Below are 127,254 nucleotides of genomic sequence, written 5' to 3'. Positions count from 1 at the left end.
GACTGGCACAAAAATAAATACTAGGTCAGCATATAGAATAGGATGTACATAAGGGAGAAGGAATGGCAATTATTTAAAAAACAAATCTTCCAAAGCAAGATAACTAATGGAGGTGTGGCTTAAGTATTAGAGCTCCAGTCTTGAGCAAAAAAGCTAAGAGACAATGCCCAGGCCTTGTGTTCAAGCCTCACTACCAACACACACACAAGAAAAAGATAATTAAGCAATTAAATATGGATGAGGGGGAAAAAAAGAACTTTCCCAGAAAGCACTAACCTTGATTAGAAATAGATGTATAGGAGGAATAAGGATGGGATTCACGGAATTTTATTTTTTGTGGTTTCCAAGAAGACATTAACACTGAGCAGAATACTACAAATTACTAATCATCCCAGTACAAAGTGTGCTTTTTGAGCTAAAAGCTGATCGGTAATAACAATTTCAGTTTGATATCACCTAGAACATTCCTGTCTCATGTATATACCTATACTGATTTGTTTTTTTGTTGTTGTTTTTGGTCTTCCCTATACCAGTGTTTTAACACAGAGCTTCCTGTTGCTAGATTACTACTGAGCCACACCCCTCTTTGCACTGCCTATTTTATTTTTATCGGTACTGGGGTTTGAACTCAGGACTTTGAGCTTGCCTGGCTGGAATTCTGTCCCTTGAGTCATGCCTCCAGCTCCATTTTTCCCTTTGTTTTGGGGCATGAAAATCTCCCAAAGTATTCTGCCCTTATTGGCTTTGAACTTCTGTCCTCCAGATCTTAGCCTCCTTAATATCGAGAATTGTAGGTGTGAGTCACTAGTGCTAACTCACCAAGGATTCTTGTGTGTATAGCTAGGCTGGCCTCAAATCATGAGCCTCCTGATTTCAGTTTCTAAAGTATCTTGGACTATGAGCTTGAACCACTTGTTCCCAGCCAAACTGAACATTTTCTCTCATGACTTTAGTATTTTACCATTCAAGAAAGTCAAAGAGCCGGGCTCATTGGCTCACACCTGTAATCCTAGCTACTCAAGAGGTTGAGATCTTAGGGTCAAGGATCAAAGCCAGTCCAGGCACAAAAGGACTTGAGACTCTTATTATGAGAAGTGGGTATTGGCTCAAGGGTTGGGCAGTAGCCTTCAGCTGAAGAGCTGAGGGACAGTGCCCAGTCCAAGTTCAAGCCCCAGGACCCACAAAAAAAAAAAAAAAAAAGTCAAGATAGGTTGAATGGTGATCTCATTTGTGTCCTGGCTAATGATCTAGGATACTGTCATGCAAAACATATATTTTAAATTTTCTAGTCATCAATTTAAAAAGTTAATTCACCTAATATAGTCAAAACATCAAGAAATATCTAAAAGTTATTAGTGATATCTTTTGTGTGTATGCTAAAATTTTTAAGTCTGGGTGTGTCTGATACATCATATCTCAATTTAAACTTGCCAAATTTTAAGTACCAAGAGTCATCCATGATTAGTGAAAGAGAAAAGAGAAAGTTACCTAGTTGAGAAAACAGAACTTGCTCAGGCCACAGCCCCTCAAAATCTGGATCCCAGAGCAGAAAGGATAGGACCCTGATCATAATGTCTGGTGAATCCTTATTTAGTTGAAGTCATTGTAAACAGCTAAAGGAGTTGGTAGCTCCTTACTGATTTTTTTTTTTTTTTTTTTTTTTTTTGCCAGTCCTGGGCTTGAGCTCAGGGCCTGAGCACTGTCCTTGGACTTTCTCAAGGCTAGAGCTCTACCACTTGAGCCTCAGCACCACTTCCGGCTTTTTTCTATGTATGTGGTACCGAGGAATCAAACCCAGGTCTTCATGCATGCTAGGCAAGCACTTTAACCACTAGGCCAAACTCCCGGCCCCTCCTTACTGATCTTTTACACATTGGAAAGACCCTTACATCATCTGAGCTGAGTCATAGAGGTTTGGCATTAGACTGATGCCAAGGTTCCCAAATTGTGAGAATTAGTCCCAAGGATTCCCTCCAGTCACTTCTCTTTAGAGAACTCCGTAATTCAAGCAATATGACAATGTAGAATTAACTGTTAATGCTATAAAAGCTTCTTTTCACCCTTTACTGATTTAAAACAGGTTCCCTAGCTTGGAAGAAAAAGAATGCTGATCCAACTAGCCTTCAGACCTACTGTTGTCTGGTACCTTAGGATTTGTGAAATACATGTATTTCACTTACTAAGGTAGGACTAATGATGACTTTTTCATACCAAGAAACAAAAATTGTAGGGGGAAAAACTGCAATGTAGGCCTAAAATCTTCAGTAATAGTAGCAATCATTAGATTACTATAGATAATAGATAAAATAAGGCAGTTGGCAACAGAAGACCCTGCTCCACCTTGAATGGTTAATGAACTTGGGTAGGTCATATATTTGAACCTCTGCTGTACTACCAAGCATGTGTAGTCTTCATAAGGACAGTGAATCCAAGATGTGGACCCACTAATGCATATGCAATGCAAAGTCTTAATGAAAACTAAGGGTTTTGTACAGACATACTTGAATACTTAGGATTGAGTAAAAACACTGGTAGAAATGCATGCCTAGAGAGATAACTTAGACCTTTGGTTTGGTTTGGTTTTGGTGCCAGCTTGAGGACTTGAACTTAGGGCTTAGACACTGTCTCTGAGCTTTTTTTTTTTGTTTAAATAAGCTACTGCTCTATCACTTAAGCCACAAGTCCACTTCTGGCTTTTTTGGTGCTTAATTGGAAATAAGGGACTCATAGACTTTCCTGCCCAGGCTGAATTCAAACAGTGATCCTCAGATCCCTGCCTCCTAAGTAGCTAAGATTACAGTTGTGAACCACCATTACCCGGCTTAGACTGCTTTTTTTTTTTTTTTTTTTTTTGCCAGTCCTGGGCTTGAGCTCAGGGCCTGAGCACTGTCCTTGGACTTTCTCAAGGCTAAAGCTCTACCACTTGAGCCTCAGCACCACTTCCGGCTTTTTTCTATGTATGTGGTACCGAGGAATCGAACCCGGGTCTTCATGCATGCTAGGCAAGCACTTTAACCACTAGGCCAAACTCCCGGCCCCTTAGACTGCTTTTTAATACTATATGTGTATCGGCTTGTTATGCTACCAGGATTTTGAGTTTGGATTTTTTTGCTTTTTTTTTTCCCCCCAGCACCAGGGCTTGATTACTTGCCTGGCGCTCTACCATTTGGGCCATGCCTCTAGCCCTGCTTTATTGCTGTTTTTTGTACATGGAGTCTTGCATTTTTCTCCCCAAGCTGGCTTTTAATCATGATCTTCCAGTTCTCAACCTCCTGAATAGCTAGGATTACAGATGTGAACCCTAGCACCTGGCTGTAATTTGGGAAATTTTAATGTGAACAGGGAGGAAAAAACAAAAAGCAACCAGGACTCACTGAATTGTGTTTTCTAACATTTCCACTCTCATAGATCTCATGGGCCTGAATATCACCCAGTTTATACCTTCCTCCTAAGCTACCTAATTATGTACTTAACACTCCACTCAGACGTTTAATAGGTGCCCTAAATTTAGTAAATTTCAAATAGTTTTTATTTTTCTTCCTGGAACCGTCCCCACTAGTCATCTATCTCAGCAAATGGTACCGCCACCCACCCAGGCACTTAAGGCAGGCCCTGAAGTAATCCATTTCCTTTCCTTTCTCCCCAGATGAAGAGAGTTAGTTAGGTTCTGCCAGCTCTGCCTCTGAAATATACCCGGAATCTGTCTATTTCTGTCTTCACTGTTCAAGCCATCAACATCTCATCTCATTCACTGTTGCCTTTCTCCCTAGGCTAGCCACAATCCTTCAACAGAGTGACACTTGTATTTCCTAATTAAGCCACTCACTTAAAGTCCTCACACACACTGAAAGATTAAAAAAAAAATCCATGCCTGTACCAAGAAGTTCTTATAAACTGATAGCCCAGGCCCCATCCAGGAAGATTAGTGCACAGAGAAGCATAATTGATCCACACTGAAGCAATTCTGAGCTCAGAATAATGGCCTGCCATGGTGGCATGGCAAGTGTTCTTTTAATTTGTATATCGAAATTCCCCAAAACATTGTGGGCTGAATTCCAGGGGCCCTCACTACTTACTGATTTCCCCTGATGTGCCTTTCTTCTTTACTGGCTTGCTTTCTAGTCCCACAAGTGCCATTTCTAGGTTTGCTGTCCTTGTCCCATCACATTACATGCCATCATGTCGTTGTATGAATTCATTAATTACTACTTAAGCTGGCTTATTTATTTGTAAACAAATTAGTGTCTCTCCCAGAAGAACATAAATTCCACAAATGCAGGGAATTTGTCTAAGTTACAACCTAAAATACTGCCTGACACATAGTAAGCCTCAATAAATATGTTGAATGGATAAAGCTAGAAGTAGGAACCGAAATAAAAGCCAGAAATTTGCGGAACTGGATGAGTGGCTCATGTGGTAAGAGTGCTGTGAGAGAGGAGTCCTAGGTTTGAACAAAGAGCTAAAGAAACCTTTTCCTGCCATGTTACTCAGGCACATAAAATCTTTACCTATTCTGAACACACAGCAGTGAGGAGATTCATACAACAGCCTCTCCAGTGCATTGGGCCACCTCCACACTTAGCAGCTAATAACAATTCCTCATGGCACCACACAAGCAGAGTGGTGTCCATATGTCAGTGGGAGCTCATGGGCAACCCTGATTGCCTTCATGAGAAAGTGGAGGAAGAGGGTGATTCAGCAGCCGAGTGAGATCAAAGAGTCAGCAAGTACACGCCACCTCCCAGCTGCTCTCTGACCTCACCATTGCACTTGGCTGGCTCCCCATCTCCTAGCACTCAAAGCCTTTTCAGAGTGAATCTCTGCATTGGGCCATCCTTCATGAAAGCATTCCCAGGCTCTCAGAGGAGGAACTGAGCTCCATCTGGTAGCACCACCATTTTGCTTACAGCACACTAGCAACAGCAAGAACCACACCGGTAAGTCGATGGTGTGTTTGTTTTGTGAAATGTGGTTACATAATGTAGTGTCAGTCAAGCCAGGCAGGTCAGTTAACTACCATGTATAGGATATCTAGTGTGTGTCACTGTGTTAGGGCTTGGGATACACAGTTTCTAAGGCTTACAACTCTGTAAAATATCTATTTTACAGATGAGTACACTGAGGCTCAGAAGTGAAGGCACTTACTCAAGACAAAAAAAAAGCCCCCTATCTCCACTATCACCTTGCATCATTATTTAATATTGTATATTTGCAGAGTGATAGTATTTACCCACATCAGTTTTCAAGTCTCAGTTTGTCCCCAGAGAAGTAAAACAACTATTGAGACCTCCATTTCCATCAAATGACTTATCCAACGTCAATAGCAAATTAATTGCAAAAATATGATTAGATAGATGTATTAGATTAATTCCCAGTTATATCTTTGTATATTTTAATAATGAAATGAGGACATGTGAGAGGATCTTCCCAAAATAACTAACTTTATTTCAACTGTAATAGTCTAGCCCCTTCATTTTCTCCCTCTCATATGTATAGTTGATATTTACCAGGAAGCTACAATGGGAAAGATCCTGGAGGTTTTTTTTGTTTTTGTTTTTGTTTTTTGCCTGGCTTGAGCTCAGGGCCTGAGCAATGTCCTTGGACTTTCTCAAGGCTAGAGCTCTACCACTTGAGCCTCAGCACCACTTCCGGCTTTTTTCTATGTATGTGGTACCAAGGAATCGAACCCGGGTCTTCATGCATGCTAGGCAAGCACTTTAACCACTAGGCCAAACTCCCGGCCCGATCCTGGAGATTTTGAAAGATTAATAAAGTAGATCCTGGACTAAGGGATCTGAGCTTTGGTAAGGATTTCTAAGTTTCTGCACTACTACCAACTGGGCTGGATAATCCACGAGGACAAAAGAGGGGATTGTGTGCAGAATGTTTAACAGCATCTCTGGCCTCAACCAACACCCCACTGCTCTCCACTGTGTCAACCAAAACTAACTCCAGACACGCCAAATGTTTCTTGAGAACCACTGATCTAAATGTAAACAGCTAACTATAAGATAACATAATAACCAGGCCCTGGGCCGGGAGTTTGGCCTAGTGGTTAAAGTGCTTGCCTAGCATGCATGAAGACCCGGGTTCGATTCCTCGGTACCACATACATAGAAAAAAGCCAGAAGTGGTGCTGAGGCTCAAGTGGTAGAGCTCTAGCCTTGAGAAAGTCCAAGGACAGTGCTCAGGCCCTGAGCTCAAGCCCAGGACTGGCAAAAAAAAAAAACAAAACTAGGCCCTATGTCACATCTGTAATAATTCTAGCTACTCAGGAGGCTTGTGATTCAAAGCCATCCTGGACATGAAAAGCTGTGAGATTCTTATCTCCAATTATCCACCAGAAAACAGGAAATGGCTCTGTGATTCAAAGTGGTAGAGCCCTATCTTTGAGCTGAATTGCTCAGGGACAGCACCCAGGTCTAGTAGTCAAGCTCTACAACCCATAAAAACAACAACAACAACAAAAAGATAATAAAACCAATATGCTTGGGCAACATGCTGGGGCAAGGGGAGCTGGAGCAGCTATGAGAGGAGGATTAAGAAAGAGGACATAAAATTGGGAAATTTTGCCAAGTACTGGAGGAGAGAAAAATAATATGGGCTGAAGCAAAGTCTATTGGAGCTAAATTATACAGGACTTAGGACCTAGTTTATGACCCAATGGAGTATAGACTCCCAGTCAAAAGCATCTATCCAAGCCAGGCACCAGTGGCTCATTCCCATAGCCTTGCTAATCAGGTGGCTAAGACCTGGAGGATCATGGGGGGGGGGTTGTTGCTGTTTTGGTTTGTGGGTCATAGGGCTTGAACTCAGCCTAGGAGCTGTCCCTGAGCTCTTCAACTCAAGGTTACAGCCCTACCTCTGGGTCAGGGTGCTGCCCCTGAGCTCTTCAGCTAAAGGCTACCACTCTACCCTTCAGCCAAGCTCCACTTCCCTCTTTCTATTAATTGGAGATAAGAGTCTCAGGTTCTCTTGTGCCCAGGCTGGCTTTAAACCTTGATCCTCAGTTCTCAGCCCCCTGTATAGCTAGGATTACAGGTGTGAGCCACTGGCCTGGCTGAGAATCGTGTTTTGAAGTTAGCCTGGGCATAAAAATCTTTAAGACTCTGTCTCCAAATAAGGAACAAAAAGCTAGGGTGCAGGCATGCCTCAAGTAGTAGAACACCAGCTGAATAAGAAAGCCAAGGGAAAACTTGAGATCCAGAGTTCTAGCGCGCACACACACACACACACACACACACACACACACACACACACACAGAAATCCTCTGTGGGGAAAAAAGAAAAGGAGATGTTTCTAGACTGAGAAAGCTTCTCCGTTCCTCAACTGGGTAAAGACAGTTTGATCCTGAGATCTTAGACTCCTTAGTAACTAGGATTAGATTTGAGCCATCAGGGTCTAGAGGAAACAGCACTTCAAACAAGTGCTCCAGGCAGTTCTGCAGTGGCAGAAACCAATGCTTGAATCAATAAGGAAACTTCAAACTGTTTAATCTGCTAAAATAATAATGGAACTAGCATCATGGGTTTACCATGAAGATTAAACACTCATGCATAAGTGCTCAATCGCGTTTCACGTGTAAAAAGCACAAATAGTCTCATTCACAATAAAAAAAAATTACTAGGTCCTTCTTTAGTGTCAGCTACCATGGAGTGGTCTGCAGTGTCTCAGACAGGGCAGTAGTGACTCACACCTGTCATTCTAACTACTCTACAGTCTGAACTCTGAGCATTGATGTTTAAAGCCAGCCCTCACTGGAAGTCCATAGATTCTAATCTCCAGTTAGCCACCACAAAAAAAAAAAAAAGATGATGTAGCTGTGGCTCAAGTGGTAGAGTACCAGCCTTGAAAAAATAAAAACTTAAGGTTTATACATAATGGGGGACTCCTTTATACTATATCTACCTACGACCTAGAACCTCTTTTGCAATTCAGTAAAAAGATACTTATTATGTGCCTGGAAAGCAGGAGACGCAAGGCTGGGCCCACAGAAAATGTGGGCAGAGAGGGGAATCCTGTCTCTGCCATCCGTAGGATTATCACAGTAGTTCCTCAACTATTGGCTCTGAAGAGCTAGATAATTTCTAACGAATGAGCACTCTAGGGCGGAGCCGAGGAAGTGCAGGACGCGAGCCCCAACCCCGCACCCCGCCATCCCTCAGCCAGTGGAACGGGACTGGGGGCGGGGCCTGGCGACGGGGCGGGGCGACGGGGCGGGGCGGGGCCACGGGGGGCGTGGCGACGGGGCGTGGCCACCCTCGCGTAACTAGCTTCTGCTGTTGCGCCTGCGCGCGCCGACCAGCTCAAGGACCCGTATTTAAAGAGACAGGCGTTCCAGCCGTCGTGGGCTTGCCGGCCGCCTGTGGGGGCGCCTGGACGAGCGGCCCGAGCCCGAGTGCCACCGCCGGAGAGGCCGGGAAGGCAGGTGAGGAGCGGCTGGGCGCGGTGCGGCGGGGCGCGGCGAGGGGAGAGCGCCGCGCGGAGGGGGAGCCGGGCGCCCCCGAGCCGCCAGGCTCCTCCCCCGCGCCCGCCCGGGGGCGCCCCCTTCGTGACGTGGCGGACCCACGCGGGGAGGCCCGCGGCTGCCCTTGGACCCCCCAGGTAGCGCGGGGGAGGGGCCGCCCCCCCTCCCTCGGGAGGCCTCGGGGGGGGGGGGACGTGGGGGGGAGCGGCCTGGGCCCGCCCCTCGCGGCGGGGGGGGAGGTCGTCGTGGCCGTCGAGGGGCGGGGGGGGAGCCTGGCCCGGTTCGGCCTCGCGCGTCCACGTGGCCGCCCCCCCTCCGCCCTCCGCATGCGCAGTCGGCTCTCCGGGCCGGGATTCCCCCCTCCCCCCCGCCAGGCCCCGGCCCCGCCTCGGGCTCGCCGGCCCCGCCCCCCCAGCCCTCCGCATGCGCAGTCGGCTCTCCGGGCTCTCCGGGCCGGGATTCCCCCCTCCCCCCCCCGCCAGGCCCCGGCCCCGCCTCGGGCTCGCCGGCCCCGCCCCCCAGCCCTCCGCATGCGCAGTCGGCTCTCCGGGCCTGGATCCCCGCCCTCCCCGCCCCCCTCCCCGGGGGATCGTGGTCTCCCCAAGCTGGAATCTCCCGAGCTCAGCCCCCCCCCACACAGCAGGGTGCGGGCAGACGATACCAGTACGTTTAAAATCAGAATGTCCTCGAAGGATGCTTTTGAAATGGGAGCACAAAAAGGTGTGATCACCGGTTCCACCTGGGCCGACTCGCCCGTTCCTCTGGCTCTTGCCGCTCGGTGACTTCGTGTTCTCTGGTTCAGGCTGCTGGATTCAACAGGTTAATGGCACCCAGGGAGCCTCTGCTTAAAGGCTAACGACCTCACCGCTCGTTGAGCCTTTGGTGTCACACAGCCACCTGGCCTGGCTATTCCTCAAAACTGTAAAAGGAAGGAATCGAAGAACAGAGAGGTTAAGTCACCTAACCAAGTTGCACAGCCAGTGAGTGGCTAAGCTAGGGTTTGTATTCAGAGAAGACTGGGTCTCTGTTGAGTTGCCTCTCAAAGCAGGGCTTCTGTTCACATCGCAGACCTCTAGAGTGGTTTAATTGCTTGCCGAGAATGACACATGCAATACACTTAACTTCACGTTGGAGTGCAATGAGCATAATGTAATTTTTCTTGGTGATTAAAAAGAAACTTCAGGATCTTGTACTACTTAAAGGTCCTAAACAACTTGGTTATCTGGGCTCTTTTTGTGTGATTTACTCACTAGGTATATTTGTGTACATTAGGTCACTGTACACTGTTTTTGGAAACTGGATTTTCCTGCATTGGACCTATTCTTTCATCTAGGAGATGGATATTTTATGCCCTGGGGAGTATTTGAGTAGTCATCATAGAATGAATGAAATTCTGGCCTGTGAGAAACCTGAGACTTAGCTTCTGTCTTTTGTCCCACCCTTTTGTGCAGCTATATGACTTTGGCTTTCAAAATCCTCTTCCCACAAAACCTCCGTGCACTTGGCAGGAGAGAGCTGTGTCTGTTCCGAGAGCCATATTACTGGCTTGGCGTAAAACAGTTCAGCCAGTGGTCAGAAACTGCTCTGCTTCGCGGGTATTCCCTTCTCCAGAGAAGAAAGCCTGTTCAGTCATTCCAAGGAGGCCATTTGAGACCACGTGCCACCCGCCTTGTTTTCTTGCCAGGCTCGCATGTGGGACTCTGTAGTGGCCCCTGTGAGATGGCCGAGCAACGGTTCTGTGTGGACTATGCCAAGCGTGGCACAGCTGGCTGCAAAAAATGCAAGGAAAAGATTGTCAAGGGCATGTGCCGAATTGGCAAAGTAGTACCCAATCCCTTCTCCGAGTCTGGCGGTGATATGAAAGAGTGGTACCATATTAAATGCATATTTGAGAAACTGGAACGGGCTCGGGCCACCACAAAAAAAATCGAGGACCTCACAGAGCTGGAAGGCTGGGAAGAGCTGGAGGACAGCGAAAAGGAGCAGATAACCCAACACATTGCAGGTGGGGCAAACACCAATTTCTTCTCACTGCTGCATTTCTTCTCACTGCTGCAGATAGAAAAGGGGCTGAAGTGTTTTCTTTAAACTGTTTAGCTTTTGTAAGTTTTCAATTCACAGAAGAGTGACAAGAACAAAAGTAGTTCAAAGAACACTCATTCTCTTTATCCAGCAATCTATGAATAGTTCGTATAATCTGGGTTCCTGTGCTTTCTCTCCACATGTACACACACTCACTGGGTTTTTCCCCCCTGAACTGAGAGTAATTTTCATCCGTCATGGTCCTTTACATTTACAGAGTTCAGTGTGTGTATCTTAAAATATACTCTTGTGTGGCCATATTAGAGCTGTTGACTTCAGTGAAGTTTCCTCTTGGAAGCTGTGCAGTGACTCCAGTCTATAATGCGAGGGAAGATGAAGAGTGGCCATGGTTGGAGGACAGCTCATGCCTAAGTGTTTAGATGGCTGGACACAGTAGTGCACGTCTTTCCCCAGTGACACAGAGAAGCGCACATAGTAGGACTGCAGCCCAGTCAGCCTGGGCATAAAAGGAGAGCCGACCTTGAAAATAACCAAGGCAAGGGGCGTTATGGCTCATGCCTGTATCCTCCCTTCTCAGGAGGCTGAGATCTGAGGATGGCAGTTTGAAGCCAGCCAGGGCAAGAAAGCCCATGAGACACTTACCTGCAATTAAGCACCCCAAAATCAGTGGTGGAGGTATGTGTTTCATTCTAGAGTTTCCCCGTCCACCTTGCTCTGTATTGCCTTTTGGCATTAGTCCTTGTTAACTCTGGAACCCATCCCCTGCAGAGGAGAGTTAAACTGTCACATGACTCATGAGCAGTTGGAGTTTTTCCTGCCTGTGATATGCCCTAATCTGTTACTTGCTCTTCAGTTATGTATTAGGACCTGGATCCCCAAGTTTTACCTATCAAATTATGATTACTAATTTCTCCAAATTGTTATTTCTAGAGATAGCTAGATAAGGCAGAGGCTGTTGATGAAAATTTAAGTTACTGGTAGAGGTGAGTGTAACTTGATTTTTGGTCCTCAGACAGCCTTCTTTCCTCACTGCCCATTATCCTTTCATCCCTTACTCTGAGGAGCAGCCGGCCTTGGGGCAGCATTGTGCTAGATTTACCAGGCTAGGGACTGAGAAAAAAACGTTTGTAAACTTCCTTAGTGACCATTTACTGAAAGGGTATTTTTCCTCGTGGGGATCCTGCAGATCTGTCTTCAAAGGCAACAGGCACACCAAAGAAGAAAGCCGTAGTCCAGGCTAAGTTGACATCCACTGGCCAAGTGGCCTCCCCAGGAAAAGGCGTTGCAGCCACCACTAACACCAACCCCCGGAAATTCTCTGGCTTCTCAGGTAAGATGGGGTGGAGCACCTAAGTAATTGTTACCTCCTGTGGGGCTCTGTATTTACTAACCTCAGTAAATAGGCAGACAGTGATGGCTGATTCTCAACCTTCCGCCAAGGAGACATCGCCTTGTGTGCTTTCATCCCCGCTGCAGCAGGAAAATGTTGGTTAGGTCAAGACTTTTTGTCCACTTGTAATTTGGCTGGATCAAGCAGATTTTTACAACCTGCCCTTCCCTTCGTTATGCTTTGTAATGAGTGTGTTTGAAGAAATTGTCTCCCTGAACTTGCCTGAGTGGAGGTGAAAGTGTGGGAGAGAAAGTCCTGTCTTGCATGGGCTGTGGCCCTTCTTCTCTTCAGTTCCTGCAGCACATGTGCTCGGGTGGTTGGAGTGGGATCCGGGCAGACATGCAGCAGGAAGGAAGAGGAATGTGAGGCAGGGAATACAGGCTGTGCACTTCAGAATTACCAGCCTCTGAATTCAAACCACAGCTCCTAAAGGTGGAGTTATGTCTCCTATTTGTATGTTGTCAGGCTAGACCAACAGTATAGTGTTAAGTTTTCTCTTGTTTACCGCACACATATCTATAATCATACACACACACACACACGCAAGTATGGTATATGCTCCTTTTATATAGTTATGTTTTGTAGACAGAATTTCAGGAAACTTCCTAGAGCGTGTCTATGGACAAGAATTGAGAAGACCGGAATCATTTGTTGGTCTTGGGTATTGAAAATCATTGGTCTTACGTTGGGCTCATTTTATGAATGAGGAAGCCAATGTTGAGGTTCCTGGTGGAGTTAGTATTGCACTAATGCCTATTTGACACCAGTGCCTATGTTCTTTTACTACCTTCTGCTGATTGTTTTACTGTGTGAGTCATCTTGTGATTGACTCAGTTGAAGAAAATAACGGCTGGGCAGATCTCAGCCTCCTGAGTAGCTAGGATTACAGGTGTGAGCCACTGCGCCTGGCTGGTGAAAGTCCATGAGATTCTTATCTCCAGTTAACCACCAGAAAACTGGAAGTGTCTCCGTAGCTCTGTGTAGTAGAGCACTTTAGCCTTGAACTAAAGAGTTCAGGGACAGAGCCCAGGCCCAGAGTTCAAGCCCCACGACTGACCAAAAAAGAAGAAGAAGTTAGTAGTTTGGATCTGAAGTTGAAGAGTAGCGGCTTGGTGCCAACACTGAAGCTTAACAGCTTGAAGCCCAGAGCAAGTCTTCACCTGTCTGAATCAAATCTGTGGCTTCGTCTGTGAGTCACGATGGCACCATCTGCCTTACCTTCCCATCTCTCATGAAGACTGAGAAGAATTTTTATAATTCTATTCTGTTCTGATCCATTAATGACTTTGTTAATAAGTTTTTGATATTAGAGATTAAATTCTGGGCCTCAAGCTGCCAGGAAAATAGAATGCCAGTTGAGACATACCCCAGTCATTTTAATTGTAGCTTGTTTTTTAGGTAGGGTCTCATGCTTTAGCTTGGGTTATTCTCCCCATAGTCCTTGTAACTCCACCTCCTGAGTAGCTGGGATTACAGGTATGAAACATCATACCTTTTGAGAGATTCATACATTTTTGGGAGAGTCTCAGATAACTTTTGTTAGGGTTGACCTCAAACAACAATCCTCTTGTCTGTTTTCCTGAGTGGCAGTATTATAGGTGTGTGCTTATAATTACCCAGCAGTTTTTATTTCTAAACCCTGAGGGTTTGTTTGTATGTTGTCTAACAGACCAAAGAAAGCTCCATCCCCCCACCCCCCCCAAAAAAAAACAGGTGATAATAAGCTAAGAATGCTTCTGGAAGATCATTAGGCAGGTCTTTGGGTTGGAATTGGGAGGAGTTGAAAGAATTAACATATTCTTGTTCTTGTAACCTGGCTGAGATTTGTCCTCTAAGATCTGATTTAGACTCCAGGCAGGAGATGATGATAAGTTTATAATTTATAAGGCCCAGACAAGCTTGTATCAGCAGCCAGGTTGCAAATGGCTTTGCTTTTGCTTTGTAAATGTCCACAGAGAGGTGAGGAAATCACTGAAGTTATGCATAATTAGTTTTAGGCATCTGGAAAAACCCTGCTAATGTTATCTACCTTTTTATTTTGACTACAGAAAAGGAAAGCTTGGAGTGGGGAGGGGCAGGAATGTTGAGATTGTACCAGAGACACCTGACTTTGTTTGTGGCATCCCAGTCCTGGCTATGCCACCAAAGAGGTGCCTGACCCTGAAGGTCATCTGTTCTTATTCGTGGGCTTTCTCATCAAGAAGAGGACAGAACTTGATAGCTCTGATATCTGTGGTAGTACTACCACCTCATTTGGTTTCTTCTTTTCTCAGCACAGCCTTTCTGGGGTGGCCTTTAACATTGCTCTGAGATCCTACTAAGCACTTTTGACATCAAATGTTCCTCTGTTCCTGTACACACATAAACAGGTGTACTTCAGTCCGGTCTTCAAGCCATGATATTTAGGGAAATCACTTGACCTCCATTTCCTTTTTTTTGTGGGGGGAGGGGGGAGGGCAGAGCTAAGGACTGAACTCAGGGCCTGGTACTTAGCAGGCAAGTGCTCTTCCATTGAGCTGGATCCACATCCTCCATTCGCTTTCTTTGTTTTTGTCTTTGTGGCCTCTTTTTCTTTCTTTCTTTCTTTTTTAATGTCTTATAAAGGTGATGTGTAGAGTGCTTATAGTTATATAAGGCAAGTAAAGTGCGATTTTTTTTTTTTGCTGTTTTTTATTTAGTTATTATTGCTGTTGTTGGTAGTGGGGCTTGAACTCAGTGAGCTTTGGGGGTAGCATTCTACCATTTTGATTTTTGGTTTTGGTTTTGTTTTCCTGCTAGTTATGGGGCTTGAACTCAGGGCCTAGGTGGTTTCCCTGAGATTCTATGTGCTTAAGGCTAGAGCTCTACCACTGAGGCACAGTGCTACTTTCAGCTTTTTCTGAGAAGTTTATTGGAGATATGAGTCACAGACTTTCCTGCCCAGGTTGGCTTCAAACTGCGATCCTCAGATCCCAGCCTCCTGAGTAGCTAGGATTACAGGCGTGAACCACCAGCTCCCAGCAAGAGTACATCACCCCTTCCCATTCAGTTTTTGCAATCTGTCTCCATTCATACATTTTATAGTTCATTTCGACAGGACTCCATTTCTTTACCTGTATTGTGAATGCAGTGATATCAGTCCCAAGATAGAGTACATGCTAAGCACAACAGAATGTCAATTATTAGTTTTATTCCTTCCCAGAAAGGCAAAATAATCTCCATTTCTGTTTCCCAACAGCTAAGCCCAACAACTCTGAGCAAGCCCCCTCGAGCCCTGCCCCTAAGACAAGCCTGTCCGCAAGCAAATGTGACCCCAAGCATAAAGATTGTCTGTTAAGGGAGTTTCGCAAGTTGTGTGCTATGGTGGCCGACAATCCTAGCTACAACACAAAGACCCAGATCATCCAGGACTTCTTGCGGAAAGGCTCAGCAGGAGGTGAGGCCGGGAGCATCCGGGATGGATTGGGCTGGCTTCCAGGGCATATAAGCATTTACGTGGCTCCATGATTGCTTTAGTGCTCTTCTGTTGTCTGAATTGTTACGTTTGCACAGTGGGCCCTTGTAGGATTTGTCACCAGACCCCACAAATAATGTAGCCAATTCCACTTAGTACTTTGCGGTCTTTCTTTTTCCCTTAGCAGCCCAGAAGAAACTTCTCCACTAACCAGTACCCGTGTATACCCATATTTATAGTTCTTGTGAATCATGTGCACACAAGCAATAGACTAGCCCATCCCAATTTCTTTTTTTCTGTTTTGGGGGGCATCTGTGGTGGGGCTTGAACTCTGGGCCTGGGTGCTGTCCCTGAGCTCTTCAGCTCAAGAGTAGCGCTCTACCAGTGGAGCCACAGCACCACTTCCAGTTTTCCAGTGGTTAATTAGAGATAAGGGTCTCACAGGCCGCCATGCCTGGGCTGGCTCTGAACCTCGATCTTCAGATCTCAGTCTACTGAGTAGCTAAGATTACAGGTGTAAGCGCTACCAGTGCCCAAATCTCCCAGTTTCTTTTATTCATCTAACAACTTGTTTCTGAGCATCTGGAGTATGCTTATTTGTCACTGGAGATATGGCTCTGCCCAGAAAAGTTTGTCCATGGCCTCAATGTAAAGCAGACACATCAGCAACCACTGAAGTACCGAGTTGGGCAAGGTACTGTGGGAACATAAGCCATGACAGGTTGCTTTCAGTCTGTGCTTCCTCAGTTTGTGTCTTTACTTGCTCATTTCTCAAGGCTTCCCTTTTTTCTGTCTCCAGATGGCTTCCACGGAGATGTGTACCTAACAGTGAAGCTGTTGCTGCCTGGTGTCATTAAAAGTGTTTACAACTTGAATGATAAGCAGATTGTGAAGCTTTTCAGCCGCATTTTTAACTGCAACCCAGATGATATGGCACGGGATCTAGAACAGGTCAGAGGGAGGGTAGGACAGGCCACATTCCGGGTGAGGTTCTGCTAAACCAGGTACCTGCAGCCATTTAAAAAAAAAAAATAGTTTGGCCTAGTGGTAGAGTGCTTGCCTAGCATGCACAAAGACCTGGATTCGATTCCATGGTACCACATACATAGAAAAAAAAGCCAGGGGGCCAGGAGTTTGGCCTAGTGGTAGAGTGCTTGCCTAGCATGCACGAAGACCTGGGTTCGATTCCTCGGTACCACATACATAGAAAAAAAAAAGCTGGAAGTGGTGCTGAGGCTCAAGTAGTAGAGCTCTAGCCTTGAGAAAGTCCAAGGACAGTGCTCAGGCCCTGAGCTCAAGCCCAGGACTGGCAAAAAAGAAAAAGAAAAAGAAAAAAAAAGCCAGAACTGGTGCTGTGGCTCAAGCGGTAGAATTCTAGCCTTGAGAAAGCCCAAGGACAGTGTTCAGGCGCTGAGTTCAAGGCCCAGGACTGGCAAAAAAATAAAATAAAATTTAAAGAAAATAGCTATTACATACTGTTTTAGAAAACTAAAACTTGGCTGGGAGTTTGGCCTAGAGGTAAGACCCTGAGCTCAAGCCCAGGACTGGCAAAAAAGAAAACTAAAACTTATTTTGAGCAAATTTCTGATGGGGCAGGAGCTGAATATGAGTCTAAGCCATTAATAAATGTTGGAAGACTGAACTCATCACTCAGGAGTCACCTTTTTAAAGGATCTCTCTGGGGCCAAGAGCCTGGCCTAGTGGTAGAGTGCTTGCCTAGCATGCACAAAGCCCTGGGTTCAGTTCCTCCATACCATGGCTCATGTGATAGAGTGCTAGCTTTGAGACAGCCCAGAGATAGTGCCCAGGCCTTGGGTTCAAGCCCTGAGACTGGCAAAAAAAAAAAAAAAACAGTATTTAAGACTCCCTTTTCTTTTTTGGAGGTTCTCATTACTTGTCTCTAGTTCAAATTCCTAAGCAGGAATTATATTGGCTCAACCCTGGATTAGTTCCTTGTCTCTTTTCAGCCAAGGCAAGTGGCTAGATCCTATGTAGCTAGTCAGGTTTCTTCTAAGAGCTGGGATGGGAAAGAGTCCTAAGAAGTGGGGCAGGGCCAGGCGCAGTGGCTCATGTCTGCAATCCTAGCTACTCAGGAGGCTGAGATCTGAGGATCAAGGTTCAAAGCCAGCCTGGGCACAAAATGACCTGAGACTCTTATCTCCAGTTAACTTCCAGAAAATGGAAGTGGGGCTTGGCTCAAGGAGTAGGGTGGTAGCTTTGAGCTGAAGAGCTCAGGGACAGCACCCAAGCTGAGTTCAAGCCCCATGACCCATCAAAAAAAAAAAAAAGTAAGGCAGGTACATTGACTTATGATTGCAATCGCTTGATTCACCTTCAGTCCTGAGGTCTTAGGGGATACACTTAACTTTCCTGGGGTTGCAGAAGTGGAATTTTGGTTTTTGGAGACAGGGTGACGTGTCAGAGACGATCAGAGTCTTCTTTGAGCAGAGCAAGTCTTTTCCCCCAGCCTCCAAGAGCCTTCTCACCATCCAGGAAGTGGACGAATTCCTCTCGCTGCTCTCCAGGCTCACCAAGGAGGATGAGCAGCAGCAGGCCCTGCAGGACATTGCCGCCAGGTGCGGGAGCAGCTCCAGCCAGCCACACCTGTGGGGGTTGAGCCTGAGGAGTGGAATCACTTGGGAAGGAAGGTTGAGGTGCAGAGTTCTTCAGAGATCAGGTTGTCTCTGTGTCGTCCCTTTAGGTGCACAGGCAATGACCTCAAGTGTATTATCAGGTTGATCAAACACGATCTGAAGATGAACTCTGGTGCAAAACATGTGTAAGTACCACTCCTTGACAGCCCAAGCCATCTACTTCCCTTCTTCAGATAGAACTTGGGGTCCTCAATCTACTGTGTTATTTTCTGTAGTCATTTTCTCACATAGCTATTGAAAGTTTGGAATTGGTTTCGAGTATAGAGTGGGTCTCTTGCCTCTTCTACCCCCTCCTCTGCTGAGCCTATGTCCACATAGGCACTAGCTTTCAAAAGGCTTGAATTTTCTGAGAATTTTTTCCTCCCATGAAAGTCGTTTTGTTTTGTTTTATCTTTTGTTGGCCATGGAACTTGAATTCGGGGCCTGGTGCTGTCTCTGAACTCTTTTGCTGGTGGTTAATTGGGGATAAGAGTCTCAAAGACTGTCCAGTTTTGAACCTGGATCTTCAAACCTCAGCCTCCTGAATAGCTAGTTACAGGTGTGAAGCACCAGTGCCAGCTTCATGAAAGTCTTCAGCTAGGAAACCAAACGGCTCCCCTGGTTTCTCCTCGCTGAAGGATAGACTGCTATCCATAGCCGTAATATCAAATGTTTCCTTGATTCTGTCCCCGGGCAGGTTAGATGCCCTCGATCCCAATGCCTATGAAGCCTTCAAAGCCTCACGCAATCTGCAGGATGTGGTGGAGCGGGTCCTGCTCAATGAGCAGGAGGTGCAGAAGGAGCCAGGCCAGAGACGGGCCCTGAGTGTCCAGGCTTCACTGATGACACCTGTGCAGCCCATGTTGGTGAGAAAGAAGCACTTGCCTCTCCTGACCCTGCTGCCCACTCCTCTCCACGGGGCCTGTTCCTTGGGGAGATCTGAGAGAGGGTGAATGGGATTACTGAGCACTGACCGGGCTGAGGGGAGAGGAAGGGCTGTGCAGCGATTGCTACTTGGGGAGGTGAAGGCACTGGAAAAGAATGACCTAGTACAATGACTTGAACCCTATACAGTCATGCATGAGTTACTCAGCTTCTCTTGGTCTTTAGTTTTCTTTCTTTCTTTTTTTTTTTTTTGCCAGTCCTGGGCTTGGGCTCAGGGCCTGAACACTGTCCCTGGATTTTTCTCAAGGTTAGGGCTCTACCACTTGAACCACAGCACCACTTCTGGCTTTTTGCTATGTATGTGGTACCAAGGAATTGAACCCAGGTCTTTGTGCATGCTAGGCAAGCACTCTACCACTAGGCCAAACTCCCGGCCCCTCTTTAGTTTTCTTATGGGGATGGTTTGTTATCATGTCTGAACACAGAGGTGTGTTTGGAAACCCCTGAGGTTGTAGGACCTTCTCACAGCAACTAAGATAGCTCATAGTTGCCAGAGCCAGGCCTCCTACAACAGGGTGACTGAGGAAGGGAGAGGAAGCTTAAAGAATGAAAGTTCACTTGGACAGAAATAACTTAGGTCTCACCATTTCATGAGAAAGGGGATTTCCTTTCAACTATTGGTTTTCCTGTGTGATACAACCCACTGCATGTGCTACCATGCGTGCCTGAGGCCCTCGGGGTTTTCTGTTGCTGGATGGTGCTTTTTAGGGTTTTTGTCTCTTTGTTAGAGAATACTTGTTCTTCCTCAGCTATGCATTCGGGACAGGATAGAACAGTGAGCGGTGAACTGTTGATTCCAGAGGCAGACCCTTAGTTACCTGAAGAAGTGGCCTGACTGTGGAAGAGTTCTTACTGGAGTCTGTTCCATAGACTGTCATTCGGAAAATGGCATAGGTAGAGCTTTGTGTTTTAACACATGGGCCTTGAAGCCTATCTGCAAATCTTGTTTGTGTTAGGCAGTAGTATTCCTCCTGTGTAACCTTAAGGAAGTGCTTGACTTCTTGGACCTTCAGTTTTGTCATCCACAAAATGAAAACGTCGATACCATATAAGATACCACATCAAGGATGAAATGAGAAAGCCAAGTTTGTTGTACTCCTTTAATCCCAGAATTTGAGACTGACAAAGGAGGATCATAAGTTGGGAACAACCTAGGCTCATAGGAAGGCCCTGTCTTAAAACGACAACAGCAGCAAAAGGGGTGAAGTGGGATTATGTACGTGACGTGACAGCAGCAGCTAATTGTCAGGCTGGCACCCTTGCATCTGAATGCCCTGTCTTGCTCATCTCTGACTTTGGTCACCCTGCCAGCCTGTCCCCTGCCCTCATCATCTTACCTCACCAGAGCTCTTGTGCTGATAGATTTAATAACAAGCCAGAGTCCTTCAAGAGCCTCAGTTTTTGAGAAAAATTGAAGTCCTATCTCAGTGAAATTGTATTTGCTGTATAGAAATAGCACTCATCTTCCTCAAACAGCAAGCTCCTGACAGTCCTGATGATAATGATACAGAGAATTCATGGCCCCACCCTTTCCATCCCCTGAGCATAAACTATGGGTAATAAGTCCCAGGACCCAGTCCCGTCCTATCCGGTTCAGCTCCGGGCATCAGTAGCCTTCATTAAAAGCCTTCAACCCTAGGCCGGGGGTGTGGCCTAGTGGCAGGAGGCTGAGATCTGAGGATCAAGATTCAAAAGCCAGCCCAGCCAGAAAAGTTTGTGAGACTCTTATCTACGCCAAACTACCAAAAGAGCTAGAAGTGGAGCTATGGCTTAAATAGTAGAACACCAGCCTTGAGCAAAAGAAGCTCAGGGATAATAGCCAGGCCTGAGTTCAAGCCCTAAGACTGGCACTCACTCCACCCACCCCCCCAAAAATTTATCCTTTCTTTTCCTACCCCAAGGCTGAGGCCTGCAAGTCCATCGAGTATGCAATGAAGAAATGTCCCAATGGAATGTTCTCTGAGATCAAGTACGATGGGGAGCGAGTCCAGGTCCATAAGAATGGGGACCATTTCAGCTACTTCAGCCGCAGCCTCAAGCCTGTCCTGCCTCACAAGGTATTGTCCTGTCCACCAGCTCTGTCTTTCCCCTCTGTCACTAACTCACCAGTTCCATAGCCCATCCAGGTCTGGTTCACCATAGGGAATTTCTTTATTGTCCAATGGATGAGTTCATTTCTAGAATCCTCTGGTAAAGGGCTGCTCAGCAGGAGCATCTGGGAAGTGAGCTCCCTGACACTTGTCTCACCTCTCGCTATGCTGTCAGGACAGTGAGCTCATTTCATAAGACGCTGTGCAGACCTCTGCTATTTCCTTGTGCGTTCACTGGTCAACACATACCAAGTGCTGTATGCACTGTTGTACCTAGTTGGGCACATCACTAAAAAAGAAACGGATAGAAATTCTGGCTGTCAGGAAAGTTTTAGTGTGCTATAAATGTAATACCCTTGGGACATCTGGGGGCCCAATTCCTGCTGTACCCAGCAGAGATGAGAACCTCAGCTCTCAGTCCTTAGCTCCCAGAGCCACGCCGTGGAGGTCTCCTCAGGGGAAAGCAGCTGGAACATCTGCTTCCAGTTGTCTGTGAGTAAATGGAATTTTTGCCCTTTCTGCTCCCTTCTGTCCTCATTCTGACTCAGTTTGTCAGAGTCCCAGGGTCAGAGGGTGCACTGTCAAGGAAGCAGCCAGGTTCCAGCCTGGGTCCCGGGTGTTAAGGAGAGCTTGCAGTGGCCTCCTAGAGCTTTAGTGCTGGTACACTTGTTCTTGGGGCACTGTGAAATTGCTCGGGAGCTGTTCTGGTGAGATTGGCATTAGCTACCTTGGGTGACCCGGGAAGCCTCCTTAGCAAAGCTTTCCAGCATTTGCCCCTTGCCTTTCCCGTTGTGTTGATTCTTAAAAAGTTGGGTGGAGGCCGGGAGTGTAGCCTAGTGATAGACTGCTTACTTAGGATGCACGAAGCCCTGGGTTCGATTCCTTGGTACCACATACACAGAAAAGTCCAGAAGTGGTACTGTGGCTCAAGTTCAAGCCAGTCTGGGCACTAAAGATCATGAGACTCTTATCTCCAGTTAACCTTTAGAATACCAGAAGTAGCAACGTGGCTCAAGGGGTAGGGTGGTAGCCTTGAGCTAACGAACTCAGGAACAGCGCCTAGACCCAGAGTTCAAGCCCCATGACCAACAGAAAAAAAGGTTGGACGGGTGTGGTGTGGAGAGCTGTGGGATGGACCAGCAGGCCTTTCCCATCCTACTCCAAGCATCCTGAGCAGTGAGACCTGCTGTTCCTCCCAGGGGAGGGATTGGGCCACAGCTGGGCCATGGGGACCCACTGGTGGCCTTGTTTGGCAGTGGGACCTCTCTTGAGCAGTTGAGGATTATAGCTTCGTCTTGGAAAAATCCAATTGCAAGCAGCCTCTTTCTCTGAAGATAGCTGAGGATTCCAAGGTCTCCTTGGAGAAGGCCTTGCTTACATTGCCTGCCTGCTCCCAAGGCTTCATTTCTTTACTGTTTCATTTCTTTCCAGCAGTCTCACTTCTCCCTCCCGTATTTGTCAGCCTTCCTCTCCATAGCCTTTCCTACATGCTCAGTCTGTTTCTCCCTGTTCTCCCTCACTGCGCTTCTCCACGGCCCATAGGGAACCTGGCATGAGCTGACCTGGGGTCTGGAAAGTGTTCTGAAGCAGATAACCTTAGTCACCCTTTTATCCAGGGCACAGACAAGACGCACACAAGACATTTGTTCTGCACACGGCTCAATTCTGTGCGCTCTGCGGGGTCTCTCTTGATCTCCGTGGCTACTGGTTCTTCTGTCACCAGACCTGCCTTTTGTTTCCAGGTGGCCCACTTCAAGGACTACATCCCCTTGGCCTTTCCTGGGGGCCACAGCATGATCCTGGACTCGGAGGTGCTCCTCATTGACAACCAAACAGGCAAACCACTCCCCTTTGGGACTCTGGGAGTGCACAAGGTACCAGCTCAGGACATGTGTGTCAGTCTAGAACGGAAATAATGTACAAGTTTATGAACTTTTAAAACCTTCCTGAAGCTGTGAGGAACACATGGCACTGTGTTGGGTTTCTGTCACCATTGCAAAGCAATGAAACGGGTCTACCTTGAATTATGGTTCTGTAGGTTCTAGAACAAGATTAGAGGGGTTCATTGCTTTGGACCTCTAACAAGGCAACCCATCATGACTTACTTATAGGGCATATGGTGAAATTTCAAATGTCAAAACCAAAAACTTAAATTCCACACATACGTTACATAAGACTGATTGATATAGAGAAGCTTACTCTCAGCTCCTTATTGTTCCATCTGCTGTGTCCCTGTCCTTAACAAAAAGAAAATGGAACCTCAGCAGTTAGGTAGAAGTTAACACGCTTAAAGTGGTAAAGTGTGGGGCCGGGAGTTTGGCCTAGTGGTTAAAGTGCTTGCCTAGCATGCACGAAGACCCAGGTTCAATTCCTCAGTACCACATACATAGCAAAAAGCTGGAAGTGGTGCTGAGGCTCAAGTGGTAGAGCTCTAGCCTTGAGAAAGTCCAAGGACAGTGCTCAGGCCCTGAGCTCAAGCCCAGGACTGGGGAAAAAAAAAAAAAAAAAAGTGGTGAAGTGTAAATTTGAAAGGCAGTGCATTCTTTGGTGGAAGCTGGGAGTCAAGCCAGCTGACCCCAGGTCAGCTCATGCAGAGCATGGCACTGAGCCATGACGGCCTCCTAGGAACCTCTCATGCCCAGAGTCTACCACGTAGCAGGCATTACCTGCTGAGTGCCCTTGTGGCCCAGATCACCTCCCATCCCGCCTCCTGTCATAGACTGGAATTCCCGCTTTCTCATGCACTCTGACTGGTCCCTGTCTACTCCCTGCCCCGTTTTCTTTACAGAAAGCTGCCTTCCAAGATGCCAATGTCTGCCTGTTTGTTTTTGACTGTATCTATTTTAATGATGTCAGCTTGATGGACAGGTGAGTTGCATAGCAGGGGGGCAGGGCAGGGCTGGGGATTGAACTCGTGTACCAAGCACACAGTCTGTCTTATCCTGCCCCTGCCTCCCTGCATCTTTAAGCCAAGGAACTTGTTTAAGTTTTCTAGATGGTGAGTGTAGCTGGTCACATTTGGGAAAGAGGAAGGGGAGGAGCAGACATTTGTGCCTTTGTGTCCATGGGCCTGGCCCAGGTTCTGCTGCTGCACGTCTCTCCCCATTCATCGAGAGGAAGAGCTTTCATCTTAGCGCCAGCAACGTCTGGTAAAGCACAACAGACTACTGAAGACAGCTGGCTTGTGAGCAAAGTAGGGTTTTTCTTTTTCTTTTTTCTTTAGTAACACTGTGGGAACTAAAGCAAATGCTTTTTTTGGTGAAGGTTTTGACTTCAGAGTAGGCAACTACAGAAAGCTGCTGCTTGTAGTGCCATCTTGGAAGAAAGCTGGCAGTCTTCAGTGAGTTACTTCCGAAGGTTTGACTCAAGCAGCCAGTATTGGCCATTTCCCCACCTAGACATGTCTCCCTCCCCCACCTCTACAGCTGTCACATCCTTGATGGTGGGAGTAGACAAAGGATAGATAGGGCTGAAGATGGGGTTCGCTCTTGGGACCCTCTCTGCCTGCTGCTGAAAACTAGCCAGCCTTGGGGTTTTGGTAGACTTAGAGCAAGACAAGAACCCACAGTGGGACTAACGGCCCGTTCTCGCTTGACGTAGTAAAGCATAGCTGTGAACTGACTACGCCACAGCTCAGGGCCGTCACCAGCGCGAGGAAGCAGTGCTGTCACAGGGGAGCTTAGTCCATGCAGACCTCCTGAAGCAGCACTTTGCTCATTGCTCCCCCACACCTGGAGAACTCCCGGTGGGGACGGGCGTCCTTTCCTCCCCTCTCCTCTCCACGCAGGCCTCTCTGTGAACGGCGGAACTTTCTTCACGACAACATGGTTGAAATTCCTAACCGGATCATGTTCTCAGAAATGAAGCGAGTCACGGTGAGTGAAGACCCCACCCCTCGGGCTAAGGTGGAGACTAGCAACTCTCCCGAGGGTTGAGCTGTGTGTGCCTTTCATTTATCAACAACACAAGTGTTGTTATCTGTCCTGTCTTAAAGCTACAGCAGCAGCTGTCTTTACCAAAGCTCCTGGTTTTTGGTTTTGTTTTCTAGTCGTGGGGCTTGAACTCTGGCCTGGGTGTTGTCTCTGAGCTCTTCAGCTCAAGGCTGCCACCCTACCTCTTGAGCCACAGTGCCCATGTTGGCGGTTAATTGGAGATAAGAGTCTCATGGACTTTAGTGCCCAGACTGGCTTTGAACTGAGATCCTCAGATCTCCTGAGTAGCTAGGATTACAGGCGTGCGCCACTGCACCCTGGCTAAAGCTCTTTTTTTTTAATGGGCACTTCTCTAGTGTGCTAGCCACCTTCTCTGTGTTCCTATCAGCCTCAAAATCTTTCCTGTTACCCCTCAGAAAGCCTCTGACTTGGTCGACATGATCAACCGGGTGATCCGAGAGGGGCTGGAAGGGCTAGTGCTGAAGGATGTGAAGGTAAGATGGTCTTTGTCCCGTGCCGTTCCTGTCCTGGCCAGAAGGTGGCAGTGACATCTGTGGTGGTTGGGGAGAGAGCCTTTCTAGGGCTGGACCAGGAATGTCCTGAATGAGGATGTCTTGGGGGTCTAGTGCACGGCAGTCAAGATGCAAGCCCCACCCCATGGAGTGTGTGCTCTAGTTTGGCCTCTCTTGCATTCCTCAGGGCACTTACGAGCCCGGAAAGCGGCACTGGCTGAAAGTGAAGAAAGACTATTTGAATGAGGGGGCCATGGCTGACACAGCTGACCTAGTGGTTCTTGGAGCCTTCTACGGGCAGGGGAGCAAAGGTTAGTGGCATCTGTCCCTGCAGTGGTACTCCAGAAGGCAGATGTGAAAACAGGCTGGCCTTCCTGCTGGCTTGATGCCAGCATAGAGTCGTGACTTCCTAGGCCCTAGGTCCAAGTTACATAAGGCAGAGCCATCTGGAAACAGGAATGGAGAAGGTAGGCCCGAATGCCTGGTGCCGTCCTGAAGCTGAACGAGGAAGTGTTCCCAAGCTTTCCCCTTGGTAGAATTTCCTGACTAGAGAGGAGGTGCTGGCCCTGAGGGACTAGTGGTTTCAAGTAAGCAGCTATGTTCCAGGCACTGTCAGAATCACACAGGAAGTGTAGCTCAGTGGCAGGGCGCTCGCCTGCCTGGCTTGTGCACAAACGTAGGCCCAGTCCTAGCACAGCAAGCCAAACCAAAGGACCACAGCTACTGAAGAGGTAGACGCCAGAGCTGAACCCAGACCCTTTCCTCTGGCTGCACGTGACTGCTGTCCCCTCCCAGGTGGCATGATGTCCATCTTCCTCATGGGCTGCTATGACCCTAGCAGCCAGAAGTGGTGCACTGTCACCAAGTGCTCGGGAGGCCATGACGACGCCACCCTTGCCCGCCTGCAGAAGGAGCTGGACATGGTGAAGATCAGCAAGGTGAGACGGTCCTGTCATCCGCAGCTTCACCGCCTAGGTGACTGCAGACACTTGTCGTCCTGGAAGGGAGAGGTCTGTTGGCTGTGGGAGCAGGACTGGACCTCTGAGTCTCAGTTCCCGCCTGTGGACAGTGGTCTGCACGCCCACAGAGTAGGCGATAGCAACTCTGAGCAGGGGGATCATACTAGGGGAAGGTCAGCCTTCTTAGTCGGGTAACATGTCACAATCCCACTGCCAAAAGAAGAGGTTTGGGGGCCGGGAGTTTGGCCTAGTGGTAGAGTGCTTGCCTAGCATGCAGGAAGACCCAGGTTCAATTCCTTGGTACCACATACATAGAAAAAGGCAGAAGTGGTGCTATGGTTCGAGTGGTAGAGCTCTAGCCTTGAGAAAGTCCAAGGATATTGCCTACGCCCTGAGTTTAGGACTCATGACTGGCAAAAAAAAAAAAAAAAAAGGTTTGACCACCTCCAAAAAAGTGTCTTCTCTAGGATCCTAGCAAAATACCCAGCTGGCTGAAGATCAACAAGATCTACTATCCTGACTTCATCGTTCCGGACCCAAAGGTATCACCCTACAGCCTGGGCTTCCGGGATTCGTTGGCAAGTTTTAGTATACCACAGAAAAGTTAGCCTGACTTCATGGAACGTCCACCCAGGGCGTGTGGGGAGGAGGGCTTGGGTAAGTCAGCCACGTGGCATGCTTCAGGCTGATGATCCGGCACTGAGGAATCCCTAGTAGATTGTACCCATTCTTGTGTCACAGAAGGCCTGCGCCTGCAGGGACTGGCCACCGAGCTACGATGAGAGCCTCCAGGCCAAAGCTGCTGTGCATTAACCTGCTTTTGATTCCAGCTGGTGGGCAGTGTTTTCTTCTTAGCCGGAGATGACCTGCCTGCCTTACTCCTGACAGAAAGCCGCCGTGTGGGAGATCACAGGGGCAGAATTCTCCAAATCCGAGGCTCACACCGCAGATGGAATCTCCATCCGATTCCCTCGCTGCACCCGGATCCGGGATGACAAGGACTGGAAGTCTGCCACTAACCTCCCCCAACTCAAGGTTGGAGCCAGCACTTAGGATGCATGTGTGTCTTCCACCACAGTGCCCTAGCCCTGCGCCCCTGGCTTCCTTCCCCTATCCCACTGTGACAGCAAGGAAGAGGGGACCAAATGGGTGTTGGGTCAGAGGCTGTGGCAAAAGGCGTTCTCCGACCAGCTTGTGTTTATCAGTCCCCAGGCAAGCCGTACTTACAGCACAGGATGCCTTCTTCTAAGGGATTGCCCTCATAAGAACCGAGGGCCAGTTAGGCATGCTGGCATATACCTACAACAACCATCAGAGGCCTGAGACAGGAGAATCTCAAGTTCAAGACCATCCTAGGTTATACAATGAGATATGTGCCATGGTCCAAACCTGTAATCCTAGCCATTGTGATCAAGGGGTCATAGTTTGAGAAAAAGCCCAAGCAGAATACAGATGTTGAAGCTTCAGCTGGGTCAGTGGTTGGACACAGTGCATGTGCCTGTTCTTATACCAAAGCAGAGGACAAATAGGATTGCTGGCCAGGCTGGCCTGGGCATGAATTGGGATACTACCTCAAAAATAACCAATACATAGAGAGATTGGCAGAGTGGCTTAAGTGGCAGAGCACCTATCCAGCAAGCTAGGCTTGAGCTCAAACCCCAGTTCCACAAAACGATAACCCTGGGGTCCAGAGATGACTGCCTTCTGATTACTCAAGTTAACAGAGTCTTTCGCCAAGGAAGTCAACTCCATTTTTCCCTGGTCTTTTTCTCACTTGTTTGGTGCCAGAGCTAGAACTCAGGGCCTGGACGCTACCCTTAGCTTCTGTGCTCAAGGCTAGCTAACACTCTACCACTTGAGCCATAGTTTCTACTTCCAGTGTTTTTCTGCCTGGCTGCCCTTGAAACCTAATCCCCAGATCTCAGCCTCCTGAGCAGCTAGGATTATAGGATCATGGGTATGAGCCCAGCGTCTTTCTTATGCTTTGTTCCCCAACTACATGTGTCTAAAGCAGAGCCTCCCACGTTGCGAGGGCAGCGTCTGGGAAGGGAATGATAGCGTATCCAACCTTCTCTTTTTAGGAACTGTACCAGCTCTCCAAAGAGAGGGCAGACTTCACCATTGTGGCTGGAGATGAGGGGAGCTCCACTACAGGAGGCAGCAGTGGTGAGAATGAGGTTACTTCAGGGTCTGCTGCATCCCGCAGGACTCCCAAAGGCTCCCCCAAAAAGCCCTCTGCCAGTGCCAGGAAGGCTGAAGAGACGCTGAATAATCCCCGCAACAAAAATGGTAAGCGGGCAGTATAGAGTGGGAGGTGGAGGCAAGAGCAGGACCTTGTCTCGCATTCCAGCTTTGAGATCATGTGATCATGCCTGGTGGCCACACCACGGCACTTCTGCAAGGTCATAGCCTTTCCTCTCAGGACGCTCACAGTAAGCACGGCCCTTCCTCTGCCCCTGACTTCCGGAACCCTCATCAGCAATCCTTACCCTCTAGTTATCCTACACTCTCTCCTGCAGGAAATAGGCCCACTACAAAGCCTCTGCCTGTGAACGTGGGAGCAAATCCATCCCTAAAGTCTTCTCCAGTGAAAGTCGGGGAGAAGAGGAAAGCTACTGATGAGGCCCCGTGCCAAACAAAGGTGAAGGTAAGAGCAGAAGCACCGGGCAGGCCAGGGCTCGGGGACACTGGCTAGAGTGCTTCCTTCCTACAACTACTCCCCTGATGCAGGCAAGCAGGCCAGCAGTGCCGCTCCTCCAGCCTGTGCCTTCTTGTTGCCTTGCAGAGGCGCCCAGCCAGCCAGCAGCGAGGAAGGAGATAGAGCCTGGCCTAACAGGAGAGGCTTGGGGGTCCACCCAGCTGCCAGCCCCGAGTCACAGTATACATAAAGCGGAGAAAGCCCAGTCTGGGTGTGGGGTACAGCAGTGTGAAACTCAGAGTGGGAGCCAGCAGTCCAGCAAGGAGAGGTAGCACATGCTAGTGTGGCGACTCAGGGGCCTTTTTTCTACGTCTTGTCATCCTTTGATTTAGCAAGTGAGCACCTACTGAAGCCAAGAACTAAGTTAAATACGAGCTCTCCGAGGGAGCTGCTAGCCTGTAAGGCAGATGGGAGTAAATGTCACTGCACGGGGATGGCACCCTCACACTCCACACCCCTGCTTAAGACTAGCAGAGCAGTGGGATGGCTCGGGGCTGTGATCCCAGCTCCCAGCAGACCAGTGGGAACTTTTCCCACTTCTCTTCCCCTCCTGAAGTCCTTGAACCCATCCCCAGCGATGAGCCGGACACCCAGTCCCTTAGTCCAGCTAGCCATGAGGAATGTATTTCTTGTCTTCAGGGATGGCAGAGTCAGGGTCACTGGGTCTCACTGGCTAGCTCTTAAAGACATGTCCTTTCCCAGGTCCAGGCCCAAATGTTGGGGTTCATCCTCTCCTTTTCTGCTAAACAGGAATGGAGGAGGGGATCAGTCCCTGAGCTACTGGAGAAAGGTGCCTTTTCTCCAGTAAAAGCCGCCACGTCCGAGCCCCTAAGCATCCTCCTTTCTGATCTTCTTTCCTGTGCTCCTGTGGGGAAGTCGCCGCACTGCCCCCACCTGGACCCCTCTGCGTTCACAGGTGCTGCTGGATGTCTTCACTGGGGTGCGGCTCTATCTGCCACCCTCCACACCAGACTTCAGCCGTCTCCGGCGCTACTTTGTGGCATTCGACGGGGACCTGGTGCAGGAGTTTGACATAGCCTCTGCCACACATGTGCTGGGTAGCGGGGACAAGAACTGCCAAGCCCAGGTGGTCTCCCCCGAGTGGATTTGGGCTTGTATCCGGAAACGGAGGCTGGTAGCTCCCTGCTAGGACCGTGCTCTTCCGAGTCTCAGGCCTCTCTGTCATCCCCTCGGCAGCACGAGGCTCAGGCTGGCGCAGGGAGGAGTTGAGGAGAGGTAGGCTTTCCTCAGTGCATCTCCCAAACCCGCCAGCGCCTCATGGTCTCTTCTGGACCAGGAATTCGTTGTCGGGGGCACCCCCAGTGCTGGTTTAAGGTCATCTTTCAGGTCTGGGAGGTGCTTTGGGCTCATGCATACCAGGCTGGTGCCGCTCGCTCTTAAGCTCACAGGACCTGTCTTTTCCCTGCCAGTTTCCCCAGGGAAACTGAGCAGAGTGCTCTGTTGCTTATCTGTTCCTTTCCACTTCCAGATGCATTTTTAAAACTGTATTTAAAAGATGGCCCTTACAAATGGTTCAATCTGACAGAACTTGTAATTAGCCTGGCCCTTTTGCCAGAATGAACCCTCATCTGAAATGAACAAAATGAACTTTGAAGACTTTGTTCTCCATGCTATCCAGAACAGGGGAGGGTTCCAGAAGGAAAGGAGGAACTGGCATGGGGTTGGAAATGGCGGCCTGTGTGGAGGGAATGCTGGAAACAAGACTGGCACTGCCTTGAGTACATCCATGCCTGACAATGGCGCCACGCCTGCTCTCCTATGCCAGTGATGGCGGAGACATCTGTGAGTAGCGTTTGTCTACACAGGCTGTCTTTTGTTCTTCACATGTTTTTGCAGGAGTGTCCTTAAGTCCACACCATTTAGCAAAAAGCCACCAATGGCTGTCAAGCCATTGGTGCTCCATATCTAGCACCCCTGAGGAGCTAGTTCAGATTTGAACTGAGTTTCAAGTAGTCACTCGTCAACAGTGACCACTGTATGTGTTGCCAGACCATTTCAAGTCAGGTCTGAAACGTAAGCTAACCTTAGGGGCACACTGCCTTCCGCCTGAGCGCCAGGCCCTACCCCTCACCCCTCCCGCAGTATGCAGGCAGAAGCACTGCTCCTCAATCAGTGTGGCCATGTGGGACCTCACATGCTAAAGCCTCAGCCATGCTGTACACTCACTAGGCTCGGAATGACTTCATGACGCAGGTTGTGCCGACTCTTGAGGATCCCAACAAATCTGTAGGCTTGTTTGCCAGTCCCTAGGGAGACTCCACCCCTTTATCACTGGAGTGGGCCACCCTCAGCTGATCTGCTTAAGGAAGCTGCTTGCCAGTCAGCTTGGAGAATGGGCCTAAGACATTCTTAGTCTATTGTCTGCAGCAGCAAAGGCTCCTTCACACAGCGGCCTATACAGATTGCTATTCCCCCCCACACACATCAAGCCCCCCAGGCCAGGCAGCTGGGCACCTGTCCTCCAGCTCGCTAGCCTAGACCCAGCCCCCCATCATTCCCACTTGTTCACATTCATTCTTCCAGTCAACAGGTCCCTCTAGCTGCAGGCCATCCCAGTTAGAAAGCTCTGCTCCTTGGCCTGCCTCTGCCTCACTCTGCATTCCAACTCATGTTGTCAACAGGTTTTCACATTTTATAGTCTGAACCATCTCTGTGTGTACATTTGGGGGGGGGGGCGCATTCATGTGTTTCTGCGCAAACCTCAGCAAAATCCCTCCCAGAAGGCCCAGAGCTCTCATGCTGCTGACTCACAGCAGACTAAGGGCAGTGCGGTAACTCTGCCTTTTCTGTCGCAGACAGCTTCCCATGTCCTCTTGTTCTCCCCGGGGCACCTGGAAGGGGATACAGGCCCGTGCATACAGCAGTCTCTGAGGCTAAGCCACAATGCAGCTGTATCCACCACATACCTTCCAGGGTAACCGGAGAGTAACCTGAGAACTGACTAAACTAGCTACCCATGGTACTTTCTTCTACTTGCATATACTCAAACTGTAAATACCTGAATTCACTTGGTGCTTCTTCTAATGTGATCTCATGGCTCGTGTTCTTACTGGCTCCCTTTTGCAAGCCCTTGGCCTAGTCACAAAACGAGCAGGGATAGCTTGACCAAGCCGCAAGACTGGCCCAACCACCTCCAATCTCAAGAACATACCTTAATGCCCACAGCCTTAGAGTTGTCAATAAACTATCAGACCTCTGGTATCCTCACACCAGGTCAAACAATTATCTGTACTGAAACTTTATTACAAAATTATAAAGCAGAGCTTTGTAACAAAAAAATACACATTTGGGGTTGCTTTAACACCCAATTAAGTCTGAGAATCTTATATAAGCCACTTGAAGTAACATTCACATCCAAAAGATTTCAAACTTATACAACATATATTATACACTATTTCCTGTACGGCTTATTTTTAGTTTGGATCCATCCATTCCAATGTATTATGAATCAGCTGTCCCAAGTCCTTTAAAACAAGTCTCGACTGAAATCTCAGAGTAATCACAGGAAAAGCCACAGAATAATTGGAAGAATTAGGTGCAATTAAGACCAAGGATCGATGAGAGACAGGAGAGGATTTAAGGATTAAAAAAAAAAAATCAGATTTTTCTAACTGGGTTAGACTAACTGGGATCTTAGAACTCCCAATTTTTATTCGGAGTAATAACCATACTCCCCCCCCCACACACACACACACAAATGAGGTGGTTTGACACCTTTTTCCCAAATGGGAACCTAAAGCTGAGCCTTAAAAAGGCAAATTCTTTAAATGAATAAACATCAGTTCTAATTCTTACCAAGGTAACTAACCAGCACGCAGCAGACTGTTTTCAGCTCTCATCTAGCAGGAGAGGCCTCAGTGGAGAAAAGTTGTAAGCAAGGCGAGATGAAGCATCTGCCTTGAAGTTATTGCTAGGTCTTGAGCTGCACATACATAGCCCTGCTTCACAGTGTACTGAGGAATAGCTGAGCGCATAGTTCTTGGCTAAATGGGAGGCACTGTAAACTAGAGTACTTAACTGTCCAGCAGAAGAGCTAAAGGTGGAGTCTTCAGAGGGAATGTGATTCCCCAGTACCTCCCAAGACTGCTGCCCAGAATTCGATCCTCCAGACTTGCTGTTAAATGTTGAGGTAAGTGGAGTAGGGTTCAGCTCACAACTGTCCCTAAAGCTGTTTGGGGCTTCATGATGGAGCAAAAGCCTAAGCATTTTAGTAGACCTCCTGAGAGAGTTCCCTCTGCCTCCTAGAATGCGGATAGGCTCTTCTACACTCAGCTGCAGTGTATGGGAGAGGTAGGGGTCCGCCAAAGCCTGCTCTAGTGTTAAGTCATCCTGAATGGGAGTAAACAGCTTTCCCGGTAGTATGTCTTTTGTGCTTTGCTGAGCCTTCTAAGTCTGGTTAGAGAAAAGCAAAGTTCTGTGCTCCAGTTCCTGCCTAGTGTGAAACCAATGTTTTGCCTACTGGAAAAGGAGGCTTCAAAGGCAAAAAACAAGCAGCAAGCCACTGCTTCTACCCACTGCTTCCTTTCCGTGTAACCCTAAATTACAGATGGGGCAAAAATCAGCTCCAAAAGCAGGACCAGAGATCACGTACCTATCCCTGGCTTGCGGAGGCTGGACTTCCTGGCAGTTGGGGGCCCAGTGCATCGGTTCCCAAGAGAGGGGCAGGAGATGGATGGCTCCCAGCACCAGCACTGGAGGGAGGCTTTCCTCTAGCACTTGTGTCTCATTTCCATCACTATTAAATTGACTCATCCAAATTCCTCATTTCCATCACTATTAAATTGACTCATCCAAATTCTGTCCTGAGAACCACTGGTAAGTTAACATTTTGGGTCCAAAGAAACAAGTGGATTTTAAACATGGTAGCAAGAGACTCTAAATGTATATTAAAGCACAGCGACCAGACATGGAAATCCAAGGTCTGGAAGGGAACCATCTCTAGCAAGACTTCTGACTGGTGAGCCAGGCAGGTATGCCTAGAGCTAGCAGTGCACAGGGGGAAGCATGCCTAGATTCTCAAGGAAGAGAGGGAAACATGGTCCAAGCTCTGGAATGTCTTCTGTTGGTGGGTCACTGAAATGTCAGTCTCTTTCCCAGGACATCTCTACCAGTTCCCTTTGACCCAGGGCTCTGCCAATCAGAAGCTGTGCCCCCAGGGCAGGATAGGTATGCCCAGAGGTAACATGGCATCTTTGCTTTCCCTATCCTTGGGAGCACTGCAGAATTTCTTCTGATAGTCTGCCTCTACACAAGCTGACCACCCTGAACCCAGACTCCCTGGGCTATATCCCGTAAGGCACTGAAGAAGCTGACAGGAGCCCTCAGGACCGGAAGACATGCACCGCTCGGATCACATACTGCCGGCAGATGGGACATTCGTTCATGCGCTTGCCACACTTGGTGCAGGTCACCATGTGGCCGCACTCCAGGAGAACACAGTCAATAGGGGAGTCCATGCAGATCTTACACAGGTTCTCCTCCAGGCCAGGTGGCACTGCTGCTCCTGCACAAATAGGGCAGAAAGGGACAGAGAACTGTCAGTGTACAGGGCAAAGTGTGGGAAAGAATAAGCCTCCAAGCCCATACACACACCCCAAAAACAGAGCTCTTCAAGAAAACTCCCACAAGTGAGTAACGCTCCAGTTGCTTCTATAATCCATACCTCCCGAGAAGGGCTCTGATTTAAAGAATACACCATTTGCAGATCAGACACATCCCAGAACTAAAGCGACATTCTCAAAGCTGAAACGTCATTTTCAGACAATTGAGGCTGTAATATAGTGAGTGAGAGGTACTTGAGGGACTCATTATCCCCTGAGGCAAAACATGCAGAAAAGATAAAAGTGATTCAAAAAAGTTTATATTAACAATCACAGGGCTTATCTATAAACTTAGTATAATACAGCCCAGGAACCAGAAGGCTGTCCCATCATCACAGTCTCCTCAAGAGAGGAGCACGGATGAGAGGCTGCTTCTACACAGGCCTTTAGTCAATTGTCCCTAACGCTTAGCACATGGCATTATAATTTTGGCTTGCCTGCGTATCTTCCCCAGTAGACTAAGAGCTTCTTAATTCATCATATTCAGTTGTTTCCACAATCATATGCCTAGCATGTTATATGCTCTGAAGTCAGATATTCATCTTTGAATCCTCATAACACTGGTCTAAAATGTCTGATAATGCTCTCTCAAAGAAATAACAGCATTTACTGAATGCCTAGCTTTTACCAGGCAGGTTCTCAAAGCTGTGTATATTATTAATTCACTGAGTTCTCCTAGGACCTGGGAGGTGGCCTTATTAACTCATTTGTGCTTATTTCCTAAATGAGGCAAGGGGCTAAAGAGTTCAGTGGCTTGCCCAGGGGCACCCAGCTGCTGACATAGCCTTGGTAGAGATTATCAAGATGGTATTGAATGCCCTGTGCACATATGAAGACTTCCCGTAAAGAATTGTTCCCTGGCTTGTGCCAGTTGTGGGATACACTGGTGCAGACAGTATCTTAGCTCTACCACCCAGGGAAAAGTTCAATAGACCAGCTATCAAGTGTCTCAAAATGCAGCCTAAACCAGACAGCCCTAGAACAGAACTGATTATACAGCAGTCTCCTCTACCAACTGGCATTCCCCTAGTCTGTCACGCCCAGGCTTTCTCTTCCTCTTTTTCTGAACTAGTCAGAAAGTAAAGAAACACACCCCTCCTACCACCTCCCAGATGGTAAGCCGGCTGTAGAGGAGAAACAAAAGTACTAATCTCCTTTGTGACTATAACAGGGAAGGTGACTTGAACGATACAGAGATTAAGATAAACTGGAACAATGGACAGAATTGCAGTTACTTATCAAGGGATGAGAGAGAAGGAGGCCCCAGATTCCTGAGCCTGGAATCTGTGGAGATGGCTCTAGATCTCTGAATGATCAGGGAATTAAAGAAGGTTTCACTCTGCTCCATTCTGAGTGGACCAGTTCACTAGAGAGCAAATTTGGAAAGCCTTCGAAAATGTTTTCAAGTGCTTTGTCACTTCCAACACCATTGAGAATGCTCTCTCTTGGGAAGGGGTTCCAGTGACTTCCCTGAGGCAGAGACCGCCCCATCCAGACACAACAGGATGGGCAAGGTGAATGGAGCATGCTGCATGCCGCCCAGGTCCCTATGCCTCAGCAGCCCCATCCTCTCTGCTTCCTTCCTCTGGAAACTCGTGTGTTCACGACTAGACTGAGAATCTCTCGGGGATGAAGGCAGGAAGACAAAACTCAGAGCCTAAGCTCATTCTCAATCAACTACAAACCATTTTGGTCTTCAGCACCACACACTGAAAAGGAGAGAAAGATGCACGAATGTATGGCAGGGTGATAACAGGAGTGCACCAGCCTAACACCAGCCATTGATGCTGGGATCTGGGCTCGGCTAGACTCTGGAAAGACACTGGGTGCTCTGTGGCTCCACGCTGAGGACTCACCCCGTGCTCCATCTGCTCTGCTCTTTAAAAAAGCCATCCCACTCTTCTGAACACACAAAACCGCCAACTGCAAGGGCACAGGACTCTCGGTAAAGTTCCCACTTGTGGTCCATCTTGTTCCTTGCAACTCTAGGGGGATTCCTGAGACAATCCCAAAAAGGAAGCTAAGACTCCATGGCAGCAGGACTCGGTCTGTAGGGGCAACTTAGGTGGTCAAGTGCCTACCTAGCAAGCAGATGGCCCTGATTCAAATCCCACCACTGTATTGCCACCTTAAAAAAAAACAAAACTATCATGATCAGGACACAGTCTAAAGCATTTCTTTCCATACTTAACCCCAGACTCAAGTTATTTTCCAGCCATCTCCTAAAAATGATAATATGTAAGATGCAGAACAGACACCTTCTCTATGCATCAGGATTCACTTTGAGTCCAGGTTCAAATCTGGGCTCTACAGAGAAAGGGCTATACTGCCAAAGCTTACTGCATGGGCAGCTCCACCTAGCCCAGTCTTGGCATTTAGCCCTAAGAGGCAGGGATTGTTAGATGGTGTGAATGTGCAAGTTGACCATGTCCTCAGCCAAGTGTAAGCCTCACTGGTCTCATCTGGAGGGACAGCAGACACTCCAGAGCTCTGTGCAGTACCCTGGTCAGCCCCACCCCTCACCAAGGTGCTGCAGTCCTTTCTGATCCTTGTACAACCGGGTCACTCTCTCCATCAGCTCCCACTTCTCACAGCAGCCCTTGTAGTTGACAAAGTTGCGAGCCAGGATCTCTTTCAGCTGCCGGACTGTCAGGCCTTCGATGTCCCCCAGGTGCGTCAGGTCAGACAGAGAAGCCCTCCGGCCTGGGACGAAACCATCCTCCGAGTCAATGGACTGCAACGGCAAAGACAAGATGAGGGGGTTTCAGCACCCTAACCTGACTCCAAAGACCCCAGAACACCCGCCAGACCTCACTTTGATGACTAACCCCAAGAAGAGTTAGGATAGATAGAATTCCTGGCATGGGGCTAGACACTGCAAAATAGACTGGTCTACTGTTCACTGCTAAAGCAGAAGCACTAGTTGGAATAAGAGACCTATGGAGGAATCTAGACTGCTCTGACTAAATGCTAGATAATAAAATCTGGCAAATTGCTTACCTCTTTAAGCCTATTTGCCTCTCCATGGAGAGAGAGCAGTCGAACCACACAGGCTTCCTGTGAAGGTTAAGATGGCAGCACAGCAACCACCAGGTCTGGTGCTGGCCCCACCCTCCCAGAGCCTGCACTTCTCCTCACGCTGTCCCACCACCCATCATGATCCCACTGGCTCTGCTAACTGCACTAGACCCTGCCTGGCTGGCATCTGAATCCCTCATCTGGCCTCCTTCCCCTCACAAAGCTACTGGTGTGCTACAAGCAGGAGACAGAGTACCAGATTTTCACAGCTGCAGCACCAGAGATGCTTGCTGCCTCTCTCAAAGTCAAATAAGACTGGGCTAAGGGGTTCCTCAGGCCCCTCACACCTGCTCACACATATGACAGCACCAAGAGTTAAACTGGAATGAAAAGAGGATTGCCAAACCGTTACCACAGCCTGGGTTCTCTATCCACGTGAATCCCCACGAACTCCAAGCAAAGAACAAAAGCAAGGGCCGAGACCTGAGCAGAGCCCCCACCTGGGTCTCATCCTCCGCAGGTGCTCTGGCTGTGCTCTGCAGGTAGACGGAGTCCTCGTGGTGCTGAGACACATGGCCATTGGCCTGTGGGAAGAGAAAGGTACCATCACATCTACAGAGATGCTCCAACGATCTGCGTGGCCTGCGCCCCTCTCGGCTCACGGAAGGTTCACACCCACCTCCCACAACTGGAGGCAACCCAATAACATCACAAACGCCTGCTCTGACCCCAGCCGTCGGGCACAAACAATATGAACAGATTTCAGAGGACATACAGCTGCCTCAAAATGAAAGTCCACTAACTTGGCCGACCAGCAGGCTGGCATTAGCTGTCACCCATTGTCACTGTGTTCTCAGCTTGAACCTTTGGGGTGAAAGGACAATAGCTGTGGGCATCGCACAGCTGGACCGCTCTCTATCATCTCATTTGCTCCCACCACAGACCTCAAATTGTCCTCTCCACAACTTCCACCCACTGCCCCTGGTTCTGCCCCTCAGGCCAGTGCCCACGAGTCTTCCAAACAGCTTTCACCATGTTCTCTCCACCTGCATCATCCTCCCTGCTCCTCACCCAACTCAGAAGGGATAGTTTTTCAGACCCTCATCCTAATTCCATTCCAGCTTGGTCACTGGTCCAACCAGCAGAGCACACTCTTAAGAATTGTGTGGAAACCTATTCCAATCTCCTTGCCCAAGACCACAGAACATAAATGTCTCGGCTTGAGGAATTCCACTCTCTTCAGGCTTCTAGCATCTCAAAAAGACTGTTGGATGCCCCTTTATGAGGTTCTGCCTCGTAAGCTTCCAGTCCCACCACAAATTCCTACTTTGTCCCTCAAGTAAGGGTCTCTAAACTCGAGACCTTCCCACCAGACTACGGGCATGCCAGTAAAGGGACCTGTGGGCTCCAGACTTCCATCAAGAGCAGTGAGAGGAGGGAGGGAAAGGGAGAGAGAGGGAGAGGGAACAGCTGATACTAAGCAAAAGGAAAAGGGTACATACCACCCAATCAGGAAGAAGTAATTCTATCGTTAATGTTCAAAGTGTTAAACTTTTTCCTTTCTTTTTTCTTCTTTTTTTTTTTTTTGTCGATTGTGGGATTTGAACTCTGGGCCTGGGTGTTATTATTCCTGAGCTCTTCAGCTCAAGCCTACCTCCCTACCCCCCTTGTGCCACAATGCTACTTTTTGTTTTTCAAGTGGTTAATTGGAGATGAGTCTCACAGACTTTTAGTGCAGAGCTGGCTTTGAACCTTAATCCTCAAATCTCATCCTCCTGAGTAGCTAGGATTACAGGCATGAGTCACGGTGCCTGACGCTTTTCTCTTATATAAAACCTGAGGTCTTAGTATTTTCCGTTATTCATAAGCTTTATAGATTAGACTTGTGATCCTTATCTGTATGAATGTAAAATTTGTATGGGACTTTAGCTAAGTATAACTATGCCACAGTACTGTGAAATATATGCAATTACTCAATCTCAATAAAGAAATTAGAGAGACAGAGAGAGCCAAAGTACAATGGGAATGAAAAACCATAGGCCACGTGTTGGCAGAAACAAACACACATGTGTGGATGTTTCCCAAAGTGTGTTCTCAACACACCAAGTCCTCTCTTAGCTTTGGGCAGGTGTGGTGATACCCACTGTCCCCTGCGAGTTGTTCAGAAGCTAAGCTGCTTCTGAGTAGAGTTTTTCCCTAAAGAAAGAAACCACATGCTACAAAAGCATGCTCTTGCTTCCCAGCTAGCCCACTGGTGACATGAAAACCCACTCTATCTGTGTGCTCAGTATGCTCACTGAACATTCTTCCTTCCCCAACAACGCTGGCGCAGTGCGCGCTGAGGAGCTGTATTCTGGCTGTAGCTTACTTGTGGACTTACAAGACACCTTGCACCGATTGTCTAACTTCCCCATGCCTGTCTTTCCGGCTTGCAAAAAACAATGTAGATCTCACCAGGATAGAAGAAGTAGGCTAACACAAACGTCCTCTAAAAACCACAAAAGGAAGAACTCAGTAATTTCTGGTCTATACTGTGACCTGTAGGTGCAAGCTGGAAATTTCTGGTTAATGACAAGAATTTATAATCTCTTGTTGAAAAATCTACCTGAAGACTTTACAGGGAAAAATAATTTTGAGTTCCCTTCCTGGCTCCCTATAGACAGAGAAGTGGTTCAAAAACAAACAAAAAGAGTGATGTATATAGAGCAAGAGGTGAGACTATGAGCTAGAGCTTAGAAAAGCACGAAGGCCCAGCTGGGGAGAAAATCATGCTCAAGTCAACCGGGGGTTAAACGGCTTTACCCTGTTAAATCATGCCATCACGTTGGCCTTTATGCCTCAGTGCCTGTCAAGAGCTGAATCAGGGGCCCCGTCCTGGCAAAGAAATTGATCATAAACAAGAGGCTCAGTTGTCCACGCAGTGTGGGGACAAACAACACAAGCACTGCATGGGCCCTGAGCCGCTCCAAGCTCTTCAGACATGATACCTCTCTGTCTATGGCTCCCTCCTTCCAAGCAAGGTCAAAACAAGCTCCATTTTCACTGTTGTAATCTCCAAGTGTGACTAAGGCTCAGTGACAAAAATGGATGTAGGAGCCAGGCACCAGTGTCTCAAGCCTGTAATCCTAGCTACTGAGGAGGCTGAGATTTGAGGACAGTAGTTCAAAGCCAGCCTGGGCACTAAAGTCTGTGAGACTCTTATCTCCAATTAACAACCAGAAGTGGCGCTGTGGCTCAACTAGTACAGCACTAGCCTTGAACTGAAGAGCTCTAGGACAGTGCCCCGTCCCACAATTGACCAAAAAAAAGGATGTGGGGCTAGGGATTTATCCCAGTGATGGGAGTGCTTGCATAGCACAACCCTGGCTTGGACACCAAATGCAAAAGAAAAAAACAAAAAAAGTAGGGCAGGGTTTCAAGTCGGCATCTTCGAGTCATGACGGTCCCAGCCTGCCCAAGCACCACAGGGCGGTTAGGCGTTAGGCGACAACCCCACTCCTGATCTTGCCCAAATCCAGGAGTGCCTCTGTGTGGTTCTGTCCGAGGACAGAGATGTTGTATAACTCGCTGCTCTGCTCCCGTGAGTGAGTAGCATGGTCAGTGAGCTGTCCTTACCTTTCCAGGCCTCCTGGGGTTACAAGCAGCTTACAGTGTAACATGTGCGGACAGCCCCTTCCGTTCCCACACAGTGGCCAGAAGGACCATGTCACAGTCTCCCCCTCTGTACTCTCCTCCTTCCTCTATTCCTATGTGCCTTGTTAAGAAGCAGCCCAATCCAGCTAAAAACAATGGGACAAATAGGATGAAGTTGGGCACAAATTTGAACAAAACTAAATTCAGTTTTGATGGTGAACATTTTCAAAACAGTTCTAACCAGTAACTTTTGTTGTAATATCTAACTAAAGCATGAAAGTATTAACCATCAAGACTCACAAAAACAGTAGCAAGCATATCATCTCTGAGGAAATCAAGGTGCAAGCCTGACATCGGGAAAGGTCCTGCATAGGCAGGCAGAAGAGACTTCACCTCACACCCACTCCCACAATACAGCGCGAGAGGAAACGGGCTCTTGGGCCAGCACTGCGGTTCAGGGACTGCAAATGGGCCCATACCTGGTTTTCCTGGGCTGGGGGAACAGAGGTGGCCTGTGCAGGTGAAGAGGGGAGGCTGGGTGAGGTAGCAGGTACGGTGCTGGTGTGAGGCTGGTTCAGGAAGGCCTGCTGCTCGGGGAAGTCTGGGGACAAGGTGGGGGCACGAGTCCTGTCCTCCTCAGAGATTATAGGCTGTTGGCCAAGCACCAAAAACACCAGCTCTTCTTTCTCCCGACACATTTCAGTGGAGATGTCATGGAGGCTGAGATAGTCCCTGAGATCCTTCACCTTCATCTTCATGAGCTCCTCCCGCTGAAAGGCTGTGGCTCGGAAGCGTTGGCAGAGAAGGCAGAGGCGGGGCCCATTCCCCTCCTGGCTCGAACAGGTCATGCAGAAATTTTTCTTACAGTCCAAGCAGGTCTGCTGCTTAGAGCAAGAGGTAGAGGAAAACAGTCAGCCTGAGAACAAGGCAGAGCGAGACAGAGCGACAGGACTGCCACAGCTGGCACTCACCTCACTAAGCTTTTCCTGAATCCCAGGATGCCAGCTACTCTGCAGATTTCAGACTTCATGCCTGTATCTGTGTGTCCATGTACAGAACACTTGACGGTCCTAACTTTATTTAAAGATTAAGTTAGTAACTACTACCACTACTACTATTACCAGCTTGGCATCAAAAAGCACTGCCTTTTTCTTATATGTCTCCCTCAACTTCTTGAAGTGACTGTCTTTGGAATTGGTCTACCTGTCTAGAAAGTGGAGTGGTAACAGTGCTTACCTCAGAGGGATGCTGTGAGAAAAAGAACGCACTGAAAATTAACTGACCCATAGTGAAGCCTCAGTGTTAGCCGTCTTATTGTTGCTAGAATGCTGGTTAATGCTAAGAATCAGGATCCAAACCCTAAATTCTCATTCTTGTTTTAGTGCTGAGGAAAGCAAGCAAATGTATGACGATTGCAATTTTTGTTTATTCTTTTGTACGTGTGTGGTACTAGAAGTTAACCCCAGGGTCTTGTAAATGCTAAACAAGCACTCCACCACCCAGCTGTATAACCCGAGCCCCTGCTATGTGGCTCAGGTTGGCCTTGAAATTCATATGCACTCCAGCCTACTCTCTAACTCCCAGTTCTTCTCCCTCTGCCTTCAGACTTCTGAGATTGTAGGTCTGGGTTGTTAATATTCAGGTTAATGAGAGGCTACACTGTGTTAAAACTATGCCTGGCTGGTCATTTCTCTGAGCATCCTGGCGTTAGCATTCTTCCCTGCTTCACAGAAGCAGCATCCAGGGCTGAAGGAGATCAAGTATTGCATTTAAGGTCAGGGAATAATGGCAGAGCTGGACTTCACACAGGTCTGGCCATGCTGCCTCATGCAGAACTACAAAGGCAGCCAGCAGGACTGAACTAGGAGCCTGGCTTTCAAATTCCCACGCCAGTGTGCTGTCCATAGGGGCTGATAGTAGGTTCCCTTACTCTGGCAAGTACTGGGGAGTAGGTCAACTGCAAGATAAATATTGACATGGTACAGGAGGGCGCCCTGCTCTCCTCTGTGAAAGCACACAGTGTCTTTCGTTTAGTGACCAGTGCACCTGACCAGCAGGCTGGCACTGCCTGGCAGCAGCCACTCCCACAGTCACAGACGGCACACCAAGGCTTGCACAACCCACAACCTTGCCCACAAACAGTGACATCTGGCTGAGCAAGGTTCCACCCCATGGCAGGTCACCTTCCAGGGGAGGTAAGCCTCAGCACCCGGGACTGCCCTCACGGCATCCTCCCTGATCCCCTAGAGAAGCAGGAAGCTTTTCAGACTGCCGTGACTTAAGTACTGACCTACATGAGGCTTCTCCCTCCTTTCTAAATACAGAAGGCTGTTTAAGCCACACACAAAAAAAATGCCAAGACCACAGGAGCCTGGGGGGGTGGACCGCAGGGGAGGTGTGTAGTTCTGGTCAGGGCTTGTCTGTGTGTCACTCACACGGGAAGGGGAGGACATGCTTCTCTCCCAGTGTGAGCTATTATGGCTTAGAAGGCAATGTGAAGAGCATACAAAGCCCACTTTTCTCCTCCCAGTTGAAACCAGACTGTAGCTGTACAGACTTGACTGCAAAAAGACAAGTAGCCGTGCCAGCACCAGAAGGCTCTGCAAGGAGCAACCATGCACGTGGAAATGGGTGTTTGGAGATCATTCCTATGAGAACCTTTCCTGTGGGGAGATAAGTGTGTTTAGGATAGCTGGCAATGAAGAGGCCTCATGAAGCTGTGGTCCAGCATGGAACATTACTTAAGTCAAAGCAGTCTGACAAGACCTAGCTTGACCCAATTATAAAGCTAGCATTGTTCAAACAGCCAGATGCAAACAACTCTTTTTAAGTCATATATGTCTGTACGTTGTTGGATGTGAGGTCAAAATGCAAAAACAGCCAGACACTGGTGGCTCCTGCCTGCAATCCTACTCAAGAGGCTGAGATCTGAGGACCAGGACCTGAAGTCCGCCCAGGCAGGAAAGTCCTCAAGACTCTCCAATTTACCACTGTAACACAAGCTGAAAGCGAAGGTGAGGCTCAAGTAGTAGTGATGGCCTGGAGCTAAAAGAATTTTTTTTTAAAAGACGAGATAACACTCAAACCCTGAGTTCAAGCTTGAGTACCGGCGAGCACGCGTGCACACGTGCACACATACACACAACACACACATGCACATGATGCAAGACAACTACTCACAATGACTCAGCTTCTGTGTACCCCTGCCCACAGAAACTGAAGTAACCCAGCCTCTGAAACACACCAGGAAGTAGCAGCACAGGGCTTGAGGCTAAAAGACCCACAAGTAGTAGGGGAACAAAAAAAGGAAAGAGGAGCCAGGCGCAGTAGCTCTCACCCGTAATCCTAGCTACTCACGAGGCTGAGATCTGAGGATGGTAGTTCAAAGCCAGCTCGGGCACTGAAGTCCGTGAGACTCTTATCTCCAATTAACCAGAAAACCAGAAATGGCCCTGTGGCCCACAGGAAGTAGGACTCAAGGATAGAGCGGGAGTCTTGAGCTGAAGAGCTCAAGAACAGTGCTCAGACCCAGAGTACAAGCCCCATGACCAACAACAACAACAAAAAAAAAAAAAAAAAAGAAAAAGAAAGAGAGGAAAGCCATTAGTAAATGTGGGCAGAACAGGCAAAGAAACCACACCAAAGGCAGCAGACCAGCAAGACAAGAAAGATGAGTTAGAGAGGTACATGCCTGTAGAAATGTGCATCCAGAGCTGACAATGGCACCTCAGGCAGGCCCTTCCCCCTCAGGGACCCGGAGTGGGGTGCTTTACTTGCTCCCCTTGACCCATCTGACCTTCCTTGTCCATGAAAGCCTGGCCCATGTGCTAAGGCCCAAGTTTTCTCATCTGCTAGTCTAAGGAGCGTCTTTATATACCCCTTGGCAGAATGTGAACACTCACAGAAGGGTGACAGTCACATTTTATTCTCTTTCTATTCCGAGATCGGAATACCACGCCCAGGCGAGCACAACCTCCTCACTCTCCTCAATCTGGCACCACTGAAGAGGCTGACTGCCAGAACCCTTCCCAAACTCCCAGGGTCACTGCTTCAAGATAGGCAGGGAATGCCAGTACAGATGGGGTATCTGCAGAACCGCAGCTTGCCACTTCTCCCCAACACTGGAAATGTGGAATGCAGGAGCCATAGCACGGCTTCCTTTTTCACCCTGGAATTCCTTAACAATCTATGCATTCTACCCAATGAGCATGCATAAAACACTGACCACAATGGAAAGAGAAATCAACAGTGTGACCCATGTAATCAGTTCATTTCAACCACTTGTAGAAAAGACAGTTTAAAAGCCTCCGGCTGTGAAATGCCAAACCCTCGAGAACACTGATCCACTTAAGCATGAAATTACAAACGAGTACTACTTTGTCCAAGAAAACATCCTTCATATTCACAAAATTCATTGCGAATTGTACAAAATCAATGCATACTTTTATATGGGGGGGAGGGAGGATATTCTACCAATAACCATCTCTCAGCTTCAAAATTGGATGTGTCTAACGTCACAAAACTTTATGTGGCAGCTTTTCTCTGGTCTCATTGTTTGATGCTGCTTGCTGCCCTGACCACCCTGGCTGGACCAAAGAAAGAAGTCGTCCTTGACTCCAGCCTTCCCCCAGTACTGGTGATATTTAGTAACCTCTTTGCAGTCAATAATAGGGGACAGCTAATTTGAATCACTGTCATGCTCTGAGGCCCCGAGGTGGTGTTATTTTACGCTGGACATGGAGCTGTCTCCAGTGAGGACCTCCGTAGTCAAGTTTGAAGTCCTGGCTCTATCACTTTCTAGCAATATGATCTTGATCTGATTCAGTTGGAGAAAAAGAGAATTTTGGAATCTTCCATGCTATTTGTCAGGAACTTGATATGTCTACTTTATCACATATAAAATACAGTCTGGCCATTTAAAAATCAATTAGCTATTGTGAAGATTCAATCTAGACCAAGTGAAATTAAAAATTGAATTCTTGGGGCTGGGAGTTTGGCTTACTGGTAGAGTGTTTGCCTAGCATGCATGAAGACCCGGGTTTGATTCCTCAGCACCACATACATAGAAAGAAGTTGGAAGTGGTGCTGTGGCTCAAGGATAGAGCTCTAGCCTTGAAAAAAGTCCAAGGACAGTGCTCAGGCCCTGAGTTCAAGTCCCGGGACTGGAAAAAAAAATTGAATTTTGGCTTAGTTGTGAGATGGGGGTCTCAGTATGTGTACCAGTTTCATCTAGAACCCCCAATTCTTCTGCCTCTGCTCCAATGTTGGTATTACACGTGTAAGCCACCACAAGGTCCCATAGAGCAAGAAAGGGGATGGGGAGAACAGGGAAGGAAAAGGCAAGGCAGTCGAGCTGGTGGCATATTCCTATAATCGCACCTTCTGGGAAACTGAGGCCATCACGACTCCAGCGTGAGACCTGGTCTTAAAACTAAAAAGCCAGGTGCCAATGGCTCACCCGCAGGAGGCTGAGACCTGGAGGATCTCAATTTGAAAGTTAGTCTGGGCAGAAAAATCCACCAGCCACGAGCAAAGAAAGCCAAGTGAAAGCATAATGCCTTGAGTTCAAGCCTTAGTACCAGCATAAAAATAAACAGTCGGGCCAGGAGTTTGGCCTAGTGGTAGAGTGCTTGTCTAGTATGCACAAAGACCCAGATTCGATTCCTTGGTACCATATACATAGAAAAAAGCCAGAAGTAGTGCTGAGGCTCAAGTGGTAGAGTGCTAGCCTTGAGAAAGTCCAAGGACAGTGCTCAGGCCCTGAGCCCAAGCCCAGGACTGGCAAAAAAATAAACAAAAATAAAACAGTCCCTCACATATGCCAGATAGGTTAAAAAGTATTCTCTTGACTTCCCATTGTTACCATTTCAACTTCACATCCTATCCAGCCCTTTTTGGGGGCTATAAATGGTCATCTCTGCTGCCTCTAGGCCCCCGCAAAAGGACAGCCACACACCCCAGCCACACCCCACCATCACCCAGCCAATCATCTTCCTTTAGGCTCCCAATCATTTCAAATGAAATTGCTACAGTAGATAGGCCCCAGCTTTGTCTGCTAGGGTCTTAACGTACCTGAGACATTCTTGACATTGCTTTCAATAGGAGCAGGATTATCTGTAGTCAGGCCTTGTATGATGGCAGCTAATGGAACAAATCACAAAGGCACCTGCTACATCCCAAGCATTGTGCCAGATGCCCTTCGTAGCTTGCCCCAGCTTACTCTTACAACACTAGGATGGGACACTTTACAGCTGGGTGACTGGATTGTAAGAGGCTAAGTCCTATCGCTAGTAGTGGCCATATTGATATTTGAATTCTTGAGTTCAACTCCATGTGAGAGGCTCTTAAATAGTTATTCATCAACACGGGTGTGTGTGTGTTGGTACTGGGGCTTGATCTCAGGACCTGGTGTGTGTGTGTGTGTGTTGGTACTGGGGCTTGATCTATGCTCTACCACTTGAACCACAGCTCCACTTCTGGCTCTTCACTTGTTAACTGGAGTAAGAGTCTCAGACTTTCCTGTTCAGGCTGGCTTCAAACTGCAATCTTCATGTTTCAGCCTTCTGAAAAGCTAGATTACAGCTGTGAACCAATGGCACTTGGTTCATGAAAGTTCTTATGAAAGGGTCAGGCTGGTCTCTGGCATCATACAGGCAAAAGCCAGGTGGTGGGTATTCACAGGACCAGCAGCATGTCTGGGGTTCTGAGGCCCTGGTGCAGAGCAAAATAAAAGGGCAGCACTCACCTTCCGGGCTGTGCTTGCAAAATTGGCCCCACAGGCCTTGCAGCTTGGCTCTGAGCCTGTTGGGGAAGGGAAGGAACTGTACCCAGGATTGGAATAGGCTTGCGTCCTGGCTCCCTGGGGTGGGGGGACGTCCTCAGGCTGTCCATCCAAGCAGAACCAGTTGCAGCAGGTTGCCCACATGATAAAATCTGGTACAAGGGAAAAGGGGGGAAAGGTCAGAGTTAATAACCCCAGTATGGCTCTTTCTATCCCCAAGGATACAGAGTGAGCAGGGGTTTGCATATCCTTCTCCGGTGAGTGGAGCAGAGGACTTATTTGGGAGCATTTGGGTATCCTTCCATCTCCTCCAGTTACTGATCCACAGATACATGATGCTGCAGGGAAGGATGAGCTATCAGGTTGGTGTGGCACCTTAGAAAGGTTGCTGATTCCTGATGGGCTTTAATCTAAAACAAACTCCATATAAATGTTTTTTCTTACCTAGCAATTATAACTGCCTTCACACCCATTTTATTCAGGAACATGATCTAGTCCCTAGGGCTGGCAGACAGACATATGGAACTTTATCTCACACACACACCTCCACAGACACATTGACTCTTATAATGGGGGTAGGCAAGCTGGATACAGTGTTATGCACTTGTAATACCAGCTCAGCTACTTGGGTAAGAATCTGAAGGATCACTTGGGCCCAGCCTGGGCAACATAAAAATACTATATCTCAAAACAAAACAAAAAGTATATAGGAAGCAATCTAAGTTTAAAGAATAGCTAATATACATTGTCACTTGGGCAACAGCTCTACTTCTGGCTGTTTTGCTGATTAATTGAAGATAAAGGCTTTTCTGCCTAGGCTGGCTTTGAACCTCAATCCTCAGATCTCAGCCTCCTGAGTAGCTAGGATTACAGACAAGAGTTACTAGAATACCTGTTTCTTATGCAAGTCGTTTCTTTTCTCCCCTCAAGCCCCAGGCTCCCTAGGACAAGGATTATTTCATATCCACATCTGTACTGAATCCTAGCCTATAGATGCTCAACATGTCTTAGTCCCATACTCTTATCAGGGCCTTTCAGGTGGATCATGACATCTTACACATTATTTCTATGTTATATTTCAAAACGAGCCCCAGGGACTGAGGACTTCTATGCTCAATGAACAAAGGTTCCAATCCCTCACATGTCAAAATAAACTAAAGATGGCTAAGAGCAGGAGTCCACTAAATAGAAAACTTCGCTGCAGTGTGGGAGTACTGAACCCAGAATGCAGCAGTTAGTGTAGACATTCTGAGCCTCAGCTCTGCTTGCAGAGATAATAAAGGAAACATCTAATGTAATGTTAGTATTCAATAATCAGGTCACACAAAAGAATGGTACTTTCTACTGTCTCACTGCTTCAACAAAGGCACTTTTATAGTCCAAGACACAGTAAGCTGGAAGGAACTAAAGGCCCAACAGGTACAATGTGGGTCATGTCAGAAGTAAGAAGGGGACCTGCCAGAGGGAATCACACCCAGGGACATGAGGATTCTTTCTAACCCTAGGCCTCTGGCTCCTTCTGGGCCTTTTTTAGCTTTCCAACATGGTCTTCAGGACATCAGTGCAATATCCTTCCCTTCTGTAAGCACCTCTGATTAACACCTTGCTCTCCTACTTGCCTTGATTCCTCTGGGACTGAGGACTGTAAAGGTCTCACAGCACCCAGTCAAGACAAGCGGCTCAGCAAGGACCACTGAACAAGTCAGTCATAGACAATATTTAAATTTCCCCTAACCAACACATTCATTCCGTTTCCTGAACATCAAAACCATTTCTCTTGCTCAGTATCGCTAAACACTCGAAGGTCTCAGAAGACAAGGATCTAATCTCCAGTATTCACTAGAAATAGTTCACATGGGATAAGGAGAAGTTCCTCCCAGTACAGGTGGTAGAGGAACAAGGCTTCTCCTTGGCACAGAATGAGAACAAAGTAGGAACTTGCTGACTCTTTCTTAAATCTCATGTTGATAACTCTGTCTGGGGGAGGGGATGGACCAGCAGCCAGGTTGCAGCCCTGCTCTCTCCGTTTAGGGAGCTGTTATTTGCCTGTAAGGTAAACCTTCCCAGTCTTCACGTTTCTCCTCTGCTCATACTGCATTCCAGGAGGCACTAAGTAAATACTAGTTGCAACCATGTGCATTGTATATACCTTTAACCACATTTTCTCTGGGATGGCAGAGATAGAAAGGAAACCCAGCGACTTCCCTCCTAAAGAGGCCAAGGCCATTCATGAACTACTACAAAAAGCACTCCTCATGCAGATTTGCAACCTTTCATGAAGCAGCTTCTCTTCCTGCACTGGGTGAGGGTGAAGTAGCCCACGCCCTGGAGGAGGTCACAGTCCAGAAAGGAAACAGAAATGTAAAACCCACAACTGAAAGGTGAGGGCCACAAGCACAGAAGAAGGGAGCTAGAAATGTAAAACCCACAACTGAAAGGTGAGGGCTGCCTGCATGGATGGAGGTCTGGACAGGGAGGGGTAGGGGTGGAGCACAGGGACAGAAATGCAGCTGGACAAAGGCAAGAGGCATGTCAGAAGAGACTTCTCAAATGAGGCACCACATCTCAAAGTGACAGTACACAGAAATTACCAGCAAGTTGGGAACAGAGGACATTTTGAAGAAGAAATAAATACATTCACACTGAAACTAGATGCTTGGCTGGATCCGGAGTAGTGGGTACAGGTAGACCAGCGCTAGACACAGTACACAAGGAGCCATGGAAAACCTCCTTACTGGGGTAGAGTCTGGGACTTTATTTTATATGCAATGAGACATGGGCAGGGGCTCAACACTGATTTAGGTTTTATGGTTTCTCTTGTCTGTCAGAAGGCACTTGAGCAGTAAGGAGAGTAGAAAAACATCCACAAGGGCAGGGTTAGGAGCAGGAGGCTGCAGCAGTCCTACTGGCAAGATGCAAGGATACGAGAGTACAAGCTAGAGCAGCTAGGTCTCAGAAAGAAGTAGCAGGACATAGCCAACTGTGGTCATGCATACTTGTAATCACGGAACTCAGGAGGCAGAGACAGGAAGACGGGACTTCAAGGTCAGCTTTCCCTACATAGAGATCCTATCTCTAAAATATGAATAAATTAATAAATGAGGGGAAGGTGACACTCCAGGACAAATCTCAGATCTCCTTAGTTGATATGCTGGCATAACTAGTGGAATCATTTGTCGGGATAAAGGTCTCAGGAGGGGGCACACATGGGTGTGTGGAGAGCACGGGTGGAACATACTGGCACATAGGTAGGTCACATATACATGTGTAGGCTAAAGACAAAGGTGGGAATCCTTATCTTACTGGATGTCTATAGCACCAGAGTGGGGCAGGGGACTGACTGATGTCTGAGGAGAAGAGAAACTGGCTGGTTGGCAAACTGACGAAAGCAAAACTAGTAGAACTGAGGCAGGAAGGACACTCGGAGGGGAAACGGCTGAAGGGTATTGTGAGTTTCAAAAATGACCTGGAGTTTCAAAAAGGACTTAGTTTGGGGAAAGTATGAGTGTGCTCTTGGTCTAAGCAGTTCAGAATCAGACCCTAGCTGATAACTAAAGGTTGAGAAGTAAATGAGAAGTGAGAATCAGCAAGGCTATAATAATAAATTATTTTTTTCAAAAACCAATTATGGCCTGGGTATAATGGTTCATCTCTGTAACCCTAGCTTCTCACGAGGCAGAGATCAGAAAGATCATTATTTTTGTTTTTTGTGCCAGTCCTGGGGCTTGAACTCAGGGTCCTTCAGCTTTTTTGTTCAGGGCTAATGTACCACTTGAGCCACAGCTCCAGTAATAGCTTTTTGGTAATTAACTGGAGGTAAGAATCTCACAGGCTTTCCTTCCTGGGCTGGCTTCAAACTAGGATCCTCAGATCTTAAGACTCCTGAGTAGCTAGGATTCCAGGCTTGACCCATTGGTACCTGGTAAGGATCACTATTTAAGGTCAGCACAGAAACCCCCATCTCAACCAATAAGCTAAATGTGGTGACCCATGCTTGCCATTCCAGCTACGCTGGAAACTGTAGGTAGCATGAACAATTCCAGGCTGGCCTGAAAGAAAAAAAAGTAACTACATGAAAAACTTGATCAAGTGGTAAAATACTGTCTGTCTAGCCCTGAGTTCAAACCACACACACACACACACACACACACACACACACACACACACACACACACAGAGTGAAAGAAAGAAGGTCCTAAAGAGAACCCACGGTCATGAAGATAAATGTAGACATATTCACTGACTACAGAGGAAAACCCAAAAGAAGCAATTATAGAGGAGGGAAATTGGCAGTCAGGTTTGCAGTAAAAGGGAGGAGAAGCACGGAGTTAACCAAAGAGAAGTACCATTAAATGAAAGAAAAGATTTAACTACAAGAAGAAAATAAGTCAGCCCGTGGCTCACGCCTGAAATCCTAGCTACTCTCAGGAGGCTGAGATCTGAGGACTGAGGTTCAAAGCCAGCCCAGGCACCAAAAAATATGAGATACTTATCTCCAATTAATCAGTAGAAATGGGAAGTGGAACCCAGACCCAGAGTTCAAGCCCCATGACTGATCCCCCCCCCCAAAAAAAAATCCCTTAGACCTCTTGGGCCTAACCAACAGGTAGAAGTCAGCCTACACTAGCTTTTGCTCTTTTTTTTTTGTTTTATTTTGCCAGTCCTGGGCTTAAGCTCAGGGCCTGAGCACTGTCCTTGGACTTTCTCAAGGCTAGAGCTCTACCCTTGAGCCTCAGCACCACTTCTGGCTTTTTTCTATGTATGTAGTACTGAGGAATCAAACCCGGGTCTTCATGCATGCTAGGCAAGCACTCTACCACTAGGTCAAATTCCAGGCCCTAGCTTTTGCTCGTTTAAATACCAAAAGCCATCGCTCCTATGGTCAGCTAAGGGTACTCTGCTGCCAAACTGGCAAGCTCCAAGCCTAACAGTACCCATTGTCGGGATAATTTTTTATTGTTTAATTGTAATGTATAGAGGGGTTACAGTTACATTCACCAGATAGTAGGTGCATTACTTCTCACACATGGATACCCTTTCTCATGTATTTGTCCCCCCACTCCCTCCCAATCTTGTTTTCCCCCTTCCCTTTCCTATTTCAAATAAATAAATGTATATACAATTAGCCAGGTAACAAAATCAGATACTGTAACAATATGAGATTAACCAAAGGGCAACAAAAGGGAAGAGAAATAACATAGACCATTAACAACAACAATCACACAAGATAAAGTTCTTGTTTCCATATCCTGGAGATCCTTTCATTCAGCCTCATCCTATATGGCCTTATGTATCTAGCTTTTGTGCTATTATAATCCTGTGCTAGGAGAGTCCCAGGTGTGTACTAATGATTACAAATGAGGGAAACTATTGAGCCTATGTTCCTTTGGGTCTGGCTTTTGAGGCAAAAGGTTGTGAATGCATGTCTCTTAGGAGTAGCATAGCTTATCCCCCAGCCCTAAAAAGATTCCCATCCTGCTTCTATTACTAGAGAACTACAAGTGGAACCAACCAACTATGGGCTGTGGTAAACCACCTTCCTTCCTTCCCACCTACCCATTCCCCCTTTTTATTTTTGAACTCCTTCTGACTGGGATTTTTGACTCAGGACTGTAGCCATGTCTCCAGTTTTGGCTTTTTGTTGTTTAATTAGAGATAAGTCTCATGGACTTTCTGCCCAGGCTAACTTTGAACCACAATTCTCAGAACTCAACATCCTAAGTAACTAGGATGCTTTCAAAGACTTTACCTGCTGGGCCGGGAGTTTGGCCTAGTGGTAGAGTGCTTGCCTAGCATGCACGAAGACCCGGGTTCGATTCCTCAGTACCCCATACATAGAAAAAAGCCAGAAATGGTGCTGAGGCTCAAGTGGTAGAGCTCTAGCCTTGAGAAAGTCCAAGGACAGTGCTTAGGCTCTGAGCTCAAGGCCAGGACTGCCAAAAAAAAAAAAAAAAAAAAGACTTTACCTGCTAAACTCCTCCTGATTGGACTTGAAAACTGAGTATTGGGCCTCTTGGTACCACATACACAGAAAAGTGGTGCTGTGGCTCAAGGACAGTCGCAGGCCCTGAGTTCAAGCCCCAGGATTGACTAACACATACAAGCGTGCGCGCGCGCACATGCACATGCACATGCACACGCACACACACACACACACACACACACACACACACATATATACATGCACTCACACACAGTCTGACTGCTCTCCTACTGGGCTTTTCCAAAACCTACCACTCTGACTCTAGGTAGAAGAGAAAGGTGGCACAGGTAGGCTGGGAGTACAGAAGATAATCAGAAAATGGCTAGCAGGCAAGCCTTAGAGTCATCTCATTTACTGAGGGTGGTACACCTATTATCACTAATACATTTATGAAATCCATTTATGAAATGGTTCATAGTCTCTATGCTGTAAGTACACAAAGTTAAGGATCGTTAATACAGAATGGCTTCATCTTGTATATTTTCCTTAAAAAGCAATTAAAGTAAGACTTGAAGGAAAGGCTGCGAAGGACTATCAATACAGCTTAGCTAAACCTCCCTGAAATAACTGGCATTCCCTATTAATATGAGGAGTCAATGGGGAAATGGTCTGCCAAGCCATGCTAGGTACTTTATGAGATCCCGGTAAGGTAAACTACTTCTTCCCATTTTCAGGTTAGAAAACCAAAGACGAGAAATCAGTTTACCCTAGAGGTTAGGATAATACAAAAGAAATTTGTGTGGACACAGATTATCTCACTCTATTTACCAATTACATAGATATACTTTGTGAGAGTTCATCAAATTACACTGAGAATCTGTATACATCCCTAACAGTAAACTTATATGGTAGTGTTAACCACCTAGAATATGGATAACTTGTAAACAACAAAAGAAATCATTCTGACCGGATACCACATTCTCCCATAAAAGCTTATTTTCTCTGCTTGTTCTAAATCAACATTTCTCCAAACACTTGACTGTAGCTCCTTAGCCTCATATCTATAACATTCTCCAGCCTAGCTTTACCCAAACACTTTGCCTGCATTCCAAGGTCTCCAAAGAACTCCAAGTAGATGCTACATGTCTGTCTCAACCTTCTCAGTATGCAGGAGTCAACATCATCACTTTCCTCCGTCCTTCAATTTCCCTTCCCTCTTCTCACCTCTTAGTTTCCAGAACTCGGCATCTGTGGCTTCCCTCTGCTTCATAGCCTCTTCCCTGGCTCTTCCTCTCCATTTTCAAAAGCTGGGAGACCAGGCTCTGGTAAGCTGTCCTCTGCACCCACCCCTCAGATGGCCTTCCTGAGGCTAAAGATTTAACTCTCTATCTCGGTACCCCAGTGGTGGACTGAGTCCTCATCCGTCACCTGGCTACTTCTACATCCCAAGCCAAACCTACCCCCACCCCCGTTCCTGCCTTTGCATTTGCCATTTGTCCTTTCTGCTTGGGCATAGCTAATGCCTGGGCAGCATGCTTAGCTCCGTCTTGTCATCTGACCTGCAGCTTCGCTTTCATTTTCTAACCACATGTACAGTGGTAGTTACTACGTGGTTTTGAGCTGTATTCCCTAAAGTAAGAACTCCACGAGGACAAGGATACCCATTTCCAGTCCACTGTGGCCTCTTGGACAAAGAACAGGCTCCCAAGTTCAATTACAGCTTCACTTCTTTCCTCCTCTGTCTGTTCCTTCCCATCCTGCTGTCAGCAGGAATGCTCCCCTCGCAGGCTCTCCTTGCCTTCTGTTTTCCTTCAGAACTTTCACAATCTGTAGTTACAATTATTTGTTGGTATACAGTCTCCTGGAACAGGAACAGCATTTCTCTTCTTTTTTTTTTTGGTTTTACCTGTGGCATCTGGCACAGCGAACCTCACAGTAGGCACCCAAATACTTTCTGGAATGAACAGACTAAGGTCAGACAACATTCATCTTTCATCAGCACAGCTGATGAGACATGAGCTAGCTATCTCTCCATAGAGCCAAAAGCACTTCCTCAGTGTTCATGGTGACAAAGCGACTATGAGGGAAAAAAAATTCCTTTGTGAAAAATGAAGGGTGGCTAGCTTTAGACAAGTTATCTAAGCTTTCTGAGTTCCTCCTCATCTGTATATGAAAGATAAGACCTACCATGTTGGAGGGTAAGTAGGGATGGAAAGTAACATACTAATCAAAACTACGTATTTGGAGCTCAGTGCTGGTAGCTCATATTTACAATTCTAACAGGAGGCTGAGATCCAAGAATCACAGTTCAAAGCCAGCCCAAGGAGGAAAGTCCTTAAGTCTCTTATCTCTAACCACCAAAAAGCTGAAAGTGAAGCTGTGGCTCAAGTGGTAAAGCCCTAGCCTCAATCAAAAACAAACCAGCTCAGGGACAGTGCTCAGGCTCTGAATCCAAGCCCCAGGACTGGCACACAAACATACACAAAAGGAATATTTGATGGACAGTACATCAAGTTATTAAACTGTAAATTACAGTTCTAAAATGGCCATCACCCACAGGTTTCACAGCAACAGTGAGCTGGACAGCCTGATGTGATGTCTTTCTTCTGGTCACCTGAGGTCACACAACCTGGGGTTACGTAGGGTAGGGCTGGGCACAGCTGATTACACTACCTAAGTGATAAAGAATCACTGTTTCCTAAGAACTCACCTTAGATTTAAAATCATCTCTCAAACTAGAAGGCTGCTTGCTTGTACAGGAAAGTTGAACTCCTTTGAAATGGTTAAATTTAAAACAAAATCTCAGGGTTGCAAGTAGAACTTTCCAGTAAACCTGCTTGAGCTGCCACCCTGAACTGGGAGGATTTAAAATGCTAGTGACACCACAATGATTTGCCCTGTAAGTAAGCAACCTGCAGAATGAGCTCAATCACCAACTGGTATCGGGCGTTGGCATGGGGACAACGAGCATGTTCTGTCTGATACTGATATTCTCTTGGAATATTTACTTCAGAATAAAGAATTCAGAACACCTAAATCACAGAAGTGGAACTTTAGAACCCAAGACTGAGTTAGAATAAACAGTATGCTCACGAGGTGCATGAGCTGGATATAAATGAGCTGTTTCACAGAACTGGAACTTGGCAGGGGGAAAAAAACACTTCCAAGGTCTTTAAATCCAGACATTTTCTGTCCTCCAAGGCAGTCTGGGTAATGCATATTTCCTAGATGAGAGTGTTTTAAAAGATACATTTTTAGAAAGCTAAATAGTTGCGGGGGGAAGGGGAGTCCCCACTTTGTTTTTGCCAGTCCTGGGGCTTGAATTAAGGGCCTGAGCACTGTCCTTAGGCTTTCTCAAGGATAGAAGAGCTCTACCGCTTGAGCCACAGTACCACTTCTGGCTTTTTCTATGCATGTGGTACCAAGGAATCAAACCCCGGTCTTCCTGCATGCTAGGCAAGCACTCTTCCACTAGGCCAAACTCCTTGCCTGGCCCCCACATTTTTCAATCTTAGACTTGACCTTAAATCCTGGTTCTCACCCAGAGTGAATATACCACTGAGCTTCAAATTAACAACAATAAACTTTCCCTCACAGGCTGGCCACAGAGAAGGGCTCAGAATGGAGATCATGCCTCTACTGGGCCTTCCAGTCATCTATAGAGAGCAAAGGGTAGTGCTAAACATGTAGTAGATAGCAAGATTATAAGGTGTGGGGTCAATGAGGATGACAGCTGCCTTGCTCCAAACCAGCTTTGAGCCTACTTGGCACATAGACATCAGTGATTTCAAGCCCTAGTGGCTCCTCCCTCCCAACTCCAGAAGTCATGCTGTAACACAAAGGACTGAAGCTTCAGGAGTGAGATAACCTCCTGTGCTGTTATCTCAAGCAACAAGGGAGAACTGGAGGAGTTACTCAGACTTGAACTTTAAGTTCCTCTCCAACTAATCCTTAATAAAAATAAAAATTAAAAAACAACAACACTTTTTTTTTTCTTGCTACTTGACCTCAAAGCCTGAGACCCATCCCTGAGTTCTGTTTTGTTTTGTCACTCAAGGCTGGCACTATAACACTTAAGTCACATCTCTACTAACTTCTTTCTTATTAACTGGAGATAAAGGGTCCCATAGACCCTGTCCTGGTTGGCTTCAAACGACATCCTCCAATCTCAGCCTCTTGAGTAACTAGGACTACAAGCATGAGCTACCAGTGTCTAGCAAAAACCTTATTTAAAAAAAAAAAAAAGGTAAACATGGTTATTTAGTACACACTATGTAGAAAACTATGCAACTTGTGGGCAGGGAAGAGAGGGGGAAACAAGTCAAATAAAGGAAAGGTATTTTTATTTATATTTTGCTGGTACTGGGGCTTGAACTCTGGGCCTGGGTGCTGTTCCTGAGCCTCTTTTGCTCAAGGCTAGTGCTCTACCACTTGAGCCCCAGTGCCACCTCCAGCTTTTTCTGAGTAGTTTATTGGAGCTAAGAGTCTCAAGGACTTTCCAGCCCAGGCTGGCTTCAAAATGCCATCGTGAGATCTCAGACTCCTTAGTAGCTAGGGATTACAGGCATGAGCCACCAGTGCCCAGCTAAAATTATATTTTTTTAAAGAACATTTTGTAAAACACCTAATATGTGCCAAGTGAACTGGCCTGCACCTATCTCTTTTAATATTCTAAAAATTAGAAATAAAATGCTCATTTGATGAATGCAGAAACTGGGCCCTTAAGGTACAGCTAGAGGGCTAACAGATGTGCCTCCAACTTTTTGACTAATTTGAGGTCCTACAGGAAGTGGGGGCTGCTTACACTATTACACTACCCACAGTTAACATCCAAGGTTTCCTGGGAGAGAGGACAGTAGAAGCCACAAACTTGTCTAGGAATTCCTGCCACTTCTAACAACACTAACAATGGTACCTACTCACCAAGCCAACATTTACCACTTGAACACTTAAGAAAAGGGACAACATTGGGCTGGGAGGTTAGCCTAGTGGTAGAGTGCTTGCCTAGCATGCATGAAGACCCGGGTTCGATTCCTCAGTACCACATACATAGAAAAAAAAGCCAGAAGTGGTGCTGAGGCTCAAGTGGTAGAGCTCTAGCCTTGAGAAAGTCCAAAGACATTGCTCAGGCCATGAGCTCAAGCCCAGGACCAGCAAAAAAAAAAAAAAAAAGGGACAACATTCAGTAGGGGGCCTGAATCCTACTTTCCACAATTTCAGGGTACTAGTAGTATAGACACTCAATTTATTCAAGACAAAGATTTTAATACTAAAGATGCATATCAGTTCTATTCTTGCCCGTCTCTGTTCTAGTTGAGGGGCCATCGTCAATCCCTGGGCTCACAACTTCCTTCTTGCTTTCAGCTCAAGCTATCCCATTCCATCCCATTCTCATAGTCCCTCAAATGCCCAGCTTATTTGGCATTAGGAATCTCCCCCAAGTATTGGCAGCCTGAATCACTATCCTACTCCTTTATGTCTCATTTTCCTCCTGAGGGAAACCTTCCCAGCATCTTCCCAACTGGGCCTCCAACTCACTCCTCAGGGAATCTGTCCAAGATTCCTCCTGCCCAAGAGCCAGGAGGAAAGCAAAACAAAACAAAATAACAACAACAACAACAACAACAAAAAACAGGTCAGCTTGGCACCAGTGGATCACACTAGTGATCCTAGCTACACAGGAGACTGACATCTGAGGATCGTGGTTTGAAGCTAGGCCAGGAAGAAATGTCCATGGGATTCTTATGGCCAATTAACCAGTAAGAAGAGAAAGCAGAGCTGTGGCTCAAGTGGTAGAGCCATCAGCCTTGAGTGAAAAGGCCAAATAATGCAAGGCCCTGAGTTCAAACCCCAATAATGGCATCAAGAGACCTGTAAGTCATGGTGACCACTTCTTGGGACATGAACATGTACTGTGTCTCATCCACCAGCTAACAATCAGTACATGATCTGACACTATTTTTTTCCTGTCATCACACAGGTGTGGAAGGAGAGACAGGAAATGAGTGAGTCCATTTCTCAGCTTCATTCTCGGCCTTACTGCCAGTAAGTATAAATGTCACTTACTAGTTGAATTATTAACTATGATAACAATGGAGCTTTAAGAAAAGGATAGAAATTCATACTCAAAAGTTCCACAATTATGATTCCAATGATCAGCAAATTAAGGGTTTTAAGTACATATAACCCCAGGAGTGCCTTTATGCAAAAGATATAGGAATAAAACGTCTATCTAAGGCATGCCAATATTAATTCTTAAAATGTCTTAAGATTACTGGGAAAACAAGAAAAGCACTGTAACAGATAGACCTTCTAAAAAGTATTGAAAAAATGTTCAAGCTGTCAGTTACTACAGCAGCAGAGAACCAGCACAGGCAGATCCTAGAAGAACAGACCATGGCTTCCAGCCATTTCTCTACAAGAAAGGCCAAGGCTTCCGTGCTTCCCCAGTCCTTTGTTGTGTTGCCGCAATGGTGCTACAATGGGAACAGCAGAGAAAAACATGAAAACAAGTGTGCAATCAGAGAAGCCAATCTGTACCAAATACATATACCCAGGTCTGCAAGGCAGGAGGGAGGACAAGCAACACAAGGATATAAGCAGTAGGATACCACAAGGTCGTGGAGCAATACATGCTCAAATGGCAATCTGAATAAGGGGGACAGAAGGGAAACTACACTTTCCACCAGCAGTCATTGAGCTCTCTTCCTGAAGTGGGAACAGTTGTAAACAACTGAAAAACATACATAATAATCACGAGTTATAAATGTTCTTGGAAACTCCCTGGTTTCAACTAGTAGATGACAAATATCTGCAGAGGGATCTCAGCATCTGCTGTGAAGTTCAGGGAAAAGTAATTCTAACCAATGGAGCCGTGCCAAAATATCACCCCTGGGGTCTGACCAATTAAATGGCTGCTTCTTAGTGTGGTGTTTAGGAGAGATGACAGATTGAACGCTGCAGCAGAAAAACCTACACATTTACTTCAGCCTAGGTATTCTGCCCCAAAGGGAGAGTCAATCAGGGAAAGGAAGCAGCTCGGAGTAAAGTCTTTGAACAATGCTGAGAGGAGGATAAACAGGCCACAGTTTAATTACTATAGGATCCTTCTTCCACACTAACTGATGAAGAAGCTCATCAGGTTACAGAGACTATGGTTCCCAATACCCCTGTGCAGGAAGCAGGATTCATCAGATAAGCTTTTCTGAACCTTCTTCCAGAAGATGCTTTCACATATTATGATTATCACAAGGACTGACTGATGGGGAACCAGAATTTTCAAAAACAGAAGTCAAGTACCAAAGGAGAGTGTTTCTGGAGCTATGCCCTGGGACAAGGCAGCAAGCGCTTCAAGACAGAAACTTCATCTAAGACTAAAATGATGCAATTGCCTTTCCAAAGCAGACTGTCCAAAAGTTACTGTGCCCAAACATAGATCCTATCCTTATTTAACCTTTAATTTCTTCAAAACAATGGAACCTGCTACATGTAAAGGATAACTAAAAGGATTAAAGTAATGCATTAAACATTTACGCAGAGCCTAATACAAAATGGGTACTCAGTAAAAACTGGCTATAAAGAATGTGGCTTAGTGGTAGAGTGCTTGCCTACCATACATGATGCAGTTTCATTCCTCAGTACCATATAAATAGAAAAGGCCAGAAGTGGTGCTGTGGGCTCAAGTGGTAGAGCATTAGCCTTGAGCAAAAGAAGCTCAGGGAGGGGCCAGGAGTTTGGCCTAGTGGTAGAGTGCTTGCCTAGCATGCACCAAGACCTGGGTTCAATTCTTTGGTACCAGGCCGGGAGTTTGGCCTAGTGGTTAAAGTGCTTGCCTAGCATGCATGAAGACCCGGGTTCGGTTCCTAGGTACCACATACATAGAAAAAAGCCAGAAGTGGTGCTGAGGCTCAAGTGGTAGAGCTCTAGCCTTGAAAAGTCCAAGGACAGTGCTCAGGCCCTGAGCTCAAGCCCAGGACTGGCAAAACAAAAAAAACAAAAACAAAAAAAACCAATTCTTTGGTACCACATACACAGAAAAAAGCTGGAAGTGGTGCTATGGCTCAAGTGGTAGAGTTCTAGCCTTGAGGAAAACCCAAGGACAGTGCTCAGGCCTTGAGTTCAGTCACCAGGACTGGCAAAAAAAAAAAAAGAGTTATTTTTATTATATATGCTGGTGTTTGAACTCAGCAGGGCTTTGCACTCACTTGGCTTGCTATGCCTCCAATCTGGTTCTTTGCTGGTTAATTTGGAGGTAGAGTCTAGTAAACTTTTCTGCCTAAATCTTTTTTTTTTTTTTTTTGCCAGTCCTGGTCCTTGAACTCAGGGCCTGAGCACTGTCCTTGGGCTTTCTCAAGGTCAGAACTCTACTACTTCAGCTACAGCAGCACTTCCAGCTTTTTTTATGTATGTGGTACGGAGGAATTTAACCCAGGTCTTCCTGCATGCTAGGCAGGCACTCTACCACTAGGCCAAGCTCCGAGCCCCTGCAGATCTTTTATAAGCCATCAGAGCCCAGGTCTTTTTTCCTTTTTCTTTGGGGGGGGGGGAGGGAGGAGGGATGTGCTAGTACAAAGCCTTATACTCTGCTCCATTTTCTTATTCACAGCTGACAATCTACTATTTGACATACCTCCAGTCCAGCTTTCCTTTGCTAATTGGAGATAAGTATTTCTCAGACTTCATTGCCCAGGGTTAGTTTCAAACTGTGAGCTTCACCTCTCACCTCCAAAGTAGCGAGGATGGATTACAGGCACAAACCACTGTGCCAGCTTGAAGATCTGCTCTATTCCATTCTATATGCACTTTTCTCCCTTTCTTTAGACATGTCAATACCTTCACCAGGGTCAGTCCTTTCACCAATAACTGAATGACCTCAGGTCTTTGCCACCAACTCTATCTTTTTCCTCTGTGTTGAGGCTTGAGCCCGGCCCCCACGAAACCACTTTACCAGGGAGCCACATCTCCAGCACCCTCTCTCTATGAATCTCTTGACAACCCTCTCAGGAGCATAGAAGTGTGTGGGGGGGGGGGTTGGTTGGTTGTTTTCTGGTCAGGCGTGGGGCTTCCACTCTGGGCCTGAGCTCTTTAGCTCAAGGCTACCACCCTACCCCCTGAGCCACAGCACCACTTCCAGTTTTCTAGTGGTTAATTGGAAAGAAGAGTTTCACAGACATTTTAGTGCCCGGCTGGCTTTGAACTGCGATAATAGATCTCAGCCTCCTGAGTGGCCAGGATTACAGCATAGAAGTGGTTTATTCTCCTTGCAGCCCAGGCTGTTAAGTTTCTTCCCAATTCTACCTCATTTCTAAAGAGTTTCAATCTGTCATCCTCTACTGCAGTCCATCCAATTTAGAATTTCTCCCTTAGTACTTCAACTCTTTTTCCTAGCCAGAAAGAATGAACAGACCTATCTCTGCCCCTGCCTCCCATGCACCCAACCCAGCCAACATGACTGCTGGCACTGCACTGCAGACAGATAGAACTCTGGTAAATGTGATGGGTTCAGACAAAGCACCCTCCTTCCTCCCACAGACCTTTAGCCTGATTTGACATCTGATCTCAATCTGAACATTACGCTGACTTTCTGCAATGCTTTCTGTTCCTGCTAGGATGTAATAAGCTCAATTATCTATCTCAAGAAGCAGAAATGAAGGGAGTTTTTTCTCGTTCACCCAGTGCTACCAGAAAGAAAGAAAGAAAGAAAGAAAGAAAGAAAGAAAGAAAGAAAGAAAGAAAGAAAGAAAGAAAGAGAAAGCCCAAAGAACCTATGGTATTCTCCCCTTGCAAAGAACACCTTAGCCTAATCTGGTCTAGGAGTTCCTTCCATCTCTATCCATCTGCAAAATACAAAACATCTCAAATTCAACACCCATCCCCCCCAATAGAGTTAAGGAAAGAAGAAGATCCGAAGGGATGTTCTTCTCACTATTGTCACTTGCAAGGCCACTGGACCACCCCCAAAAGATATACCCCTTCCCCAACCATTTCCTCTTTTACCCATTTGCTCCTGGAACCATACAGTGGAAGGATACACAATCTTTGAAATGTGGATAGGAATGCAATTAAAAAAAAAAAACACGAAACAAAACATTATCAAGAACTTCATCAGGGCTGGGAGTTTGGCCTCGTGGTAGAGTGCTTGCCTAGCATGCACGAAGATCAGGGTTTGATTCTTCAGTACCACATATATAGAAAAAAGCCAGAAGTACTGCCATCGCTCAAGTGGTAGAGCTCTGGCCTTGAGAAAGCCCAAGGACAATGCTCAGGCCCTGAGTTCAAGGCCCAAGATTGACAAAAACAAATGAACAACAACAACAACAACAAAAACCCACTTAATCTATAGCACGTTATGGGTCTTCTCTCTCTCTCTCTCTCTCTCTCTCTCTCTCTCTCTCTCTCTCTCTCTCTCTCTCTCTCTCTCTCACTGTTATACTGTTATTGTCATTGGTCTATGGGACTTAAACTCTGGGCCTGGGCGCTGCCCCTGACCTCTTCAGCTCAAGGTTACCACTCTACCCCTTGAGCCACATTGCCATTTCCAGTTTTCTGGTGGTTAATTGGAGATAAGAGTCTCACAGACTCCAGTGCCCAGGCTTTGAACCATGATCCTCAGATCTAGCCTCCTGAGTAGCCAGGATTACAAGGACAGTGCTCGGGCACTGAGCTCAAGCCCAGGACTGGCAGTTCTATACATACATACATACACACACACACACACACACACACACACACACACACACACACACGCTGGGCGTGGTGTCTCACACCTGTAACCCTAGCTACTCAGGAGGCTGAGATCTGAGGATCAAGGTTCAAAGCCAGCCTGGGCACAAAAGAAGATGAGATTCTTATCTCCAATTAACCTCTAGAAAACGGGAGGTGGGGTTTGGCTCAAGGGTAGGGTGGTAGCCTTGAGCTACAGAGGTAGGGACAGCGCCCAGGCCGAAGCTCAAGCCCAATGACCCACCAAATGAAAAAAAAAAAAAAAAAAAGACCATCATCTTCAAATAGTTGGACATGTTAACTTGAAACCTCATGTACATTTATACGTACAGTGCATCTTGATTAGAGTCACTCCCTTCAACCTTCCCTCGTTCCATCCATCCCATCCCCACCCATCTCCTGACGTTTCTGTTAGTTCCATTTTCATATATATGTACTGAGTATTATAACTGTGTGTGTCCACCATTCCTCTTTCCATTCATCCACCTTCCTTTTTTTTAGCACTCCCTCCTCATAGCCAAGGGCATATTATGGTTTGAAGCCAGCAGGATGGGCTGGTTTGAAAATAACTCATGCGGTTGTAATAATCCACAAAGATCCCAAGGTGACTCCTTGCAGGTGGTCACCCCACAGCCAATCTGGTCCCCTAATGAAGGTAATAAAGCAAACTGCACAGTAGGAAGAAAAGAAGGGGGCTCAGAAAACAGGGGCTGCTGAGATCATTTCCCAGCTGAGTGACCCCAAGCAAATTACTTGTTTAATCGCCTCTCTAAAGACTTACCAAGGGAGGAAACAATTGAGCAGCTAGCATCAGATACAGCCTCTAGTATCCAAGAAAAATTTCAATTCAAAGACCCCCCCCAAAGAAATAAAATAAAAAACTTACACAAAGGCTCCAGAGTAATTTGCAAACTAGCATGGTCATAAAACATTCAAAGGTGTGCTAGAAATCCTGGAACATAACCAAAGAAACCTGTTATTTAAAAGGCTGCTGAATTATAGCCTACAGTTTGTTATTTTAAAAAAATAACTAAGCACAGATTGAATCCTACCCCCTACCAAATCTAACAGATCAAAGCCAGGTCAGTATTTTCATTTTATAAACCATAGGGATGTAATGCAATATGGGGGAAGCTAGGGAAAGCTATCATGTCTAGTCCCCAGAAGAAAGGTGCGTATATGTATATAGGCAAGGGCAATAATGGACCAGTTAGCTTCTTTTCAAACCCAAAATAGACTTCTTCAGGCAAGTTCAAATATTAAAAGGCTTGGCCTCAAATTTGCTATGTAGCTCAAGTGCAACTGCTAGGAATATAGTCATGAACCATCACATGGAGCTAATAAGTCTTGACTTTTCTTTTTTTTGTGGGGGGGAGTATGTCAATCGTGGGGCTTGAATTCAGGCCTGCACATGGTCCTTGAGTTCTTTCGCTCAAAGCTAGTGATCTACCACTTTGATCTACAACTCTACTTCCAGTTTTCTGGTGGCTAACTGGAGATAAGCCTCACAGGCTTTCCTGCCCAGGCTGGCCCTGAACCGCAATCCTCAGATCTCAGTTTCCTGAGTAGCTAGGATTGCAGGCCTGAGCCACCAGCACCTGGCCAAGTCTTGACTCAACACATAGTCACACTATTCACAGGGAAGACAAACACATCCTATTTGTGGCAGCTTCCTGTTTAGGGCTGGCTGATCTTTTTATACTACTGCTCCCTCTGAGCCAACAGTGCTAGAGGTCACCCTGTTTTAACGAACAGGTAATGTTTCCTATGGGCTGACAACTGGCTCGGTGGACAGTAGTGCATTGACAATAAGACCCATTTCCCTCTGAGTCAGTACAAAGATTCACCTAACAAACACAAAAAGCAATCCTGAGTCTTGGAAGACACTCTGTGAATGTCCCATACTTCATACCAACATCTGGCCTGCAGTAAGTATTAAGAACATAAATGGTGCTGAGGTTTATAACACTGAAATCTGAATATGAAAGCTGGGAAAAAGAACCACAAATATGGGAAATGTTTTTATAGCTAAACCCTGGCCCTTTGTCAAATGTGTACCAAAACAGATTTCTGTCAGCTGGTCCTCACTAGCAGAGGTACTCATTCCAGAAGGGAGGGACTGAGACAGTTCCAAGGCTCCCATGCACTGCCTTGAATTCGGCTTCTACCAATCTATTGCTCAGGACTGCAGCAGCACTCAGCAGCATTACAGAGGCGGGGAGGGGAGGGCAAGAAATCTCTACCAGTCTCAAAAGAGCTGGTGGTTCCCAGACCACAGTGAGAGCTAGGAGTAAATGCTGGGCAGCAAGGCATTTGGTGTCTTTGCATCCGCTTTCTCATCTGGATAATAGTAGGCTTGGCCTAAAGTAAGCTAATGTTTTTTCCAGCTGTAGAAAAAAATTCAGAGCTTCAATATTAGCAAGTCAACGGAAGTTCCTGTGGCTTCCTGTATGATTTCTTTGCTTAAATAAATACCTTTAACATCCCACACATCTCATAGTGTGAATATTACATGCCTTGATCTAATACCCAAGGATTCTTTCTTTCCCCTTTTCCCTTGAAACATGGGTCAGAAATTTCCCTGCCTGGAGACAGTATACCGGTCATCCTAAGGACTGTTCTTCATACATGCTCTTTTTATTAAGGTCTAATGTAATCACTACTCAGTTCTCAGGCTAGTTAGAAGCGCAAGAGGATGGAGGAAATCTACCCAGCAGCATGTGGGCACACCCAAAAGTGACTGTTAATGGGGAAAGAATGAGGCTAAATTCTGGAAGAGCAACAGAGTGGTGAAGCCAAGCCAGAGTCCACACAAGTCAACAAAAGTCAACAGAGAGGAAGGAAAAGGGAATGGGAGGGGAAGAAGAAAACAAACTAGTGAGAAACTTGAACCTGAAATTCCTTCATTCATTCATCCGGCCCACACCGGCTGCCTACTATGTACAGGGAACTAACCGATGAGTCACTAGGGGAAATGACGAAGGTCAACCACACAGATCCACTCCCTGAAGTGACGATCTAGTAGGAGGCATGAAGGCAGACAAGCAAACCACTGAAATGCACAGCAGAGACAGGACTGTGCCATAAAGGAGACATAAAGGAGAATCCTCTCCTAAAAGACTTGGAGAAGGTGATTACGACGTCCAGTGATGATAAGTCAGACAAAGGGAGCTTTGAGGAAAGACAGATTTTTCTAAGCCGAAAGCAAAATAGAAATAAAGGTTCTGAGTAAGCAGATAAGGAATGACAAGGACGTGAATTTGATCTGAGAAAGAGGCAAGCAGGAAGGGAGGGATGTTATTAATAATTACGAGGGGTCCAGAGAGCCATGGCTAAACTAGTTAGATGGACTGAAGCTGGAGTGAGAGTTTAGAAACCAACAGTAGAATCTTAATGTAAATCCTGTGAGAGAGCAAGAAGAAAAGCGGACGTTGATGAATTAGAACCTGGAGTAACTAAAATCCTCGACCCATAAAATTGAGGTAATGGGGCTGGGAGTGTGGCCTAGTGGTAGAGTGCTTGCCTGGCATGCACGAAGACCCGGGTTTGATTCCTTGGTACCACATGCATAGAAAAAATCTGGAAGTGGTGCTGAGGCTCAAGTGGTAGAGCTCTAGCCTTGAGAAAGTCCAAGGACAGTGCTCAGGCCCTGGCCCTGAGTTCAAGGACTACCAAAAAAAAAAGTGACCACATTTGATGAGACCACATCAAATGAATGGTAAACAAAGGAATATCTAGAAGGCAAAAAAAAATAGAAGGGCCCATTTTCACTTCAGAACTGCCGAAGGCAGAAAAATCCTGTCCGTCACTAGTTGACACGTTATTTCTCTATGGTAAACAGGGTTATTCATGGAGCTTACATAGGAACAGAATACATGACAGCCACTGCAGCAGATGCTCCTGCAGTCAACTCAATCACCCCTTACCAATCTGAATAGCATCCTCACTTGTACATTAAAGATTATTGTGCCTACATTGCAGGATGATCACATGGTCTACTGGACTATTGTTAGCTTTTTTTGTAACTATATTATCCCAAACCATCCTATCTTATTACTTATTCTATGCTCACCAAATAAGATATTTATTAATCTGATTTCCTAGCTCTCTTAAAATTGAAGAGCAATATCCTAGTGAAATCTAGATCCTGTTTTGTTTTGTTTTAAATCTTCACTCTAAAAAAATTAATTGGTGGGGCCAGGAGTTTGGTCTAGTGATAGAGTGCTTGCTTAGCATGCACGAAGACCCGGGTTCAATTCCTCAGTACCACATACATAGAAAAAAGCCGGAAGTGGTGCTGAGGCTCAAGTGGTAGAGCTCTAGCCTTGAGGAAGTCCAAGGTCAGTGCTCAGGCCCTGAGGTCAAGCCCTGGACTGGCAAAAATTAAAATAAAATTAATTGGGACTGGAGACATAGCTTAAGTGTTAGAGTGCCTGCCCAGCATGCACAAGGCTCTGAGTTCAATCCCCAATAATTCCTTAATTAACTAATTAATCAGTTATTTCATGATAAACTGGTATGCTATTTTGAGCTCAGCCTCTTAGGTTCAAATAAAATCCTGTTTCCAAAAGATTTATCATTTCCAGGTACTCAAAATATTATTTTGTGACCTAATACCAAACCTAGAACATAGTAATCAGAATTCTAAGGGACTTTGCTGAGAAGCGAGACTGCTACCCCTCAAAGCAGCCCAATTCGGTGCCCGAATCTACAAACCAATGTGTATATTTTCCTATACTTACTTCCCCACTCACCACCACTCTCAAATCCCCAGTTGTGAAGTGTGGTAAATCATATTTTATCTTACTCTCAAACCATCCAGAAGTCAAATTTTCATTTTTTTCTCATTTCTACATTTGTCCCTCATATCCCAATATACTTGGTATCACACGGGATCACAGTGTTTATCACAAGAATGAATTTCAAACACAACTTAAAATATAACACACTGAAATCCAACATTTTCCAAGATCTATTAATAGAGCTTCTTTTTCTTTTCTTTCTTCATTTCTCTATTCCTACATATTATAGAAAACTTTTTTGTGCCAGAATTAAGGCAGGAACTTCGGGCTTAGACACTGTCACTGAGCTTTTGCTTTTACTCCAGGCTAGTGATCTACCATATGAACCACAGCTCTACTCCCAGCATTTTGGGGTTAAATTGGAGTAAGAGTTTCAGACTTTCCTGCCTGAGCTGGTTTCAAAGTTCAATCCTTGGACCTTAGCCTTCTGAGTAGCTATGATTACTGGTGTCTGGCTGCATCCTGCATTTGAGTCAAGTCCAGACCAGTTCCTATATGGCTCACAAAAGGCCCCAAGTAATATGGGTCCTGCCTGGCTCCACACTTACAAGATGTCTTCTTCCTTATTCACCTTACTCTAGCTTTCCACCACTGCCTTACAATTCCTTGAAAACAGTAATTTATTACCCTCAAACTGAGTGCTGTGGTTCCTTTTCTGGATGGGACATTCTTCCAGCTCTGTAACTGTTTAATGCATCATGGAGTCTCACTGTATTTGCTGAAAGAATGGATCCCATAGTATATGGTCAGGTAACTGAAATCTCAGTATCTGGCAATCTCACCCCTCAGTTTCAGTGCTTTATCTCTAAATACCTGCTCTATCTCAAACCTCAATTTTAGCATAGTAAGTACATTTAAAACTAAACCCCAGGGCTGGGACTTTGACCTAGTGGTAGAGTGCTTGCCTAGCATGCACAAAGACCCGGGTTCGAGTCCTTGGTACCACATACATAGAAAAAAGCCAGAAGTGGTGCTCTGAGACTCTAGCCTTGAGAAAGTCCAAGGACAGTGCTTAGACCCTGAGTTCAAGCCCAGGACTGGCACAAAAAAAAAAATAAAATAAAATAAAAAATCTTCCAGAGCCCCCTGGTCTGGGGGCCCCAAAAGTGGCTTCAAAGGCAGCTCTTGGACAGGCAATGGCTCACATCCTCCAAGTGGAACCAATTAACCTTCTGTGCAGGAGAAAAAAAAATCTCCCAGGTGACTGGTACACAGCTAGATCTGTAACCACATGACCAACTCCCTATTCAATAAACATGCACTGATTCCAAAGTTGGCAACAATTCTGAATCCTAACCACATTGCATATCCTTTTTGCAGAATGATGTAGACTGTCCTTCAGGGTGAAGTCCACATCTCAACCTGTTGAGTCTGAGCTGTTTGTGACTTACTCTGACCAAGATGAGGCAAAGTGATCACGTAGGCCTCCAAGGCTCAAGTTCAAAGACATCCAACCCTGCAACATCTATTATAACCTGAGATGGCTTAATAAAACAATGAGAGGTCAAGAGAGAAACAAGATTTCACAGAGGAGAACCAAGATCTCCCAGCCAATAGTTAGCACCAAGGTCCAGATGCCTAAGAGAAGCTATCCTGGATCATCCAGCCTATATACCATCACATTGAACAAAGCAGCCTGTAAGATCACCAAAAGCTTTTGGGTAGCTTATTACACAGTAATAAATATTGGAATTGGAGGAAATTCAAAATTCTCCTCATCATTCAAATTTTCCTAATTCAGATGATTAAAAAAGAAAAACGTCCTACATGCTCATCAAAATTACTCCTTCAAAGCACATTCCCTCATGAAAAACAATCAATCCCCCTGATAATTTTCTTGTACTTAAAGATGGTAGTCAAGCTATACTTTTAGATTTTCCTTCTCTTTAGGCCAAAGTCTTCCTTCTTTCCCCCTTTAAACTTACTGACAAGACCTATTTTTCAACCTTTGAAAATCCTCTTCAGTATGAGAGTACCCAAATTAAGTATCATTTATGTCTAATGGAGATTATTTCCTAGCCCTGATGGTTCATCTTTTCATAATTTCACACAGTTCCAAATATATCTCCAAAAGTTATGAAGCGCTCCAAAGATTAATTATGCACTATAATAACGTGAGAACTTTTCTGATCTTTCTTATCACTCAGCTTATTCACTTCATGCTGACACTTCATTCATCAACCTGGTTTGACACTTGAGCACAAAAGCTGGTTTTAACAAATGCCCAAATAATTAAGCACAATAGGAAAACCTAAAACTTAGTGGAAAAGCTCTTGCCTAGTATGCTCAAGGCCTGGGATTCAATTTCTAGCAGAGTCAAAGTGAGTGAGAGAGAGAGATAGGTCGGGGGGAGAGAAGAATGAGAATATACACACACACAGGATAAGACATTGAAGTGGACACAGCATTAATTGCAGTCAAGGTCTCTATCCACATCTAGGGCCTTTACATAGATAGGTCAGGCAGCCTGAGTTCTAAGAACCTCCTTCTAAAGCAGCCTCGTTAGAGACAAAGTCTTCAGCACTTGTCTTTTGGGAAAAGGCATCAGTTATATATGCCTGAATTATACCATTTGGGGTATATTTAGCTCCAAAGAGACCAACCAGTGACTTAATGCAGAGTAAGAATGTTTTCTGAGTCTTGCTTCTCTATCAGAACTAGCTTTACAACCACTGGTAAATTAGAGATAATAAAAGCCTACTCAACACAGGGTTACTGTAGGTATCAAATCAAATGATACATAGAAATAACTTTGTAAAGCCCTATAAACATGACGCTCAAGACTTCAGCAAGCTCTTTAAGTCCTCAAAGTAATTTAGAGCTGTTACCTGAGAAGCAGTCAGGAGCTCAAGTTTACCAAGGAGAAATCAAAACCATCTATCGAAGCCGGGCACAGTGGCTCTCGCCTGTAATTCTAGCTACTCAGGAGGCTGAGGATTGAGGTTCAAAGCCTGCCCCCGCACTACAAAGCAGTGGGACTCTTATCTCCAATTAATCTCTAGAAAAATGGGAGTGAGGCTGTGGCTCAAGGGTAGGGCAGCACCCAGGCCCAGAATTCGAGCCCCATGACCTCCACCCCTCAACTCCCGAAAAAAAAAAAAAAAATCCATCTAAGGAGAACATACAGATTTTCTAATATTTCAAAGACTGATAAAGACATTAAGAATAGTGGATTACTAGTATGGGATATATATGCTCTATAGACATGTTATATAGAACGATATGTATCTATGACATACAAAGTCTCAGCTTAATTTTAATTTTGTTCTTAAATTTATGCACCAGTGATTGCGTACAGAGATTCCCTTCTTGAATATTTGTTTGTTAAACACGGCATTTGAAATATGATGTAAAAAAATCTGTGCTAAAGGCCAGGCGCAGTGGCTCACACCTGTAATCCTAGCTACTCAGGAGGCTGAGATCTGAGAATCAAGGTTCAAAGCCAGCCTGAGCACAAAAGGACCTGAGACTCTTATCTCCCTCTAGAAAATGGGAAGTGGGGCTTGGCTCAAGGGTAGGGACAGCACCCAGGTGGAGTTCAAGGCCATGACCCACAAAAAAAAAATCCATGTTAATAAAATCTTTTAATTAAAAAAAAAAAAAAAAAGAACAGTGGTTTAACTCTGGGAACTCACATCACTCACTATCTCTGAAGTGCCAGTTTCCAGATGTGATACTCAGTCAAGGAACTTAGCAGTCTAGTAGAAAAGACAGAGGTATGGAAGTCTAAGGTAGGAAGGAAGAATAACTTTACCTGAGGAGGTACAAGAAGACTGCACATGGGGGTAGGTACAGATGAAAGGACCACTGAGAAAAGATACACAGTCCTGAAACCAGTGACTCATGCCTATAATCCTAACTACAGAAGGTTGAGATCTGAAAATTACAGTTTAAAGCCAGCTCCAGCAAACAAATCCAAAAAGACTTTTACCTCTGATTAACCACCAAAAAGCTGGAAGTGGAACTGTGGCTCAGGTGGTAGTGTACCAGCCTTATGCAAAAAAGCCAAAGGACAAGTCCCAGTACCAGCACAGACACACACACACACACCCTAGCCAGGTGCTGGCAGCTCACTCTGATAATCCTAGCTACTCAGGAGGCCGAGATCTGAGAGAAATACCATTCCAAGCCAGCCTGGGCAGGAAAGTCTAAGAGACACTTATCTCCAATTAACCACCAAAATCAGAAGTGGCACTGTGGCTCAAAGAGGTAGAGTGCTAGCCATGATTGAAAGAGCTCAGAGATAGTACACAGGCCTGGAGTTCAAGCTCCAGGACTGACCATCAACCAAGAACCAGCCCTAAAGGAACATGAAAGAGCAAAGAATGAGGCAAACAAGAAAGTAAAAGTGAAGCGCAGAGAAATGAATGGAGAGAAATAAGATAGACTGTAGTAGTTAGCAGGTCAAGGTCAAATCTGAAGGACTTTAAAAATCAAGCTAAGTAGCCAATGGAGAGCCACTGGTACCCAAAAAGTCCAAAAAAAAGATTAGATATGGCCTTTGGGAAGACAACTTGAGCAACAACATACAGAAGATAGGATCAGAAAAGGACTTATAGTGAAGTGGCACAGTACATTTGACAAAGGTTTGAAACATGAGTTTACATAAAATTTCTGGAGGCAAAGTAAATAAAATGTTAAGATTTTGGGAATGGTCATCTCTGTAATCTTTGAGGAGTGTAAATTCTGCCTAAAAGCACTCACAAACAAAATTCTAACCATTGGAATGTTTAAACAAAACATCTAGCCAGGCCCAGTGGCTCACGCCTGTAATCCTAGCTACACAGAGGGCTGAGATCTGAGAAGTGAGGTTCAAAAGTCAGCCCATGCAAAAAAGGACCTGAGACTCTTATCTCCAATTAACCTCTAGAAAAAAAAAAAAAAACGAGAAATGGGGCTTGGCTCAAGAGTAGGGCGATAGCCTTGAGCTGAAGAGCTCAGGAAGAGCATCCAGGCAGAGTTCAAACCCCAAGACCCACAAAAAAAAAAGGTCTAGTTTTTTTAATCCCGGGTAAATTAAAGCAACAATGTGGAGAAATAACAAGCTATACATCCAGCAGTACTCTAGTATAGAAAAGCAATCACAGGTTAGCATATTTACACGATATAAAAAAAGAAGAATCAATAGGAAAATTTGGTGGATAAAGTTAGGAGATCAAACATACAGTAACACATGCAGATGGCAGGGAAGATAGTAGGTGAAATAATGAGTTGTTAAGTACGAGCTGAATTAAGATGTCTTTTGAACAGCCTGGTAGTTGTGTCAAGTTCAGACAGTCAGGATTTGTCTGACTGGCAACCAAGATCTGAAGTTTGGGACAGCATGCTGGACCAGTAAAACATGATGAGAGCTCAATGTATGGGCTAATGAGACCATTAAAAGGCAAAGCCTTGGAATATAGCATCTCCACATTTATGGGACAGTCAAAGAGAATGTTAAAAAAAAAAAAAGACACTCTGGAAACTCAGGGACAAATGAAGAGTATTGCTAGGGGATCAATGGTTAAACTGTGTGAAGTGCTAGGAAGAGATTAAGACAGGCTGAAAGTGGGACACTGGGTTGGATAAGTCGTTTACTGGAGATCCGCAGTAATGAGTTGAAGAAGCTGCTAAGGCCAAAATGACAACAGGCATATGAAAGGATTGGAGCTGGGAAAGTTCGGTATAGACTCTTCCTCACTCTACCTTTGCTGAACACCTACTCTGTACCAATAAACCCGTATTCTCAATATCCCTACCCTATGGTTGGAGACTCACCCAATCTTCACATAAAGCAGTTTTGTGGTGGACTGGAGTTCTGGGTTGAAATCATCTCTTGTAGGGATTTCAGAGAAGGTTCATATGTATAAGATCCGAAGTGAGAGAACAACAGCCCACCAGAGGCACCACCTGGTAAGGAAACTAAACCTCACCTTGAGGGGCGGGGGAGGGGAGCCCACCTGCCAAGAGATGTAAATGTAAATGTAAATTTTTAGCAAAACAGTTGAAAAGTTTAGAAGTGAAAAGCACAACAGAGATGGGTAGGGGGCTGGGCAGAATCAAGAATGAGGGGAGCTTCTTTATAATCCCTGAGAAAGGAAGAGAGCAGAGGCTCACAGTAAGGCAGTGTTCCCTATAATTCAGAATTGTTACTAGGAAGGTAAGCAAATGGCATCACCTCTCTTCCTTTTGTGGTTTAATTTAACCAAACTGTTTTGCACAAGATAGGAAAAAAAAAAAAAAGCACAAAGTGAATAAGGCTGTGTAATTAATGTATCTGGCTTTTTTAGTTTTATATAATCAACAGTTTAATTAGGTCTAAGCCACAGTCACATCCTAAAAGAAACGGGCTGACTTCAAGAACTAAAATGATAAAGCTTTGGCTCCCTTCTAAAGGCTAAGAGTTTTCCCATTGTCTACTCAGGCTAACTGTAGCTGACAGAAATAAAGAAAACAGTCTGGCAAATTACCTGATCCTGCTTGTTTCAAAACACTGCCATGGCGGAGAGCCAGCTGCCTCTAGCTGCCCGGGCTGAGGTTGCTGGAGCCATGTTCAGATGAAGTCTCTGAACCCACAGTGGTGGCTTTCAGGCAGCATGAATGGTGCCGCCTGGGGATATTATCTCCCTGGTAAGCAAGATTGCAACAGAGCCTGCAGGACCGTGCTGACTCACGCTAGCAAGGCTGTTTCCCAAACAACTCAGCCTGAGCCAGCCACAATCAACTGCAACCTAGGGAAGACGGGGCACCCCACAGATGGTTTTCAGTCAGGGGTTGATGGATGGGGGCAGGTAAACTGCATTCCCCCACTGCAGGAATTTAGCCACCCCTGGAGCCTTTACCGGGGAAGCTCCAATGGCCAGTTTCTGAAATTTCATCTGAGCGCAGTCTGGGGCTCTGGACAGCACACTGCTGCAGGTAGCAGGCTCACTGCTCTGAGGATTTTCCCAGGGGGGCCGTACAGAAGTCACTTCACATTTACAAATCGGAACACCGAGCTCAGTGGGCTCAATCCAGTAACTGGCCCAAGCATTGCTAGCTTACGGAATTGGGGTAACTTTTTGTCGGCATTAACCAAGCTCATTGATCTTTTATTCCACTCTGCTTCCTCTGACCTCTCCATTTCCTTAGACAATTGACTGTCCAAGACAGAAGTACTGCAGGATACTTTCAAAAATTCAGCTGAGCACGCTGGTGGCTCATGCCAATAATCCTAGCTACTAGGAAGGCTGAGATCCTAGGATCACAGTTCAAAGACAGCCCTGACAGAAAAGTTCATGAGACTCTAATCTCCAATAAACTACTCGGGAAAAGCTGGAAGTGGTCAAGTGGTAAGAGTCCTAGCCTTGAGCACAAAGCAGCTCAGGGATAGCACCTAGGCCCTGAGTTCAAATCCCAGGATCGGAAAAAAAAATACTTTGAGAATGATTGGCTCATCAATAATGACTTGGGTTTTTTTTGTTTTTTTTTTTTTTGTTTTTTTGCCAATCAGGGACTGAGCACTATCCTTGGATTTTCTCAAGGTTAGAGCTCTACCACTTGAGCCTCAGCACCCTTTCTAGCTTTTGCCTATGTATGTGGTACCGAGGAATCGAACCCGGGTCTTCGTGCATGCTAGGCAAGCACTTTACCACTAGGCCAAACTCCCAGCCCCAATAATGACTTGTTATTACTGACTTTGCCCTGATAGAACTGGCATGGGTGTTATTCAAAGAAAATCAATTCTGAACTTCATTTCAGATCCTTCTGTTTCCTGTTCAAAATACAGGAGGGCTTCCTACCATCTATCAGCTGTTTCTCCCTTCCTCCTTCCTCCCTACCATTCCCTACCCTTCCTTGCTCTCCCAATACATTATGTTCGTTATATGAAGGGGTTTCATTGTCAGTTATTTCCTAGTGCGGGATTCAAGGCAGACACACTAATCTCCATCTTTCGAGGTAGATGGCACATGACATGAACTTAGGATGTAGGTAGTAACCCAGCTTTCCACTCAAAACTGTTATGTACATTTTTGTACATGCAGACGAATTGTGGATTTGAAACGATGCTACTTTAATCCTATTCCTTGCCTGACACACAGTTCTTTTTTTGTCATTATTCCAGTAGCAAAGGACAGACACTATGGGGTTTTTGTGTGGTTTTGTTTCGGCCAGTCCTGGACATGTCCCTGAGCTTCTTTTGCTAAAGGCTAGTGCTCTACCACTTGAACCACAGCACCACTTCCGGCTTTTTCTGTTTATGTGGTACTGAGGAATTGAACTCAGGGTTTCATGCATGCTAAGCAAGCACTCTACCACTAATCACATTCCCAGCCCCACTATGGGTTTTTTATAAGATATAAAATGTTCCCTACTTTTTCTACCCTTCAGTGTTTCCAATGCAGAAAATGACTGTTTAAAGAAAGTTTCCCTGCCATGTGTGTTAATTAGTCCTTTTCAAATGATAACAGATTCTTTACAGCAGCTGACAACCATTATCACATGGCCCATACTTTAAAAAATTGTTTCTGGAGATGGTGATAATCCACAAACATTCTAACATGAAACAACTCTAAGGTCCAAGTACAGAACTTAGAGGAGGGGGGGTAAAAATGATGAGATATTGTGTTTTGTTTTTTGTTTTTCTAAAAAAGCTTCCAAGCTTGTTATACATTAGTAAACTTTAAGTAAGGGAGAAAAACTCTTAACAGTGCAGGGGAGGAAGAAAATGTGAATTATATGAGAAGCAACTCCAAAACCAGAAGCAGCTGAGCTCTGCTTGAGACAGGTGAGGAGGAGCTTCTGGAGCTTATGTCCCTCTGAGACTCTTGATAGATGCTAAATTTGAACTGATGGCCTCTGACACTTAAGGGCTTGTTAAGTTATATGAAACTTCTAAGACTATGAGGCTCTATGATTAAATTCCTTCAATATATATATTTATTTATTTATTTTGTCAGTGGGGACTTGAACTGTGGGCCTGGGCGCTGCCCCTGAGCTCTTCAGCTCAAGGCTGATGTGCTACCTCTGGAGCCACAGCTCCACTTCATGGACTTTTTAGGACCTGGGCTGGCTTTGAACTGCCATCCTCAGATCTCAGCCTCCTGAGTAGCTAGAATTACAGGCGTGAGCTACCATGCCCAGCTCAAGGTACTATTTTAAAATGGGGGGGGGGTTCATGGGTGGTTACAACAGATTTAATGTAGCATGTGTATACATATATAAATAGAAAAAAATTAAGCTAGGAGGTGATGGCTCACACTGTAATCTTAGCTACTCAGAAGGCTGACATCTAAGGATCATGTTGTTTAAAGCCAGCCTGGCCAAGAAAAGGCCAAGAGATTCTTATCTCCACTAAGCACCAGAAAGTAAGAAGTGGAGCTGTGGTTCCAGAGGTAGGATGGTAGCCTTGAGCTGAAGAGCTCAGGGGCAGCGCCCAGGCCCAGAGTTCAAGCCCCACAACTGACAAAAAAAAAAAAGAAATTAATCTTCTGAAACTCAAACTCAAACTTGGTGCCTGATGTTTTAACTCATTGGCTAGCACTCTACCATGTCTCCATCCCCAACAAAATTAATCTTAGTTACACCCACATCTTTTTTCTTATTAAGGAAGTGTATTGATAAACTCAAATTTCCAGGACCAGTGGCAGTCTCATCTTGTTGATGAGTAAGGGCAGGACACTCACTGCCAAATTCTAATGCCTAGTGTTCAAACAAAATTATCTACTTAAGAACTATAATATAGTTGTCAACCAAACATGTATCATCTAATAAATCACAGGAATTAAGTACAAGAGATGATGTAAACTCTGGGAGACTCAGAAATCAACTCTAGGACTATTTAATCAACAGGGGTGCTTACTTGAAAAAAATCCTCTTCCAGCCCAGCTCCTCAACTGCTGTGAATTAACAGAATCTAACAGAATCGGAATTTTAAATAAGCACCCTCCCCCCCTTTCTAAGTGATTCCATACAGCCAGTCCCGGGAATGTGCTTTGAAAGGCAGGTCACAGTTCTATTCCCTAAGTACTGCTGTCACCCACAGTCCTTCCACTGAGACACTTCCACCTGGGATGCAATACAAGAGACTTCGTGGTATTTTTATGACTATGAAAATTAAAGTTCACTTGACTCAACAGAACAGTCAAATGAACCAGAGGAGAAAAGGGCCCCCAGAGGGACAAGTTCTAAGTTGAGGCATTTGACTTCCCTATGAGACAGTTTTGCCCAGAAATCCACGCCAGGAGACGCTACACAGCTCTTATGTCGAGAGCGCCCAAATATCAACTTATCACCACTGCATCAGCCATTGCAGCTCACTGTAACGTAGGCACAAATCCTCTGTATGCCATGGCCTCTCCTGGGAGGCAAAGGATGTCGCCATGGCAGAGATCACTCCATCCTGGGGCCAGGAGGACGAGGGAGTCCCTTAACGAGCTACTCGTATAGCCCAGATACAGGAGCTGGCATGCTGAGGCTCAACCCCATCCCACAATGCTCCACTACAACTCTGGGGTGGAGCCAATCTATCCCCTGTATGATTATCAGCATGTACTGTAGTGTAATTATGGACACTTTGTTACCCACTGCAGTCTAATCCTTCATAGGTCAGGAAAGGTATTAAATATTAAGAGCCTGGCCTCGGCCCACCTCAGGTGCAATGAAATCCTAAGTTACTATATGTCAGTACTTAAAAAAATGCAGGAGGAATTCCAGAGCTAACAGGACAGGTGTGAGAATATAATTAGACAGGCAGGGAGAAAGAAAGTCAGTGAAAACTATCTGGTGGGTGGAATTTTTTACACAAGACTATTCCTTTTCTTTTTTCTTTTTTTTTTTTTTTTTTTTTGCGCCGGCCAGACTTCAACTGAGGGCCTGGGCACTGCCCTTAAACACTTTTTGTTCAAGGCTAGCACGCTGCCACTTGTGCCACAGTTCCACTTCCACCCTTTTCTGTGTACGCGGTACCAAGGAATTGAACCCAGGGCTTCGTGCATGTGAGGCAAGCACTCTACCACTAGGCTACGCCCCGAGCCCTCACAAGGCTATTTCTTAGTTTGCCTCCTGAACAGAAAAGGGGTAGAGAAAACACCCCTGTCACCAAGCTCCACCACCTAAAAAGTACTAATAATGTCACAACTAGTGGGCTTGAGTTCTATCGCTTGTTTCATCTCTAACTCAACTTTGAGGGTTTTCTGCATTCACTGTTCTTTACTATATTTGGATTCTTTTCCACAGACACGCACGTGCACACACACACAAATGGTCACATTCTCTCTCCCCTCATACACATGCCTCCCCCCTCCAGTAAACCAAATTTCCTCAATTTTTGCCCTGGCTTCCTCTAAAACACCACAAGACTGAGTTACCTTTGTTCACTCCCCTAAGTCTAGCCTCTGTCGACCTGTGTCTCCTCTTGAAGAATGATTCCTAGCCAAGCAGATACGATTACCTGCTCGCCTACAGTTAATCATCAAAATGAGTTTGGTAGGCTCTGCAAATAAAAGGACATGGCTGCCCAGCTTGAATGTCCCATCAAGATAATCAAAGTAATGGACGGGGAAGAGATTTCAAAATAAAGACCGAACTGCACATTTCAGCAGCACTTAAGAAAACACTCCATCTGACTAAGCAGCTGATGAACAGACAAATCCCCAAAGGGCTGAGCATGCTCTGAAGGTCTTTGTGCTTACAGCTCTCACTTCCCCCAAGACTCAGTGAGAAAGCACATCATAGAATCAGATTTGCATTATTTATAATAAAGTGGACAAGCACATCCCAACACCCAGGATCCTACTGAATTACTGGCAAATAAAGCTACCATACTGTTTCAACTCAGACCCACAAAACAAACAATAAAACTTTCTTTAGGTCTTCAAAGGGAAGGGAGAGAGAGAGAGAGAGAGAGAGAGGTTATCAGTGAATCATCAGTTATAGTTAGAAGTTCTCAGGTGCTATTGCACAGTGGGTTGACTAGAAAGAATGGAAATAAAAATAAGAGGGATGAGTGCTTATGGCTCAGCCACAAAAGAGACTGAGACCCAGAAGATCATGCATCAAAGCTAGCACAGTTAGGAAAGCCCATAAGATTCCATCACTAGGGGCCAGGAGTTTGGCCTAGTGGTAGAGTGCTTGCCTAACATGCATGAAAACCCGGGTTCGATTCCTCGGTACCCACATACATAGCAAAAAGCCGGAAGTGGTGCTGAGGCTCAAGTGGTAGAGCTGTAGCCTTGAGAAAATCCAAGGACAGCGCTCAAGCCCTGAGCCCAAGCCCAGGACTGGCAAAAAAAAAAAAAAAAAAAAAAGATTCCATCACTAAACTACTCAGCAAAAGACTGGGCCAGAGACATGGCTCAGATGGTAGAGCACCAGTCAAGCAAGCAAGCTGAGCAAGTGTGAGGATCTGAGTTCAAACTCTACAAAAAAGAAGTCACAAGGATCTAACACCAGTGACTCACATCTGTACTCCTAGCTGCGTAGGAGGCTGAGATCACAAAAGGAGCTCACACAGTCCAAGGATTACTTGGGCAGAAAAGCTTGAGACTCCTTCTCAATCTACAACTACAGCTGGGTGTGGGTAGCACACACCTGCCATCCCTGTTACATGGGATGCTGACTTACGTCTCAAGGGAAAGAATCTGGGCATAGTGTCCTGTGCCCGTCATCCTAGCTATGATGGGAAGCCAATGATGGAATGCAAACTGAAGTCCAAGAATGTTCTTGGACAGGAAACAAGACCCTATCTCAAAAATAACCAGTATAACCAAGGGCTGGAGAAGTGCCTCAAGCAACAGAATACCTGCCTAGCAAGCATAAGTGCCCGAATATAAACCTCAGTATTGAGATTAAAAAAAAAAACACAAGGAAAAAATTCCATTGTTCCCAAAATTTTGGAACAATGCACTGTAACCAGCAGATAGGGAGAAAACATAATTAGAAAATTTAGAACCCTTTAAATACTAGTTACTTCTGGTGGGATTAGAAGAAAGAAGAAGGAATATCTAAACATACACTTACCAAAAAACCCATTAGCTTCATTCCCAGGCACTTAATCCAGAGAAACTAAAACTTGGGTCCACATTCAAACTGTATGCTACATGGCTTTGTTTGTAAAATCCCCAAAATGGAAGCAACCAACACACTCTTCAATGATCAAAATTACTGCAATACTTTCACATCATGGAATACTACTCAACAAGGAAAAAGAATAAACCATTGCTACATATAACTGGGATACTAAGTGAAAAATGAGAATTTCTACGTGTCACAAAACCACATACTGTTATGAACATTTGTATGACATTTCTAAAGTAACAAAATTAGAGATATAAAGAGATGACCAGGCCAGGCGTGGAGGCTCATGCCTGTAATCCTAGCTAGTCAGGGGGCTGAGATCTAAGGATCGAGGTTCAAAGCCAGCCCAGGTACTGAAGACCCAGTTAATCACTAGAAAACAGGAAGTGAGGCTGTGGCTAAGGGGTAGGGTAGTAGCCTTGAGCTGAAGAGCTCAGGGACAATGCCCAGACCCAGAGTTCAAGCCCATAATCCACAAAAAAAAAAAAAAATATGACCAGAAGTGGAGCTATGGTTCAGCTGGTAAAGTACTAACCTTGAGCAAAAAAGCCAAACAAGACTGGTTGCCAAGAACGGCAGTTGGGGAAAAGGAAATGAGATGTGTGTGAACCTACAGAGGAATAGAACAAGGAAGAAAGGAAGATAAGCATATATGGACCTTAATTGCCAAAGCACTTACAGTAATCTATATAGGATAAAACGGCACAGAGCTACACACACACACACACTCCCCTATGGTTAACTAAGATGTAACCATTAGGGGAAGATGGGTGAAGGGTACATGGGAACTCTGTACTATTTTGCAACAGTGAACCTATAATTATCTCAGAAATACAAATTTTTAAAAAATGAAACCAAGGAGAACTAAGGAACTGAAAAGTTTATGAAGTGTAGCATATTTCATTCTATTTTGCAATCTCCACTATGCTGGGGAGCGGCGGGTGTCATCTTTAAGTCTGACCCAGTTGTGAGCTCAACTTCTGAAAGTATACTCAGAGTTCCCTGTGCCCTGTCCCTTGTGGCCTTTCTATCTCATCTCCTCCAACGCCCCTTCAGAATGACCTCTTGATGCAATATCAGCTGAGCAGGCAGGCAAACTACTCTGCTGGATATCAAAAACATTTGAAAACCAGGGCAGTTACACAAGCAAACTGTGCCAGCAGAGCTTGCTAGGTAAGGCAAGGGACAGGATGCACATGGCTTTACTTAGCACAGTCCCATGGCAGTTACCAGTTCGGATAGTTGCTAACCAGCAGACCTTGTACTTGCTAGGAAAGATTTGTGAAAGAAATACAAAAGATGATTCTGCAGACACCCTCGGCCCTGACAACCCAGCTTTACTTTTTTTTCTTGGTTAGTCATGGGGCCTGAACTCAGGGCCTGGGCGCTGTCCCTGAACTCTTCAGCTCCAGGCTACCACCCCCATGAACTCTTCAGCTCCAGGATACCACCCTACTGCTTGAGCCACAGGGTCACGTCCAGTTCTCTAGTGTCAATTGCAGATGAGTATCATCGTCTAGGGGCCAGGAGTTTGGCCTAGTGGTCGAGTGCTTGTCTAGCATGCATGAAGACCTGGGTTCGATTCTTTGGTACCATATACATAGGAAAAGCCAGAAATGGTGCTGTGGCTCGAATCGTAGAGCTCTAGCCTTGAGAAAGCCCAAGGACAATGTTCAGGCCCTGAATTCAAGGCCCAGAACTGGCAAAAAAAAAAAAAAAAAGAGTGTCACAGTCTTTAGTGCCTGGGCTGACTTTGAATTGCAATCCTTATATCTCAGACTCCTGAGTAGCTAGGATTATAGGCGTGAGCCATCGCCCAGCCCCAGCTTTACTTTCTAGATTTTGTGTGTGTGTGTGTGTGTGTGTGTGTGTGTGTGTGTGTGTGTGTCTCCTAGGGCTTTCACTCAACTCTTGGGTGCCATCCCTGCACTTTTTTTCTCAAGCTGAACACTCTTACCACTTGAGCCACAGCCCCACTTTTGGCTTTTTTGGTTAACTGGAGGTAAGAGGCTCACAGACTTTACCACCTTGGACAGCTTCAAGCTGTCATGCTCCTGAGTAGCCAGGATCACAGGCGAGAGGCACCAGGGAAGAACAGAGGTTCTCGTGAGCATGGCCACCACCACCCACTCACAACACTTACAACACAAGGCCTAGCGGCTGTCGGCCATTTGTTGGGAAGACTACTCATGTCAATGTGCACAAAAATCAACAAAAGAAAAATAAAGATCCACCAACGAATTCTCCAAACCATATATGAATTCTCTAAGCCAAATATACTTCTAAGGGTGGCTAGCTTAAATATCAAATATATTTAAATTTTGAGAATTAGGACTAAACTATGAAACAGTGCATTACTAGTAACCAAATGAAACTAGCAAGACAAGGAAAAGGAATTGCTAATATTTTAAAATCCCGTTGCACACAAGGAGGTAATGTATAAAATGACAGCGCTAAGCCTCTATCATATGAAATGGAATCTACTTGTAAACTCACCCTGAAAAGTAATCATACTAGATAAGAGTAGGAAAAGAGTAGGAGGCAGCTATGGCCTAGTTGTACAGTCAGACCCTCATGCTCCAATGAGGCTTTAGGTCTGCCCTTTATCCATGCAGGACTTTTGTACCTGTAGGAAACAATAATAGTATCTACCCAACTCACAGGATTGTTGAAAGGGTTGGACAGAGTTAAAACAGTAGTCCCTGGCATATGGAAAGCACATGAGTATTGGGTTTTTATGGGTTCTGCTACCCTGGTGCTAGAAAATGAACCCAGGGCCCTGTCTTAGGAAGAGGCTCTCATTAAACTACTTGCCCAGCACAGTGTATTGGTGCCTATTATACAGTATACATATATAGCTCGTAGAAAGAAGGATGACTCAGCAAAAGAAGTGCTAGGAATTCATTTTATAGAAAACTCTTTTTTTGGTCAGTCATGGGTTTGAACTCAGATCCTAAGGGCTGTCCCTGAGCTTTTTCATACAAGGCTAGTGCTCTACCATTTTGAGCCACAGTGCCACTTCCAGTTTGCTGGTGGTAAATTGGAAGTTAAGTCTCATGGACTTTTCTGTCGGTTATGAGGCTGAATCTCGGCCTGGACACTGTCCCTGAGCTCTTCAGCTCAAGGCATCCGCCTTACCCCTGGTCATTGTCCCTAGGCTCTTCAGCTCAAGGCTACCACCCTACCCTTGAGGCACAGCCCCACTTCCCCTTTTCTACTAGTTAATTGGAAGTAAGAGTCTCGAGTTCTTTAGTGCCAGGGCTGGCTTGAAACCTTGAATCTCAGATCTCAGCCTCCTGAGTAACTAGGATTACAGGCATGAGCCACCACATCCAGCCCAGGCTGGCTTCTAACCGAGATTCTCAGATCTCAGCCTCTTGAGTAGCTGGGATTACAGGTATGAGGCACCAGCACCTGGCTCACTCTTATTTTTAATCAAGAATAAGCTTTCTCCTGGGTGCTTGCTGGTTCACACCTGTAATCCTAGCCACTCAGGAGGCTAAGATCTGAGAGTCGAAGCCAACTTAAGCAGAAAAGTACTTGTGAGACTACAATCTCCAATTAACCACTCAAAAACCCTAAGTGACACTCTGGCTCAAAGTAGTCGAGCACTGGCCTTGAGCAAAAGATCTCAAGGACAGAGCACAGACCCTGAGTTCAATCCTTACAACCAATAAAAAAAATAAGTAAGGGCTGGGAGTTTGGCCTAGTGGTACAGTGCTTGCCTAGCATGCATGAAGACCCGGGTTCGATTCCTCGGTACCACATACATAGGAAAAAGCCAGAAGTGGTGCTGTGGCTCAAGTGGTACAGCCCCAGCCTTGAGAAAATCCAGGGACAGTGCTCAGGCCCTGAGCCCAAGCCCAGGACTGGCAAAAAAAATCAGACTTCTTCATTAAACATGACATTTGAAATATGATATAAAAATTAATGTTAATAAATTATAAAAAAAATAAGTAAAAAAAAGAATGGGCCTGCTGCCAAACTCTTGCAGAATGTATACAAGTTTATCCAGAAAAAATATTACCATCACATACAAGGGAAGGAGTAAATGCTGCTGAGCTTCTGCAGGGCTTCCCAAGCCCCTGGGGCCAACAGACAATTCCAATAGGAAAGGGAACTATCTGTAAAGACAGGTTATTACATCTGTCACCAAACGAAATTCAAGTTAATTTTCAAGTGAAAATTCAATACCTGCCACAGCAGAAAGAGGGACTTTCCAAGCAAGCCCTCTATCCCCCTTATTCCTGTGGCCTACCCCTCATTCTGAATCTCTTTGTAGGCTGGCAAGCAGCCTGGAAACATGCTATCCTACTGGCTAGTCAGTAGCAGGGAGAAGGGTCTAAGAAATCAATGCTGTCTCACAAGCCACTTCTTAGCATGGGAGGACCTGTTCTGCAGATGCCAAAAAAAAAAAAAAAAAAAAAACACCACTTCAGGGCTGGGTGCCAAAGGCTCAAACCTATAATCCTAGTTACTCAGAAAGTTGAGATCTGGGTTTGTGAGACTCTTATCTTCACCAAATGCCAGAAGTGGAGCTGTGGCTCAAGTGGCAGAATATTCAACCTTGAACTAATAAGGGAAAAGGAAAAGCACCCAGGTCCTGAGTTCAAGCTCCAGTACCAGCTAAAAACAAGCCCAGCGCCAGTGACCCACACCTGTACTCCTAGCTACTCAGGAGGCTAAGATCTGAGGATCACAGTTCGAAGCCAGCCCAGGCAGGAAAGTCTGTGAGGCTCTAATTTCTAGTAACAGAAGAAGCTGGAGTAGTGCTGTGGCTCAAGTAGTAGAGTGCTGCTAGCCTTGAGCATGAAGGAGCTCAGGGATAGCACCCAGGCACAGAATTCAAGCCTCTGGACCACTAAAAAATAAAGGGGTGGGGGAGAAAAAGAAAAACAAAACCCACCTCATTAGAATGACCTAGACTCTTTTCTCCCCTTTCTAGTGTGCTCATCTCCTCAGGCAACAATAGACATTCATGGAATTAGAAACACAAACTGTTTCCAAAAGCGTTAAGCAATGCTTGTCCGAAAGAGTTTAGACAGCTGGGTCAGGAGCCACAGAAGCTGCATTTTCTTACCAGCATTGCTGCTCAACAACTGAAATGCGCTCCAGTGCAAAGTCCAGACACAGGAAGCAGTGTTCCCACAAAAACCCAAACAGCTTTACTATTGTGTAACCACCAAAATAATGCTCCAATGATCTATCAAGTTTGACATTTCATCCAGCTAAACAATCAAAACAGAACAAAAAGCATGCATGGAGAGATTCTTCTGCCATACTCAGAGCGAGCGACGCTAATTTTGACATTATAGCTTTACATGTTAATAACACATCTTTCTAGACTATTAAGCTTTCAGAAAGAAAAACATTAATTTTAATCTGAGGTGCCTTAAAGAAACTGCACACTCCAAAATTTCATTTTCTGTTCCCGATCTTTTTTTTTTTTTTTTTTTGCACCAGTCCTGGGCTTGAGCTCAGGGCCTGAGCATTGCCTTTGGATTTTCACAGGGCTAGCACTCTACCACTTGAACCACAGCACCACTTCCAGCTTTTTTCTATGTTTGCAGACTTGGATTTTTCTCAAAGCTAGAGCTCTACCACTTGAGCCTCAGCATCACTTCCAGCTTTTTTTTTCCCTATGCATGTGGTACCAAGGACTCAAACCCAGGTCTTCGTGCATTCTAGCCAAGCCCTCTACCATTAGGCCAAACTCCCGGCCCTCTGTTCCCCATCTTTAAGTATCTTTTTTTTTTTCCAGTCCAGAGGCTTGACCTCAGGGCCTGAGCATTGCCTTTGGATTTTCACAGGGCTAGCACTCTACTACTTGAACCACAGCACCACTTCCAGCTTTTTTCTATGTTTGCAGTACCGAGGAATCAAACCCAGGTCTTTGTGCATACTAGGCAAGCACTCTACCACTAGGCCAAACTCACAGCCCCTCTCTTTAAGTATCTTTATTGTAAGTTAAATTATAGGCCAAGAAGTTAGAAACTTCTTTCCAATGTTTAGTCACAAGCACTGAATAAGCCAAATACAAATTATCAGTTAATATTTATTTATGTACACTACTGACATTTGAAGCTGTCAGGGCTTCCCAGACTAGGCAGGCACTCTATCTACCGCTTGATCCCTAGCCCCAACCCTTTAAAAACAAAACAAAAACCCTATTTTTTCAGCTAGGATCTTATGGTTTATCTGGGGCCAGTCTTGACCCAGACCTTCCAGCGCTATCCATGGCTTCCTATCACTGGGATCACTGGCATGTACCATCATGCTTGGATGATCTGTTGAGATGGAGTCTAACTTTTTACCCAGACTGCGCTCTAGTTGTGATCCTCCAGATCTATACCTCCCCATCTCCACCTCCACAGCAGCTGGGAGTGTTGACCTGAGCCACCGGGCTGGCTCCAATCTACTCTAAAGTACATTGAAGGTAATCTCCTTCCCCTAGGCTTCATGGGCATTAAATTTGCAGGCTTCATTAGTATTAAATTTGTGGTTCTGACCTAGAAGTCACCAAGTGATAGAACTCCGCCCCCCCATCCCCAGGGAGGACAGGGAGCTCTGGATATCTCAGCACCACTTCCAGCTTTTTCTAAGTATGTGGTACCAAGGAATCGAACCCGGGTCTTAGTGCATGCTAGGCAGGCACTCTACCACTAGGCCAAACTCCCAGCCCCCTTCTGGTTATTTTAGAGATGGAGTCTTGATGACTTGTCTTCCCTGGGCAGGCTGTAAACCTTGATCCTCTGAGCTTAGCCTCCTAAGTAACAAGGATTACAAGCATAAGCCACCAGCACCTGGCTAAAACTTGATTTCTTGACATGATCAAAACTCTTGAATTGCCGGGAGCTGGTTGCTCAAGCCTATAATCTTACTCAGGAAGCTGCCATCTGCCTAGGCAGGAAAGTCCATAGACTCAGTGCTAGTACTCCAGTAAAAAGACCAGAAATAGAGCTGTGGCTCATGGGGTGAAGGGCTAGCATTGAGCCCAAAAGTTCAAGGACAACACAAAGGCCCTGAGGTCAAGCCCCAAACAAAACCATCACCCAAAACAAAACAACCCTCTTATGTTTTTGTCCCATTCCCTAGAGGCATTTTCCCCTGTCTTGGTGCTGGGGATCAAACCTCAAGGACTCTACCACTGTGCTACATCTCCAGCCATAGAAGCTTCTGTTCTACAATGTTTTGCAGTATTTCTAAAAAGATGAGACAAGGAGAAATTTTTCAGGTGGCTTTTTGCAAGCATTTCCACAGCCTGTACATCAAATAAAAATCAAATTAGCTATAATTGTAAACATATTTTCATTTCTAATATCAGTGTAGGTACTACAGGAGATATGTGCAGTGCTGTTTAAAAGATTTCCTCAAGGAGGGCTGGGAGTTTGGCCTAGTGGTGGAGTGCTTGCCTAGCATGCATGAAGACCCAGGTTCAATTCCTCAGTACCACATACATAGAAAAAAGCTGGAAGAGGTGCTGTGGCTCAAGTGGTAGAGCTCTAGCCTTGAGAAAGCCCAAGGACAGTGCTCAGACCCTGAGCTGAAGCCCAGGACTGGCAAAAAAAAAAAAAAAAAAGAAAAAAGAAAAAGATTTCCTCAGGTAATGGCAATTTCGGAATCTGATGAAGACAATCTGAAAGAGAACTGGGGAACTGTCATTTGCATTTCCCCCATTAACGGCCAGCCTCACCATCAGTATTCCAGCTGCTGGCCTGAAACTAAGTGAAAGGCCCAGTATTAGGTAACCCTGAGTGGGTTCAGGGATTAGAAGTGATGATTCAGTCATCTGGAGTGTGCAGTCCAACTGTAAGGCCATGGGTGGGTCAGACAGGCAGAGTGCTCTACTCCAGGAATATTCTGACAGCTCCTTTCCCTCCCACTGAGTAAACACTCACTATGGTATGGGTCAGCTGGCACGGAAGGATTTGTAAACTCTCCCATCCATGTAGGGTAAAGCAACCAAGAATGGTACACAGTTCTCATCTTGCCAATAATTTAGAAATGGAGGTAGACAAACTTGAGAACCTGGACTCTGAACTTCCTATTGTCCCCCAAATTATTCCTTCCCATCCCATCATCGTTAGCCCCTGTTTCTTTCTACCCCCAGTTAAAAATACTCATTGTCGGCCAGGCACAGTGGCTCACACTTGTAATCCTAGCCACTTAGCAGGTGGAGATAAAAGGATCACTGTTCAGAGTCATCCCAGGCACTGAAGTCCCTGACACTCTTATCTCCAATTAACCACCAGAAAACCAGAAATGGCCCTGGGCTCAAGGGGTAGGGCAGAAGCCTTGAGCTTTTCGAAAAGCTCAGGGACAGCGTCCAGGCCTGGAGTTCAAATCCCACAACTGACCAAAATAAAAACTCATTGTCTGAGCACATTTCTCCAACAACAATTCTTTGTCTAAGCACCACCCTTGACTAAGTAAATAGTTCTCAAGCTGGCCTGAACGTCAGCTGGTCCACCCCTGCCTGAGTGCTACAACACTCTGTCCCACCCCTTTGTCTAACATTTTCAAATAAATGCTTATGGACCAGTGGCCCACGCCTATATTCCTAACTGCTCAGGAGGCTGATAGCTGGATGACTGTGGTTTGAAGCCAGCCCAAGCAGAAACACTGGCAAGACTCCATTTCCAAAAGAGCCAGCAAAAAGCAGGTTGGAGGGGTGATTTAAGAGGTCAAGTACCATATGTGAATAAGCCAGCAATTGGCAAGTCCCAATACTGCAAATAAATTAATGAGTAAATAATAAAAGGCTTATGGATTAGTCACCTTCTTCTACAAGGATGGAAAAAGGGAATGCCCTATTTCTTCCTTTTAAGCCTTTTAGCATAATTCAGAAGTTGCGAGTAAACAATGGAGCTGAGGGCCGGGAGTTTGGCCTAGTAGTTAAAGTGCTTGTCTAGCATGCATGAAGACCCGGGTTCGATTCCTCGGTACCACATACATAGAAAAAAGCTGGAAGTGGTGCTGAGGCTCAAGTGGTAGAGCTCTAGCCTTGAGAAAGTCCAAGGACAGTGCTCAGGCCCTGAATTCAAACCCCAGGACTGGCATGCATAAATAAATAAATAAACAAATATCACTAAGTAAAAAATGAAGGCTAGAAGCCTTGCCTTAACACAGATAAAAACCTGTGTAGGTCGCAGCCATGAAATCAGCAGCCTGGTGAGGACCTCTCTAGGAATCCCGTAGGAAATGAAATGGGGATTAGCGTAATTAAATGTAAAGTCTCCTTGAGAGCAGGCTCAATTCCTGAAGACCAGAGCCATTTCTGCAAAATGCGCACAGGATTTACTGGGCATCACAGCTCCCCACTGTCACATCAGGTCTGCCAGTGCTGTGATCTCAAAAGAACAGACCAGCCATTTGCAGAGAGGATTAAATAATACAGCTTATCAGGGAAAACCACTCCATTCTCCAGTCTTTGCAAAAGTTTCCATGCTCATATAACTATAATATACTTAAGAGTTTCCAAAAATTACACACATTTCCTCAAAAGAGATATAGAAAGAAATATAATCATGGGGTAAAAAGGCCAAACACTGTCTCTTCTGAATGCCTAAATAGTCAATTATGTGTCTTAATACATTAATTCTATAGAGAAAAAGAGACTATTACAGGAAAGTTGAATAAGACATCTTTAAAAAAAAAAAAAAAAAGGGTAACCCTGGGGCCTAAGTCCATTCAACTGACAGTAAAATCTCAGCTCAAAAAACCAGTTTTATGCAACATCTAGTATTTTAATTTTCCAGCTGCCAACAGGAATATACAAAGGAGCAGAAATTAAACTAATTATGTCAGCACTTCAGTGAACAAAACTTTAATTATATTATACACTAGACATTTACTGAACAATACAAAGGCCCTTAAGGGCAAGAACTTCTATAGAATATAAATGATTCACAATCGATGACAGAAATTAGTATATTTAGGCAATAAACAGATTCATAGTTTAGATGCAAATATTCAACTGACACTATAATCCAATATAAAAATAATACATAGTATAAGAAACTAATCTCTACAATGGCTTTAAATCATGTCATAATTTACATATGCAGTATCATTAGTGGACCCTTAAAGCCAGTATTGTACTAATCAGCTTCTTTAACATCCTACCCACAAAAGAGCCCATTCATTTAGCTGGGAGACAGGTGTTAGCAACTGGAAACCAGAGGCTCGGCCTAGGACTATTATGACTTGATTGGCAAGTTGAAGGAAGGGCAGCTTGAAAAAAGGAAAAGGAGGTAAAGAAAAAGCTCCAAGGGCCGGGAGTTTGGCCTAGTGGTTAAAGTGCTTGCCTAGCATGCATGAAGACCCGGGTTCAATTCCTCGGTACCACATACATAGAAAAAAGCCGGAAGTGGTGCTGAGGCTCAAGTGGTAGAGCTCTAGCCTTGAGAAAGTCCAAGGACAGTACTCAGGCCCTGAGCTCAAGCCCAGGACTGGCAAAAAAAATAAAAATAAAAAGCTCCAAGGGGAGAAAGGAGAATAAAGAAATAGATGCCAAGTATTACTTAATTACCCTCAACACCCCCGCCCCTATCCTAATCAGAGCTCCTGGGCTACAATCCAAATACATACAACAGAATTTGGATAGTGTTATTAATTTATTCCAGCTGATAATAATGCTGGGCACATGCCAACAACCCACTCATTCTGAAAATTTCTTTTAAAGGATTGTTAATTGTCCTATGAGTCATTTTTCTTACCCATATTCTCTGGCTCTTTAGTCCTCACTCTCTTTTCTTATACTCTAAGAGCTGACTATGTAGGAAGGCTGGATTTTTTTGCCAGTCCTGGGGCTTGAACTCAGGGCCTGAGCATTGTCTTTGGACATTTTCAAGCCACAGCAGCACCACTTCTGGCTTCTTCTATGTATGTGGCACCGAGGCTCAAACCTGGGTTTTCATGCATACTAGGCAACCACTCTTACCACTAGGCCAAATTCCCGGCCCTAAAAGTAACTCTTAAGCCTGATGTTGGTAGTTCACACTCGTAATCCTAACTACTCAGGAGTTTGAAATCTAAGGCTCTTGATTCAAAGCCAGCCTGGCCAGGAAAGTCTGAGAATCTTATGTCTAACAGCCACCAAAAAGCTGAAAGTAAAGCATTAGCTTTCAGCAAAAAAGATCAGGGCCAGAACCCAGGCGCTGAGTTCAAGTCCTAGGACTGGCAAAAAAAGAAAAAAAAAAAAGCCAAACAGCAAGGTTAAAAGAATGGAGAAGCTGAGCACTGGTGGCTCAGACCTGTAATCCTAGGTACTCAGAAGGCTGAGATATGGAGCCAGAAATTTGGCCTAGTGGTAGAATGCTTGCCTAGCATGCCCAAAGACCCAGGTTGGATTCCTCGGTACGGAGTGGTGCTGTGGTAGAGCTCTAGCCTTAAGAAAGGCACAAGGACAGTGCTCAGGCCCTAAGTTCAAGCCCAGGACTGGCAAAAAAAGAAAAAAAAAAAAGCCAAACAGCAAGGTTAAAAGAATGGAGAAGCTGAGATCTAAAGCTATTAGTCTGAGCCAGGAGTCAGTGGCTCTATAATCCTAGCTACTCAAGAAGCTGAGATCTGAGGATTTCTGTTAGAAACCAGACAAACCTGAGAGACTCTTATTTCTAAACAGAAAAGGCCAGAAGTGGAGCGGTGGTTCAAGTGGCAGAATGCCAGTCTTGAGAAAAAAAAAAAAACCTAAGGGAAAGCACTCAGGCTCTGAGTTCAAACAAACAAAAAACTAGCAGTCTGCTTCCTAAACCCAAATAAAATTCCATGCTGTATCCAGCACCTAATTCTATTTTTAACTGAGATGCTTCTGGATTTCATAAACTCAGCAAAGAATCTGAAACTCACTTTTATTTGACTATTACGCATCTATTACGCATTTTCAATAAAGATTTCAGCTGTAGTTAACGAAACAACTGGAACACTGGCCTCATTTTAAATTTTTACAGAGAATCCCTGGGCGCCCCTGTCATCCTAGCTGGTCATAACTGGTCTTACCTCTCTATTCAGACCTCCAGCAGTTTCCACATTATCACTTTCACCAAAAATCCTCCCTTGTGACTCCTGACCAACAATGCACCAGCGAGGCCTTGCTCTAAAGCAATTTACATAAAAGGTATAAAAGCTCTTTGTTATGCAGCATGACTAGGAAATGGGCTCTTCTAGCACATCAAGCACCCAAGATAGCACAATGGTACCACCAGGGAGACTACCAACTTAGAAGGAACTTCAAAGTGTTCAATATCAATTTTATTTTAAAGAAAAGAACTTGAGCAGGGCATGATGGCTCTCACCTATAATCCTAGCTACTCTGGAGGCTGAGATCTGAGGATTGCAGAACAAAGCCAGCTGGAGCACTAAAGAACAAGACTCTTATCTCTAACAACTAGAAAACCAGAAGTGGTTCTATAGCTCCCAGGTAGGGCGGTAGGTAGCCTTGAACTGCTGAGCTCAGGGACAACGCCCAGGCCCAGTGCCCAACCAAAAAAAAAAAAAAGAACTCAAAAGTTCCATAAGGTCTTGATGTATAGAAAATAAGAGTAAATGTATGTATGGAAACAACTATACATTGTTCCCAAACGGTGGCTCTGCTTCTCAGAACCACTTAGAGAACATTTGGAAGTTTTCTTGTTTGGTTTGGTTGGTTTCGGATTTTTTGCTTGAATTCAGGGTCTGGGCACTGAGCCTCTTTGTGTTCAAGGATAGTGTTCTACCATTTGAGCCACAGCACCATTTCTGGCCTTTTCTGAGTAGTTTATTGGAGATAAGAGTCTCATGGACTTTTCTGCCTAAGCTGGCTTTGAACTGTGATCCTAAATTCTCAGCCTCCTGAGTAGCTAGAATTAAAGGTGTGAGCCACCAGTGCCCAGCTTACAAGAATTTTTTTTAACCAATAAAAATCTCTAGGAGATGGAACACAAATATGCATTAAAAAAAAAATTGTGGGGGCCAGGAGTTTAACCTAGTGGTAGAATGCTTGCCTGGCATACACGAAGACCCAGGTTCGATTCCTTGGTACCATATACTTAGAAAAAGCCGGAAGTGGTGCTGAGGCTCAAGTTGTAGAGCTCTAGCCTTGAGAAAAATCCAAGGACAGTGCTCAGGCCCTGAGTTTAAGCCCAGGACTGGCAAAAAAAAAATTGTGCATCTGGGCTGAGAGCGTGGCCCAGTGGTAGAGTGTTCCCCTAGCATGCAGACCCAGGTTCAATTCCTTGGTACCATATACACAGAAAAAGCAGGAAGTAGTGCTGTGACTCAAGTGACAGAGTGCTGGACTTCAGCAAAAAGTGGCCAAAAAATTGTGCATCTGGGCTGAGAGCGTGGCCCAGTGGTAGAGTGTTCCCCTAGCATGAAGACCCAAGTTCAATTCCTTGGTACCATATACATAGAAAAAGCAGGAAGTAGTGCTGTGGCTCAAGTGACAGAGTGCTGGACTTCAGCAAAAAGTGGCCAAGAACAGTGCTCAGACACTGAGTTTAAGCCCCAGAACTGTCAAAAAGGAAAAAAAAAAAGTGTGTCTGTGTCTGTGTGCGCCAATACTGGGGCATGTACCCCAAACCTGAAGACTATGCCTTAGGTTTTTCACTCAAAGCTGGTATTCTACCTCTGAGACATGGCTCCACTTTCAGCTGTTTGGTGCCTAATCAGAGAAAAGAGCCTCACAAGCTTTCCTGCCTAGGCTGGCTTCAACTGTGATCCTCAAATTTCAGCCTCCTGTCTAGAATTAGAGGTATGAACCATCAGGTAAACGTGCATCCTACTAGTCCTGTACCAGTCCTGGAGCTTGAACTCAAGACTGGGCACTGTCCCTGAGCTTTTTTTTTTTTTTTTCTTTTGCTAAAAGCTAATACTCTACCACTTGAGTCACAGCACTACTTCTGGCTTTTTCTGTTTATGATACTGAGGAATTGAGCCCAGGGCGTCATGCATGCAAGGCAAAGGCTCTACTACACTAAGTCACATTCCCACTCCTAAATGTGCATTTTAAAAGAAGGCTCAGTGACTCAGTTGCAAACTGCTAGATACCAAGTCCTTCAAGGAGTGGTTGTCTGGTTTGGGGGAACTCCTTGCTATAAAACAAGCTACAGTAAGCTGGATGCAGTGGCTCTCGCTTGTAATCCTAGCTACTCATGAGACTGAGATCTGAGGACCAAGGTTCACTAAGCCAGCCCAGGCACAAAAGGACCTGAGACTGATCTCCAATTAACCTCTAGAAAACGGGAAGTGGGGCTTGGCTCAAGGGTAGGCGGTAGCCTTGAGCTGAAGAGCTCAGGGACAGTGCCTAGGCTGAGTTCAAGCCCCAAGACCCACCAAACAAACAAAAAGCTACACTGATTATGATGAGGTCTTCCTTTGAGGACAGGAGGCTTCGGGATCTCCCAATGCCACTGGGTCACCATTCACTACTAGTGACTAGTCAACTAAACTGGCAAAACCAGAAAGTAACAAGAGGTAAAGGAGGTTTTCCTATTGGTAGAAAGCTGGAAAAACCAGCTTTGGTTTTACAATCAAATTCAAAGAGCTGGTTTCTTCCCAGAATAAATGTAGATTTGGTATGTGCTTTAAAAGAAAAAAAGAAGTTTTAAAACATACAGAGCTCCCCTTTGGCACTACTTCAGAATGTGTAAAAAAAAAAAAAAAAGTGAAATATTCTTCCTGAATAAAAAAAAGCAAAGGAAGAACTTGAATCTTAAGAAAAAAGGATAAACAGTTTACAGCTAAGACTGGCATAACAGGATTAGAGGTAACCCCTATCCTGACCATAGCAACTGTTAAAGCCTGGGACCAGGATTGCTGAAGTCCATAAACACACGAGACAGATATTCTACCAAGTGCTCTACTCATTTTAATGAAGTCACAACACACACACACACACACACACACACCTCACCAGCACATTTGACTATTCAAGAAAAATAAACATCAAGTAATCACCAATAACCAATAGCCAAGCAATAACCAAGTTGCCAGGAGTGGTTGCTCAGAGATAAAGTGTTTGCCCTGCATGTACTAGAGCACATTAAGAGGGAGGGGAAGGGGACAAGAAAAAAGGCAGCTCCTCCCCTGAGGTCACCTCTACCATTCTAAGCCACTCTCAACACATTCTAAGTCATATCCAGTACTACGGAGATTATGAAATTCCAAAATTCACAGGAGAATTCTTCCCAAACTGGTTCATACCTGTAATCCTAGCTACTCAAGAGGATCACAGTTCAAAGCCAGTCCAGGGAACTAAAGAACATGAGACTCTTCTCTCCAGTTAACCTCTAGGAAATGGGAAGTGGGGCTTGGCTCAAGGGCAGGGGCAGTAGCCTTGAGCTGAAGAGCTCAGGGACTGTGCCCAGGCCGAGTTCAAGACCCATGACCCCCTCTCCCCTGCTAAAAAAAAAAAAAAGAAATCTCTCCCAAACATAAACCCAACTGCCAGTACGAGTGTGGTATAAAAGTTTCCAATCAACTGCAGTATTAAAGATTATACTACAAGAACAAAAATTAAGGTGAAATTAGTCTCCAGACACAACTTAAGGTTTAGGTTGGCGTTTCTAGAGAACAAGGTGACTCCACCTCAGATTGGTATGGCAGTATCCACATCACAAGGCACAGTAATTAGAAAAAAAATTGTGCCTCTTTTAGTTACCCAGGGCTCTCTTAAAAGCCCCTCAGGCAGCATTTCCCTTGTGGCACACTAAGAGCCAAAACAAAGTTTGAGAACAAATTATGCTTTTAAGAACAGCTTTCTCTTATTGTCACTATTATTTCCTCAGTGGCTTAAACTGGTCAGTTCAGAGGATTTACAACACCTGATCCCAATGCTAACTAACAATCAGGTTAAAGTTGATCACCTTTATAATTACATAAAATAACCAGTGTAATCTTTAGCTACTCAGGAGGCTGAGATCTGAGAGTCAAGGTTCAAAGCCAGTTCTGGCACAAAAGGACCTGAGACTCTTATCTCCAATGAATCCCTAGAAAATGGGAAGTGGGGCTTGGCTCTAGGGTAGGGCGGCAGCCTTGAGCTGAAGAGCTCAGGGACAGTGCCAAGGTGGAGCTCAAGCCCCATGACCCACAAAAATAATAATTAGATAAAATGTGCGTGCATCTACCCATCCGTCCATCAGTCGTCCATCTCTCCAGGACAACATTAATAGTTAGCCCTACCCTATCAACCCGCAATTGTTAAGCACAATAAACAAATAACCCAAGCTATTGGGCAGTACTCTGAACTCGCACAATACCCAACCAAGTAAGTTCAGTTAAGAAAATAACCCAACCTCTTGGATGGTAATCTAAAGTCCAGTTGGCAAATATGCAAAAAAAAAGTTTCAAGAATGCTTGCCGCCATCTATTTCCTTAAAATTAAAAGATAATGCGACTAGAGCTGGATTTTGGCCTAGGGCTTGCCTCGCACTCTACGGGGGGTTCGATTCCTTAGTACCACGTACAGACAGAAGCCAGAAGTGGTGCTGTGGCTCAAGTGGTAGAGCTCCGGCCTTGAGAAAGCCCAGGCCCGAGGAGGAGGAGGGGAGGAGGAGGGCAGGAGGAGGGCAGGAGGAGGGCAGGAGGAGGGCAGGGGGAGGGCAGGGGGAGGGCAGGGGGAGGGCAGGAGGAGGGCAGGGGGAGGGCAGGGGGAGGGCCGTTACCCGCAGCCTGGCCCACGCTTCGGCCTCTACCCTGCTCCTGGGAGAAAACCCGCGGGGCTCACGGGGGGGGGGAGGGTGAAGGTGAGGGGGGAGGGGGAGGGGGAAAGGGAGAAGGGGGAGGGGGCGGGAAGCCGCTTCGCCCAGAGCGCCCTCGCCCCCTCAGAGCGCGCGCGGAGGCTGGGCACACTGGGGACCCCGGTGCCGGGCAACGGCCAGGTGAGTGCAAGCCACCGACACCGCCGGTCCCGGTCCCGGTCCCGGTCCCGGTCCCGGTCCCGGTCCCCCCTCAGACGACGCCAGCAGGTCCCCGCCGCCGGCCCGCGCTGCCCCCGTCGAGCCGGACCTGCCCCGGGGCGGCCGGCTGCAGGGAGGCCGTGACCACGCGTGGGGCGGGAGGCGGGCGGCACACCCAGGCTTCCCCGGCCCCCTCCAGAACCGGGGGGCTCCCCCACCGGAGACCGCGCAAGGTCTGCCTCAGTTTCCCCCCACGCCGGCCGCCGGCCGGGGGACGCCGCGGACCCCCGTCCCGGGGCGGAGGACGTCCCGGGGGACAGTGTGGGCTGCCCCGAAGGCCGAGCCCCGGGAGGGACCGGCTCCCCCCGACCCCGCGTCCAGGCCGCCGCCGCCGCCGCCTCACCTGCCTCGGCCGCGGGTCCGGCCCGCACCTGGGCACGGGACGGGTCCCCGGGGCGGGCACGGGCGAGGCCGGGTCCCGGCCGCCGACGCCTCAGGCAGGAAGGGGGAGGGCTGCGCCGTCGCGGCGTCTCCGGGGCCGAGGGGCCGCGGGGGGCGGTCGCGACATCCTCACGGGCGGCCCCAGGAAGTCGCCCCCCCCTCCACCCCGGTCCCCAGACTGCCGGGGACCCGGGCTGCTCCCGCCCCTCCGCGTGCGGCCACGCCCACCCCCGGCCCGGGCCACGCCCCCTCCCCGGAGCGGGTCCGGATCCGCCGCGCCCGCGCCACCATAGAGAGGAGCCTGCCGCGCGGCGGGCTAGAGCGCAGTCTCCGCGCGCGCAGTCTCTAGAGCGCGCGCCCCCTGGTGGAGCCAGAGCGCTAGAGCACGGCGTCCCCGCGCGCCCCCTGCAGGAGCAGGGCGGCACCGCACTGCAGAAGAAGAGAGGCTGGAATCTCCAATGGGTGACCTTGAGCCAGTCCCTTAATTTCACCCACCTCAGGTTTGGTAGCAAAGGATTGAAAGCTGCCTCGCTCTGGCTCTCGGATCTCCCTTCCTCGGGGCAAAACCCCTGAGCAGGTGATGATTGCTCAGCTTCACAACTGAAGAAACCCAAACCCATCATGCATGGTTCAGCCACTTATTCAAGGTCCCCCAGACCTGCAGGTCTGTGGGACATCAGATGCTGTGCTTGTTCCCTTGGATTTGCTACTGTCACCTGAGAAGCCTGCTGAGAAAGGCAGAATGAAAATGACTCAGCAGTCAAGCAGGTCACCCTGGTCACCTGCCCTTGGCTGGGTATGAAACTTGGCCTTCTGAGCTTGAACCTTCTCCCAGAAATGCAGGTGGGCCTGGGATTAAAAAAGCTGATTTGCTAAGTGCTTGGTAAACTGTAAAGGCCCAGGGCAGCATGGGGGAATAAGAAGATACCTAGTCGTGGAAAACATATAAATGCTAATCCTTCTGACTGCTATCTACTGACACAACTTGTTTATTCTTTAGACTTCAAGCAAGACTTCCCAGAGTTTTATTTATTTTATTTTGTCGGTCATGGGGCCTGAACTCTGGGTCTGGGCGCTGTCCCTCAGCTCTGCAGCTCAAGGCTACTGCCCTACTCCTTGAGCCACAGGGCTACTTCCTGTTTTCTAGTGGTTAATTGGACATAAGAGTCTCTCAGTCTTTAGTGCAAGGCTTGGCTTTGAACCACAATCCTCAGATCAAAACCTCCTGAGTAGCTCAGATTACAGGCATGAGCCACCATGCCCAGGTAGAGTTTTATTTTTTTTGCCAGTCCTGGGCTTGAGCTCAGGGCTTGAGCACTATCCTTGGACTTTCCCAAGGCTAGAGCTCTACCACTTGAGCCTCAGCACCAGTTCCAGATTTTTCTGTGTTTGTGGTTCCAAGGAATCAAACCTGGATCTTCGTGCATGCTAGGCAAACACTCTACCACTAGGCCAAATTCCCAGCCCTTATTTTTTTTTTTTTAACACTGGGGTGATCTTCCTGCAGCCACCTTGCATTTTAAAATAAGGAACTTTGGAAAGAAAAAAAAAATAAGACAAAAGTATTATATGTACATACCATAATTACCATAATTTTCAATGCTCTGAACAATCCATCCAACTTAAAATATTATCTTCATGTTGTCAACAAAGATCTACATATGAAAGAAATGCCCAAACCCACCCAGACAGAAAAGCAGAGCTGGGATATGCAGCCATTTCTTTCCACCATCTAATGCCTAGAAAGATTGACCTGGAGCCGCCTCCCCTGCCCTCTGGAATTGAGTGTGCTCATCTTTCTCCTGCCTGGCTAATTTTTTTTAACTTTATGTGATGCAACCCGCTATCTCCTCTGTTCTTCACAAGGCTTTACTTTCCCTCACAAAGGTGGTGTTGGTGGTGGTAGGATACTGGAGGTTTGAACTCAGTGTGTGCTTGGCTTCCACTTCAGCCACACCTCCAACCTTGTCTTTTGCTAGTTATTTTGTAGATGGAGTCTAGGTGACTTTTCTGCCTGAGCTGGATTTGAACTGTGATCCTCCAAATTTCAGACTCCTGTATAGGATTACAGACCTAAGCCAGAATCTACTTCTGTTCCCCCCTCCTCTTTCTCTCTCTCTCTCCCCCTTACTCGCTTCCTCACTCTGATACTTTGATACTGGTACTGGTGCTTGGACTCAGGGCCTCTCTCTTTCCCTTGGCTTTCTCTGCTCCAGGCCGGCACTCTACAACTTGAGCCACACCTCCACTTCCACCTCTTGGTGGATAATTGGAGATTACAGTCTTTCAGATGTGGATGTCTGGGATGGATTTGAACCAAGATCCTTAGATCTTAGTCTGCTGGACAGCTAGGATTACAGGCACGAGCCCCCAGCGCCCCCACATCTTATTTCTAAAATGGATTCGTGCACTGTAATAGAGAGCAGCATCTCGATCACATCTCTCCTCTGGATATGAACTATAGCCACAGAAATAAGGCCTGGAACTAGAGTGAGGTGAGACAGAGATAACTTTTTACAAGCCTAGTGCTCAGTTCTGAAAGGGAATACACTGAATCCACTCGTTTGGATCCAATAGAGTCTGGTTTCGTGACATCCCACGGAAATCTTGTCCCCTGGGCTCTCTGGTCCACATTATGCAAAATCGTTGGAATACTCTAAGTAATGTGCACATCACTGAAGCAAGGAGACCTCAGAGCTGCATTTACCCACACTCCTCCTCTCTCTACCTGAGGCATAATTGCCATCACTATTTTTCATCTTTATTGTACCCTGCCACAGAAGCACTCAATAACGTGCCCATTGTGCAAGTAATCTGAAATCCTTTTAGGCGAGCAGTAGTATTTAGTAGTAATAAAACAATAATTTGTCTACCAAGTGACATATTTATAGGAGCTGTTTACTTTGACGTATTTTTATTATTTCAACTCATTTGCTAAGTACTTTCTAATACATATTTATGAAGCACATGCCTTTCCCCCAAACAGTAGTGAAAAACAATAAATCATATTATTTCTTTTATTAGTAGCAGTGAGGCTTGCAAGTGCCAGTGCCTTGATTTTTCTTTTTGTTACTTCTGGCAAGAACAAGAATTATTCATGGTGCTTGAGGACCTACTACGTGCTAGACTCTCTGTGAAAAGCATTTTCCATAAATTCTGTCTCATTCCCCTGAGACATATATTTTACCAATAAGGAAAATGTAATTTTTCTGCAACACAGATTTTTACTAGTCAAGCAAAGACATTATCTTATCCAAGGAACTGAGCCACAAAGGACAGAGCAGAGTTTTGACCTAGATCTTTTTCTGATTCCCAAATTCCAAATCATTATTCAACCCCAGCAGCCTTGCTTAACTTCTCAGGACCTAACACTTTCTGCACAATATAAAATATTCCTGAGAGACTGCATAAGTTACCCCAGAATGGAGATAAGCATCCACAAGATGCTGACTCTAGCTTATCTGTCTACGGTGATATATTAATTCTGAGGGAGAGCATGATCCCATGAAATCAGTAACAGATGGGGTTGGAGGTGTAGTTCAGTTGGTAGGGTGCTAGCAAATGAGGGAAAGTGACAGGGACTTAGTTTGAGTCCCAGTCTTAAAAAAGGAAAAGAAAGGTCAGCTCAACTCATTCATGAAGACGAGAGTGTCCTGAAGATGTAGTTTCTGAGCACTGTGCAAACTGTAGGACTCTTGGTCAAAAGCCAAACGTCTGTCTGGGTGTGGTGAGGTTGAGTTTGGGTGAAGGCCAGCCTGGGCAAGAGGTTCATGAGATTCCATTTCAACTAGTAACAAAGCTGATGGGTGTGGTCATCTGTCATCTTAGCCACGCAAGAAGTTTAAACAGAAGAATGGCAGTCCAGACCAGCCTGGGCACAAAGGAAGGCCTTATTCAGAGGGTAATAATAGAGGCTGGGCACTGATGCCTCCTGCCTGTAATGCTAGCTACTCACAAGGCCTAGATCTGACGTCACAGTTTGAAGCCAGCCTGGGTAGGAAATTCTGGGAGAATCCTATTCCCAATTAATCACTGAAATGTCAGAAGTAGACTGTGGCTCAAGAGATAGAGTGGCACCTTGAGGGGAAAAACTAGGGGAGAGCACCCAGGCCTTGAGTTCCAAGTACTAGCACTTTTCCCAGTACTCACTCATTCCCCACCCCCACCCCCCAAAAATGTAGTGTTACAAAAAAAAATAAATAAATAAAAAGGTCAGCTAGTGAATCCTAGCTACTCAGTAGGCTGAAATCTGAGGATCATGGTTCAAAGCCAGCAGGGGCAGAAAAATCCTCATGAGACTCTTATCTCCAATTAACCACCTTGAAAACCAGAAGTAGAGCTGTGGCTCAAGTGGTAGACTTCTAGCCTTGAGCACAAAGAGGCTCTAGGACAGCGCCTAGACCCTGACTTCAAGCTCCATGATAGACAAAAAAAAAAAGTGGGGAGGAGGGACCGGGGATATGACTCAAGTGTTCGAGTCCCTCGACAGTTCAGGGATTTTTTGCACCCCAATGCTTCCCCTCCATATCCCCACAAAAAAAATCAAAAATTCTAATATGGCAACATCTCATCCTAAAACTAAGCTCATGACCTTCTAAACAAGGTCTTCTATATGCCTAGAAAGGCATTCAGCGCTTCACATGAGTTAAAGAATCCTAAAGGGGGTCTATAAAGGAGGCATCTCTTCCATTTCACTGGGAATTAAACTAAGGCTTGAAGGAGGCTACTACGGGGATCCAATGATCATATAGCAAGTCAATATCAGAGCTAAAAACAAGTGAGTAGCGCTGTTAAAAATTCAGTTCAAGCTGATGGCTTGTACGTGTAATCCTAGCTATTCAGGAGACTGAGCTCGGACGGCCCTAGTTCCTACCCAGCCGAAACAGGAAAGCCCGCACGACTCTTACCTCTAATTAATCACCAAAAAGCCAACTAGAGCTTTAGTCCAAGTAGTAGAGCACTAGTCTTGAACAAAAACAACAACAAAAAACTTAGGAATAGCACCCATTCCCTTGAGTTTCAGGTCTGGCACACAGTTCTAGTTAGATACTCGTAATCCTACCTACTCGGGAGGTTGATCTGAGGATCGTGGTTCAAAGCCAACCTGGGCTGCAAAGTCCATACTTTTTTTTTTCACAGGGCTTGAACTCAAGGCTTGGGCACTGTTCCTGAGCTCTTTTGCTCAAGGCTAGTGCCACAGCTCCATTTCTGATTTTTCAGTGGTTAACTGAAGATAAGAGTCTCGTGGATTTTCCTGCTAGTGATGGCTTTAAACCAAGATTCACAGATTTCAGCCTCCTAAGAAGCTAGGGTTGTAAGTGTGAGCACCAGCACCTGTCTCCATGAGATTCTTATCTCCCATCAACCGCCAGAAAGCTGGAGTGGAGCTCAAAGACAGCACCCAGGTTCTGAGTTCAACCCTAGGACCAGCACTCACACACACACACAAAGGGAACAAAAAAATATGGTAACCCCAGTACTCAGAAGGTTGAAGCAAGAGGATGGAGAATCCCAAGCCAGCCTGGGCTATACATAAGATCCTCTCTCTCTCTCTCTCTCTCTCTCTCTCTCTCTCTCTCTCTCTCTCTCTCTCTCTCCCCTTCTCTCTCTCCATATATATTAATAATATATATTAATATACTGAGACATATATTAATAATATATATACACACATGCACACCTAGGTCTAACAGCTGTATGCTATATAGAACCTTCTCCAGTAACTGTCACCAACACACAGTTGCATAGGTTTTCTTTTTGCCAGTCATGGGGCTTGAGCTCAGGGCCTGAGCACTGTCCTTGGGCTTTCTCAAGGCAAGAGCTCTACCACTTGAGCCACAGCACCAGTTCCAGCTTTTTCTATGTATGTGATATTGAAGAATCAAACCTAGGTCTTTGTGCATGCTAGGCAAGCACTCTACCACTAGGCCAAACGCCTGGCCTTTTGTTTTGGTCAATTGTGGGGCTTGAACTTAGGACCCGAGTACTGTCCCTGAGCCTTTTTGTGCTCAAGGCTAGTGCTCTACCAATTGAGCCACAGCTCTACTTTTGGCTTTTGAACAGTTAATTGGAGATAAGAGTCTCTCGAGGACTTTTCTGCCTGGGCTGGCTTTGAACCATTATCCTCAGAGCTCAGCCTCCCAAGTAGCTAGGATTACAGGCATGAGCCACCAGTACACAGCTTGATTGCATAGTTTTAACTGTACCCAGACAACTCCATGCCAGAATACAGCAAAAACTTAGTAAGATCCACATCTAAATCCCAAATCACCTCTTGGCTCAGGAATGCCTAGAACCTGTTGTTTTTATTCTGCTGCATTTTCCCCTAAACACTTGCCTCTCTTTAATACAAATGATATCCACTGTCTTGGAGTGTTTGTCATTCTTTTCCCTGGAGGAAATCAGAAAGAGCTGATAAAGTCAATCTCTGATCCAGCTTTTTCTGGTGAACAAAGCTGAAGAGGTTGGGATGTGAAGCCTGGGCTGCTAGCAGGGCAAACAAACTATGAAAAAGAATTTTGTCAAAACACTTACATATTTGCAGCCGAAGGCAGCATGCAGTTGGAAGGAAACAAAATGGATCAGGCATTAGTTAGATTCAGGTTTGGAGTCCTAAACCTCACTGAGCTCCCATTTACTGTCTGTAAGACAGACATCTGTAAGATGGAGTAATTCCTGACACCACCAGACCCTTCGAATGTCACCAAGAGATGGGTACAGAAGAGCCTAGCTACCTTTCCTCCAGGTTATAGGACACTCCTCAGCGTCTAATGCATACCGGCACACCTAGATCACTGTTCTCTTTCATTATTAATTTATTATTTTGGCAGTACTAGGGATTTAACTTAGATGGCCTAAGTCCTGCTAAAGTCCTGCTAAAGTCCCTTTTTTCATTGGTTACTTCTTTTTTTTTTTTTTTTTTTTTTTTTTTTTTGGCCAGTCCTGGGCTTGAGCTCAGGGCCTGAGCACTGTCCTTGGATTTTCTCAAGGCTAGAGCTCTACCACTTGAGCCTCAGCACCACTTCCAGCTTTTTGCTATATATGTGGTACCGAGGAATCGAACCCGAGTCTTCGTGCATGCCAGGCAAGCACTTTAACCACTAGGCCAAACTCCCGGCCTTCATTGGTTACTTCTGAGGTAGGATAAAGAAGGCTGGCCTGGGGCCCAAGAGTTTAGCCTAATGGTAGAGTACTTGTCCAGCATGCACAAAGACCTGGGTTCAATTCCTTGGTACCATGTATATAGAAAAACCGGAAGTGGTGCTGTGGGTTAAGTGGTAGAGTGCTAGTCTTGAGGTAAGCCCAAGTACAGTGCTCAGACCCTGAGTTCAAGCCCAGGACTGGGGAAGAAAAAAAAAAAGGCGGGCTGGGAGTTTGCTCTAGTAGTAGAGTGCTTGCCTAGCATGCAGGAAGACACAGGTTCTATTCCTAGGGACCACATATATAGAAAAAGCCAGAAGTGGTGATGTGGCTCAAGTGGTAGAGCTCTAGCCTTGAGAAAACCCAAGGACAGTGCTCAGGCCCCAAGTTCAAGCCCAGGACTGGCAAAAAAAAAAAAAAAAAAAAAAAAAGGCTGGCCTGGATGCCTGGATGCCTGCAGTGGTGACACACTGGTTCAGAGAGGGAATGGAGTAGCTCCCATTGTTCAGGCACCCACTCAGCATGGGTGGAGCTGAGCCAGCATCCCAGGAGGAACAGAACTATGTGGATTAGGTAGGTATCGTGGAGCATGCCTAGAAGAGGCAGTGGCAGAAGGAGCCAAAGTTGGAGGCCAGCCTGGGCTATAGAGTGACCCTGGTCTCAAATAACCACATATTGGGGAGATAGCTCAGTGGTAGAGACCTTGCCTAACATATGCAACATTCTGGGTTCAATCCTCAATACTATTAAACACACACACACACACACACACACAAATTTAAGGCCATTTGGGGAATCCTGGGTCTCTGTCACCCATCATCCTGCCATGGAGACTGTTATTTTTCCTTCCAGAGATTCAAATTCCCTCTCCCTCTCTCTGGTAGTACTGGGGTTTGAACCTTGGTCCCTCACACTTGCTACACAGACAGTTGCTTAAGCCAGTTGCTTTATGCTTTTTTCTTTTTCTGTTTGTGGGTCATGGGGCTTGAATTCGCTTGGTCTGGATGCTGTCCCTGGGCTCTTAAGCTCAAGGCTACTGCCCTACCCCTGGACCTGGGCACTGTCCATGAGCTCTTCAGCTCAAGGCTACCACCCTACCCTTGAGCCAAGCCCCACTTTCTATCTTCTAGAAGTTAATTGGAGGTAAAAGTCTCAGGTCCTTTTGTGCCCAGGCTGGCTTTGAACCTTGACTCTCAGATCTCAGCCTCCTGAGCAGCTAGGATTACAGGCGTGAGCCACTGAACCTGGTTTGCTTTTCTTATTTATGAACTAGGGTCTTGCATTTTTTGCCCTAGTCAACCTGGTCCTATTTATGCTTCCCATAGCCAGATGACAGATACACACTACCCAGCTTTGTCTGCTGAGATGGTGTTGAGAGCATTTTTTGCCTAGGCCGGCCTGGAACACTCTTCATTATCTCATCCTCCTCCCACATAGCTGGAATGACAACCCCCTCCTAATCCCCACCCCACTACACTCAGCTATTGGTTGAGTTAGGAGTCTCCTGAACTTTCTTTCTGTGCAGGCTAGCCTCAAACTATAATCCTCAAGATTCCTGCCCTCCCCAGGACCTAGAATTACAGGCATGAACTATTAGTGCCTGGGCTCATTCTCTTTCAGTGACTAAATGGGGGCTGGTGACGTAGCTTAGTGGTAGAGAACTTGCCCAAGCATGTATAAAGCCATAAGTTTGATTCCACCTCTGCCAATAGAATATAAACCATAAAATAATAAAATAGAAGATTGGGCCTCAGTAAACCATGAAGTACCTGGACTCACCACATACAAGAAACAGGGAAAACCTCCTATGGCAGAAGAAATATCCAAGCTCTACCTTGCACGCCACCTTCACTCCACTGGTAGTGACTAGTTGTAGAACTGCACTGAAAGGGGCCGGGAGTTTGGCCTAGTGGTAGAGTGCTTGCCTAGCATGCATGAAGACCCGGGTTCGATTCCTCGGTACCACATACATAGAAAAAAGCCAGAAATGGTGCTGAGGCTCAAGTGGTAGAGCTCTAGCCTTGAGAAAGTCCAAGGACAGTGCTCAGGCCCTGAGCTCAAGCCCAGGACTGGCAAAAAAAAAAAAAAAAAAAAAAAAAAAAAAAAAAAAAAAAAACTGCACTGAAAATGCAAAATACTCTGAGCTCTGCAGAGTGCCTTATGAGCTCTGCAAAGTGCCTATGATTGATTGGTGATGTCTGCTGTGGATCTTAGGATGCTATTCTCAGGAATAGTAGGGATTTGCCCTTCTAGATTAATATATTGCTTCTCATTAAAATGTGACACACACACACACACCCTACTCTGCAGTCTTTTATGGCAGCAAGGGTCAGGCTTTAGGGTCCCCAAACTTGTCTCACTCAACCTTCAGTTTGAGACTCATTCCTCATCCTCCATGCTTACTTCTATTCCTGCTGCATCCAACACCTGTAAATGCCCTATCTTCTTCTGCCAGTACTGGGGCTTGAACTCAGGGACTGGGCACTGTCTGTCCTTAGCTTTTTCACTTGAGGCTGGCACTCTACCTCTTGAGTTGCCTTTTAGTGGTTAATTGGAAAAAGAAGTTTCATGGGCTTTCCTGTATGGGTTAGCTCTGAACCATGATCCTCAGATCTCAGCCTCCTGAGTAGCAAAGATTACAGATGTGAGCCACCAACACCCAGTACTGTCCCATCTTCTAAGTGTAATTCTTACTCCCTTTTCCTGTGGCCAAGACAATTAATTACACAACAGACTCTCTAACCAAGGCGGGCAACCTTCCTTTAAAAAAATGTGGTCAGTAAACAATCCCGATCATTTTTCTACTTCTCCTCCTATTCTGCTCCCTGGCATCATTCTGCCCTCCCAGCCTTGGTGTCAGCTCTCAGATGAATGGCCACAGTGCTGGTAAGAGACATGGGGAGGGGAGGGGGTGTTTATCCGCCAAGGCACGAGGCTGTGGTACAGCTGGCAGGCAGAGAGGTGTAATTATACTGCATCTTGGAGCCACCAGCAATGAATTTCTACATAAAGGACTAGATTTGCCATGTATTATTTACGCCAGCATCAATTTTCCCAGCTGGCTCTATTTACTGTGCAAATTCTCCTCTGTCTGTTTATGGGCAAGGCCATGGTTCAGCACCTCTGGTTACTCTACAATGTGACAGGGCCCCACAGGGCACCGTGCATAAGAAACAAGCGGCTGGATTCACCGGGAGCAGGCCAAAAGCCTTCCTTCCTGTTAAATTATATCCCTGGGACAGCAGCAAGCTCTCATTCTCACCCATTCCTGGCGATGCATGCAGGTGTATGAAACCAAATCAGGAGGAGAGGAAGAACCAGCATTCTTTGGGGGCCTCACTGGGGAGAAATGAAAAACAACCCTGTAGGGAGGTGGCTCTGGGCTCAGGGTATTTCCCTTCTGTGCATTTCAAGAGAAAGACACCATGAAGAAATACGTAGTTAATGAGATTATTCCTACCCAGTAACGCAGAGACAGAGCTAAGCTAACTCTGTCTCAGAGCTAACTCAGAGACAGTTCCACCTTACAGATGGAAAAACAAAGGCCAACAAAGAAACACAAGGAGAAAAAGGCAAATCCCTCTGTTTAGTTTCCTGGCTCAATCACTGTGCTAGGACTAAACACAGGATGAAAGGATGACACTCAGAGCTTTTCACTCATCATCAGTGTGTCCTTTACAGATGCCTGTACCAGGGTCAATCCGTTCCACTGGAAATTCAGAGGGAGGACTCAAAGGAGCACAGCTGAACATTTCCAACTACAGCACATTGCCTGGTCCATCCCATGTGCTTCCAGAGTGAGATGTCTTTTCCGTCAGCCTACGTGCTTCTGCGGTCCCGGGTGCTAGGAAGCCGTGGGCAAGCAGTTTGCCAGGAAGGAAAAGATGGGGTGAAATGGGGAGTCTCAGAGCCTTCCTTTTCCAATCAACAGTGCCAGTCATGTCTGCTCTCCCAGAATTACCTCTGCTCTGGGGACCTCCATGTTCCAATATCTACCACCTTCTGGGATCCTGTTGGCTGGACAAAGAGATAGGAAATAAGGTAAGCTGAGTTAAGCAACCCAAGTGGGTAGGCTTTTTTTTCTCCCATTTGCCTATAGCAAGTCTTTATTTAGCACCCATGGGATACAGAGCACTATACAAGATGAGGTTTTCGGTGCATCTGACCATCATACATGTAGATAACACAGATACACAAAAGTGTATGTGTGTGTGTGTGTGTGTGTGTGTGTATCTGAGAGAGACAGATGTAATAATTGGTTGTTTGCTGAAGAAAACTTCCAGAGATCTTACATTTTGAGAAGGAAAAAAAAAACAAAATGTAAATTTGGAAAAGCAGAAAACAGACACAACACTAAAAGGGGCAAAGTGAATAGGTGTGTCAAGTAGGCAAAGGATTGCAGAAGAGCTTGGGAAAAGCATGGATGGGATGCTGCAAAACTGGAAAGGAGCAGACACTAGCACACAAGCATTTTGTTCCCCAGGAAGTAGTGTGGGCTGCCTTGCTAGGTCAAAAAGAAAGCCCTGAACACAAAGACACTAGCGGAGGGGTAGGCTCGTCTGTGGCAGGGTTTTACCATGGAAGAGTTCAGTGAAACACCTGTGGGCATGGAAACCATCCTCTAGGGAGTTCACCAGTAGCCCTGGGGGGGCTGGCTCACCTGACGGGGAGACTTGGTCAGACATGCTATACGCAGACAGCTGCCTGATGCTCTGGCCCCCTCAGTGATGTCCAGGAGAATTCGAGTGCTGGGCACAAAGCTCCAGGAGTGTCCAAGGGCAGGTTTGAGCCTCCCTGTGTCTCTGTCTCGGGTCAAGTGGTTGGCCACCTGCAGGAAAGGCTTACAGATCTATAATGCTGTTCCTATAGCATTTGTTTCCCCCTCTCTTCCTGGGGCTTAAACTCTGGGCCTGGGCTCTGGTCCCTGAGCTTTTGTGCTCAAGGCTAGCATTCTACTACTTGGACCATAGCTCCATTTCAGTCTTTTGTGGTTAATGAGAAGAGTCTCAGACTTTCCTTCCTAGGCTGATTTCAAACCCCAATCCTCAGATCTCAGCCTCCTGAGTAGCTAGGATTACAGGCATGAGCCATTGATGCCCAACCTGACTGCTTTTTATAGATGGGAAAACTGAGGCCTAGCACAGGGAAACAACTCCTGCAAGGCTCTAAAACTGACAGGTCTAGAACTAGAACCTGGAATTCCTGATCTGTACCTTGCTCTTTCCACTAAATCCTGATGTCTCAGGTCTGATCCCCAACTAGAAGGTAATAGGCACCTGGGTTCCCTAAAGGGAAACTGGTACTGGGTTTCTACCTGCCACTCAGCCAGCCTAAAACATGGGCATCTGGACACATGGCACTAATCCTTTATGTTGGGAAATGCCAGGTTGGGAAGGAAAGTTTGTGAGATTCTTATCTTTAATTAACCACAGAAAATCAGTGGCACCATGGCTCAAGGAGTAGGGATAGTCTTGAGCTGAAGAGCTCAGGGACAGTATCCGGGTCCTGAATCCAAGCTCCACAACTGACAAAAAAAAAAAAAAAAAAATGAACAAGCCAAGTGCCTGTGGCTAACACCTGTAATATTGGCAGAAGGCTGAGATCTGAATATCAAAGTTTAGAGCCAACCTGGGCAATTAATTATCTAATCAATTAAACTCCAATTAACTAGCAAAACACTAGAGTTGGAGCTGTGGCTCAAATCATAAAAGTGCCAGCCTTGAGTGAATAAAGCTAAACAAGAATAGGAGGCCCTAAGTTGAAACTCCAGTATCAGCACAAAAAAACCCCAAAAGTTTAGAGAAAGAAGATGGTGCCTGCGCCAATTGCTCATACCTGTAATCCTAGCTACTCAAGAGGCCAAGATCTGAGAATTGTGGTTCAAAGACAGTCTGGGCAGAAAAATCTGTGAGACACTTATCTCCAATAAACTACCCAAAATGCCAATGTGGCTCAAGTAGGCCAGTAGCCTTGAGCAAAAGCAGCTCCGAGACAATATCCAGGGCCTGAGTTTAAGCTCTAGAACAGGCAAAAAAACAAACAAACAAACAACAAAAAAAAAAAACCCCAAGAACATGGGAAATGGATTAAGATAGTAAGTTGCCTCTGTTTCTTTTTTTGATTAAGTAAGGTTAGTTTGGCTACAACATTGAAAGATCAAGTATATACGCAGTTGTTGTTTTTTTTTGTGGCCAGTCCTGGGGTTTGAACTCAGGGCGTGGGCACTGTCCTTGAGCTTTCTCAAGGCTATTGCTCTACCATCTGAACCACACCACCACTTCCAGCTTTTTCTGTGTATGTAGTACCAAGAAATTGAACCCAGGGCTTCATGCTTGCTAGACAAGCACTCTACCAATAGGTCACACTCCTGGCCCCTGAAGAAAAACTTTATGGACATAAAATATTAATATGGTTTCTATGGATGTAGAAACTGACGGATTATGTCTATAATCCTAGCAAGAGGCTGAGACCTGAGGACTGTAGTTCAAAGCCAGAACAGAAAAGTCTAAGAGACTCTAACTAACCACCAAAAAGCCAGAAGTAGAATTATGGCTCTAGTGGAAGAGCACTAGCCTTAAGCAAAAGAACTCAAGAACAGGGCCGGGAGTTTGGCCGAGTGGTAGAGTGCTTGGCTAGCATGCATGAAGACCTGGGTTCCATTCCTTGGTACCACATACATAGAAAAAGCCAGAAGTCATGCTATGGCTCAAGTGGTAGAGCTCTAGCCTTGAGAAAGCCCATGGATAGTGCTCAGGCCATGAGTTTGAGCCCCAGAACTAGCACAAAAAAAAAAAAAAAGAAAAGAATTCAAGAACAGCTCTCAGGCCCTGAGTTCAAGCCTCAGGACCAGCACAAACAAATACCCCCCCACACACACACACAAAAAAAAACGTTGCTTTCTAATTAAGCAAAAAAGGACATTTCAATAGCATAAATAACTCCTTGTAGGAAGTTCTGGAAAGGGGCAAAGTGTTGGAGCTGACTGGACCTGGAGTTGTCTGGGCCTGGGAACTTTCAATGGGGTACCAAGACTGGATCCAACTGGATCTACTAAACTTCAGATAAGGAGAGTCTACATACGTTATACTTCCCAGTCTTAGAGGTGTCCTGCTGACCTAGGGAAGCTAGGCTATGCCCCTTTCCTAAAGGACTACTCGAGGGCCTGAGCTACCACTGATGGGAATAGAGAGCTAGCTGTAATAGAAGTAAACGTCACAGGCCAAGCTTGCCTTACCATCACAGCCATGCCAAGATCCCGGGCCAGGGTCTTCAGCTCTCGGGCCAACTGCACCATCAGGGCCAAGCCTGGGGGAGGAGGAGTAGAGAGGGAAGGGCAGCAGAGGACCAGGGACAGGGCTGAGAGGTGAGGTCCCCACCCTGCCCTAAGAATGTGCCACAGCACTCACCTTCCCTCTGCTGACCTCCCAGAAGAGGGGCCACCACTGCTGTAACCGAATCCAGGACCACCACCTTCACAGCCCCTGAAGAACCTGTAACCTGGAGGAGAGGGGAGAAGGAGGAATGATTGAATCATGGGGTGCACAGGACAAGGCTGCTCTTCTTGCTAATCTGAGACAACCTCCCAGCTCAGACACTGCTTTACATGAAATTGTAATATGGATGCGCAGTGGAACATGTGGGTGGACAGTGGATTTGAATCCCAGGACAAACCGGTATTGGTGGCTCACTCCTATCATCTTAGCTACTCAAGGGACTAAGGATCTAAGGATCACAGTTCAAAGACAGCCTAAGCAAGAGCTTGAACTTTAAGAGCCTGGAAGCTGTCCCTTAGCCTTTTTTTCCCCTCACTTAAGACTGGCAATCCACGACTTGAGTCACAGTTCCATTTCCAGCTTCTGTGTTAGTTAATTTGAAATGAGAATCTCATGGACTTTTTTGCTCAGGTTGGCTTCAAGCTACAATCCTCAGATCTTAACCTCCTAAAGTAGCTAGAATTATAGGTATAAGCCACCAGTACCCAGTCACTTTCTTTTTATTTTATTTTTATTTTGGGGGGTCATGATGCTTGAACTCGGCTTGGGCACTGTCCCTGAGCTCTTCAGCTCAAGGCTACCACCCTACCCTTGAGCCAAGCTCCACCTCCCATTTTCTACAGGTTAATTGGAGATCAGAGTCTCAGGTCCTTTTGTACCCGGGCTGACTTTGAACCTTTATCCTCAGATCTCAGCCTCCCAAGTAGGTAGGATTACAACGTGAGCCACAGGCACTCAATTATTTTGGATATGGAATCTCATGAACTTTTCTGTCTGGGCTGGCTTTGAACCACAATTCTCCAGATCTTAACCTCCTGAGATAGCTAGGATTATAGGCATACCATATCTCAATTTTTAAAAATCTGGCCAACTAGCTATAAGGAAGAGATAAGTCCACTAGTGGACTCCGGGAAGAGTTTAAAAAGAATGATCTGTCTCTCAGTGACCTAACTATGGAGAATATGTGCATGTGGGAAGGCAAGATGGTTGGAGCTACAGCAGCCACTCTGCAATCATGAGAAAAAGAACAAAGAAACCAGACACACAGCCTTAGTATGCACTTGTGAATCTCCTGAGTCCAATCCTCAGATTCGTCTGTCAGACAGACTCTATTACATACAGCTGAAAACACTCCTGATTCATTTTAGTAAGGAATGCAGAGGTGAGCACAATACAACATGATCCTTGTACTCAGTGAGTTCCATGTTTAGCAGGAATGGTGGACATGTCAACAGTGAAGCACAGAAAAAGGCACTCCGGAATTCTACCTCAGAAGTGGCAAGCACAGCTAGAGCCACCAGAATGCATATCTGCACTTGCAAACAATATATGCCATAGCCCATATGCCCATAGACTATGACAGTACCTGGCCAGGTGGGCAAAGCAGGGAGGGACAGACAGCAGGCTTACCTGCTGGGCCACTGTACCACGCAGGTCCTGCAGCACATCCAACACCTGAAAGATGTCAAAGGCATGTACCACCTGGATCCTCTGGAGAGCTGCAGCCTGAGAGGTCACAGAAGGAAATAGGGAAGATGGTTAAAGAAGCAATGAAGAGAAACACTTAGGATGGAAAGAAACAGTTAGCGACAAATACTTGGTTCAAGAATGCAATGCAGGGCCGAGAGTTTGCCCTAGTGGTAGAGTGCTTGCCTAGCATGCACAAAGACCTGGGTTTGATTCCTCAGTAACACAGCATAGAAAAAAGTCCGAAGTGGTAGAGCTCTAGCCTTGAGAAAGATCAAGGACAGTGCTCAGGCCCTGAGTTCAAGCCCCAGGACTGGCAAAAAAAAAAAAAAAAAAAAAAGAATGCAATGCACATGGGCTTTGTCTTGGGGCTGGATCTCAGCCATGGCTGCGTGGCTACTGAACTACATGACACAGAACTTGAAAATTCAGCTGGTCAGCAGTGCATCCTACCTTAATCCTTGCTACTCAGGAGGCTAAGATCTGAGGAATAATGTTGAAAGCAGGCCTGAGTAGAAGAGTCCATGAGAGACAATCACAGGTGGCTCATGTCTTTAATCTTAGCTGCTCAGGATCCTAAAATACAAGGATCATGGCTGAGAGCTGAGGATCCAAGCCGGGTGGGGCAAGAAAGTCTGTGAGACTCATCTCCAATTAACCACCAAAAACCAGAAGTGGAGCTATGGGTTAAAGTGGCAGAATGCTAGACTTGAGCAAAAACAAACAGAAACAAAACAACTCAGGGACAATGCCTAAGCCCCAACACAACACACACACACTGATACCTGAAACTCAGTAGGAAGAGAAATAGAATAGTGACACCTGCTGTGGGCAAGATGGACTGGAAACAGTTTGAGTTAGGGTATGCAAGGAGTTGGGGGTGTCCTCGGAGGGCCATGTGGATGATAACAGCAGTGGCTGGGTAGGATGCAGGGAGGGATGTGGGTTGCTGGGAGGAATCAGGAGGGATGCTGGGGGGATACAGGGCAGACCTGCAGGGATGCAATGGGGACCCTGGGCACAGAAGAAAGCATACAAAAAGGATGTAGGAGGATGCTGGGGGGTGGAGGGCGGGCCGGAGAGGGTCGTGCAAGAGCATAGGCAGAACTGCAAGTTTCACAGCAAGAGTCCACTTAGATGGCCCAAATTCTCACAGTGAGGGATCATGGAGTCCTGCAGTATCAGCTTCTTAAAAGAATCCACCTGTCCTACTTCTTACTTGTTCTTCCTCGTCCTGGGTTCTAGCCTGCAGTAGCTGGAGGAGGCGAGAAGCTGTCAGTCCTCCATTGGAATCAATGTACAGGACACTCTGCTTCAGGCTGTGGGTCACATTTGCAGCCACACAAAGACATAGCTAGAGAGAGAGCAGGACACGAGCTGAGCCTGAGCCTGGGGGGGGGGGGGGGGCATGGGAGCTGCAGCCATATCCCTCCCAGCTTCCAATAACACTTCTCATCACCCAGATCATCTCTGCAGACTAGTGAATCCACAGGATCCCCCTAAGGGATGCAGTGTCATGTACCCCCATCCTCCTGGTAGCCGCCCTCCATATACCTGAGTTTTGCCACTCCCCGGACCTCCTACAACTTCAGTCACTTCTCCAGTGTAGAGACCAGCATCAAGAAGCTTGTCCAGGCTGATGGCAGAAGCAGAAGGAAGACCATCAACCCAGGCATTAGGCAGGAAGACAGAAGGAAAGCACTTCACAGTATTTACCAAAATCAGTAACAGAGAAGGAAAGCACATCACAGTATATACTGAAATCAATAATCCCAGCACTGGGGAAGCTGAAGGAGGAGGTGTGCAAATCCAAGACTTTCCTGAGCTGGGCTGGGCTGCGCTGGGCTGGGGGTGTAGCTCAATGGCAGAGTGTAGCTACAGAGCTACAGCACCTCTAGGAAATCACAGACTTCTGTGAACAGTCGGCTTATTCAGACTGTATCAGCAGTTGTGTGTCCAAATGGAGTTGTCATTTCATCACCTGTGTACCTTGTGAATACCACACACAAGACAACAACACCACTTCTAGTCTCCTTTGTGTGGCCCTTTTATAGTCACAACTGCTCCCACCCAGCCCTAATCCCTGGTCCCCACCACCTGTGTCCTCCCCCTTTATGTAACTGCAAACAGAAGCATCCCTGTCCTCGCATTTTCTATTCCTTATTATTTCCTGGAGATCCAGCCAAAGGGTTGCATTCCTCTTTAGTACTGAGACGTATCCCACGCTATGGATTTATTAGTTTGTGCCATTTTACACCCAGTAAAGGACACTTTGGTTGTTCCAGTTTGAGCCTATTATAAATAATATTGCTGTAAACATTTGTACATAAATGTTTTTATAGCTCTGGGATGAATACCCCAGAATGTAATTACCAGGTTGTAAGTTAACTTCAGAAGAAACTACCAAACTCTCTTCCAGGGTGGTTATGACTTTCATTCCTACCACAATAGCGAGCAATCTGGTCTAGCCACATCTTCACCAGCATTTGGTGCTATTATTTTTTTTTTACTAGCTATTTAGCAATATATCATTGTGGTATTTAGTTTGCATTGCATTGCATTTCACTAACAGCTATGATTCTGAACTTTTTTTGGGGGGGTATGGGGTCAGGGCCTGAGCACTGTCCCTGGATTTTCTCAAGGCTAGAGCTCTGCCACTTGAGTCACAGCACCACTTCTGGCTTTTTTGTATGTATGCGGTACTGAGGAATCAAACCTGGGTCTTTTTGCATGCTAGGCAAGCACTCTACCACTAGGCCAAACTTCCAGCCCCTGAACACTTTTTGTGTTTCTCTGCCACCTGTCTGCCCAGGTCTTCTGTCTTTAATTAGATTGTTTTTCACTACTGAGTGTTAAGAATTCTCTAGCTATTCCAGATGCATGTTCTTGGCTAAGGGAGCTTGCTTGCATTTTTCTCACTCTGTACTTGTTTTCTCATTCTCCTTTGCATAGCCAAAGCTTTTCATTTTTTTTTTAAATTAAGTTCATTGTTTTTCTTTTCCTTTCTTCATTTGGAGTGCTGGAGTTAAACAGATCATACTTTGGGTGTGAGGCTTACAACCTTTGCCTACCTTTAGTTCTTAAAGACTCCTTCCTACATTTTGTTCCAAGAGCTTGATGAATTTATGGTTTACATTTAAGCTCATAATTAGTTTTTTATATGAATTTATATTAGTCTAGTTTACATAAGGTGTGCTTTTCAGGGTTCTTTTGGTGTGTGTATGTATGCCTGTGCTTGAATTCAAGGCCAGGGCACTCACTCTTCCTTAGCAATTTTGCCTTAAGAATTGCACTCTATCACTGTGAGCTGCAGCTCCATTTCAGGCTGTTTGTGTGTGGTGGGGGGAGGGGGAGTAGTTAACTGGAGATAAGAGTCTCACAGACTTTCACGCCCTAGCTGCTCTAGAGGCAGAGAGAAGAGGATTAAGGCCCAAGGCTGGTCTAGGGAAAAGCATAAGACTGTGTTAAAAACAAACTAAAGCAAAAAAGGACTGGGGACAGGGCTCAAGCAGCTGAGTGCCTATCTAACAGGTCAGGTCTTGAGTTGAAAACAATAAAACACACATCAGCTGTGAATCTACTTCTTGGTTGTCTATCTGCCCCACAGATCTCTCTCTGGGTCTCTCTCCCCCACACTCTTATTATTGTAGCTGTACAGTATGTCTTAATGGGTAGAGTTGATCCATCCAACTTTATCCTGCAAAATCATATCCACCATTCTAGGTATGGGCTTTTTTTTAAAAAATAGAGCTATCAAAGTTTTCATAAAACTCTTGCCAGGTTTGTGACAGAAATTGCATTAAATCTATGGATCATTGGGGAGGAATGAATGCTTGCTAGGTAGAATCTTCCAATTCACAGTGTGCCTCTGTATCTGGATTATTATTATTATTTTTTGCCAGGCTTGAGGCTTGAACTCAGGGCCTGGCTACTATCCCTGAGCTGCTTTTGCTCAAGGCTAGCACTCTACTACTTGAGCCACAGCACCACTTCCGGCATTTTCTGATTATGTGGTACTGAGGAATGGGACCCAGGGCTTCACGCATGCTAGGCAAGCACTCTACCACTAAGCCACCTTCCCAGCCCCTCTGGATCCCTTTTGAGCTCGTCCATCAATGCTGGTTCATTTTCAGCATACAATCCCTACATATATATGTATGTGCTTTGTCAGACACATCTAAGTAGTTATTTGCTTTGGAACAACTGTAAATGGCTTTGTGCCTTTTCATCTCACTGTCCATGTATTCGCTGAGAGCACATGGAAACACAATTGATTTTTATGCGTTAATCTCATATCCTGCAATCTTGCTGAACTCCCTTATTAGTTCTGGGAGTTTGTAATTATTTTTTTTATTTGCTTGTTTTTGTCTGTCTCCCTCATCTAATTAAAACACCCTGGGGCAAGGACCAGACTGAATCCCTAGTACTAACAGGAGGCCTAAAACCCAGGAGACAAAGCATGGTTTTGCTAGAGAAATGAGAAATAGGGGTCAGGAGCATAGCCTGGTGGTAGAGTGCTTGCCTAGCAAGCACAAAGCCCAGGGTTCAATTCCTTGGTACCATATACACAGAAAAAGCTGGAAGGCGCACAGGACCTGAGTAAAAGCTCAGGACTGGTTAAAAAAAAAAAAAAAAAAAAAAGAGGGGGGAGAGGGAGAGAGAAATTAAAAATAGAAGTTTTCACTTTTCCTTCTCCTTTTTACTCCTTCTTCCTCTTCTTCCTCTTCCTTCTTCCCCAATACTCCTCTTTTTCCTCCTACTCCTGCTTTTTTGGTGGCCATACAAAGGACTGAACTCAGAGCTAAAGTATTTTTCCTTAGCTATTTTATGCAAGGTGAGTGTTCTAACACTTGAGCCACAGCTCCATATCTGGCTTCTCTGGTAGTTTAGAGGAGTTTAGAGAGTTTCACAGGTTTCCTGGGCTAGCCTCAAATCTTGATTCTCAAGTCTTAGCCTCTTGAGTAGCTAGGATTATAGGTATATGCCACTGGTGCCAACTCTCACTTCATTTTGTTCCTGTACTGTCAACGCTCTGGCTTGTGACCCAGGTTCTGCCCCTGAGCCATAGTGAAACAGGTTGCCAGCCACACTCCTGGCTATCCCCTGACCAGTACAGGCACTGAAGTTTCTAGGCCACAGCCTGCATCATCACCTGGCTACACACACCTTCCCAGCCTTCCCAGACTCTAAGCCTTGGACTTGGTTCCTGGAGACTCCCATGACCCAGCTGTCTGCACAAGCAGCCACTCTGCATCACCCCATCTAGGGACCACAAGTTCCTGCTGGTCCACGTTCTGGCTCTTCCAGTCCTGTGGCTCCCTGGAATAATTATGTTGTCTACGTGTGCTGAATAAGCACCTGCCTAACACTCATTGAGCCTCAGCCCTCCTGGAGCTCATTCTGCCCCGAGACCTGGAAACCTACTTTCCCACCAGCAGTGTTCTGTGCTCTCCATGTGTGGCTCTCCTGGTCAGTCCTTAGACAGCCAGCAACGCTCAGAAATTGCTTAGAAATACAAATTCGCAGCTCTACTCCCCAGACCTACTTAATTAGATCCTGTGAGTAAAGCCACATCTGGGATTCAACAAGGTCTCCAAGTGATTTTCATGCACATTCAAGTTTGACAGCTATTAGATGTCATTAGATGTCATTCTCAATCCTACCTGTACAGGACTCCTTACTGTTATTGCTAGCTCTTTCTCTTTCACTCATTTTTTTTTGGGGGGGGGGGTCATGGGGCTTGAACTCTGGGCCTAGATGCTGTCCCTGAGCTCTTCAGTTCGAGGCTAGAGCTCTACCACTTGGAACTACAGCACCCTTCCAGTTTTCTGGTGGTTAATTGGAGATAAGAGTCTCACAGGGGCCGGGAGTTTGGCCTAGTGGTTAAAGTGCTTGCCTAGCATGCATGAAGACCCGGGTTCGATTCCTCGGTACCACATACATAGAAAAAAGTCGGAAGTGGTGCTGAGGCTCAAGTGGTAGAGCTCTAGCCTTGAGAAAGTCCAAGGACAGTGCTCAGGCCCTGAGCTCAAGCCCAGGACTGGCAAAAAAAAAAAAAAAAAAAAGAGTTTCACAAACTTTTGTGCCTGGGCTGGCTTTGAACCCTGATCCTCCGATCTCAGCCTCCTGAATAGCTAGGATGACAGGTGTGAGCCACCAGGGCCTGGGTCCATTCAACCATCGGACACTGAGTAGGCACTCTAAGTTCTGCTGGACAAACTTAAGGGCTCACATTGAGATCCCAGTATTACACACTCAATGCCTCAAACCAGTGATAGCACGCAGTATGCTGTGTAAACCTCTCCAAGAGAATGTGTTGAGAAGCAGCCAGGGCAACATGGATCCAAAAACCTCTGTGATGGCATCCAACTCTGCATACACAGGCCGGAGAAAGGTCAGACTCACTTGGCTAGAAAACACCAGTTGTCTTCCAGCTCTTTCCAACCCAAACAATGTGGCATAATGTAAGGGCTCCATTCAGTGAGTGCACCAGTTTCCTGCTGCTGCGCAAGTGTAATGAACACACCAGGTTCTGGGTTCACATGGCCAGGACTCAAGCCACACCTCTGCCACTGAGTCCTCTAAGGCTAAATGCAAGGGAGCCTAAGAAACTCTAATGAGCAGTGGTCAAGGAAAGATTGCATATACCCAGTCAGGAAACCCCTTGATCCTGCCCTATTCCTGTTTGCTCTGTCCTGAGCTGATGTGGAAGGCAAGGCCATGCTGAATTATGTGCTACTACTGACATCTGGTGTTAGGCGTATGTGGGTTTGTACTAGTGCTTGAACTGAGGGCCTGGGTTCTATCCTTTACCTTTTTCATTCAAAGCCAACACACTACCACTTGACCCATGGCTCCACTTCCAGCTTTTCTGGTGGTTAACTGGAGATAAGAGTCTCACAGGCGTTCCTGTCCCAGCTGGCTTTGAATCGTGATCCTCAGATCTCAGCCTGAGTAGCTAGGATTACAGCCACCAGGTGTTAGAGGACGTTTTTTAATTTTCTGAGCTAGGCGTAAGGGAGGTGATTCTGATACTTAATTGGTGACTAGATGGACACGGCAGCCCCACCTCCACAAATAATCCCTCCTCCCAGAGTCCCAACAGTGCAGAGGCTGTGCACCCCTACCCAGGGTTACTGTTTGAAGGTAAGACAGCTCCAAAGTCCCAAGCCTCTCCTTCCCATGGGCATACGCTGCCTGTCCTCCTCACAGTCAGGTTCAGCAGACTCAAGTATAGAAAGCCCTGCTTCTCACACCCCCAACACACAAGGTCAAACCTTTCCACGCCAGTGGACAGGATGGCGGTGGAGGTCTTCAGTTCCTCATAGAGGTCAGCACCATTCAAGGGGAAGGCTGAGAACTGAGCCAGCAGCACCCGTCTCAGGGCGACCAGGGCCTGCCAAAGAGGTGGGTGCTCAAGCTCGGCCCAGACCGTCTCCTGCACCCACCAGGCCATCCCAGGTGCCGGGTGGCTTCCCTTGACCAGCCTCGGAAGAGGACGCTCTCTGCTGCCCGAGGCTCGGGGCAGGACTGGAGGACGAGGGATGCCCATGGATCGTGGACGGTGAGCTCACCTTGTAAGACAGGCTACACTTCTGAGCCACCTCCTCCAGGTCCGCGGTGGCCAGGTCCACCACTGCGAACAGAACACGTGCGCTGGCCGGCAGGCGGGGCTGCCCGGGGTCCCCCATGCTGGCCAGCTGCCCGGGGCTCCCCACGCTGGCCGGGCTGCCCGGGGCTCCCCACGCAGGCCGGGCTGCCGGGGGCTCCCCACGCTGGCCGGGCTGCCCGGGGCTCCCCACGCTGGCCGGGCTGCCGGGGGCTCCCCACGCTGGCCGGGCTGCCCGGGGCTCCCCACGCTGGCCGGGCTGCCCGGGGCTCCCCACGCTGGCCGGGCTGCCGGGGGCTCCCCACGCTGGCCGGGCTGCCCGGGGTCCCCACGCTGGCCGGGCTGCCCGGGGAACCCCACGCTGGCCGGGCTGCCCGGGGTCCCCACGCTGGCCGGGCTGCCCGGGGCTCCCCACGCTGGCCGGGCTGCCCGGGGCTCCCCACGCTGGCCGGGCTGCCCGGGGCTCCCCACGCAGGCCGGGCTGCCCGGGATCCCCACGCTGGCCGGGCTGCCCGGGGCTCCCCACGCTGGCCGGGCTGCCCGGGGCTCCCCACGCTGGCCGGGCTGCCCGGGGCTCCCCACGCAGGCCGGGCTGCCGGGGGCTCCCCACGCTCGCCGGGCTGCCCGGGGCTCCCCACGCAGGCCGGGCTGCCCGGGGCTCCCCACGCAGGCCGGGCTGCCCGGGGTCCCCCACGCTGGCCGGGCTGCCCGGGGCTCCCCACGCAGGCCGGGCTGCCCGGGGTCCCCCACGCTGGCCGGGCTGCCCGGGGTCCCCACGCTGGCCGGGCTGCCCGGGGCTGCCCACGCTGGGCTGACCTCTTCGGAACCACCCGGGGCAGCAGGGTCTCAGGACGCCCGGCACACAGTGGGTCCCCCCCCCGGGGACCGCTCCCCCCCTCGCTGGGCTCCCGCGCGGCCGGGGTGTGGGGTGCGCAGGGAGGGGGAGGCGCCCCGCAGACGCGCCGCCCGCCCCCAGGGACGCGGGGGGGGGGGGGGACAGGGGACCCAGGCTGTGTCACCTGTCTTGACCCCGCGGCTCCTCAGCACCTGGACCATCTCCTCGGTGAGGCCGGGGCACAGTCCCGCCCTGAGCACCCCCATGTTCCCCGCGGGCACCCGGGGCAGCCCCTGGTGGGCGGGCGCGCACCCGGACCGCCGGGCACGTGCGCACCCGCCCCGACTCCTCTTTCAGAGAAGGACCCGGCGCACGGGCCTCGGGAGAAGGTGGGGTGGGAACAGGGGACACCCCGACCCGCTCTCCGAGGGACCCGCCAGATGCCAGCGCTCCACGATCGCCTCGCCACCACTTCCGGGTGCCGGGTTCGCGCGCGCCGCGTCGGCCCGGCCTGCAGCGCCATCTGCCGACGAGGTGGGAGTTATCGCGGCGCCCCGCCCACTCGCTTCAGACCACGCCCGCCACCCTCGGAGCCACGCCCTCCCGTGGCCACGCCCTCGTGTCTCACGGCACATGCGCGGGCCCCACCCACCCACAGGATCTCTTCCACCTCCACCTTTTTCCTCCAGGGAGTCCCTTGCAATACCCGCTGGGAGAAATGACTTCACACAGGACAGCCCAGGGGGCTTTCTGTAGCCATCGTCCACCGAGGAGGAACTTGTCAAAAGTTACCCGGAGTTACAACAGAGTTTCAAACATCCATCCAAGCTGCACCTGGTGCCAGCCTGAAAGCTCAGCTCCCCTGGAGGAAAGGGAAGGGAGCAGTGAAAAAGCCAGCCCCGCCTTGAGCTGGGGGCTCGACTCAGGGTGAAGACCTAGGCCTTGCCTTCAACCCCCATGCCCGCAAAAACAAGCACTGTGTCCAAGTACACAGCCGTCCACGTTTGCAGAGTCGAGTTCCCCTCCAACAGTGACTCCCTAGACACTATGCCGAAAATGAACTGCATGTACAACTTGTAGGTCCATGGGAGGGAGCGGAGAGGTGGGAAAGATACGTGCGCGTTACCTCATGTAGGTAACTGTAGCCCCCTGTATGTTATATTTATCACAACAATAAAAATATTAGAAAATTTTAATGGGTAATAAAATCAGAAGCAAAATTTAAAAAAAAAAAAGAGTCCCTTTTCCCTTTTCTCCCCATCCCTGGCAGTAAGGGGTTGTGTTTTTCTCCCATGTTTCCTTAAGAGCAAAGATAATGTCTGGCCCATTTTTTTTTTTTTTTGCCAGTTCTGGGGCTTGAACTCAGGGCCTGGGCACTGTCCTTGAACACATTTTGCTCAAGGCTAGCACTCTACCACTTGAGCCACAGCACCACTTCTGGCTTTTTCTATGTATGTGGTACCTAGGAATTGAACCCAGGGCTTCAAGCATGCTATCTGAGCACTCTACCACTAGGCTACGTTCCCAGCCATCTGGCCCAGTTTTTTAAATCCTTCTGCAGTTCCTACTGTTGTAGGAACTCATGAATCTCAGTTCCTCGAGTCCTCACTCAATTTGAGAAGGGGGGGTGGGGGGTTGGCCTAGAGGTTAAAGTGCTTGCCTAGCATGCATGAAGACCCGGGTTCCATTCCTTGGTACCACATATATAGAAAAAGCTGGAAGTGGTGCTGAGGCTCAAGTGGTAGAGCTCTAGCCTTGAGAAAGTCCAAGGACAGTGCTCAGGCCCTGAGCTCAAGCCCAGGACTGGCAAAAAAAAAAAAAAAAAAAAGAATTTGAGAAGGGGTATCCATGTGTGAGAAGTAATGCACCTACTCCCTGACAAATGTAACTAACCCCTCTATACATTATCCCGACAATAAAAAATTCTAATAAATTATAATAAACTCAAAAAAAAGAATTTGAGCTTACTTGGGAGGGTGTGGTCCGTTCAGAATGAATGCCAGCTGCAAACCTAGACATAGGTGCTGTAGGAGCTGTCAAGAACCACCTGGGCTCCACTATGCATGTGGCTGGACACAGCAAGCTTCTACAGAGCCTCCGGAGCTGCACACAATGCCTTCCTCGTGCAGGGCCCTTCCAGAGCTGCCGCCCTCCACCAGGCCCTCCAGCTCATCCGCTGTAAGAACATGGGTGTGACACATGCAGACTTAGGTCCTCGGGCCTGCTGCGGGCACAGCATCTTTGTACTAGAAGAGATGTAAGGAGCCATGCCTTGTGTCCCTTGGCTCTGCCTCACCCAATACCCTGGCATTTGGCAGCTTCAGCTGCATAGCCAGCCTCAAATCAAGGGGAGTCTGGCCTCTAATTGTTACATTGATGATTGTGAAGTCAGCTCATTGCACCCCCATCCCACCCAAACTAAGGGTGGGCCCGCTGCCCCCACAGTTTCTCTCTGCTTCCTGTCAGCTGGGTTGTCCTGCATGCTCACGGCTGTGGACCCCAACAAAGCAGATGGCATCTGAGGCGCTCTATAAAGTGGGGGATGGGGAGGAAGCCACAATGAAGAAGGAAACCCTCCATGTCATAAATGCACTAGAACAGCTGCCGAAGCCCTTTCCAAATCCCAAGTTCATGAAACGGACCGTTGCCACCAAAGGACTCCCGCTTCCCTCAAGAGGCAGTTTGGTTACCTTACTGGAGCAAGATAACATCAATTTTGAGTAAGAGACAAATAAAATCCAGACCTCCCTTCCTTCC

At 46.6% G+C, this 127,254-nt stretch overlaps 4 protein-coding genes and 1 long non-coding RNA gene across 7 annotated transcripts in view; 3 read left to right on the top strand and 2 right to left on the bottom strand.

The window, feature by feature from the left end:
* The first annotated feature begins 8,318 nt into the window (after nt 1-8,318).
* On the top strand, nt 8,319-31,902 carry Lig3 (DNA ligase 3). Its single transcript, XM_090351251.1, has 20 exons — nt 8,319-8,429; nt 9,920-10,473; nt 11,698-11,841; nt 15,119-15,316; nt 16,134-16,285; nt 17,744-17,910; nt 18,036-18,113; nt 18,665-18,833; nt 20,814-20,969; nt 22,745-22,876; nt 23,791-23,870; nt 24,790-24,877; nt 25,351-25,428; nt 25,634-25,757; nt 26,242-26,384; nt 26,873-26,947; nt 27,294-27,440; nt 28,487-28,694; nt 28,925-29,052; nt 30,020-31,902. Exons 2-20 carry the CDS (start codon nt 9,924-9,926, stop codon nt 30,251-30,253), a joined length of 3,051 nt encoding a protein of 1,016 aa, XP_090207377.1. The 5' UTR covers nt 8,319-8,429; nt 9,920-9,923; the 3' UTR covers nt 30,254-31,902.
* A 1,988-nt stretch (nt 31,903-33,890) lies between these two features.
* Rffl (ring finger and FYVE like domain containing E3 ubiquitin protein ligase) lies at nt 33,891-99,998 on the bottom strand. 2 transcript variants are annotated; one of them, XM_090351250.1, is made up of 6 exons: nt 99,916-99,998; nt 48,121-48,308; nt 41,855-42,256; nt 38,243-38,326; nt 37,248-37,458; nt 33,891-34,627 (listed from the first exon to the last, which is right to left on the bottom strand). In XM_090351250.1, the coding sequence occupies exons 2-6, from the start codon at nt 48,298-48,300 to the stop codon at nt 34,446-34,448; spliced, it is 1,059 nt and encodes a 352-aa protein (XP_090207376.1). In that variant the 5' UTR covers nt 48,301-48,308; nt 99,916-99,998; the 3' UTR covers nt 33,891-34,445. The 2 variants fall into 2 exon arrangements, with proteins under 2 accessions (XP_090207376.1, XP_090207375.1); XM_090351249.1 differs by lacking the exon at nt 99,916-99,998 and adding an exon at nt 56,790-56,999.
* On the top strand, nt 57,190-71,295 carry LOC150052026 (uncharacterized). Its single transcript, XR_016538471.1, has 3 exons — nt 57,190-57,289; nt 60,060-60,124; nt 70,924-71,295. It is a non-coding gene; the product is annotated as an uncharacterized LOC150052026 (long non-coding RNA).
* Nucleotides 99,999-110,519: 10,521 nt separating the features above from the next.
* Nucleotides 110,520-124,993, bottom strand: Rad51d (RAD51 paralog D). The gene is made up of 10 exons (XM_090351248.1): nt 124,682-124,993; nt 123,628-123,689; nt 123,331-123,449; nt 117,608-117,689; nt 117,273-117,407; nt 115,997-116,092; nt 114,500-114,590; nt 114,328-114,398; nt 111,754-111,921; nt 110,520-111,110 (listed from the first exon to the last, which is right to left on the bottom strand). The coding sequence occupies exons 1-10, from the start codon at nt 124,761-124,763 to the stop codon at nt 111,051-111,053; spliced, it is 966 nt and encodes a 321-aa protein (XP_090207374.1). The 5' UTR covers nt 124,764-124,993; the 3' UTR covers nt 110,520-111,050.
* Nucleotides 124,994-126,942: 1,949 nt separating this feature from the next.
* Fndc8 (fibronectin type III domain containing 8) overlaps nt 126,943-127,254 on the top strand; it is a 6,349-nt gene continuing 6,037 nt past the window's right edge. For both annotated transcript variants that reach the window (XM_090351247.1, XM_090351246.1), the window contains exon 1: nt 126,943-127,217. In XM_090351247.1, the coding sequence (XP_090207373.1) occupies nt 127,009-127,217 (209 nt within the window). In that variant the 5' untranslated portion in view covers nt 126,943-127,008. The remainder of the gene's footprint in view (nt 127,218-127,254) is intronic.

Source organism: Megascapheus bottae, chromosome 17 (assembly GCF_031878675.1).
Source record: "Megascapheus bottae isolate mThoBot1 chromosome 17, mThoBot2.hap1, whole genome shotgun sequence".
NCBI classification, from domain to species: domain Eukaryota; kingdom Metazoa; phylum Chordata; class Mammalia; order Rodentia; family Geomyidae; genus Megascapheus; species Megascapheus bottae.
This window is presented reverse-complemented; position numbering and strand designations above follow the sequence as displayed.

Bases quoted from the DNA above. Each gene is read 5' to 3' on its own strand.
- Lig3 (XM_090351251.1), top strand. From the start codon at position 9,924: ATGACTTTGGCTTTCAAAATCCTCTTCCCACAAAACCTCCGTGCACTT. The intron at 10,474-11,697 runs GTGGGGCAAACA...GGGATCCTGCAG, and splicing joins GATAACCCAACACATTGCAG to ATCTGTCTTCAAAGGCAACA. The intron at 18,114-18,664 runs GTAAGTACCACT...GTCCCCGGGCAG, and splicing joins AACTCTGGTGCAAAACATGT to GTTAGATGCCCTCGATCCCA.
- Rffl (XM_090351250.1), bottom strand. From the start codon at position 48,300: ATGTGGGCAACCTGCTGCAACTGGTTCTGCTTGGATGGACAGCCTGAG. The intron at 38,327-41,854 runs GTATGGGCCCAT...CTCTTCCCACAG, and splicing joins CCCCAGCCCAGGAAAACCAG to GCCAATGGCCATGTGTCTCA. The intron at 34,628-37,247 runs GTGAGGGGTGGG...CTATTTGTGCAG, and splicing joins GAAAGGACTGCAGCACCTTG to GAGCAGCAGTGCCACCTGGC.
- Rad51d (XM_090351248.1), bottom strand. From the start codon at position 124,763: ATGGGGGTGCTCAGGGCGGGACTGTGCCCCGGCCTCACCGAGGAGATG. The intron at 123,690-124,681 runs GTGACACAGCCT...TTCTGTTCGCAG, and splicing joins GAGCCGCGGGGTCAAGACAG to TGGTGGACCTGGCCACCGCG. The intron at 123,450-123,627 runs GTGAGCTCACCG...CCTCTTTGGCAG, and splicing joins AGTGTAGCCTGTCTTACAAG to GCCCTGGTCGCCCTGAGACG.